The 121,896-nt window shown below is 41.6% G+C and overlaps 2 protein-coding genes across 11 annotated transcripts; both read left to right on the top strand.

Moving 5' to 3' along the window:
- Window positions 1–16,506: 16,506 nt before the first annotated feature.
- LOC106973943 (adhesion G-protein coupled receptor F2) lies at window positions 16,507–56,535 on the top strand. 3 transcript variants are annotated; one of them, XM_053222707.1, is made up of 11 exons: window positions 16,507–16,933; window positions 25,454–25,630; window positions 31,700–31,800; window positions 36,571–36,610; window positions 37,315–37,466; window positions 39,931–40,164; window positions 41,415–42,776; window positions 48,445–48,486; window positions 51,338–51,397; window positions 53,824–53,900; window positions 55,351–56,535. In XM_053222707.1, exons 3-10 carry the CDS (start codon window positions 31,729–31,731, stop codon window positions 53,869–53,871), a joined length of 2,010 nt encoding a protein of 669 aa, XP_053078682.1. In that variant the 5' UTR covers window positions 16,507–16,933; window positions 25,454–25,630; window positions 31,700–31,728; the 3' UTR covers window positions 53,872–53,900; window positions 55,351–56,535. The 3 variants fall into 3 exon arrangements, with proteins under 3 accessions (XP_053078682.1, XP_026913402.1, XP_053078683.1); XM_027057601.2 differs by lacking the exon at window positions 25,454–25,630; XM_053222708.1 differs by lacking the exons at window positions 16,507–16,933; window positions 25,454–25,630; window positions 31,700–31,800 and adding an exon at window positions 31,809–32,329.
- Window positions 56,536–56,672: 137 nt separating this feature from the next.
- On the top strand, window positions 56,673–83,087 carry ADGRF4 (adhesion G protein-coupled receptor F4). 8 transcript variants are annotated; one of them, XM_053222706.1, is made up of 11 exons: window positions 56,673–59,518; window positions 60,416–60,455; window positions 67,607–67,704; window positions 68,894–68,948; window positions 71,423–71,574; window positions 72,352–72,603; window positions 73,454–74,833; window positions 77,038–77,079; window positions 77,467–77,526; window positions 78,560–78,616; window positions 82,484–83,087. In XM_053222706.1, the coding sequence occupies exons 3-10, from the start codon at window positions 67,630–67,632 to the stop codon at window positions 78,605–78,607; spliced, it is 2,064 nt and encodes a 687-aa protein (XP_053078681.1). In that variant the 5' UTR covers window positions 56,673–59,518; window positions 60,416–60,455; window positions 67,607–67,629; the 3' UTR covers window positions 78,608–78,616; window positions 82,484–83,087. The 8 variants fall into 8 exon arrangements, with proteins under 8 accessions (XP_053078681.1, XP_026913400.1, XP_053078679.1 ...); XM_027057599.2 differs by having other exon boundaries at window positions 77,007–77,079; XM_053222704.1 differs by having other exon boundaries at window positions 67,607–67,716.
- The last annotated feature ends 38,809 nt before the right edge of the window (window positions 83,088–121,896 follow it).

The following is a 121,896-nucleotide window of genomic DNA, read 5'->3' as shown; positions in this document are numbered from 1 at the left end:
GCAAATATCTTTTCCCATTCCGTTGGTTGCCTTTTAGTTTTGTTGATTGTTTCCTTTGCTGTGCAGAAGCTTTTTATCTTCATAAGGTCCCAGTAATTCATTTTTGCTTTTAATTCCCTTGCCTTTGGGGATGTGTCGAGTAAGAGATTGCTACGGCTGAGGTCAGAGAGGTCTTTTCCTGCTTTCTCCTCTAGGGTTTTGATGGTTTCCTGTCTCACATTCAGGTCCTTTATCCATTTTGAGTTTATTTTTGTGAATGGTGTGAGAAATGGTCTAGTTTCAACCTTCTGCATGTTGCTGTCCAGTTCTCCCAGCACCATTTGTTAAAGAGACTGTCTTTTTTCCATTGGATGTTCTTTCCTGCTTTGTCAAAGATGAGTTGGCCATACGTTTGTGGGTCTAGTTCTGGGGTTTCTATTCTATTCCATTGGTCTATGTGTCTGTTTTTGTGCCAATACCATGCTGTCTTGATGATGACAGCTTTGTAGTAGAGGCTAAAGTCTGGGATTGTGATGCCTCCTGCTTTGGTCTTCTTCTTCAAAATTACCTTGGCTATTCGGGGCCTTTTGTGGTTCCGTATGAATTTTAGGATTGCTTGTTCTAGTTTCGAGAAGAATGCTGGTGCAATTTTGATTGGGATTGCATTGAATGTGTAGATAGCTTTGGGTAGTATTGACATTTTGACAATATTTATTCTTCCAATCCATGAGCAGGGAATGTCTTTCCATTTCTTTATATCTTCTTCAATTACCTTCATAAGCTTTCTATAGTTTTCAGCATACAGATCTTTTACATCTTTGGTTAGATTTATTCCTAGGTATTTTATGCTTCTTGGTGCAATTGTGAATGGGATCAGTTTCTTTATTTGTCTTCCTGTTGCTTCATTGTTAGTGTATAAGAATGCAACTGATTTCTCTACATTGATTTTGTATCCTGCAACTTTGCTGAATTCATGTGTCAGTTCTAGCAGACTTTTGGTGGAGTCTATCGGATTTTCCATGTATAATATCATGTCATCTGCAAAAAGCGAAAACTTGACTTCATCTTTGCCAATTTGGATGCCTTTGATTTCCTTTTGTTGTCTGATTGCTGATGCTAGAACTTCCAACACTATGTTAAACAACAGCGGTGAGAGAGGGCATCCCTGTCGTGTTCCTGATCTCAGGGAAAAAGCTCTCAGTTTTTCCCCATTGAGGATGATGTTAGCTGTGGGCTTTTCATAAATGGCTTTTATGATCTTTAAGTATGTTCCTTCTATCCCGACTTTCTCAAGGGTTTTTATTAAGAAAGGGTGCTGGATTTTGTCAAAGGCCTTTTCTGCATCGATTGACAGGATCATATGGTTCTTCTCTTTTCTTTTATTAATATGATGTATCACGTTGATTGATTTGCGAATGTTGAACCAGCCCTGCATCCCAGGAATGAATCCCACTTGATCATGGTGAATAATTCTTTTTATATGCTGTTGAATTCGATTTGCTAGTATCTTATTGAGAATTTTTGCATCCATATTCATCAGGGATATTGGCCTGTAGTTCTCTTTTTTTACTGGGTCTCTGTCTGGTTTAGGAATCAAAGTAATACTGGCTTCATAGAATGAGTCTGGAAGTTTTCCTTTCCTTTCTATTTCTTGGAATAGCTTGAGAAGGATAGGTATTATCTCTGCTTTAAACGTCTGATAGAACTCCCCTGGGAAGCCATCTGGTCCTGAACTCTTATTTGTTGGGAGATTTTTGATAACCGATTCAATTCCTTCGCTGGTTATGGGTCTGTTCAAGCTTTCTATTTCCTCCTGATTGAGTTTTGGAAGCGTGTGGTTGTTTAGGAATTTGTCCATTTCTTCCAGGTTGTCCAATTTGTTGGCATATAATTTTTCATAGTATTCTTGATAATTGCTTGTATCTCTGAGGGATTGGTTGTAATCATTCCATTTTCATTCATGATTTTATCTATTTGGGTCATCTCCCTTTTCTTTTTGAGAAGCCTGGCTAGAGGTTTGTCAATTTTGTTTATTTTTTCAAAAAACCAACTCTTGGTTTCGTTGATCTGCTCTACAGTTTTTTTAGATTCTATATTGTTTATTTCTGCTCTGATCTGTATTATTTCTCTTCTTCTGCTGGGTTTAGGCTGCCTTTGCTGTTCTGCTTCTATTTCCTTTAGGTGTGCTGTTAGATTTTGTATTTGGGATTTTTCTTGTTTCTTGAGATAGGCCTGGATTGCAATGTATTTTCCTCTCAGGACTGCCTTCGCTGCGTCCCAAAGCATTTGGATTGTTGTATTTTCATTTTCGTTTGTTTCCATATATTTTTTAATTTCTTCTCTAATTGCCTGGTTGACCCACTCATTCTTTAGTAGGGTGTTCTTTAACCTCCATGCTTTTGGAGGTTTTCCAGACTTTTTCCTGTGGTTGATTTCAAGCTTCATGGCATTGTGGTCTGAAAGTATGCATGGTATAATTTCAATTCTTGTATACTTATGAAGGGCTGTTTTGTGACCCAGTATATGATCTATCTTGGAGAATGTTCCATGTGCACTCGAGAAGAAAGTATATTCTGTTGCTTTGGGATGCAGAGTTCTAAATATATCTGTCAAGTCCATCTGATCCAATGTGTCATTCAGGGCCCTTGTTTCTTTATTGACCGTGTGTCTAGATGTTCTATCCATTTCTGTAAGTGGGGTGTTAAAGTCCCCTGCAATTACCACATTCTTATCAATAAGGTTGCTTATGTTTGTGAGTAATTGTTTTATATATTTGGGGGCTCCAGTATTCGGTGCATAGACATTTATAATTGTTAGCTCTTCCTGATGGATAGACCCTGTAATTATTATATAATGCCCTTCTTCATCTCCTGTTACAGCCTTTAATTTAAAGTCTAGTTTGTCTGATATAAGTATGGCTACTCCAGCTTTCTTTTGGCTTCCAGTAGCATGATAAATAGTTCTCCATCCCCTCACTCTCAATCTAAAGGTGTCCTCAGATCTAAAATGAGTCTCTTGTAGACAGCAAATAGATGGGTCTTGTTTTTTTATCCATTCTGATACCCTATGTCTTTTGGTTGGCGCATTTAATCCATTTACATTCAGTGTTATTATAGAAAGATACGGGTTTAGAGTCATTGTGATGTCTGTATGTTTTATGCTGGTAGCGATGTCTCTGGTACTTTGTCTCACAGGATCCCCCTTAGGATCTCTTGTAGGGCTGGTTTAGTGGTGACGAATTCCTTCAGTTTTTGTTTGTTTGGGAAGACCTTTATCTTTCCTTCTATTCTAAATGACAGACTTGCTGGATAAAGGATTCTTGGCTGCATATTTTTTCTGTTTAATACGTTGAAGATCTTGTGCCAATCCTTTCTGGCCTGCCAAGTTTCAAAAGAGAGATCAGTCATGAGTCTTATAGGTCTCCCTTTATAAGTTAGGGCACGTTTACCCCTTGCTGCTTTCAGAATGTTCTCTTTATCCTTGTATTTTGCCAGTTTCACTATGATATGTCGTGCAGAAGATCGATTCAAGTTATGTCTGAAGGGAGTTCTCTGTGCCTCCTGGATTTCAATGCCTTTTTCCTTCCCCAGTTCAGGGAAGTTCTCAGCTATTATTTCTTCAAGTACACCTTCAGCACCTTTCCCTCTCTCTTCCTCCTCTGGGATACCAATTATGCGTATATTATTTCTTTTTAGTGTATCACTTAGTTCTCTAATTTTCCTCTCGTACTCCTGGATTTTTTTATCTCTCTTTTTCTCAGCTTCCTCTTTTTCCATAACTTTATCTTCTAGTTCACCTATTCTCTCCTCTGCCTCTTCAATCCGAGCCGTCGTCGTTTCCATTTTGTTTTGCATTTCGTTTAAAGCATTTTCCAGCTTCTCCTGACTGTTTCTGAGTCCCTTGATCTCTGTAGCAAGAGATTCTCTGCTGTCCTCTATACTGTTTTCAAGCCCAGCGATTAATTTTATGACTATTATTCTAAATTCACTTTCTGTTATATTATTTAAATCCTTTTTGATCAGTTCATTAGCTGTTGTTATTTCCTGGAGATTCTTCTGAGGGGAATTCTTCCGTTTGGTCATTTTGGATAGTCCCTGGAGTGGTGCGGACCTGCAGGGCACTTCCCCTGTGCTGTGGTGTATAACTGGAGTTGGTGGGCGGGGCCACAGTCAGACTGGTGTGTGCCTTCTCTTTCCCTCTCCTAGGGGCGGGATTCACTGTGGGGTGGCGTGGCCCGTCTGGGCTACTTGCACACTGCCAGGCTTGTGGTGCTGGGGATCTGGCGTATTAGCTGGGGTGGGTAGGCAAGGTGCACGGGGGCAGGAGGGGCAGGCTTAGCTCGCTTCTCCTTAGGTGATCCACTTCAGGAGGGGCCCTGTGGCAGCGGGAGGGAGTCAGACCCGCTGCCGGAGGGTGGCTCCGCAGAAGCACCTCGTTGGGTGTTTGCATGGAGCAAGCAAGTTCCCTGGCAGGAACTGGTTCCCTTTGGGATTTTGGCTGGGGGATGGGTGAGGGAGATGGCGCTGGCGAGCGCCTTTGTTCCCTGCCAAACTGAGCTCTGTCGTCCTGGGGCTCAGCAACTCTCCCTCCCTTTGTCCTCCAGCCTTCACGCTTTCCGAGCAGAGCTGTTAACTTATGACCTCCCAGATGCTAAGCAAGTCCCGCTTGCTGTTGGAACACACTCCGTCCGGCCCCTCCACTTTTGCAAGCCAGACTCGGGGCTCTGCTTGGCCGGCGGGCCGCCCCTCTGCCCTGGCTCCCTCCCGCCAGTCCGTGGAGCACGCACCGCCTCGCCGCCCTTCCTACCCTCTTCCGTGGGCCTCTCTCTGCGCTTGGCTCCGGAGACTCCGTTCTGCTAGTTTCTGGTGGTTTTCTGGGTTAGTTAGGCAGGTGTAGGTGGAATCTAAGTGATCAGCAGGATGCGCAGTGAGCCCAGCATCCTCCTAAGCCGCCATCTTCCGGTCCCATCAACTCCCAATTATTTTAACGTTAGTGCCTTGCTAGAGGGAAAAACAACCTTACCTTGACAATGGCTAGGCCTCCACGATCCAGGGATTCTTCTGCAGCACGTGAAAATCCTGCAGGGAACTTCCTTTGTCTTTACCTGTCCCAACTCCCAAGTATATACTCAATTGCTTCTCACAATCCCAGTGCAGCTCTTTCTGCCCAGGGGTCCTGTCCCTGTGCTTTAATAAAACCACCTTTTGGCACCGAAAAAGTCTCAAGCATTCTTTCTTGGCCATTGGCTCATGGACCCAAACTTCAAACCACATCAAAGGCACTCGAGACCCTGTGGGCTCGAGAAATAACCGTGGCCTTCCTACTTGTCTCATTTTGTCTGCCTGCCTGAACATGCAGGTTGTCAGTTCTTTCTTCTGGCTATCTTTGGGGGTGATTCTGGATCTTGGGAAGGTACTACTCTTTGCACCCTCTTTGGCAACCTGTCTTCCAGACAGTGGGTACTTATTTACTGAATACTGTCATATTCAAATACTGAAATATTTACTGTTTGTCTTGACTGAAAATCAACAAGAATTAAAAAAAAAAAAAAAGCTCTGTAGTCATTGGAAGCTGATATTCCGAGCCTGATAGAAATTTTTTTTAATGTTTATTTATTTTTGAGAGAGAGGGCAAGTGGGGGAGGGACAGAGGGAGAGAGAGGGAGACACAGAATCCAAAGCAGGCTCCAGGCTCCGAACTGTCAACACAGAGCCTGATGTGGGGCTTAAACCCACCAACCATGGGATCATGACCTGAACCGAAGTCCAACGGTTAACCGACTGAGCGCCACCCAGGAGCCCCAGTAGAAATTTTTAAAAGCCTTCTCCCCTAAATTAAAATTAGAACTATGTACCTAGAGGGAAAGAAAGAAATTGATTATAATGTAGTCAGATGAATAGATCAACTTATGGTATTATTTAAATTGCAACTCAATTCCTCAAAGGATTAAAAATGTCCTTGTCTTACAAATCTTGGCAAAAGTAGAGATACAATCCCAGAAATAATTCAAAGGCCTTCAACCTATACTTTTCACCAATCCCAAACCTCCCCCACTTGCCTCAAAAGTCTTGTAACCCCTCTGGGAACCCTTACCTAGATCATCCCCTCGTCCTAACACTGAAGAAAAAAAAAAAATACAAAAGGGAGAAAAGAGACCTTTTAAAAATACAGCATCCCTGCCCCAATTAGCCCACAGCTTCTATAAGGTTACTTGTCAAGGATAATACACAACCTAAGTGTCTTCTCCACAGATATTAGCAGGAAAAAAAAGCTTTAGCCATCTGAACAGGTAACGTTAACTTATTCTGTCTGCCAGAAAAATAGTTTGGATCCAACTGTTGTTTTATAAACAAACTAGTGAGTTCTGCATCATTGTCCCGGTCTCGTGGCTAAAAAGGTGACAAAATAGCTATAAGCTTTCTGCTTGTGTCTGTCTGTCTGTGGATGTGCGCTACTTTCTACCTCTGGATGGTATTGCCAAAATTAGCTTGTAAAAGAGCTCTGTTAATTAGCTTACAGAAAGTTAAGCACTTGTATAAATTAAATTCTCAAAATTAGAATAGAGACCAACCCAAGTGAGTTTCAAATTCACGTGATCTGGATTAACCTTTAATAAATAAAAGCGAATTGAAGTTTGTTGGTTGAATTGACACTGGCGTGTTTTTAGAGTTGTCAGCATTATAATACTTTTTCACGTGGAAATGTTGGGGTTCAGAGCTGCCGGCCAAGAAAGAATTCTTGAGAAGTCTTCGGTACAAAAAGATGGTTTTATTAAAGCACATGGACAGGACCCTCGGGCAAAGAATGCTGCACTGGGGCTGTGACAGGCGACTGATTATATACCTTCAAGTTGGGAGGGGGTTAGGGATGGCATAAACCTCCAAGATATTTTGGAAACAAGGTTTCCAGGGCCCTGAGGCGGCTAGCTATTGTTAGGAAAGGGTCGTTTGTTACTGTTTAGCAAAACCTCAGTCATGAGGCCCTTCAGATGTTTATCAGGGGGCCATATGCTTGGAGTGTGTCTGCCAACATACAGATTGGGGGTTTGAGATAAAGGCAGTTTCCAAAGGAATTTCTATATGTTTAAAGTAGACTATGGGGTGCCTGGTGGCTCAGTCGGCTAAGTGTCTGACTCTTGATTTTGGCTCAGGTCATGATCTCAAGATTCTTAAGATCAAGCTCCACAATGGGCTCTGAGCTGACAGCACAGAGCGTACCTGGGATTCTGTCTGCCCTTCTCTCTGCCCCACCCCTGCCCACTCTCTTTCTCCTTCTCTCTCTCTCTCAAAATAAATAAACTTAAAAAAATAATAATAAAGTAGACTCAGAGAATCCTGGGGGATCAGGCTAAGATTGCCTTTTGCCCTTAGCAAAGTTCCTCATGGAGGCAGCTGAACTTCTAGAGGAAGGTCCACTCTGCCTGTCTCAAGGACTTGTCAATGGGATTACATTGCATTGCAGGGATTAAATTGCAAGGAAATTTAATTTTTTTCTTTTGCCTTTGTTTCCCACATTACTTTTTATCCTACTTAGGTTTACCCAAAGTCAAACAAGCTCATGTTATCTCTGTTACAGAATTTGTCAGCAAGAAAGATAACTTATAGGTGATGGTTAACTGTTTAATGTCTCATGAAATTTTCCTAACTAATCTGAGAATAATTACAGAGAATAAATGAATTAGATACATATAAGTAAGATAAAAGTTTATAACATTTTTTTCAGCAACTTTTGTGCTGCTTAAAAGTTTCTCCAAAAAATTTTTTGGTAACTTTAAAAGCTTAGTTTTGCCAGGTTAAATTGTGTGATGGATAATCCTTAAATGTTTAGGTTATTTCCAAAGATGATGAAATACTGCAACATTCCTAACCATGGGTTTATCTCCTTTTCACTTCCTATTACAGAGAAACTCAATTAATAAGCATGTTTTCTGCCATGTTGAGAAATGTACTATAAGAAGGCCTTTGTTTCTAAAAATTGTGAAATGTATTCATAAATTTGCCAATATAAAGAAGGCTGGTATAACAGTTCACAATTGCTTACTTCTTAGCTTTTGTTAGTAATTAAGGTTTATAAGAGTTAAAAATTCTAAAAAATATAATAAAACTACTAGAAATGATGAGAGAACCATCTTTGTATGGAGAGAGAATAAGATGTGTTCTTTTTGATAAGAAAAGTAGGAGCAATGGAGATGCGTTTTTTGCTGAGGGAAAAGAGTAATTTTATCCTAAAGTGAGGCTGGTTGTTTTAAGAGGAAACACACGACAAAATCTGAATGGGAAAAAAAAAAAAAGTTGTAGAAAGTACGTTGAAAAGGCATCTTTGGGAAAGAATTTTATGCATGGTTATCACTGACGAAGATTGTAATGAAGGAGCTGTTTTGGTTTTCTTGATATCAAAAGTACAGTGGTGCAAGATTAAAATTTCATTTTTCTCTGTTAGAATGACAAAATTTTCTTAGATTATTGGTCTTCCCTTAGTAAGAAATTGCTAACACAGATTTTTCTTCACTTTTAATGTAGTCTGCCTAGAAAAACAAAGTTACCGTGTTTTGTCTTGATCAGGTCTTTGGGAATGAAAACTGAATCTTAATACTAAAAGAAGTTTTGGGGCGCCTATGTGGCTCAGCCAGTTAAATGTCTGACTATTGACTTCTAATCAGTTCATGATCTTGTGTTCATGAGTTGGAGCCCTGTATCAGACTCTGTGCTGATGGTGCGGAGCCTGCTTGGGCTTCTGACTCCCTCTCTCTGCTTCTCCCCAATTTGCTCTCTATTTATCTCTCAAAAAAATAAAAATAAAAAGTTAAGTTTTACTAACAACTATGTGACCTTCAGTATTTGCCTTTAGAATTTGCTTTTTGTAAAAAAAAGTTTTGTTTTTTTTTTAATGTTGATTTATTTTTGAGAGACAGAGAGAGACAGAGCACAAGTCAGGGAGGGGCAGAGAGAGAGGGAGACACAGAATTCGAAACAGGCTCCAGGCTCTGAGCTGTCAGCGTAGAGCCCGATGCGGGGGTCAAACTCATGAACCATGAGATCTTGACCTGAGCCAAAGTCAGACACTTAACCAACTGAGCCACCGAGGAGCCCCTTGCCTTTAGAATTTTCTATTGTCACCTTGGCTAGATGGATAATTAAGTATTAAGTTTTGCAATGATCTGTGATCCTATTTAGGCATGTGCTTTAAAATCTTCTGATATTTTTAACAAAATTCCCCAAATTCAAGTTCTAAATGAAGTCTTTTTAACTAATTAGGCTTATTTATTTGGTATGTTAAATTACATGGAAAGCACTGTCAGATAAATGAAGATAAACCTTTTTAGATTATACTGTATAGGTGAATGCTATTAATATCACTGTTCTGGAAATTACATGAAATTCCTAAATTTTTGATATGTTTGGTATAATGTTACCACTTGTTAATTCTAATTATTGAAGTGTTGTGTGTCACAGAAATTACCATATTTCCTTCTCATTTGCATTACAGTGAACTCTCATTGGATCTGTAACCATGACCATTTTTGAGTCTTTTGTCATTTGCAGTTACTGTCTTACCCTGATGCTCTTGCAAAGGTGTTCCGTTTTCAAGGAGATTCTTGGAAAAAACTTTGGACAAATACAGGCTTCTAATACCTTTAAGATCAGAAAACTAATTGGAGAATTTCTGACACTAGTGGTACAACTAGATTCCAACAGAACAAGAATTAATGACAGGGGCTGAATGGACTGAGGAGGGTAGTTATAATTTCTGTGACTTTTGCTTGAAACCTTGCTGGTTCCCTAACGTTTGCTCTTCTAGATTTTAGCAAATGTTTTCTCTTAAGCTATCTACGACTTACAGAAATTTGGTAAAATATTCCTTTGTAAACAAACATAAGACATGTCTCTTTTTCTCCCTACCTGATCCCTCTAGGATTTGAAAACTCAGTGAGTATTCTTACTTTCAGGGCAGTTATAATTATTTGCGTAAGTTCAGTAAGAATCTGTTCTCTTCACTGATAGTGGGAATGCAAACTGGTGCAGCCACTCTGGAAAACAGTTTGGAGTTTCCTCAGAAAGTTAAAGATAGAGCTACCGTATGTGATAATGAAAGATAGAGCTACCATATATAACAATGAGATAGTAATCAGAAGGGAGCCAACTGGACAGCCCCAAATTAGTTTTTTTTCCCTCTTCTCTTCTTTATCTGACTGTGTTAACCCAGCAATTGCACTACTAGGTATTTACCCAAAGGATAAAAAAATACTGATTCAAAGGGGCAGCATTATCAGCAATAGCCAAACTATGGAAAGAGCCCAAATGTCCACTGACTGATGAATGGATAAAGAAGATGTGGTGTATATATATATACAATGGAGTATTACTTGGCAATCAAAAAGAATGAAATCCTGCCATTTGCAACGACATGAATGGAACTAGAGTATATTATGCTAAGTGAAAGAAGTCACTCAGAGAAAGACAAATGTATGATTTCACTCATACATGGATTTTAAGAAACAAAACAGATGAACACATGTGAAGGAAAGGAAAAAATCAAATAAGATAAAAACAGAGAGGGAAGCAAACCATGAGAGCCTCTTAAATACAGAGAACAAACTGAGGGCTGCTGGAGGAGAGGTGCTAAATGGGTGATGGGCATTAAGGCGGGCATTTGTTGGGATGAGCACTGGATGTTAGATGTAAGTGATGAATCACTAAATTCTACTCCTCAAACAAATGCTACATTGTATGTTAACTAACTTGTATTTAAATAAAATCTTGGAAGAAAAATAAAGAATCTGTTCTCCTTGTAACATGACTCCATTAGCAACATTGGTCATATTACCAAGACTTTGGAATGTCATTAAAATTTTTTTTGTTTAATATTTATTTTTGAGAGAGAGAGAGAGAAAGACAAAGCATGAGTGGGGGAGGGGCAGAGAGAGAGGAAGACAGAATCCAAAGCAGGCTCCAGGCTCTGAGCTGTCAGAACAGAGCCTAACACGGGCTTGAACTCACCACCCATGAGATCATGATCTGAGCCGAAGTCAGATGCTCAACCGACTGAGCCACCCAGGTACTCCTGGAATGTCATATTTGAGAGAGGCATGCATAGACTCAGATATGACCATACAGCTTTAAGGAACTAAGGTTGACTTTATGAAGCATGAAGCCCATAGAACCCCTTCAAAAAATCTGCCTGATACTTTGCCTATAGGGTTTCTGGGAGTCTCACCAGATAAGTAAAGAAGGTCACTTCCTGGCAGGCTCAAGAACCTCAGGATATTTGGGGGGACCTTGGGAAGAGTCACCCAAATCTATAGGTATTGCAGGTGAGTCTGATGGCAAATATTTGGCTTGACTTATTATCCTTGAGAGGCTGTTCAAAGTTCAATCTGAAATTCTTTATGAAAAGTTCTAGCAAAGCCAATTTAGAAGAACCTATATGGTCAATCACTATTCTTGCTGTGCTTAAGTAAATAATCAGGCCAAGTTTGTTGAAACCAGACTTACAAACAAAGTAGTCTTATTTTGGCTATCTTTGGTAGTAATGAGGGTGATTTTAGAGAGAAAAATCATGTTTCAGTAACACACCTTTATGGATGTTAGATTCTGGTTTTGATCGTCTTTGAGGGTTTTGTTGTTTGCCTCTAAAACTGGGCTGGATCCTGAATTCTTTGGTTTCCTCAAATATCTGGTTATGACTCTCCAAGCTAAGGTCTCCAATTTTCTCCCATTCTTTTGAGTTGGAATCATTGAGAATGGAAACTTCCCTCTTTCCAGAAGCTCTGCAAACAGAAGCTAGGTGACTTGAGGTAAACTTCAGAGAAATTGCCCAAACGGCCCATGTTTATACAAAAGATCACCAGAGACATTCAAACTGAAGACCAGGCGTGCCTGTCAGACCACAGTGACAGCCCTCACTGCATCTGAAGATGCTCCAAGCCCAACACTAGAAATCTCCTACTGGCGGTGCTCACGACTCAGACACTGGGTTTTATCATTTGCTCCAAGCATTAAACTTTGTTTTTCTTTTGTTTCCAGAGAAATGCCTCTTGTTAGTTACCTGATTACTTGTACAGGAAAGGCCTAACTTTGGGAGCCTACCTGCGGGACCACCTCCTAAAATGAGACAAACTGTTTCACAAAACTGAGCTGTTTTCAAGACCAAGACTGAGTGGGTAATGAGAGATGAAACAGGCTTCTTACCTAAGGTCCAGAACAGAACAGACTCTGGCCAGGAGGGAACAATGTTGATCTCTGATCGTTTTCTAAGAAAAAATCTTCATTGAAAGGGGGTATTATAGGATTGTATAGAGTTTCAGGACAGGAGAGACTCCATTTTGAAACCCCATCTTCCTTTCCGACCAATGGACTCTTGAACTGGGCCGGAAGCAGCACCTGTTCCACAAGCAGTTGCTCATAAAGTTTCAACAAACAACTGGTGCTGTGATCATATGAGGACAGTACATTTAATTAATACATGCCAGGGACAGTTTTGTTTGATGGCACCAATAAAATAATAACATAGTAATCAAAAGTGGGTCAACTGGCTGGAACCAAATTAATTTTTTCCCCCTTCTGTATTTAACCCGTATAATTACCCTATCCTTCTCTCTCATAACCCCCCCTTCCTTTTCCCACAAGAGTGGCGCACTTTTCCAGTTACTCTGGAATCTGTGCTCCCCCAAGTGCAATTCTGAGGCCACAAATAAAGGTCTTTGCTCTTTCTCAGTTTTGCCTCCTTCTCTCAGCTGACACTTCCATAGACTTATATCATTGTTTAGAGTTTCATCATCAGCTTTGCTTTTTCTTAGTGGGTCATAAAATAATGGGAATCTTAGAATCGGTGGCATCTTAGAGTCAGTGACATATGACAGTTTTATCCATGCCAGGTTCATCTGCTTGTGTGCAGACATGGAAAAGGCATTTCTTTTGGGGTTGGGTTTCACAGACAACATAAATAGATAACAGCGTGACAGTTGTCAATAGCTGTCAGTTGCAAAGAAGCCTATTTGAGCTCACTCGGGGAATAATGTAATTGAAATGTCACAGTGAGCACTGGTTCCTCAGGTGATCTGCTCTTCATTATTGGAAGTATTTCATCTGGAAGTTTGGTCTACGAGGCCAATCCCTAAGATATTTTGCCGGGTTAAGACGTTATCATAAAATTTTCTTGTAAGATTAGCTATCATGAAACAATAGTCCAGATTTCCTTTACCAAGGTGTCCCATATTGGAAACTCACCAGTTGTATCCTAACTGGAGTGTGGTTACTAAGAAGGGTCTAGAGAGTACATGTCACTATTCGTTAAATGTTTATTAATTACCTGCTGTATTTCAAACAGTCTGTTTTGGGGGAAAAAATAGAATCTGGGGTGCCTGAGTAGCTCCGTTGGTTCAGTATCTGCCTCTTGATTTCAGCTCAGATCATGATCCCAGGGCTGTGGGATCAAGCCCGATGCTGGGTTCCATCCTGAACATGGAACCTGCTTAAGATTCTCTCTCTCTCTCTCTCTCTCTCTCCCTCCCTCCCCCTCCTTCTGCCCCTCTCCCCCACTCATGCTCTCTCTCTCTCAAAACATAAAAATAGAAAAAATGTATTATCAATCAATCAATCAATCAATCTGGATTTCTGATCTAAAGGAGCTCACAGTCTACTATAAGAGACAGAGAAGAGGGGCGCCTGGGTGGCGCAGTCGGTTGAGTGTCCGACTTCAGCCAGGTCACCATCTCGCGGTCCGTGAGTTCGAGCCCCGCGTCAGGCTCTGGGCTGATGGCTCGGAGCCTGGAGCCTGTTTCCTATTCTGTGTCTCCCTCTCTCTCTGCCCCTCCCCCGTTCATGCTCTGTCTCTCTCTGTCCCAAAAATAAATAAAAACGTAGAAAAAAAAATTTTAAGAGACAGAGAAGAAACAGAGTTGTCCCCGGAGGTATTCATCTAATCACTTGGGTAACACATATTTTTTGAGCTCCTACAAAGTGCCAGGCCCCATTCTAGGTGCCGAAAATATAGCAGTGATAAAATTGACAAGGTTCCTGCCCACAGGGTCCTTACCTTCTAGTGGGGGAAGACAATTAACCGATAGCATCCCAATAAGCACGATAATTTTGACTAGTGATATATACTAGGAAAATAAATGGAATATAATAGAGAATGATTGGGGTGCTACTTAAGACAGGGAGTTTGGAGTATCAGTTAAACTACTTTGGCTATGAGTGATAGAAAACCTAACAGTGGCATAAGACTTAGGAGCCTCAACTATTTAAAAAAGGCAGATGCTATTGATTTCAGTAATTTAGTGGAGTCATTAAGGGTCAAGGCTTTTTTCCATTCATTTCCACTCCTTAGCATGTTGGTATTTTCCTCATTTTCTTCAGCCTCATGTTTTCAAGATGACTGCCATAGCTGCAGACATCACATCTTCTTATGGCTCCCAAAACCAGACAGAGAAGGAGGTGGGGGAAAGGAGAAAAGATAGCTTTTTTTCCTCCTACAGTAGCTCCCTCATTTTATCAGGAGAAACTTCTTCCTAGAACTCTGTCATCTCCCAGTGGACTTTCCCCTGAAACTCACTGAACACAGTCACCTGCCCACATTTGATTCGGTGACTAGCAAAGGGGACCCAAATTGGCACAGTTGATTCAAAATAATCATGAGTCATCAGATGTGGGTTTTGGGCAAGGAAAAGGACAGAACGGCCTTGTACAGGTAAATAATGACCGCCAAATCGGGGAGTGCTTCTTCGAGGAGATGATATTTGAACTGAAACCTAAATGATGAGGTGGTGCCGGTCTTGTGTGCCACGGATCGCGGCGGTGTGAAGCAGGGAACCGGGCCGGGCTAGTTGGTCCTGGAAGGTCCAGCAGTGGAGGAGACTGGGGATGAGAGTGAGGAGTGAGTCATCCAAGTGAAGCTGTGGGTGGGGATAGCCGGATGCCTTTCAGGCTGCAGAAGAGGCTAATAGAAGGAAAAGGGATGTGAACCAATTTGGCAGCTAGAGCAAGATGAACAAGACAGGCTAGGTTGCAACTCTGATGAAGATGACTTCAGAGGGGAAGGTTCAGATTCCGCCATCGCAAAATTAGCCATAAAGATGTACGCAGAAGGAAATGTACTCATTTCACCTCAGGCTCTGGAGGAGACTTGCTCAAGAAAGAGACAGTGAGTTTGAATCCTCACTCGGGACAAGGAGTTAGCCAGCGAACAGAAGTGGGTAAGTTGTCCTAGGCATAGGACACAGTATGCCCAGAGGCCTGGACCCTTGAAACATGATGAAAATAGTAAGGCATTACCAGCGTGCAACACGTGAGGCAGGGCATGACTGGTGATGAGGCTGGAGGCATGCTTGTGAGCGCTGCTTTATTTAGTTTAGGCCAGGACTTACCTTTTAAAAAGGTAAGAGCTCCAGGTAGGAAGAGCCAGTTGGTTTCTCAGTGTGCAGTGTGAGGTTGGGCTTGGATGATCTCTGGGAACACTTCCAGCCTTTACATTCCTGGTGTCTAGTAGGGGCTCAATAAAAGTTTGCTGAGCAAATGAACTATGAACAAGCCTCATTCTTTCCTGCTGCCCAAACTTTGCTCATCCATATGAATGGATATGCCCTGGCCCAGCCCTGCATGCTCCAAGAAGCGGCCCTGACCCCCAGCCTCCATCAAATTTCTCCTGCACTGGACTAACTGCTTCAGCTCTCAGCAGAGAAGCCCTTGTCCACTTTCACGTGTAGGTCTCTTCTCTTCCAAACTAGACCGTGAGCCCTGAGACATCAGGGGTCATATTCATGTAAGGCAATATATCCACCACTATATGGCACATTGGGCACATTGTATATACACAACAAAAATGCTGGATTTTCCCATTCGATGGATGGACTCGAGTGGATTTCAGCCTCAAAGGGGATTCTCAAATCTCTTGCCACGCCCTAGAAGATCAAGAACTAGCCAGGAAGCAAACGTGGGGCAAATGTGCCGGTGACTTTGCTGCTGGGATTAAAAATAAGGGATGTCTCCACAACACTATAAGAACTTCTTAGGGTTTTGAAAAATGCCACTCCGTAAATAAACATAAGTGTGGTTTTTGAAACACAAGCTTGGGAGAGCTAGAAAGCCCATGAATGATGAAAAAGAGAAAAAAATTAGAGTGTTTTGAAGTTAGAAAGATACATCACTGCCCATGTTGCCTTCCAAATACCTTGGTCCTTGTGTCAGTGAATAGAAGCTGGGTTATGCTGAGGTAACAAATGGCTCCCAAATTTCAGTGACTAAGAACAATGAGGAGTAACTTTTGCTCATGCCCATCAGAGGTCAGCAAGGCCCTCTGCTTTTCATTCAGTGACCCAGGCTACCATTTTGAATTGCTGGTCACCATGGCCAAAAACCTGCATGACCCCATCGACCCACAGAGAGGTTAGGAACTGCAGTGCTACCTTGTGCCTGGATCTAGGGACAACCAGAAACAAGCAGAGACCCATAGTCCCATAACCCTAGTGACCAGAAAGTCAGCCAAAGACAGAGCTCCAGGCTTGTGTTTTCCATTCCCCATTTTCAGGCTGAGGCAGATCCATAAGGATGTCAATAGCTATAGTCAAGAACGAAGGATCCTGAGCCACCACTGTAGTCCTGGATCCATTGCCAAAAAGGGAAGCCTTTGCTTATTGTGAGAGTCTGTGAGTGTATCATCTAGTGTGTGACTCATCCATTCTCCGGTACTGTGCCCCTCCCACTGCAGGAGCTACTCCTATGCAGGACTCGTCTGTCGGGCTGTGGGGCCCCTGTATATGGGGCTGGCGCTAGGGCAGGGCCCAGCCTGAATGCCTCAGCTTGAGTATCCGCCATTCGGGGCTAAATTGACTGGTCAGAGGTACAGGAGCCTGCTGATTTGTTGCCAGATACAACGGAGGAGAGCCATTGACACCTGTGTCTTCAGCTGCCACGGAGTGGGGCAAATGTGCTGGTGACTTTGCTGTTGGCTAGCCACAGTGAGTACTCCCACGTCCTCCTTCTCCCTCCAGTGACTTCCTTCGGAGAGGATTTCAGAGATGAGCCATGCATTATGATTCTACACTTTAGAGGTTTTGTCATTTGGGATTCAATTAATAACATACACAGTGAATAAGTATTAAAAAGGAATTTGATCATTTGAAGGCACTTGACATAATTCATTTAGAGCTCCAGTCCGGTAAGAAAATATTTTGTTTTTATTACCCTCTGCTCCTCGGATTCCATCCAAGTATCAGAGTCCAGGAAATTGGATTCTTTGAAGACATCATTTTGTTTTCTAATGGCCTCAAAATGATTAAGTGCAAATAAGAGAAGCGAATCCACTATTTATTAAATCATTATTTCCCCTCATCAACCTTTGTGATGTTTTCTCTATAATTTTACTTATTACTGGATATCACCAGCTTTCAAAGTCTCTCTGAAAACAGGAGTATTTTTACACTTTTTACAAAAAAGATCCTGCACTTCCAACGACTAACTTATGGCATTGAGAATTTGATCCTGAATCTTGCTTTCCTCAGATTAGACTTTCTCAGGAGGCCTGTAAACTTTGGGGACATTTCTCTCAGCTCATAAGCTCTTCTGCATTGCGTCAATCTCCACAGTGGGCAGGGGATGCCCAAACCCCTCTGTTTCCATTGACTTTCACATCCTGCTGTAAATTACTGTGGTGGCTGCTTAGCTCTTCTGCCTTTTTCAGAAGGATTCTTTATCGCTATTTCTTGAAAGTGAATTTTGAGAGTTTAGTTTTGCTTAAAAACTCCTATCCGTTGAATTTTGACAAAGTGTGTGTTTCTACAGTAAACGCACAGATGAAAGAGTGAGGCTTGAATTCATCTCACACTATCTCTGGTTAACTGCGTTAAATCTCTTTCAGAGTTTGTTTTTATTCTTCTAGTTTGGAAACATCAACTTATTTGTAGCTCAGAGAAATGATTTCAAGTACATTGCAGGGCAAATAATTAGCCTTAAAAGACTGCAAAACTTGTACGTTATGCCTGTAGGGCTAGTATCCTAAAATGGCACTAGTCCAAACCCTGTATTTGCATGATATACAGTTACAGCATCCTTGTTGTTTTTTTTTTTTTTTCAAAATGAATGAACATCTGTAATACAAACCACAACTCTTATTCAAATGTATTGAGATTGGGGGGGTGGGTGGGGGGCGGAGGAACAGCTCCAAGCCTGGTGACAGCTTGGTCTTTCTAAAACGTGGTCACAAATGGGGCACCTGGGTAGCTCAGTCAGTTGAACCTCTGACTTTGGCTCAGCTCATGAATCTCACGATTCGTGGGTTCAAGTCCCACATCAGGATCTCTGCTGTCAGTGCAGAGCCCACTTTGGATCCTCTGTCTCCCTCTCTCTCTGCCCCTCCCCTGCTTGCACTCTCTGTCTCTCTCAAAAGTAAATAAATATTTAAAATTGGACCAGGGAGCAGAGGCACAGGGTCTGGGGTGGAAGTGGTTCTGGGTCCAGGAGATAATGGGTTGCAATATCTATGGAGAATAATATTTCTAACTGTGTCTTAAAAAAATAATAGAACCAACTAAAATTCAATCTCCCTTTTATTATCAGCATGTTCTGGTGGTTCTGAACCACCTCACTGATAGAATACTTAGTTCCCACCATTGGGGCAGGGTACTCCCACAGCCACCACCCCCTTCCCCCCCTTTGGTACTGTGTCTGCATTGTACAAGACGGGACTTAATTCACCAGTGGAAAAACAATCTGCTTTAGAACACCAGTGGGTTCTTCCACAGAACCCTAGGTTAGCATGTGGCATTATCTGTGATTCCATTATCTCGGGAATTCATGACTTAAGTGCATGTGTGCATGCGTGCGTGCATGCATGTATGTGTTTTAATGTATTTGATCTCTCAAGTCAATAAACTCTGGTTTCATTTTTAGTTAGGGGCGAGTCTGTAGAATCATACTGCCTTTGCATATTATTCTTGAATTTTTTGATTCCACTGAACAAGCTCCTAAATCATACTACTTTAAGTCCCAAAGGTGATTTTATTATAAAGATACTAGGGTATCTCGTGGAACCCAGGGCGTGAAATACAAAATTCTGAGCATTACCAGGACTCTCTTGTTTTAAAATCTTTTTCCTTCTTGGCGTATCTGCTTCATTTTGTACTGTCCTTTTTTGTAGTTGGATTCTTCGCAATTACAGATCGCTGGGCAGGGGTGGGGGGGTGATCTCATTTCTGTATATTAGTATCAGCTGGGGAGTTTTTAAAAACTCATTCATTCTGAATATTAATAATTAATGTAATCTAAGTGAAGGGGTATATTAGTGTTCACTGTATAATTCTTTAAACTTTCCAGTAGTAATGAAATTATTCAAAATTAAATAGTTTTGGAGAAATATTAGTGCTGAGCCTTACTGCCAGAAGTTCTGATTCAATGGGTCTAGACTGGAGTCTAGAAATTGGCAATTTTTTAAAAAGTTCTTTTGGGAATGTGCAACCAAAGTCAGAAATTACTGCTATGGGTGGCAGCTTTTTTCTTTTTCAGCTTCTCTAGAAATGAGTGACTCCCATTCCCTTCCTCCTATCGAAGCCTGAAAGTCCCTGGGGTGAGGACTGGTTGGCCCAGACAGGCTCAGCTCTGGCCTGGCCCATCTTCAAAATGGCTGCATGAACAGTAAACAGGAATGACATAAGCAGTTTCCAGACATATGTGAGTGCTGTGGGGACGGCTAGGCAAATTATTAATAACAATAATCATAATAGGTGTCCAGTGTATTCCTCCAAAAGAAATGCACATTGAGTTCTGAAAGGCTACATTCAAGAACACCTGACTGTCGAGAAGTCAAAGCCATTATTTCCTATTGCTGGTATTTTTCAAATTATATGTCATTGTTTTAAAAGAATGGAATGATGGAGAATGATTCTGTTCTTTTGAGAGTTTTGTATAGGAAAGTACAAATTAAATCTATTTAACAACAAAATGAAAACTCTGTCCATAGCAAAGCAGGCCTTATAAGTTACTATGCATTAGACAACGCGTATGAGTAAATACCATTAAAGGGCCCTTCTTGGGCATAATGTTCCAGTTGTGGCAAGCATACATTTTCCCCCAGAACACATCTGGTCTTTAAGATTTCATGCTTCCATATAGAAATTCTCTAAATCGGTTAGCAGTCTCTGAGTCACCCCTCCCCCTGCAATTGTCTTGCAGCAATTTCTGTCTCAGCCTTGTCTTTGAAGGGGTTCCCTCTTGAAGAGTCTGGCAAGAATTTTGAAAGTCTTAAGCAGTCTTGGATTGTCTCATAGCTGGAAAGAGAGTGGCACCATCACTTCTGTGCAAGCTTTGTCGTGCAGATGTTTTGTGACGGTCCCTAATGCTGGGTATCTCAGCATTTAGTGCTCCTTGCCCCTGAGTACCCATGGAAGGTCCTGTCACCTCCAGGGGAACTGGGTTGCCAATGTCCAGGGAGTCTCTGTGCTCTGGGGCGTGGGGGTTGGGGAGGGAGAATAACTGATGAAGGAAAGCAGGAGATGCACAAAGCCAATGCAAAATGGCTGAATAGTGTCCTGCTTCCAGCTGATTCCAAAAAGAAGACTGGGCTTCTTCGAGCAAGAACTGGACCTTAGGGGAGAGAAAGATTGTGTTCTGAATCAGAGCAGGGAGAGAGAGGAGCAGTTCCCCATGTCCGTGGGAAGTTGCAAAGACCGGACCTGATCTGGGTAGTTTTTGAACATTGAGAAAATAATCAGTGTGATCTCTGTGGACCTGGCTGCCAGAGAAAAGAGTGTGGCACAGATGTGCAGGCTGAACACCAAGGCCCAAAGACTAGCCGTGATTGTCCAGAGCAGCAGAAAGTAGCATGGCTGGAGGCTTAGCCTTGCATGCCTCTCTTCTGATGCTAGGATATCATCCCTGGGGAGAAAGGAAGAGGAAAAGAAGGAGCAAATGTTGAATTGCTCAAAAGAGACCTAGTTTAAACTGAAAATCGATGAGTTGATCTTGTATGGGCAAATTTTCCATCATTGGTTCAAATAGGGCTCCGGTGCTGTTTACATTCAACTGTAGCGCAAAACATAGTTACCCCCGTGCCAACCTGGTTTCATGACTGCTAACTGTGTGCCTGCTACACATGGTCATCACGGTCATGGTGTGCTTGTCCTAAATATAGAAAGTGCTGACTCCTCCCCGATGGATTTATCCAGAAGATCTTGCTTTCCTCCAAAATGCTGGCTGTGCCTGAGACGCTCTGCCTCATTCACCTGAGCTCCCTGTGCCTTGGTTCTTTTTGCCAGCTGTCCTTCTTGTGGGATCTCCTCCATGAAAGCCATTTCAAAACTTACTTGGAGCAAGTCTCTTTCTGTCCAAGAACCAAATTAGAAACAAATCACCCTTTGAATAGAAACACTGCTGCCTTAGGGCGCCTGGATGGCTCAGTTGGTTAAGCATCTGACTTCGGCTAAGGTTATGATCTCGCCGTTTGTGAGCCTAAGCCCCATGTCGGGCTCTCTGTCAGCACAGAGCCCATTTCCTCTGTCTTCCTCTCTCTCTGCCCCTCCCTCTCCCCCCTGTCAAAAGTAAATAAACATTTAAAAAAAGGAAACACTGATGCTTTGATCATTACTCATTCATTGAATCATCCAAAATGAGAATAAAGTAAGAATATTTTTAGACATTCAAAGTTTAAGAGAGTTTGCAATGCAGACATCTTCATCAAAGGAAGTTTGAAAAGGGGTGCCGCGGTGACTTGGTCGGTTGAACGTCAGACTCTTGATTTTGGCTCAGGTCGTGATCTCACACTTTGTGGGTTTGAGCCCCACGGTGGGCTCTATGCTGACAGCCCAGAGCCTGCTTGGGTTCTCTCTCTCCATCTCTCTGCCCCTCCCCTGCTGGCTCTCTCTCTCTCAACATAAATAAATAAACTTAAAAAAAAAAAAAAAGGAAGTTTAAAAAGATACATTCCAGCAAGAAATGAAGTGAATATAGAGAAAAGGCATGTAACACAAGAAAGAAAGTAAAATGTAAGGAACCAAAAGTGGAAGGATTTTTAAAAAAATTTTTTAATGTTTATTTTTAAGAGAGAGAGAAAGACAGAGTGTGAGTGGGGTAGGGACAGGGAGAAAAGGAGACGTAGAACCTGAAGCAGGCTCTAGGCTGTCAGTATAGAGCCTGATGCGGGGCTGGAAATCATGAACTGTGAGATCATGACCTGAGCTGAAGTTGGATGCTTAACCAACTGAGCCACCCAGGTGCCCCAGAAAGATTTTTTTTGTCCAATATGTAGAACTAAACAGGATGGAAATACCCTTCCAGGTTTCTTAGTGGTTTTTTTTTTTTTGTTTTGTTTTTTTACTGTTTTATAGTTTTTGAAGATCTACTCAAGGACATTTTTCTTTTTCTATTTATGTTAGAAAAGAATAATTCATGACTCTTCCATACATATGAGTTATAGATAATTACTTTCTATTTATTTATTTATTTATTTATTTTTATTTATTTTTAACGTTTATTTATTTTTGAGACAGGGAGAGACAGAGCATGAACTGGGGAGGGTCAGAGAGAGGGAGACACAGAATCCGAAGCAGGCTCCAGGCTCTGAGCTATCAGCACAGAGCCCGAAGCGGGGCTAGAACTCACGGACCGCGAAATCACGACCTGGGCTGAAGTCGGACACTTAACCGACTGAGCCACCCAGGCGCCCCTAGATAATTACTTTCAAATATATGTAATATAAATGAGAGGGTACCAAATGTCAAACGTGAGACACATAAAGAGCACCAAAAAAAAAGCACGGACGTTTTTCATCTGAAATAACTATTTTCAGTTTGAAATAGTAATCAGAGGGGCTCCTGGGTGGCTCAGTCGGTTAAGTGCCAACTTCAGCTCAGGTTCTTGCAGTTCAGGAGTTCAAGGTCTGTGCTGACAGCTCGGAGCCTGGAGCCTGCTTCAGATGCTGTGTCTCCCTCTCTCTCTGCCCCTCCCCACTCACATCCTGTCTCTCTCTCTCTCTCTCTCTCTCTCTCCCTCCCTGTCTCTCAGAAAGAAATAAAAACATTCAAAAATAAGTAAATAAAAAAAAATAATCTAAAACTCCAACCTGTGATCTAATGAAAAATATCTCTGGTTGAATGAGTGTGCATATTTTAATGTAATTATTAAGGCACTGAGTCAAGAAATCCACATTTTTAATCCCTCCACTACCATGTTGATCAGAGTAAGAATGCTCTTTAAAATTTCTCACTTTAGGGGGCGCCTGGGTGGCTCAGTGGGTTAAGCCTTCGACTTCAGCTCAGGTCTGTGAGTTCGAGCCCCGCGTTGGGCTCTGGGCTGATGGCTCAGAGCCTGGAGCCTGCTTCCGATTCTGTGTCTCCCTCTCTCTCTGCCCCTCCCCCGTTCACACTCTGTCTCTCTCTCTGTCTCAAAAATAAATAAACGTTAAAAAAAATTTTTTTTTTAATTTCTCACTTTAATATTCTCATTTTGTGAAAAGAAAATGGAATTATTACTCATCAAGGAGCATAATTATGAGGGTTTATATTGTACAAAATTCAAATTTAATGCTTTTATTGACATCCATAGTTCAGAAATCATTCTTAGGTGATGAGACTTATGCTTTTTAATCATCTAAGAGTTGTTTTATAACGATTAGTTATTATGTGCTTTTATGCTGGGCTTGTTCACTTCTGAGCCTTCACTCTTGTGATGATACAGCTCTGGGAGGCTTTTGCAGAAGGATAAAGCATTTATGGCTCCATGTGGTCCACAGCTATGACAGTAGTGTGGCTTTTATAGAAAAAAATGCTGACGACTACTGAAAGCTGAAAGCTGATAGAAGTGCTTTGGGAGCAAATTCACATTAATGGAAATACATAACTCTTGAGACATATTTTTCCAGGTATGTACTACCTGAATATTAGCTCGGCTATCTCTTTTGTTTCTCTTGTCTTCCAGACTTGCTTCTCCTTCTGTACTTCCTCTCTTGATTAAGGTCACCCCAACCCACCCGGATGCTTAGTCTAGAAACATCCACCTCACATTTTTCTCTACTACCTTTTTCACGAATGCTTTCTTTCCTAAACTTTTGCTTACTCTTCTAAACCTAAGTTTTAATAGTAGTCACTTCTTCATCCCTTCTTCTTGCTCTTTTGGTCACTGGGTTCTTTTTGAATCCATCTGAATGCCGTTGCCATGGTCCTGGCTTTATGATTGGTCTCCTGGATTAAGGAACGGTCTCCCCACTGGCTTCCTGGCCCTCATCTCTGCCTTCTTTCCTACCCTCTACACTGTTGGCAGAATAATTTTCTTAAATGACTTCTGATGCTGTCACTAAAGGATTTGATGGTTCCTCATTGTCCATGGAAGAATCCCATTGCTTTCCTGTGGCACATAACCCACCTCATTTTGGCATCAGAGCATCAGAGCTGATGAGCTACATATATTGCTTTTCCATCACACACCTGTTGTTTCAACTTCGTGACCTTCCCAGTCATCTCCGAACATGCCTGGCTGTTTCATGCTTCCTGCTTTGGACCTACTATTTCTCTGTCTGGAATACTGTTCTTCCTCACCTCCTGGCAAGATCCACACCAAATGCCACCTTGTTTGTGATGCTCCCCAAAGTCCCTGGAGGGAGAGCTTATGACTTTTTGCCATAGGTTTGTAAAGTATATTTTGTAGACCTCAGAGGGAATACTTATAGCGTTAATGTATACCCTTTATATTTTCCATCTTCCGTAGTTAGACTTCCGATTCCCAAAGACCTTGTCTTGTTTGTCTTCCTTCATAACTGTCTCTGGATCCTCAAGTTTATTTGCATGAAACAGACCCAAGATAAATGTTTTCTGAATGAATGAAGAAATGAGGCTCAGAGAAGTTCAAGATCTTGCCAAATTTCAGAACATGAATCATGACAGAATTGGAGGAAGAACACAGATCTTCTGACTTTCAACCTACTTCATGCTCTTTCTGCCACAATGCTAAAGAATTTATTTTTCCCCAATTACAAATCTATTTGTGGAAAACAAAGAATGGAGTATGTGGAAAATCATTCGATCTTTTTTTTTTTTTTTGGTAGTTGCTAATACTTTGGTGTCCTTCCAGTGTTTTGACAAAATATTATACTTGCCTTTATACAGATTTATCATAATTTCCTATCCCCTTCACTGTTGTTTGACATTGATACTGTTCCCATATTCTTTTTTCGGCTACTGTATGTACAAGTGCCATCAGCAAATTTGCACACCATGCTTTTTGCCTTACCAGCTCTTTCTATATGCTAGGGCCCCAGAAGTGTTGTAGTCCTACAATGATTTGGGTTTACCAGGCTTTTCAGCATTCCTTTCCACATTTTGTATACTTGTATGATCTCTTTAACTCATCCTGGCAGCCTCTGACTATTAGATAAATCCTCTCCTTGGTTTTGTGGTGACTCATGAGGGAGCTGATTCTCAGGGCACACCTATACCAAGTGCCTGACATCGATGCCCTCTGCACACCTTCATCCCTGTTTACTATTTATCTTTCAGGTATGAGTAATCATCCATTACTTAGCACTGCTTGAAACCTACATGCCTAAGGAGGAAAGCAGCCAGTTCAAAAAAGGTTTAGAGAAGCTGGCCAAGGTTTGGGGAAACCAATGAAAATGATTTAAAGTTTTAAAAAAAATTGGGTTTCAGGAGAAACCTGAGGGCTCATCTAAACATGTGAGTATGTAGCTCTGTGGGTGTGGTTTGGGGCATGGAGAGCCATCCTTACTCCCAAGAATCTGGCCTACTGACCTGGGTCCCTGCCTTTATTTCCTCCTGTGGGAGAGGTTACCTCTAGAAAAACCCTGTTAAAATGTATACTTACCTGGGATGACTAAATCACATCACCACTGGTATTCATTTTCACTTCACTGGGAGTCAGCTTATCTGATTGGTTAACTGTTCCTTTTTGTCAGTGAAATGAATTTCTTAAGACCTAGGAAAGAGGGCCTTGATGTGAGAAAGGTTGCTTCAGAGTGAGGAGTTTTGTCCAAGGAGGGAGCTTCTAGACTGCAGCTGAAAGCAAGAGCCTGAGCATTTGGGCACAGCATGGGACATGACTCAGGAAAAGGACAGAAGGAATTCTGAAGGCAATTCTATTTAATTTTTAAGTTTATTTAAGGTCATTTAAACCTAGATCTCTCTCATTTATCTATCTTTCTATCCAATCAATCAATTTATTATTATTATTTTTGCTAGAGATGATGGCCAGCCTTTTTATATCTTTATGACAAGAAGGAGGAAAGGACAGAATGATGTAGTTAAAAGAGCCTGGATCGGGGTGAAAAGAGTCAGGGTCTTCCAATACCTTGGGGTGCCACTGTGGGGAAGCTACTTGGTATCTGGACAATTTCTTCTTCGATAAAAAAGGAAAATGATAACTTCTCTGCCTAGCTCATAAAATTTTATGATGGCAAGATGAAAGTTACCTGTGAAAATGTTCTGAGAGAATTAACCCCATACAAAGATCAACTCTTTCTTCTATTAGAAAAGCCATATGACATACCAAAAAAAAAAAAAAAAAAAAAATCACAGACCTGGGTTCAAATACCTGTGAGGTTAGGCAGGGTCAACTTTTAGCCCCTTACTTTTGTAAAAACATGAAGTCACTTCAATGTCACAGAACTACTTGATGACATTAAAAGAGTTAATGCAGTGGCACCTTGGTAGCTCAGTCGGTTGGGTGTTAGGCTCTTGATTTCGGCTCAGGTCATGATCTCCCCGTCGCTGGGTTTGAACCCCGTGTAGGGCTCTGTGCTGACAGCTTGGAGCCTGTTTGAGATTCTCTGTCTCCCTTTCTCTCTGCTGTGCGTGCGTGCTCTCTCTCAAAAATAAATAAAATAATAATAGTAATAATAATAATAAAAGAGTCAAGGCAGACATAGTGCCAGACACAGAGTAAACAGACAGTGACTATTTGTTTTATTCTCCTCTTCCCTTCCGTGATGTCTGATTCAGGCAGGACGGGTGGGATTGGTGAGTGACTAGGAGGTAAGACAGTGGGATGGCTAAATGACAGACAGACGCAATGGGATCATCCACCCCTGAGATCATCCGAAGTGTATTCCCAGGCTGTTTGGGAGCTTTGACAGCATTTTGCAGATCTCACTGGAAGCCTCAGCAACTCACTGCAAAACCTAATTATGCAAGTAATAGCTGCAGACTGTCGGCTGACAGCTGGTGATTGAAATACTCCTGAGTGGCTGATAAAGTCCTGCCTGGACTTCTGTTTCCTTTTGTTCGTGATTGCCACGATTCGTATTCCAGTATACCTTTGTTTTTTCCTAATCAAGATTTGTTACTCCCTAATCAAGCTATTATAAAATAGCTCTGGTCTCCCTCGCTGATGTGTGTGCGTTTAAATTAAGCAAATGTTTGTTTCTGATGGAGCCACACAGGGAACATGTCCCAGCGTGCAGCTCACCTGCTCTTCTTGCCTGCTTTGTCTTTCATTAGTGACCTGTGCCTGTTGCCAATCAACGTATGGCTTTGGGCTGGAGGAATTTGACATAGAGATAGGAAGAGATATTTCGAAATTAAATTGTTAGCAAAGATGAGAATCTTTTTGTGAAATTTGGAACTTTGGAATCCTTGCTGTCATGCCTGTTTGACTAGCTTTGACTCCTAGAGTCTGCAGGACTTCTGGGAACAAAGCCCATCCAAGTTCCCAAACCCTTGGAGATGTTTCAGAAGCCTCATTAGCCTGTGGCTTCCCCAAGGTAGTGAGGAGACAGGGAAAGAAGTTATCTTTGTGGTTGTTTAATTTCGAGCTGTTAGGACATTGCTTGCAAATGAGGAGCTCATTTTCTGTCTGTTGAATAAACACATACATTAAACATCTTAGGCACCTTTTTCAGATTTCGAAAGCAGACAGAGAATGGGAAAACATCTTCTAGTTTGGATGTTTTGGAAATACTATCTCTTTGCAGATCTAGCCAAGTTACCAGTACCTTTACTGTTCTCCTCCTCCTCCTTTATAAAGGAGAAGGGAAGTGGTTTCTTAACTAAACAATAAAAAAACAAGTAACATTTTCTTTTTGGCACGTTTTACCTTGTGAAATGTCAGTGCTGATGTAATTGCCTTTTTTTTTTTTTTTTTGGTGTGAATCGCATGAGATGACTGTTTTTTCAGGTTGTATGTTCTTGAGAGATAAGCCTCCTCTGAAGTCAATGTCTGTAGCAAATTGTTTGGCTTGGGCTACACGAAAAGTTTACAAACATTGGTTTTAGAGGGAAGAGTTACATTCCCAAACCCTCCCCCCCCCCCCCTTGCATTTCAGAAAGGTGTGAGGCTGAGCTGGTGGAAGGAGGTCTGAACCATTAGAAACCAAAAGCTTTTCAGAAGGAAATCGGAAGAAGGTGGGAGGCGGTGGGGGTCCAAAGATTGGATTCTTGCTGCTGTTTTCTTTTGTCTTCTTTCAAACTTTTTGCTTTCACAGGATTGGAAAAAGAGCTGATGACTATGGCTTCATATCAACAAGTCTGGAAGAAAATTGATTTTATTGAAGTCCACTTTACTTAAAGAGCTGTGTTTAAGCAAAATGCCAAAAAAGCCAACTTTAGAAACTGTTTCTTCTAAGTAAAAGAATTAAGAAAAAGTTCAGAATGTACTTAGAGTTCCACTGTTGTTGAAACTTGGGCAAAGATAGCATTCCAGAGTTGTGGTCTCCAGTCCTTCCATGGCATGCTAGTCCCGGATAGCAAAGAAGTTGCTAGAAAATTCTGGGCTCCAAAATTTTAATAGCAGAATAACTATCGAAAAAGTCCATACTGTAAGGTCTGTGAAGGGCATTACCACATATAGCACAAAGTGCTCATTTTGCCATGCATAAAAATAATTTTGTTAATAATCAAAATGCATATTGATGAAATTAAAACAGCTATGTTTAAAATTTAAAACAATGGGACCCTAAAATAAGGATCTTTTTTCAATATAACACCTTAACATTTTAAGCAAACAGTAGTTTTCATATTGTTTTGTTGAACTTATCTAGTTATTCAACTTCTTCCCAGCCCTTAAAAAAGAATCTATTTGAGTGTTTGGGCAGAACAGTGAAAGTTTGTTGTCTTCTATCATTCTTTAAATCTTTTTAAAAAGTAGTTTTAGTTAAAGAGAAAACGTTCTGTATAATGAGAATTTTAATATAAAACCAATGAAGGGGCACCTGACTGGTACAGTTAGTAAAGCATGCGATTCTTTTCTTTTCTTTTTTTTTACATTTATTTATTTTTGAAAGACAGAGGGAGACAGAGCACAAGTGGGGGAGGGGCAGAGAGAGAGGGAGACACAGAATCTGAAGCAGGCTCTAGGCACCAGGCTCTGAGCTGTCAGCATAGAGCCTGATGTGGGGCTAAAACGAACTGTGAGATCATGACCTGAGCTGAAGTTGGACGCTTAACCATCTGAGCCACCCAGGTACCCCAAGCATGTGATTCTTGATCTCAGGGTTGTGAGTTCAAGCCACACATTAGGCACGGAGCCTATTTAAAATGAAGTAAAATAGGGGCAATTGGATGGCTCAGTCAGTTAAGCGTCCAACATGATCTCAAGGTTTGTGATTTTGAGCCCCACGTTGGGCTCTGTGCTGACAGCTTGGAGACTGGAGCCTGCTTCCGTTTCTGTGTTTCCCTCTTTCTCTGCCTCACGCATGTTCATGCTCTGTCTCACTCTCTCTCTCTCTCAAAAATAAAATGAACATTAAAAAAATGAAATTAAATTTGTGTAAATCAGAAAAACATGGACTCATGTTCTGATTTTATGAAAATTATGCTAACAAATTCATCAGTGGCTTTTAATTTTTTTTTAAATTTTGTGGTAAGACTGATGATTTTCATACTGAATTGTTATCCATTTGGAAGACTTGGAAAAAAAGGATGCCAACATGGCTGAAATTTTTTTTTTAATTTTTTTTTAATGTTTTATTTTATTTTTGAGACAGAGAGAGACAGAGCATGAGTGGGTGAGGGGCAGAGAGAGAGAGAGGGAGACACAGAATTCGAAGCAGGCTCCAGGCTCCGAGCTGTCAGCACAGAGCCCGACGCGGGGCTCGAACTCACAGACGGTGAGATCGTGACCTGGGCCGAAGTCGGAAGCTCAACCGACTGAGCCACCCAGGCGCCCCCAATGTGGCTGAAATTTATTTGAAATTGTATGCCCATGTGGGTTGCAACTAAATATACTTAAAACTGATGAGCAACAACATAATCCTTGTGCTTAAAGAACTAGGGACCTTCAGCAGAAAGCCTTTTTTTTTCTTTCTATATCACAACATTGTTTATTATGTGAATTTTTTAAAACTATTTATTTATTTTTGAGAGAGAGAGAGAGCTAGGGAGTGAGCAGGGGAGGGGCAGAGAGAGAGGGAGACAGAGAACCCCAAGCAGCATCCACATTGTCAGCTCAGAGCCCGACGTGGGGCTCAACCTCACGAACCATGAGATCATGACCTGAGCTGAAATCAAGAGTTGGACGCTTAGCTGACTGAGCCACCTAGTCGTTCCATTATGTGAATTTTTTACAATACAAACAAAAAAAATATATATGGAAATGCAATATCTGAATACAGCTAAATGCAGAATGGTGACTTTTTTTTTTCTTTTCAAGAGGCCAGGATTCCATTTCTAGTAAAACAAAGAGACTGCACATAGGTAGAAATAGGTTGGTCGTTAGCCTCACAATTAGAAAACCACTGAAAGAGGCTGCAGCAGGCAATGTGGAATATTGTAAATAACCTTTGGATTTCAGTGGAATTTCAGTTAGGTTAGTATTTCAACATAGGAAATATGGCTAAAAAGACATTTTGCCTAGTCTTTAAAATAATGGCCTTATTTGCTGTAGAATTATGCACAAATAGGATAAAAGCTATTCCTTTCTGGCTAAAAATGGTCAAAGAGCAAATATCAGCCATTGCAAAAGCTTCTGGCCTTTCTTGATGATGTCCAAGTCTTCTGAACCCTGCCGTCTAAAAGCAAAGAAATATCAAATACATTTCAAAGAGGATTTCACCCAAAATGAAAAATATTAAAATTATTAAAATTTACTATTAAAAAATAGAGATCTGATATAGATCAGATCTGATAGAGCACAGATCAGATATAAATCATCAGTGTTTCTTGCCCGCCTTGCCTTCCTCTCTTCTTTCCTCTTTCCTCAATGAGTATATTGTGGGCACCACCATGTTTCTAGCGCTATTCTAGGTGCCGACGAATCAGTTTAGTTTTGAGATCAATTTTGGCAGAAATAACAGTAGCAGGACTTGTCTAAGATCAGTTTGGGAAGTTTGCTACCTACCTACGAAAATCCAGTTGGGTGGGAATGAGATAATAGGCCAAGCCTGGTGCTTACTCTCCTTCGAAAGATGTCTCTGGGCTGAGTTTGCACATAGGCACCCCAACTCAGCTTCCACCACAGCCACCCACACGTTTCTCAGGCCTGCCTAACCCAGGGAGTGAACCATCCTGCTGGATCCCTGAACGCGGGCTATTATTCATTACACCCCAGCAGGCAGCTTCCTTTGGAAGGATTCCTACCTCAGGTGTCAGGTTGCCTGTGCTTCCTGGCACCAGCCGCTCACACCTGCAGCCTCCTGGTGAGGTCCATGGGAGGCCACAGGGACGCCACCTCTGGGGCAGAGAAGTCTGAGTTGACAGCACTCAGGACAGAACCCAGACTTACGGGCTGACTGCAGTGAGAGACTTTGAAAGCTTCAGATTGGAGACACTTTGCTTTTTCATTTATTTTTATAGAAGCAAGAAAGGCAGCGGTGTGGAAGACGATGACTCACATGCTTTTGCTCTACTGCTTAGTGTTTCTTTTGCCCACAGAATCCTGCAGGACATTATGCCAGGTAAGCAAAAGGAGGTGGGAGAAGGAACCGGTAGGGAGAGAGCAAATGGAAACGAAAACCCATCTGTCAGGCAGCTCGTAGTTACCTGTGCTCAAGTGTAGGGAGAAGATAGTGGTCCAGCCAGAAGAAATTACAGCTATGGGTAACCAAAATCTGTTTTAGCTAATAGCCTCAGACTATTTTTCTTTTGATTTTTTTCTACAAGTTTCTGAGATGCAATGAGGCTCAAATGATTTAAGGGTGATAAACTCTTTTTTTTTTTCATATCCTTTGACGGTGATGACTTTTCATTGCTCACCACTGGACAGTGCTACTTCCATAGAGGCACTTGAAAGTGTGGGGGCGGTGAGGGATGTCACAATGACTGGGAGATACTTAATGGCATTTAGTGGGCAGGCCCTAGGAATGGTCTGGCTCAATGAGGCATTGTCCCACCCAGAATGAGAATCGTGAGAGTGAACACAGTGGATGGGCCAGAAGGAGAAATGAGGAACTCTGACAGCCAATGGTTAATCAAGGTTTAACTGGGGTAAAGTTTGTAGCAATGTACTATTTGTAAGTTTTGTGGGGCAGTGAGCCTTATGACTCTCTCTAGAATATTTTCACTCATACCATAAGTCATTTTAATGTCCTTAACAGTTACTTACTTCAAATTAGGTGTGGAGAATCATTGAGCGATTGAGAGAGGGAGAGAAGGACTAAGACTACTTAGACCTTCTTAGGAACAGTGTATTATTATTGGACTACAAGTTCTGGACAGGAGTTCCATCTCTTACATTCAGATAGGGAAACTGAGGCCCATGGTGTGGAATGTGATTTTCTTGACGTTCCATATCTACCCAGCCACAGGACCAAGGCCAGGGCCCCGGTTTCTTCAGATTCTGTTTCCTGTTCTTTCCATTTTAATAAGTGCCTTTTTAGCGAAAGCCTCTTTAGGAAAGAATGACTTTGGAAATTCTTTCTGGGAATTTCCAAATGATATTTACTTTATCTTCTGAGTGGTGTGCCACTGGATGGGAATTTTCTCCATGACTTCCCTTTTCCCCAGCACTGAACTGGTGTCTGGCTTCTGGGAGAGGCTAAAGACTCTTTCTGAAAGACCTCTTTCAGAAGACATCCTGACCCCACAGTTTGGTTCTCTTCCCCTTCTTCATTTCCTCATCCATATTTTCCCACAAGGCAGAACTTAAAGAGTAGGCAGAGCCTGGGAGATTGACTTTGTTTTCTTGGTTATTGGGGATCAAGTTATGAGCATTCCATCCTTTTCTTCTCAATTTAGAAGTTGCTGGATGCTGAGTTTCTGAGTGCTACCCCTCTCCTGACCTGTCTACGCACTCAGGCAGCTTTTCAGTTGAGCAGATTACAGGTTTTCAAAGGGTCTTTTTCCTACTGTTATGTTGAAGATTGTAGACCTTTTTTTTTCTTTTTGTAGATAGAGCACTAGTGGAGAAGAGGGGCAGAGGTATTGAAAGAGAGAGAGAGAGAGAGAGAGAAGCCCAACACGGGGCTCAATCCCATGACTCTGGGTTCATGACCTGAGCTGAAATCAAGAGCTGGACGCACAACCGCCTGAGCCACCCAGGTGCTCCTGAAGATTGAGGACATCTGAAGCTCAAGTGGCTCATATAGGATGCCACCCTAGAAATGAAATGACCAGGAGTCATATATGGTTGTGCTTTGGCAAATTCACTGGGAAGAAGTAAATCAGATCTTTCACTTAAGAAGGTAGAATTTCTAGAATTCTTTGTAAATAGCATGCCACGGTCTTCTCCCCACATATGTGATCAATATAATGTGACTTCACTGGAGTCTGTATAATAGGCCAAGTATTATCTGGAGTTTTTCACTTTTTTTTTTTTTTTTAAAAAGGCTTTATTAAGTAATTTCTACACCCAACGTGGGGCTCGGACTTACAACCTCAGAATCAACAGTTGCACACTCCACTGACCAAGCCAGCCAAGCACCCCTGGAATTTCACTTTTAAGTGTTTTATTGTGGTGTATTAGAGACCATGACCCTCTCAGGATGAGTTTAGAGCATCACCTCCCGACACCCTACATCCTCCTCTGCTCTCTCCACATGCATATGGGATGGCTTGGTGGAAAGAACAGTGTTGTAGTATTGAGAAGAGCTGTGTTCTAGTTCCAACTCTAAGAGGAGCCCCCTGCATGGTTTTGTGTAAATCACCTCATCTGTCAAAGATGCGCTTTCTTTATTTATAAAATAAGAAGGTCTTTCAAAAGTAAAAAAAAAAATGCCATTTTATTATTTTTGTTGGGGTCAAAAGCCTTTGAGTCTCCCAGGTATGAAATAAGGCTTGAATCTGTAGACCGTAAAATGGGAAGTCAGCTTGCCTCAGTGCTTTGAAGGATATTGTAACTCATGAGTCCGCAGTGATACCCTTCACTTTAGACAGACCCTAAATGCTCAATTCAGATTCTCTTAAATTCTTATTTGGTAGAGAAAATGGAAGTGTCAGGCTTGCTTCTTGATAACACAGAGAGAAACAATATAGTGAAGGAGAGAGGGACATGACCTCTACATGTTAGTCACACAGTTGAGTCACTGAATTTCTAATTCCTTCCCTAGTGGTTTAGATCTTGGAATGCAAGTTGGAGAATTGGACCATGGCTCTTCCCAGCCACTAGAGAGCAAACTTCTGGTACAAACCCAGGAAGTTTCAGTCTCTCTCTCTCTCTCTCTCTCTCCCCACGTACACACGCACGCACATGTATGTCAGTATATACATACAAGCTAATATGTATATACACATATATGTACAAGACACAGAACTAGCATCTTAGGGGGGTATAAAAAACACAATACAAAACCCATGTTCTTAAGGAACATACAATTTAAATGAGGAGATAATATGCATATATAAAAATGATTAGAGAGTAAAAAGCAGGAAGGTGAGTATATGTGAAGCATTGAATGAGAGATATAGTGGTGTAGACAACAAATCCTACAGGAGACAGAGAGGGAAGGATGTACCATTTAAAACTGGAAAGACTTCTTGGAAGGGATGAACTTGAGCTTTGTATGTAATAGTCAGTAAGTTCATATTCAGAGAATAGTAACAGGAGCTAAATCTTAAATACCACTTACGATATTCCAGGCCCCATTCTAAGTGTTTTCCATAGCTGATCTCATTTATTCTTCATTAAAGTGCTCTGAGGTATCACACAATTCTAATAGTATCATTCTCGCCCTACTTTATCGATGAGGACCCTGAGGCCCAGAGAGAGGAACTTTTTCAAGGTCTCAAGTAGAGGTGTTGGGATTTGGACCCAGGCGGTCTGCTCCAAGAGTATACCCTTCGACCGCAATATGATACTGCTGCTCAGTGAGGGGTCTAGTCTGATGAATGGGTGGGCTAGAGAAGGGTTTTTAATCAGGAGGGGTGGGAAACGCTCAGGATAGGGGGAAGCCGGATGTGAAGAGACTTCTGTAAAAGGAGAAGAATACAGGGGTTCCTGGATGGCTCAGTTGCTTAAGTGTCTGACTCTGGATTTCGTCTCACGTCATGATCTCACAGTTTGTGAGATTGAGCCCTGAGTCTGGCTGTGTGCTGACAGTGTGGAGCTGGCTTGGGATTTTTCTCTCTGTCTGTCTGTCTGTCTCTGCCCCTCCTGCCCTCTCTCTCAAAATAAAATTAAAAACATTTTTTTTAAAGAAAAAGAATACAAAATTACAAATACAAGATTGAGGGTAAAGTGAGAATCTACTTAGGAAAGTAATTGCAACAAATTTCAAATTTAGAAATGCCGAAGAGAATTAGATTCGGTAATTACTCAGCATTATTCAGTAATAAATCCAGTAAAATAGCAATATTTTAATTAATGAACTGCCCACATTTTTGTCTCTACATTTTTAGCTGCATACTTGCATGCCAATAATTTTGTAATATTTTTTTCTAGAGAGAAAATAGAAAAATTATTCAGTTTTCACTCTAGCATTGCTGATTCAATTTGTTTTTTATTATTGCTAGTTTAGAAGAATATCTTTCAGCTTCTCGTTTCATTATTAGTAACGCCATGTAAATATGTAAGACTTTTGTCAGCTTTGGGAAAACATCTAACGAGTTTCTTTCATATATGACCTGCGAAGTGTCCAGAACACTTAGAATTTTCTTGTTCTGTGACTGATTGTAACTACTGTTAAAGTAAATACCATTTATATGTTGATGTCCTCCTTGTAATGTGCTGATGACTGCAAATTACATAAATATATGCTATTAAATTCAAACTAGATGTATCCCCAACTCAACTTCTACTTCTCCAGATTCTCTAGTGCTATCCAGAATGAGGGAGAGTGTGAAGTAAGGAAAGGTGAAGTGGCAAAAAATAATGGTCTGAACAGATGGTGGTTAAGCTGTTTTGCTTTTGAAATGTTAATAAAATACACGATCATGTGAACACATTGCTAAACCCTCTCTCAGTGCTTGGAAGGGGCCCATACACACAAGGAATTCTACAGCCTAACCTTCATTAATCTCCACGTAAGCTCACCTCTGCTCCTGGTGCATTTCTTGGATAGAATGTTGATCCTTCTTGCCGGACTGCTCCTGCTGAGTAGCAGTGGGAGAGAAAGCCATCCAGGCTGATGAGGAATGGGGCCATTGGGGACTTACTTCGTGGTCTCAGCTTTTGGAGGCATTTTGGCATCAGGGCTGAGTCCGATGTGGCTGTTAGTCTGTGACTAGAATGAATCATTGGGCTGGCATATCAATAATTACTTTTCATGTGAATTTTGATTTTCCCTTTCTAGGTTGCTAACAAAAGCAAGGAGATGTCTCCCAGGCCACAAGGTATGTCGGCAGCTGTTAGTAATCAAATGGAAGTTTTTATGTTTATTATTGTAATAGCCAGGCTCAGCCCTCTGTTTATTGGCATGGCAGACGGGACGCCTGGATGGCTGGCATGTGGATTGTTTATCTTTCTCCTATTAAATTGTACTTTTGACCCCTGCTCCCCTCTCCTCTCAGCACCTTCTGCTCCATCCTGGCCTGAGAGTTCTTTGCCATAAACTCTTTCAATTGAGCCAACTCAGATGGGAGCAGTGGCTAGGAACAGGTCTGTGAGAATTCGTTGATAACATACTCATTCCGGAGCTGGGAGCTTTCTCCAAGAACATCGAGCCCAGTGGCTTCCATACTGTGTTCTGGGAAGCTGGAGGGGTTACAGGACGTGTCCAGCGGGTTCCTGTGGAGTGTGACAGACCTAGTGAACTGAACACGGGCTCTTGCTTCTCACTTCAACTGGGATAGTTCCACTTTTATCTGCTTTATATGTGTGAGTTCTGGATAATGTTTTGTTGGAAGCAATAGGTGTTTGCCACCGAAATAATATGACAATCACTGATCTATTTCCATCTTCCCCCACTTTGCAAAGAAAACACACCCGATGTCCGCAGGGTTTACATGCCCTCGCTGTGCTGACGTCTTGGTGATTGGCCCGTGCAGCCCAGAGCCCCAGCCTCTCCATCTGATGCTGATACCTTTTATTTCCCCAGGCGTATGCGATGGCGTCTGTGTGGACAATTCCCACTGCAGTCAACCTTGCCCTCCAGACTCGCAGGGAAATATGGGGTTCTTATGCAGGCAGAAGAAATGGCACAAGATCACTGAAACCTGTCAGACTCTTAATGCCTTCAACATCTTTGAGGTAATATCCTTTCTCTCGCACACAGAGTGGAGTCCCCACATTAGCAATGCATTGCATGGTCAATAACAGAGAGGGAGAGCACAAGGCAGGGCTGGTAGGCGAGTGTGTTTGTACGTGAATACATAAACACACGCTCATCTTCTCTCCCTGTACAAGGAGGGAGATCCTAACTGTGGGCATCTAAAAGTTTGTGCTCTGGTCTCCCACACGCTTCATGACACAAAGATACCTGATCCTGAGGTCAGAGCTAGAAGGGCTTTCTGGAAGGATCATGGCCTACTTCTCCATCTTTGCTCATAGCTTTTTAAAATATTTTTATTTATTTATGTTGAGATAGAGAAAGTGCAAGTGGGAAGGGGGCAGAGAGAGAGGGAGAGAGAATCCCAAGCAGGCTCTGCACTGTCAGTGCAGAGCCCGATGTGGGGCTCGAATTCACGAACCGTGAGATCATGACCTGAGCCAAAGTTGGATGCTTAACTGACTGAGCCACCAGGCACCCCAGCTTTTAGCTTTTTAATACGGAGCTGTGATATTTAACATAGCTTTCGCTGACCAGAAGCACGGGCAACCCTGAGAACTTTTAGATATGCAGAATTCAGACCCCATCCCAGATCTGTTGAATCTGAATTTTCATGGTATCAATCACCTCAGGTGATTTCTGTGCTCAGTAAAGCATGAGAAGCAAGCTGACCTAAAGGGAAGGACTTCGTCATCAAACAAATGAGCACATTTCCATATATACCTAAGTAATTACACATTTAAAAAAATCACATGTTTGATAAAATCAGGACAAATACTTTTTGTTCTCTTTGTGTTTCATTTACTCCTCTTCTTTCTTGTGTTTTAATTTTTTTTTAATGTTTATTTATTTTTGAGAGAGGGAGAGAGAGAGATAGCATGAGTGGGGGAGAGAGAGACAGAGGGAGACACAGAATCCAAAGCAGGCTCCAGGCTCTGAGCCGTCAGCACAGAGCCCGACCCGGGGCTCAAACTCACAAATGGTGAGATCAGACCTGAGCTGAAGTCGGACCCTTAATAGACTGAGCCACCCAGGTGTCCCTTTTGTACTCTTTTTCTCCTAGAGGCTTTACCTTTTCTGAAGTTCAGCTCCTGATTCCTTCAGAGGAGCCAATGCTTTAGCATCTAGGAACATCCCCCTTCAGTGGTTTTGCAGGTGGCCACGGGGAGTGCCAGTGGATTCTTCACCTGAAGTCCCTGAGCAGACTTCAAAGGCTGCCCTCTCCAGGGTGTCTGTCACTGGCCCACCTCTAATTTGAGGGACCTTTGCAAAGATACTCACAGAAAGCCACGTACCACACACTTTAATATCTAAATGCTTTCAATCAAGCTTACAGACCACTAACTAGAATATATTCTGCTGACCTTTCATCCCAGATTCCGTCCTGCACCTGTAGGGTGGTGGAAAGCCAAGACCACCTGTTCATAACCTTGGAAACAGAGGTCCCTGTGCCACCTGTTGGGCCTAGCGGCTAGCACCCCGGTGGCTTGGTCCATCCTTGGTAGCATTTCTAAGAAGTTCCCAGGGGATGTCTATGCTGTTGGATGGAGGGCCATGCAGGCCCTGGAAGTGGACTTGGGGTTGCTAAGCAGGGACTTTGAGTGTCTAGATGCAGGGACATGAGTTCTGAGTAGGCGTATCCTCTAGGCCCATGCAGACTTTTGTCTTGTGAAGGGCCAGGCTAGAGGAGGCCAGAAAGGGGTCCTTTGAAGTAAGGGCTGGCAGTTTTTTTTCTTTTTTTTTTTATGTCAAGGGCCAGACAGTTAATATTTTAGTCCTTGTGGGTCATGGGGTCTCTATTGCGAGTATTTGACCCTGCCGTTGTGGCATGAAAGCCGCCATAGACAATACTTAAACAAATGAGCAGACTGGGTCCCAATAAAACTTTATTTACAAAAAACAGGCAGCCATTCGGGGGCCGTGTTTGCCACTCCTGCACAGAGGTGTGGGCCCCAGAGCCTGAATCTGTAGGAGATACTGCTGATCATTATTTTCAGTCATTCTTTTGTCTTGGTATCAGTTGATTCATCTAAATCTAGTTCAGAATTTCCATTTTTTAAAATACGCTCGTGCCTCATGCTCTGCCCCTCAGGAATAGTAAAAATAAGCTTAAATGACACTAGAAATGTATCTACGTGCACAGGACATATATACGATATAGAGACACAGAAGGGGTCTGAAGTGGTATGCTAAAGATAACATTTACTCTCTGGAGGGAGGGGATTAAGGAGCAGGCAGCTGGCAAGCTGGGACTTTCATTTTCTGTCCGTGTGCCTTGGTATTGGGCAAGTTATTCCACAGCAGATGTGACTTTGAAGATGTGAAATTGAAAAACACGCTGAAATACACAATTGTGTGATAAGGCTGTCCTCAGTTTTAGTAAAGGTGCTTTTATTTTCAAAACAAAAGTAACATAATCAAAACTTTCTTTTTGCCATTTCTTAGACAAATTTATATTCGATCCAACCACTAGGAGGAAATACAAAAGTAGATGAGTATGCCAGAAAGCCTGAGACCATCACAGACAGGCTGATGCAAACGTGTCCGAAGGATTTGTCCTGTGTAATCAGGAACATTCGGCAGTCTCCCCGGATCCCGGGAAACATCGCTGTCATTGTGCAGCTCTTACACAACATATCCACAGTGTTATTGACAGATGTTGACGTGGCGAAGATGAAGGTGAGTAGCCTTGATTTGGCAGAATGATACCTCAGTGGAAAGGAATGCAGGTTGATTGGAATATTCGGTGGGCTTTTGGGGTCCGAGGACCACCTCTTTCACATCAGTATCTGTAATGCGTAGCATAACAATAAGGGTTCAATAAATGCTCAATAAATGTTCACTGAACAAGGAACAAAAGACATAGAAAAGTGAACATGCTCCATCAGTAAGCATTTAGAGACAGCACTTATTGGGTACTGGATCAGATACCGGAATAAGCTTTCCAATGTGTATTTTAGCTACTGGAAACCTCTAAGAACCATTCTGGTTCTTGCAGAGACTTTTCTTACTTTTATTTTTGAGTCAGAAGAACAGATTGCTAAAATAGAAAATGACTGAATGCAAAGAAAACAGCCATACATATGTGCTGCAGAAGTGTGAAATGGAATTGGATTTGTTTCCTTTCCTTTCCTTTCCTTTCCTTTCCTTTCCTTTCCTTTCCTTTCCTTTCCTTTCCTTTCCTTTCTTTTCTTTTCAATAATGTGTTTTTTAAAAGTTCTATCTATCTATCTATCTATCTATCTATCATCTATTGAGAGAGAGAGTGCATGCGAGTGGGGAAAGGTCAGAGAGAGGAAGAGAGAGAATCCCAAGCAGGCTCTGTGCTGTCAGCATAAAGCTTGACGTGGGGCTCAATCTCACAAACTGTGAGATCATGACCTGAGCCAAAATCCAGAGTCGGCTGCTTAACTGACTGTGCCACCCAGACACCCCTTATTTTTGATCTTTGAGGCTGAGGACAAAAAGCAGGTTCAGCCTCTGGGGCTACTTGTCAATTCGCTATGTTCCTGCACAGGGTCTTGCACACAGTTGGGATTTAATAGATGTTAATTGCATGATGGGTATGCTGAGCAGGGTAAGCGAGTTGCTGGCTTCACCAAGATGTGAAGTGGGACCGATGATGTCCATGAGCTGCCCACCTGGCTGCCTCACAGGGAGACATTGCATATGTGACACGAGGGCAACTCACTCCTTGCTCTATCCCTCAGCTCACATTTTGGTGGTGTGTGGGTACCCTGGGGATCTCATTACGATGCTGATTATGACTCATCGGGTCTAGGGTGGGCCCTGAGATTGTGTATTTCTAAGAAGTTCCCAGGGGACGTCTATGCAGTTGGATGGAGGACCACACTTTATGAAAGTGACTCTTGACTGTTCTGGCAGATGCCCAGAGCAGCTCAGTACTAATGCTGGTTCTTCCTTGGCAGAGTTACAGCATCATGGCCAACCACATTCTTAACAGCAAAAGCATCTCAAACTGGACCTTCATCCCAGACAGAAATAGCAGCTGTGTCCTGCTACACTCAGTCAACTCCTTTGCCAGAAAGCTATTTATAAATAAATATCCGATTGACATATCAGATGTCTTCATTCATACTATGGGCACTGCCATATCCCCAGACAACACTGGGAAGAATTTCAGTTTTTCAATGAGAGTTAATGACACCAGCAGTGAGATCACTGGGCAGGTGTTGATCAGTAGAGATGAACTTCGGAAGGTGCCCGCTCCTTCTCAGGCCATCAGCATTGCATTTCCAACTCTTGGGGCCATCTTAAAAGCCAGTTTTTTGGAAAACGTCACAGTGAATGGGCTTGTCTTATCTGTCATTTTGCCCAAGGAACTTAAAAGAATCTCACTGATTTTTGAAAAGATCAACAAGTCAGAGGAGAAGAGGACACAGTGTGTTGGCTGGCACTCCTTGGAGAGCAGATGGGACCAGCAGGCCTGTCAAATAATTCAAGAAAACTCCCAGCAAGCTGTTTGCAAATGTAGGCCAAGCAAGTTGTTTACCTCTTTTTCCATTCTTATGTCACCCCACATCTTGGAGAGCCCGATCCTGACTTATATCACATACATAGGCCTGGGCATTTCTATTTGCAGCTTGATCCTTTGCTTGTCCATTGAGGCCTTGGTCTGGGGCCAAGTGACAAAGACAGAGATCTCGTACTTACGCCATATATGCATCGCTAATGTTGCGGCCACCTTGCTGATGGCTGATGTGTGGTTCGTTGTGGCTTCCTTTCTTAGCGGTCCAGTGACACATCACAGTGGGTGTGTGGCAGCAACATTTTTTGTTCATTTCTTTTACCTTTCTGTGTTTTTCTGGATGCTTGCCAAAGCACTCCTTATCCTCTATGGAATCCTGATTGTCTTCCATACACTGCCCAAGTCGGTCCTGGTGGCAGCTCTCTTTTCAATCGGCTACGGGTGCCCCTTGGTCATTGCTGCTATCACAGTTGCTGCCACTGAGCCCAGCAAAGGCTACCTACGGCCTGAGGCCTGCTGGCTCAACTGGGACATGACCAAGGCCCTCTTGGCCTTTGTGGTCCCAGCTCTGGCCATTGTGGTAGTGAACCTGGTCACAGTCACACTCGTGATTGTCAAGACCCAGCGACCTGCCATTGGCAGTTCCATGTTCCAGGAGGTGAGAGCCATTGTGAGAATCAGTAAGAACATCGCCATCCTCACACCACTGCTGGGACTGACCTGGGGATTTGGAATAGCCATGGTCGTTGATGACAGCAACCTTGCCTTCCACATTATCTTCTCTGTGCTCAATGCATTCCAGGTAAGTCTAGATGCTACTGGCCAAGTACTAAGTGAGAGAATTCAGGAAGAAGTTTTGTGATCGGGAGGTTTTGGAATCATATTTCTTTATTTCTGTCTTTTTAAAAAAATTATTTATTTATTTTGAGAGAGAACAAGCACGAGCAGGGGAGAGGCAGAGAGAGGGAGAGAGAGAGAGAGAGAGAGAGAGAGAGAGAGAGAGAGAGAATCCCAAGCAGGCTTCACATTGTCAGTGCAGAGCTTGATGTGACACTCAAATTCATGAACTGGAAGATCATGACCTGAGCAAAACCAAGAGTTGGAAAGTCAACTGACTGAGCCACCCAGGGGCCCCATAGAATCATATTTCTTTATAAAAGACAATAGATTTGGAATAGAATATTAAGTGAGGAAATAAACTCTTTTTCCCCAGAAAGGCCTGGATGCAAATCTTGACTCTCTCATTTACTGATATATAACGTTCTTTTGAGGTATTTGATTAACTTTTCTGAGCCATATTTTTCTCACTTATAAAATGGGTATTACCACTGCCTGCCTGAAATACTGAAATAAAACAGTGGGTGGAAAGCATCAAGTTCAAAAATGACCTAAAGATCATGAATAGCACTACAGTAGGCTGAGCTGCTACTGTTCAGAAACTAAATACCACTACTTCCCCCAAATCTAGGTACCTAACTGGAGGTATTAAAATGTGCACATTCATGGCATTTCTTTCCGTTTAGAATTTCTGGTTCCCATTGGAAACCATCTTATTGTAATGAGGCAAGTCATACAGAGTGATATTAAAGATGGCTTCTCTTCTCCTCTCTCACCTCTATGAATGAAGCAATGTTCACAGCTTCACGGGTATCTTTGCCAAATGTTTTACGCTTATATACAAATATATTTTCACATAATATAGGGGTTAAAATATACATTATTATGCACCTTACTTTTTCACTTAAAAATACATTGTAGCATCTTACCAGGTTACCATGTAGAAATACGACAGGATAGTATGCCGTATTCAATAATCCTCTACTTGACTGAATTTTTTTTTTTTTTTCTGTCACAGGGTACTAAGGAGCCAAAATTTATTACACTGAATATTAAATATGTAGATAGGAACTAGTTGATAAGAAAGCTTTTATCTTTCTAAAGACCTTCAAAATAATCCTTTCTTCTGAGTGTATGCTTATTCGGAAATAGATGTTTTACCTAATGGATAATGGAGATTTTGGGTCAAATATTTTCTCCTTTTTCTCTTTTAAGATTTGTGTATAAACAATTTCATTAAAAATTTTTCTATTTTTATTAAAAAAATTTTTTTTAATGTTTATTTATTTTTGAGAGAGACAGAGACAGAATGCGAGTGGGTTAGGGGCAGAGAGAGAAGGAGACACAGAATCTGAAGCAGGGTCTAGGCTCTGAGCTGTCAGCACAGGGCCTGATGCGGGGCTTGAACTCATGAGCTGTGAGATCATGACCTGAGTTGAAGTGAGACGCTCAACTAACTGGGCCACCCAGGCGCCCCTAAAAAAATTTTTTAATGTTTATTTTTAAGAGAAACAGAGAGAGAGGGAGACACAGAGTGTGAGTGGGGGAGGGGTAGAGAGAGAGAGGGAGACACAGAATCTGAAGCAGGGTCCAGGCTCTGAGCTGTCAGCACAGAGCCCAACGCAGGGCTTGAACCCAGGAACTGTGAGATCATGATCTGAGCCTAAGTTGGACACTTAAACCGACTGAGCCACCCAGGGGCCCCAGTGATTTCACTTTATAATAAGCATTTTGATGCCTTGGAGAACAAAGCTAATAATAATGATAATAATGGTTCCTTGTCTTTGGGATCTCTGTTTTTATGCATTTCTATAGAAAATATGAATAGTATCCTATAATTTTTGTATAGCTCTTATCCATGTTTATGTGGCTAGTCATGCATAGGGCTGGGAGAACAACCTAGTGTTCTTAAATTTCTGTTCAGTATATCCCATGGCTATTTGTCAGGAACGCTTAAGGAGTTGATGTATCTACTCCTCAACATTTCCCTTTCCTTGTCACCCAGTGTTGGGGGCACAGATCTTTACTGTGATTTTTGCTGGGACTAGGCTCGGAGCAGTTGTATTTTGGTGCCATGAGTTCCTTTACCTGTCATGACAGGATCAACTGTAATTTCAACTCAGTTTCTGTCTTGACTCCTGGCAAGGGGGATGGAGCTCATCCAAATGCCAGTACTGATGGAGGTGAGAAGCTGAGGGCAGGGTGTGGGTGAAGGGTAGACCCTGGGCACGAGGACTGGTAGGCATTAGGCACCGGTGTGCTGGAGCTGGTTTGTCCTGGCTCAAGAGAAATGACTTTTATTTTTAGGAATTTTGCAAAGGGACATCATTAAAAATTAAATATATAAACTTTTAATGAAATAAAACAATGGCTCTGTTTAAGGTCCTACATCCTCCAAATGCATTACTTCCTAATTATTTGTCTACACTTTACTATGCTTGTGAGGGTATTTGCATCTACTGTATCTGTACGGTGAAAACCCTGTATCATGATGTGTCCATCCCTTTCTAACTCCATCTTCAGTGATGTCATGTTGCTAGACTTAAATCAGCCAAGGTGGGAGTATTTAAATGGAGACTGGTAAGTGCTTCAAATTAGGAGAGCTGGTTATTGCTATTTACCAGACCCGTGGACCAGGGCATCCTGAGGATGCCCAGTGTTGGAGGAGAGAAAAGAGAGCCACAGATCTGTTGAGGTGGGAGACACAATGAAGTGAGCAGAAGGAAGCAGGACAAGCAGAGTCCTAGGAAGAGCCAAGATGAGGGGCAGCTGGGCTGATAGAGCAGAGAGGGGACAGAGACTCCTAAACACGCTGGGAGGTCCAGAAGATGTAGGAGAAAGACTCTTCTGAAGCTTTCCTGGTCCTAGCCCCATGTGAGCACCTCCATTGGTTTTAAAGCTCAATCATCCCCATAACCATAATTATTATGTAGTCAATTGCTGATATGACTGCTCACTTGTAATCCACAACTTCTGGTTGGTATCCTCTCTTGTATTTACTGAATACAACTGTAAATACAGTTCCTTTCGTATGCCTTCCATAGCAGTAACCGTAGGTTGGGTAAGCTGTGGGGACCCCCTCATAGCTGTTGTGGCTAGAGAAAATAAATGTCTCAGTTCATTTGAGCCGCTGTAACAAAAATACCGTAGATTGAGTGGCTTACAAACAGCAGAAATTTATTTCTCACAGTTCTGGAGGCTGGGAAGTCCAAGATCAAGGCACATACAAATGTGGTGTTTGGAGAGAGCTTGCTTCCTGCCTCATAGATCGATACCATCTTCTTGCTAGAACATCACATAGCAGAAGGGGCAAGGGAACTTTCTGGGGTCTCTTTTGTAAGCGCACTAATCCCTTTCATGAGGGCCCCACCCTTGTGACCTAATTACCTTCCAAATGCATGCCTCCACTTTGGGCATTAGGATTTAACATATACATTTTGGTGGAGAGGATATGAACATTCCGTCCATAGCAGTTAAGCATGTATTTTAAAACATGGGAGAACACCTTGACATTTATCTGCTCAAATTAAGCTTTATCTACTAAAAGAAATGCAAAGAAGCTACTACCAGTGTATTTTATCAATCAGATACTAAACCTTTGACTAATAATCTATCCAAATTTTCTGAATGATATTTCGTGTAACTTTTCCCAAGGTGGGACCAATAAAAAGTGATCCTACTGGAATATGTTCCTGTTACATATTTATGAGTGTACAAATTCAGGTTGCATAATAAAGCAGTTAAACACACACAAACACAGATATAGATGCACACACACAAATAGAAACACACATTTACTGAGTACTTATTGTGTGTCAAGCATTATGCTAAATGTTGCAGATATGAATATAATTGGTTTAGCCTCAAGAAATTGAAAATCTAACAAGGAGAGAAATTCCTCTTAGTCCTTTAGCCAAAGGAATGCGTGTTTTGGAAGAAATGGGCTAAACGTACAGTTCCTAGATATTTTAAAAATTTAACTCCTGGGCAAAATTCATGGAGATTCTGATTTAAAATGTATTCCCAGTACCCAAACCAGACCTGGTTGTATTTGTTCCAGGCATCTTTACACGAATGATGCTTTGTCACCTATATGACCATGCTAGTGATGACATTTTCTTGGTAGACACGACAGATTTCAGTAGTTACCTTATAGGCTAAGAGTGTCACACAGAAAAGCAATCTGATAGAAGATCTCCAAGCTTTGGAGTGCTTGCTGGACTGGCTGAATGGAGAGGTGGATTTAGTATGTTTGGGGATTGGATGAGCTTCGTGGTCAGCACTGGTCCCTGTGAAATCCTCCACTTGTCAGCTAAGCTTTTACAAATAGAGGTAGCAGTGGGTTTGATATGCTGCTACTGAGTTGCAACATCTTTATGGCACCACTTGTATTAAACCCATGTGTCCTCATAGGCATCTGCTTAGCTGAGGGTTCACATTCGATTATGAGATCAAAGCAGCTTAACAGAGGGATGCCTTGCTAATCAAAGTCATTATCTCACTTCTCTCAGGTGGGCCAGGACTCAAGTAACCACGCCTTCAGGAGAAACTATCTAAATGTTGCTATCTGTTACATTTTGAAAGTTGAATCTCTGAGTTTCTTTCTACTTGTCTGAAAAATGGGATGAATACTTTCTCTTCCTTCTTCCAGGGGGGTTCTGTGCCAATTCAAATGGACTGTAATGATAGAGGAACAGCCTCCTTTTGACTTTAATGGGGTCTCTTTTTGAATGGATGGTAAGGGATATGAGAGCTATAATTCCCTCTATGTCATATTTGGAGCACCTGTTTCTGAGCACCTGTTATGTGCTTAGAAGCTCAATCTGTTTTATGTCTTAGGGCCCATGTATTTGACTTTTCCTTAATTTTTTTTTTTTTTTTTGGTTTACTTATTTATTTTGAGAGAGAGAGAGAGAAAGCAGGGGAGGGGCAGAGAAAGAGGGAGAGAAAGAATCCCAAGCAGGCTCTGCACTGTCAGCACAGAGCCTGATGCAGGGTTTGAACTCACGAACCGTGAGATCATGACCTGAGCTGAAATCAAGAATGGGACGCTTGACTGAGCCACCCAGACACCCCTGTACTTGATTTTTCTTTCCAAGTTTTATAATTTTCTTTGGTTGTGGATGGGGGAAGGAAGTTGAGAGTGTTAACAGAAGCTGAGCATAGCTGCTTTGCTTTGTTTGTATGGAAGTTTCTTTCATTATAGTTTGTCCAAGGACTGCAAAACTGCTGTCCATGGCCTAACATCTCCTCTGAGTCTTGCTCAGACTGTGTTCTAGTGAGATATACGTTCTGGCGAGCTCCTGGTCAATGCTAAATGCTTTTAGTTTGCCCTACTTAAAAAGAAATCCCCATAATCTTCTTGTATGAATCACAGACCTTGGTCTGTTGGGTTTAGTGACGTATCCCAAGTGTCGAGAACAGTGGCTGGCATGTGGAAGAGGCTCAATGAATATTTATTGAGTGTATGAACCCAGGTCGTGTGGCCTTAACAGAGTCAAAGATTTAATAAATTGTTTTTATTTTGTTTGTTTTTTAAACTAGAAAAGGACTGATAAATACCAATATTCATTATTATTATTATTATTATTATTATTGTAAATGGCTTTTCTTTCCTCTTCTGTCTTTCTCAGGGCTTCTTCATCTTGGTGTTTGGAACAATCCTGGATCCAAAGGTATTGTAAATCCTCCTCCCCCCCTCCTTCCCCTCCTTCTTCTTCTTCTTCTTCTTCTTCTTCTTCTTCTTCTTCTTCTTCTTCTTCCCCCCCCCCCCCGCCCCATTTTCTTCCTCCTTCTCCTCCTCCTCTTGCATTAACTGTATTTGGCCCTGGAATCCTCACTTGGAAAGACCCCTTACTGAGCATCTTTGACTTCAGTCATTTGTGCACACACTCAAACAGGGCATCATTCTTTTTTATGATGGAAGTAATATCTATCTTACAAACTCTTACAGAGCTGAGCATTTTATGTGCATTACCTCTAATCCTTAAAACAATCTTGGGTATTCTTATATTCCATTTTATGGATGAGGAAACTGAGACTCAGAGTGGTTAAACTTGCCCATGATCTCTACAGAAACCCACTCTGACAAGTTGAAGCAGAAAGAGGACTCATGAAATCTTACAATATCATCTTTGGGGAAGTCCCTCTGGCTTAGAGCCTTGGAGGCTACATCCCAGGCACAGTTCCCCATCCATAGCATGGAACCAATGTTCCTCCTCATTTTCCTGGGCCCAGATAGCACAGCTTGCCAGGCCAAGGTCAGGTAGCAGATGGTAAGCTAGAATTGCTGCTACTGTTGTCTTGGAGGTCACCTTCACCCTGCCTGTTGGGGCCCCCTGGCACCTGCTTCTTTGCACTGACATGTCTGATTGGCTGAGTCCAGGTCACATGGCTGCATCTTAGCTGCAAGGGAAGTTGGGACAGTGAGTTCTACTTTATAGAGGTGGACCCAGAGAAGGGAATTTCCCAAATACGGATGAGTGTGTATAGGTGGTGAGTGGTGAAAACACATAAAAACTAAACATGAATAAAATATCAAATGGTTACCCAGCCTTCTAAGATCACCCTCTTTCACCCCCTGCCTCCTGGAGTGAGAAAAGCAAGCCACCCTCTCAAATGTAGATGCAAACACTTTCCCTGCAGGGGTGTTTAATGAATTAATTTTTTATCTATGCTATTCTATTATTAAGTTAATGTCTGGGGTTTGTGAAAGGGGCAATTCACACCGATCCTTTCATTTTGTTATGAGGATACCATATCAACCTAACAAAAATTATTTAGAGGTGGCAGAGTATTAGTGTTTCAGTCTTTCTATGTACTATCTCTGAGACACTGGGAAGTCCTTCACTCTCAGGAACCCAGATCCCCTAAACAGAATGTAGAGATAATGATGATTTTCCTGCCTCTTCTGCTAGATGAGGTAGAGAACCAATGTGATTTTGCAAGTGAAAAAACACACAAAGCATTTGAGGTGGTACACAGTTGCATACCATATGATTGTGTTTTTTTTTTTTTATTAACCATAATACCACAACTAGTATTGTTGTCAAAGCATCAGCAGCAACATTTTTTCTTACTGATTTACCAGGTGTTATGAGATGTGCAAAGAACTCTAAGACCTACAACTTTCTATCAAGATCAAAACCTCTTATATTTAAAATTATAATAGGTAAAGGCTCAAAGATGTCACAGGACCATACATGATTAATTGATACAAAGCTGTATACGCCAGTAGTCAAATTTTTACATCAGTAAAAAACAGTGAGCATGTGTCCCCAGATGTGTTTATTATTAATTTACAAAGTATGTATTTTGCACACTGTGAAACATAAAAAGAAAGAATTGTAAAGAGAACCTCCAGTATGTCTTCTCATATCCCCATGGACCCTTGAGGGCACAGCCCCCAAACCCCGGGGGGTGCTCCTTCCTCTCTGGAGCCTGTGTGTGGCAAAGAATATCACGTTTTCTGCGAAGGGTGAAGTCACTCTGAGCTGGAGGACTTTGGCATCCATTAACTGTCAAGACAGAACTATAAGGCCTTGGAAGATGAGTAGCATTTTGTAAAGCAGAAGGGAAGATAGAGTAAAAACAAGAAGACACTGCCTGCATTCAGCCAGAGAGATTGAAGGAAAATGACAGGTTGGTCTGGAGTCAGGAGACATGAACTCAAGTCTTGGCTCTTCTCAGCAGTCAACTGACTTTTGGTGTCCCTTCATCTCCTGAACTTAATATCCTCGGTTATAAAATGGAAATAATAGTACCTATTTGACAGGACTGTTTTTTGGATAAAATGAGATGGCAGGTGTGAAAAGGACTTTAAAGTGCTTTTTCAAGACAAAATATAAATATACAATAAAATGCAATTAAAGAAACAAAATATATTTAACACTAATATGCTATATTAATATTCTATTAATTTATATTATATATTACATTAGTATTAATAAAGAATATACCATCATATATTATATAGTATTGAATATATATTAAATAGATTTACCTTTCATATTTATATGTACGTTAAATCTATTTAATATATATTTAAAAAACAAAATAGAATTGTTATTTATTATTCTTATTATTCTCCTTTCCACGGGCTTTTGCCGTGTTGCATAAGATTCTTTTTTTTTTTTTTTTTAGCTTTGGATTGACCTCTAGAAAGCAGGGTTTACATAACTGGCAGCTATGGGAAATGTTCAACTATTCAAGGGCTGCAAAAAAAACTACTCCCAGTGCTAAGTCAAAGGTTGCTCTAACCCGTGGCAAAATGTGTTTCTTAGTCACTGGGTTCACGTTGAAGGCCCCTGAGTATGAGTGTCCTGTGCCAGCCTCATCTTCCTTGTGCTTCCCCCTCTCTCCACCTTTTCCCGAACCACTCCTCCAAGTTCCTGATCCCTCCATGACCCACCGACAGGACCCAGCTGGTAACGCCCTCCCTTGCCAGAGAGTGTTCGCCAGGCCCCGGCACATGTGATGGCCTCTCGTAATTTTTTAAATTATTAACCCCTTTTGTTCTCTATCCAGATAAGAGAAGCTTTAAAGGGTCGAGTAACTTCTGCAAAATGGATCTCCAGAATCTCAGAGGTAAAGCCTTCATGTGCATTATTGCATTTAGACGTTTGACAAGATGACAACAGTGTTCGCATTTCTGGCGTATGGACTGTTAATAAACCAAGCACCTTAACGCTCTGTGGTATGGGTTTTTCAGAAGTGCCAAGGGAGCACCTCTTTGAGCTGTTCAGATTCTTTCCGGAGTGATGGGACCACATCCAAAGAAAGGAAAGCAGACTTAAATGCATTTAGAGGAGAGTGGCCAGGCAGGGGGTCGGGAGGGGGCCTGGAGGGACAAACCGCGAACCATGCAGCGGGAGAGCAAGCCTGTGATGAGGCAGGGAAATGAGAGAAGGGAAAATCTCAGCTTCCCGTGATAGGCTGTTCGTTCTCCATGACTCCAATCGGTTGAACCACATCCACAGTGTGAAAGTCCAGGGAAACAAATTCTGGCCCTCCACAAAGAACTTCCTCATAGCTTGATTTTCAAGAAGGGTGACTGCCATGGTTACCGGAATTGTAAGAGAAGGTTCGGGGCTACTCAGCGGTGTTGTGGAGAAGGCTCTACAGTTTAGTAGCCCACAAGCCCTCTCCCTGATGTTCACTTCCTACAGTGTAGACATCACGTATTGTTATGCAAAGGTTCGCTCCCTCAGCTCTTCTGAGTGAGGGAAGAACTAAAAAATGTTTAAATGGCAGCACGAGGGGATCCGTGTTGGCCCAGGGAACATACCGAGTCACAAGAGAAGAGGCAATCTAGAGTTTCCCATGCCAACATCGGATGGGATCTATACCGCCCCGCGTGGACTGGGTTGCAGGAGATGTGCATGGAGAGGGGTGCCCCATCACTGTAGACCTGGTACCCATGGCCCTGAGTAGCAGCATTGGCCCCCCATATGTCCTTTGCCTTTCTATTCTCTCCTCTTTAGGCCCCCTTTTATCTTCCCTCCTTTCTCTTCCCTCTATTTTCCTGTCTCCTTTCCTGTTACTCTTACCTAAACTTGGTCCTTGGTCTCCAAACCTGGCAGATTGTTGACCTCTCTATATCTTTTCCAGCTGAAATTTTCAAAAGCTAAGTTTTATTGAGAATGAACGTCAATAGTTACCCAAAGCAGTGGTTCTCAACATGACCCGAAGATCAGAATCCATTAGGAAGCTTCAAAAAATGTTGCTTGAGTCTCACGCCTGAAGATTCTAATTGGATCGGTCTGCGATGTGTCTGGGAGTTTTACAAGCTCCCCGGGTGGTTCTAACGTAGCCGATGCTGAGACCCTACCTAGCATTGTACATATTTGCCTCCCCGATCAGTCTGCCTGGCATAAGTATCCCCCTACCACCTCACTGGGTCTGTCCCCAGCTCTCAGGAGAGGCTTGGCGCTTTCAGTCACTTCCAGTCTGTCACTGTTCCTTTCCTTATGCATTTCTAGTACTGATCCATTCAGCCACCACAGGGGTGAATTGCTCTCTGATCATCTGGCCCACTTCTCTTTGTGTCTGTACTTAAATACAAGTCAGGATTATACTCAGAACTTTATTACCAGTTTGTTGGTTGTTTGAGTCAGTGGTTTTCAATGCTGGCTGCACCTTAGAAACATCTAGAGAACTTTTAAAAAATACCATGTACGTCAAAGAAAATTTAAAGCAGGGAGTAGGGCCTGTCACTTTTTTTGGTTTGTTTTAAAGTTTCCCAGTGATTCTGAAGAGCTGCCAAGGCTATGAACCACTGGTCTAGGAACTTGGTAAATTTATCCTAATGTCTTAAAATCCTTCCCCTTCCCGCTAGCTGTAGGCTGTTCCAAGTCGGTTTTATCAGCCCTCCTCAGAGGAAGTAGGGCTTATTGTCTGTCTTCTCTCCTGCTTTGCAGACCTCTGCTCCCCGTGTAGCAATCTCCTACAGGCCAGGCTGAACTCTTTCCCCTGTCACACCTGCCTGCGGGGCATCAGTCCCAGCTCCCCAAACTCAGGATAAGAAATGTGTTCTTTTGATATCCGGTGTGGTGAGTTAGTCCACGCTCATGCGGTAATCATTTCACCAGAGAGCTGATGCATCTTAAGCAACATTTACCTAAAACACGAGGATCTTTTAGACTCAGGTACATTATAAAAGGATGACTGTATCATGGAAGATTCCAGCAGGCCTGCTGAGAAAAGCTATTTGAGGGCTAGGAGGCATTCTAATGTTGCTCTGTCTCTCCACGCCACTCAGCTGCCTTCTCCCCATCTCCCTCCCAAACTAGAGACCCCTCAGGACCGGGAGCCAGGCCAGGTGGGAGCCGGGGGATCTCTCACACGGGCCTGTTCCTGTGTTGTACGCGGTGCTAATACAAAGAAGGAGGGGGTTAGAGTGAAAGGATGAAATAAATTGCTGTGGGTCACAGTTCTCTATGTGCTTTGACTAGTTGTGATAATTGAAAACAGACTAATAATGATAAATGCAATTATGCCTCTGTCATCAACAGAATCTTTCTACTGATTTCTCTGGTCACCCCACCAAAGGGCCAAGCTAACACAGCCGGCTATACCCCTAACTTGGGAGGTGAGTGCAAAGGAAGGGGTTCCCAAATTCATGACATTGTAATTAAGAATGTTTTTTCTTTTTCTTTTTTTAAAGTTTCTTTTTTTGAAATTTTGTTTTTTTAAAGTTTATTTACTTTTGAGAGAGAGAGAGAGAAGGAGAGAGAGAGAGTGTGAGCCAGGGGGAAGGGGCAGAGAGAGAGGGAGACACAGAATCCGAAGCAGGCTCCAGGCTCTGAGCTGTCAGCACAGAGCCCGATGTGGGACTCGAACTCATGAACCTCTGGATCATGACCTGAGCTGAAGTCAGACACTTAACTGACTGAGCCACCCAGGTGACCATGAATGTTTTTTTTCTTGATTGAAAGGATTCTTCTTATACAATCTATTCTCCTCTAGCTATGGTTGGAGTTACATTCACACTTCTAATTCTTGCGTTCCTGAAATTTTTGTTGTCGCTATAAAACAGTGAGGCGTGTCTGAGAATGGTTGTAAGTTAGCCTGAGTGTATTTAAAGGGGGGCATTTGCACAGCTCTACATGACTGCTGCCTCTCTTCTCTCTCTAATTCCCCATCCCCAGGACATGGTATCAATAATATCCCCACACATCTTGCTGTGGCCCCTCTCGTTCCCTTGTGTTGAAAGATCAAGGAATTATCGTAAACACCACCTGTGAGAGGCTTCAGGGATAATGCAGAAGTTAATTCACTTTTGAGGTAATGTCTGAGAGACACAGATGTAGAAACAGAGAGACGGGAGTCACAGGGGAAACAAGTACAGAGACACCGAGGGGTGTGGTGACTCTGGGTCGTAAGAGAGCCACCCAGACATGTGGACGTGTGCAGGCAAGTCTTCCAATCCTCTGTGTCCAAGTCTCTATAGATCTAGAGAGAGAAGATCAGACAGAGAGATGGAGACACCCACAACAGGATGCCCACATTTGCGGTGAGTCAGAGAGATACAGAGAGAAGCCAGCGGTTACAGAGAGAGACCCAGAAAACACAGAAAGAAACAGAAACATACACAGAGACTGAGGCTCACTCAGAGACACACATTGAGTGACAGCGACAGAAATGAGGACAGATGCAGAGAGAGGCATTCAGATACATAGACAGAGACCCTCCCCTCCCCCCATCCCAATACCTCCTAGCTCCCATGAGCCTCTGTGGCTGAGACCTTCGGTGGCAGCCCAGGGCCTTGTACAAAGAAAGGGGTCTTTTCCAAGAGGAAAGGAATCGGTCCTGCTTACAGAAAGACAAGGTTTGTAACTCAGCATTTGTAGGCCTTGGAAAACCAGCCTGTTCCCTGGATTCCAGAGTGACTTAAGAGAAAGAGACTCTCCGTTTGCCAAGGAGGCTCTACCCAAAGGGGCTTATTGTTCCAGAAAGAGTGAGCCCGTAGTGTAGTTGCTGTGAGGCTTTTGGGTCTTGCCACCTGTTCATTAAAGTTGTGGTTTTCTGTTCTTGACAAGGTCGTACATCCCGGGAATGGCAGAGCCCCAGGAAAAATGTGCTTACTCCTGTCTTCTTGCCTCTGGGGAGTATGAAGGAAGCCTCCCATGCTGTGGTGCTGATGGAGGAAGATGTGAAGTATGGGGAGGGTGGAAGACCCCTCTGTCCAAGCTGCTCTGTGATGCTGAACATTTCTCCCCACCAACTATCAATGTATATATATACCATGCCGGGCGTCCACAACGGGACAGAAAGACACAGTGGGCCGCAGCAGAGCCTTGGTCTTGTGGAGCCTCCAGCTCCATGCTGTTGGGTCATGTTTATCCTCAGGAAGAGAGTCTGGTTCATCTTGGCAAAGGTGGCCTAGGATGTCACCTGGCTGGATTCTGTGCGTTGCCAAGGGAGGGGCCCTCATGAATAGCCACCAACAGTTGGGCTGACTCTAAGTAGGTCATGGCTGGTTCTTTGTACGAAAGGAATCCAACTGCCAGCACAGTCCCCCTGTCCAAATTTAAATTGATTACACGGTTAGCCTGGCTTGGGCTTAGAGGCAACTTGGCCGTGAGACAAGTGAAAAACATAGAGCTTTTGAACCAGAAAGATGCTCATTGTAAGTTAAGGAGCCTGGAGCCTGGAGTGATGGACCACAGCTAATCAAGGCTCAAACCAGAGCTAGAAACCCAAGTCTGCAGGCTCCCAGCTCTGGACTCATGTCACCTGAAGACATGGAACCACCGAGGGACGCTGTCAACTCTGATGATGTAAGATTAACCCTCACCAACAATATGGTTTTTTGAAACCAGTGATGAGGAAGAGGAACCATCATATTTCAAGGAGAGAGCTGCTCATCTTCTTAATGTTGTATGTAATCAAATTTGACATTCAAACAAAGAGAGAAGTACAATAGATAGAAGCCCCTTCAGAGGGAAAAAGAAAGCTCCTTTATAAAGCAAGCACCCAGGCTGATGCATGAGACCAACATGAGTGGATAAAGGAAAAGGAAGCAGCGAGTAGCCCCTAATTATCCTACCACAAAGCCAGTGTTAATGATGTTATATTACAAATGGGAAAATGAGACTCACTTGTGAATGAGTAGGGGTCTCTCTCCATCTTTCTTTTTTTACTGTAAAAAACTTTCTGTAAGTAAGGAAGCTTGAAAAAAACAAAAAATACAATAAAGAAGTCAATCCAAAGGGAGAAAAATACACCAACCTGGAGAATAAGTCATCTTTTCAGTGGCATGGCTTATCTTGTGACAATAATCGCATTTTTCTCAAATGAAGACAGAAAGGAATTTTAATTTGACATTTCCTGGTATTTCTGTAGAGTCTCTCCAAGGGAAGGGAGTGGGGCAGGCATAGTCCTGGTTTTCGTAACGCAAAGATCTCAGTACCAAGAAACGTGACTTACCCAGAGCCAAGGTATTGAAGTGAGGACAGAAGCTCATGAAACTAGATAGTTATAGAATTAGAAATCTGGATAAACTTTAGAAAAGGTGGAGTCCAATGGCCTCATCTTGCAGACGGGAACTCTGAACACTAGCAAGAGAGAGAGATTGGTCTTTCATCAGTATTCTGTGTTAAGCACTTGACGGTCACATCTAGTATGAGAGCACATTCTGCTCCAAGGTGCTCACTTCCTAGGATGGGACGGCCGTAATAAAGATATTCTGTCTTGGGATTCTTTTTAACCAGGAAAGCGCCCATGGATGCTAACAGAGAAACTCCAGGAGTTTTTGGAACTCCCTTGAAAAAACGTGTGCCTCCGCTCCTATAGCACACAACCTGGTCTGCCCCCTCCTGAAAGGTGTCAGTGAACCGCATGTTTAGGTTGACTTTGGAAGACCCTGAGTGGAGACATTTTCAATGTCCTACTCACACCTCACGGAGGAAGGGGCTTGGTCAGATGGCTCAAGGACAGATTGGTGCTAAGAGTGTCTAAGGCAGATTCATTGTTAGACACTCAATACATGGTGATCCTTGGGAAAGTTATTTAAATTCCTTAGATTTTGATTCTCTTATTCATAAATTGAACACAGTAGAGTCTACCTCATAGGGGTGTTGTACAGACTAAATGAATAAGTGTAGATAAAATACTTAGAATAGTACTTGGCCATTACAATGTCAGCTGTTTAATTTTATTAGAGTACCTGTGAATTCACGGACACACACAACACACACAAACCCAAGCAAACACACAACTGTGGCCCTTTGCATGAGTCTGGAGATAGTCTCATGGAAGTTAGCTCACTGACTTCTCAATAAAAGAATGAAGCATTTGATTCGGTCTGTTCAACATCGAGGGTATCAGCCAGCAAAATCTGCCGAGCTTACCATTAGACTATTCTTTCATTCAGTGTTACCGTGGTGGTTGTAACACAGAGTCCCCTGACTGAGAAAGAGTATACATCATGGGGTTCTATTGAGGGTGCACCATGTCTGAACTCTGCTTTACTTTTTGCCTTCTCTGTGAACTCTTCCCTGAAGAGTCCAGCCAGAAGTGCTGGTTGTCCTCACCTGATTTCCTATAATATTTATAATCTGTGCTGTGCACTTTAGATTTAGTATTTATTGTTTTATTGTTTGTTTACTTTTAGCCTTTCGGTGTACATATATTTTCTCTCTCAGATCATTCTGTAAACCTGGGGGGACGGCATTACTCACTTTATTTACTCACTATGTTACTCCCTTCTGTACGCCCAAAGTGCAGAGCAAAGCGTCTTACACACAGAACGTGTTCAATAAAGGCCTTTGATTGCACAACCAAAGGTTTGATGATACTGGCTTTTCTGATTCCCAATGACCCGGTGCTTAATTAGCAACCTCGGTAGAAATGACCTATTTTCACCTATTTCATGGCCTCCTTAATCTTCACTATGGCAAAAAGATGTAACCAAACTGTCTTTCCCTTATTTCTCCTTACTGTCAACATTTCCCCCATAATATTTAAAAGCAGGTTCGCATTAGATTTTCTGGCTGAGAGGCTATGTAAATAGAAGGCACTAGAATTGGGATGTGTGGGTTTTGGTGGTGAAGAAAAGCCAAATTGTCTATCCTGTCGGAAGTCAAACCATGTGACGTTTCCTTCAAGTGCAGACTACCTTCTGTGTCTGAATTTCCCGTGGCCATGGCCCGAGGCTCAGTAACAACTGTTGGCCGGTTATTAAAAAAGTAAAACAGGGGCGCCTGGGTGTCTCAGTCAGTTAAACGTCCGACTTCGGCTCAGGTCATGATCTCACGGTCCGTGAGTTCGAGCCCCGCGTTGGGCTCTGTGCTGACTGCTCAGAGCCTGGAGCCTGTTTCAGATTCTGTGTCTCCCTCTCTCTCTGCCCCTCCCCTGTTCATGCTCTGTCTCTCTCTGTCTCAAAAATAAATAAACGTTAAAAAAAAAAGTAAAAAAAAAAAAGTAAAACGGGCGCCTGGGTGGCTCAGTTGGTTAAGCGTCTGACTTTGGCCCAGGTCTGATCTCACCGTTTGTGAGTTTGAGCCCCACATCAGGCTCTGTGCCTTTGGATTCTTTGGATTCTGTGTCTCCCTCTCTCTCTGACCCTCCCCCACTAGCACTCTGTGTCTTTCTCTCTCTCAAAAGTAAATAAACATTTAAAAAATAAATGAGTCAAACAAAAATCTCTTTGGCGTAAGGTAGGGATTAGATCATGATTTACCCATCCATTTCCTAGCCAGTTTTCCCCCACGTTTACCATCAATACAGGCAAAAATGTGATAGCCTTCTAGAATCATCTACAAGAGTGGCACAACTTCGCCATCTGTCCCCTGTGTTCTAATTACACCAGTGTAGTAGATGCAACACAGCCTCATGTGATCATCCGAGATAAAGATGAGGCATTAAAGCACAAACAAGTGACTCATTTTAATGGATTTGCTTCAGACGAGAGAAACCTGTAATTTCTCTTAGGCGTGCTTGATGGACCCATTGTGGAGTGAATCACACACTTACACAAGCCTAGAAACCCCGGGCGGTTTTACTTCTCAGATAGGCTTCTCACAACAGGTGGCTGGTTTGCACCGGGGCCTCTTGGATTTCCCTTTCAAAAATGGAGAAGAGAGATCACAGCCACTGAAGGGGGGACCATGAGAGGTGCAAAGGCAGGCACGCATGATGGTGGGGCACAGCGGTGGGGAACTCAGTGCCGACTTCCCTGCTGGGCTGCTAGATTTCCTGGATGCGGTGAGTACACATGTCACAACAAAATCTTTCTCCTACCGAAGACCGGATTGTTTTGGCATGTATTCTGGGATGGGGAAAATGTGTGATTTATGGTGGTATTGTCTGGAATGCTTGATTGTTGCAGGAAACTTCCCTAACATTATTTACAAGTTGGCTAGCTCAAGGTTAAAGTATTTCCTAGATCTCTTTTGTGTTTGTTTTTCTTTCAAAAGGCATTTGTCGGGGTCCAGTTGCTCACTCCTAGGAGTGAAAATGCAAAGCACCAGGCGATTAGACTCTCTGTTCTCTGATTGTCCCTTGCTGGATAAAGTGGATGAGCAAACCAGCTTTCGATTGCCTTCCTTTAGGCTCATTGTAAAGTTGTATGTGTGTGTGTGTGTGTGTATAAATAAATATATAATTAAGCATTCTTTAGTAGTTTCTTCTTTTAATGGGGCTGATAAAGCTGTCTTTATACCAACTTAAGACATTTCCTTCAGTTACTGCTGAAACCTCTTTGCAAAGGCACCTACCCTTGTTTTGAGTGGTCTATAGTACCTTTGATGACCTATCTTCCTTATATTCTGAGGACAAGTGTGGCCTTTCAAGTGTGCGTCCTAAGGTGCTATTTTGTGTGTGTTGCAGTACTCCAGCGAACTTTCTTCCTGGAACAGAGCAATTGCCCCGTCTGTCAATTACTTTAAAATCATATAAATCTCAAGATAGTTGGCCACATGCTAGATCCCTTCCGGACTCTGAAATCAAGTGATTCTTGAAACTGAACAGCATTTGAATCCAGACTGCAACTCTCAGAAAAGATACTGGGCTACAAAGAGATGGGCTGGAAGCCATCTAAAATAGGCGGGAATAAGATGCTTCTGATTCTAATAGATCTTTTGTATCTTTCTTTCCTCCAAGGCTCCTTATGAAACAGCTCCTCCATGGCAAGGGACAGCTGGTAAGAGTGACTGAATCCATCTGATTGCTGAGATCAAGAACGCGCAAACAACTTGTTTAGCCATCTGACTATATAACCAGAGTTCTAATTACACCAGCGCAGCAGATGGGATGCACGGTTATGAAATTCAGCTGAGGGGAACAAAACACACACACCCCAACATGTGGGTCAGCAGACTCTAAGGTCCTCACCCTCAGTTAACCTTTCTGAACTGGTTCTTCCCATCAAAGGGATTGGCCAAGGAGTGTGAGGTGAGTTGCTGCCTGGAAGGTTAGCCAACAAGTGGGTAGGCCCTCCCTCTCACCTTGGGGTGAAGTTCACGGAGGGGAACCTGTTGGGAAAGGGTCCACTTCGTTTGCAAACATTCCCACCCAGCTCATCGTAGGGTGTTCTGTGTGGAGGGGTTTGAGAGATCACGGCTTTCAGCGCGTTCCTTCCTGGCTGACTGTGGTTACCATTCCCAGGCTGTGCCTTCTTAATTTGCTTTGAGAGTCCTGATGCTAGCCCTCGCACGGCATGTCCAGGCAGGTGTGGGGTGCCTCCGTTTCATGAGTCATTCCCCACAACCCACCCCATGCTAGCGCCTATCAGAAACAAGCCCTAGGACCCAGGCAGACTAATTGTATTATTTAATTCCAAGTCATTCAGAAACTCAGCTCTTAGGACAAGGGAGGTGGGACAGATAGGAGATGGTGTTTCGGAACAGCTGGGGTCCCCTAGGTCTGTTCAAGAAAGTGTTTTGTGAGTTCTGACTGTGGAGACTGGGCAGAAAGGATGGCTGCCTGCCATGCCTGTGGCAGACATCACTAATCTGGCAGGACGTTGTTCTTTGCTGCACCTGGATGGGACCTCACCATCCTGTGTCACATAAGGTTCCAGGTAGTATAACAAAGAGGTAGGCTGGGAGCATTTCTTTCTTTTTTTTTTTTTTAATTAAAAAAAGTTTTTTTAATGCGTATTCATTTTTGAGAGAGAGAGAGCGAGCATGAGCAAGGAGGGGCAGAGAGAGAGAGAGACACAGAATCTGATGCAGGCTCCAGGCTCTGTGCTGTCTGCATAGAGCCTGAGGCAGGGCTCGAACCCACGAACCGCAAGATCATGACCTGAACCGAAGTTAGATGCTTAACCGACTCAGCCACCCAGGCACCCCTGGCAGCATTTCTACTTAAATCACCAGGTTTCAAAAGCATCTAGAGTTACAAATATGCTTATCTTCCCATCTAAGATAGAGAAGTTGCCTTGTGATTTTTAAACAAAAGCTTCAGAAATTGGCATCATTCTCTGCATGGGTCATTCACTGATCCATCCATTTATCCAACACATGTTTATTGGGTATCAGTTATGCATCTCACAGTCCGCGGGGTGCTGGGGACAGAGAAGTTATCCTTCTGTGTTCGCCTCCTGACTAATGACAACCTGATTTTTTGGTCCTAATCTGCCAAATGCAGGCTAACTTCTCTCAGGCTCTGGGGCTGGGAGGACCGAGTGCTGCGCTCTGCTAACCCCTTGTCATCAGGGCCTCGAGCTCACACAGTGGTGCGGGAGGCATCTATTGATGTGACTGAGCCACTGGGACTACTGGGTCTAGCTAGCTACATTGTCATCAGCCTCTGGGACCAGCAAAGGCTATTCTCGCTCTCTCTCTTTGAAGTGATCACTCTGTTAGAGCAGAGAGTCTGGCTTCCATTCAGTGGCCTAGAATTGCTGTTTATTCTCAAGTGAAAGACAAAAGTGGATGGTAGCCGGTAATTCAAGCTTTTATAAGGATGCACAGGGAAAGAGAGGCAGGTTGGGGAAGCAGGGGGGAGGAATTTGGGATGCTACTTTTCTAGAACCTGAGAAGCTGCCAATGCAGGCTGCTTGTTGCTTCCACCTCTGAAATAGGTCATCTTTCAGGCACTTTGGGAACAAGATGCAGGCCTTGTTTCTTCCTAAGCATCAGACGACCCTTTATTTACCTAATTACCATGGAGGCCTTAGGCACAAGTTCTGCATCTTGTTTTCTCCTCCTCTTTTTAATTATCTGTTTCTGAGTCTGCCTTCCCCTTCCTGTGATCATCCCCAACATCTGACTGCCACCCACCCCATCTGTGCCTGCCTTTCCTCAGCTCTCCAGCCGGAGCATTATGTTTCAGGATAATTCTGACTCTTTTCACTGTTGAAGATGACCTCTCCACTGCCTCCTTCTTTCAGGATTCACTGAAGGCTAGGTCTGTTCCTCTCGGCTGCGCTACTTTGGGTCACGGTAAATGACCTTCTATGAAGGTATTAGCATAGGGACTGGCCTGTGGTAGACGCCCAACAAAGGCTCGTGGAGCCTGAGTCTGGGTGAATTAATGTGTTCCAAGATGACATATGGTCCTCGAACAGCAGCCTTAAATTCCCCCAGAGCACTTTAGACGATAGCGTAAATTTGATCCAATCGGGATGAAACAGGTCTTTTTGCCACAAGGATGCCCAGAAACCGTGTCATGCATATATGTATGTGTGAGGGGTTGGGGGTGCTGGTGCTGGCACGTTCTCCAAACCATTTGACCATGGAACTCCTTGGTGTTTTATGAGACTCGCGTTCCACAGAAACCCACTTCAGGACGCAGTATCCCGGCCAAACGCAATTGACACGAAACTCTGTAGTGTTTGCCTACTAGGAAGAAAACAGGCAGATTTCCTGAAATCACAGAACACTTAAGTCAGTGTATAAAAATGCCTTCAGCGTCAGCTTTTTCTTCCATTTTTTAAAATTCAACTTTGGTGCCTGCTATGAACTTGGCAGGCAAGCGGGGGATGATGTGTGTCAACCCTAGGCATAAATATGTGTTGTTATAGCGCTGTTCTGTCAGAGTTACTGCTCACTATTTTTATGTTCCCCCACCAGGGACTAGGATCTTGATGTAAATAGCCAGTGACAGATCTTCCCAACAAAGTGTTTTCCTGCTGCCATACCCAAGGGGTTTAAAGAGGCAGGGATTTTATGAAAACACACGATTTTGCCGTTAAACTGAACACACTGTAAAACCAGAAGTCAATAAATGGTACGGAGGTAATTTAAGCATACTGGAGATAGAATAACTCTGGATTCTCCAGGTAGGATAGGACCTGGCATTGACTCCAGGCTCTCTTCACTAGGAACTACCAGACCCTTGGGCCAGGCAAGTTGTCCTTGAATAGATTCACACTGGAAAGCTGCCTCTTTCGGTACTGTCTGCGTTTTTGCTGATGTTCTTTTGGACAGTCCACTCGTGTCACATTTAATATTTAGATTTTGTGTCCTTGTTCTTTTCCTCATTCTTTCAAGAGGTCACTTATCACATGCAGACACTGTGCTGGGTATTGGAGAAGTACTTTTCATTTGCAGAAAATTTTTAGCTTGGCATTACGCAAAACTCAAAGTTCACTTTAAGTCTTTAGCAATGGTGAATCTCAGAAAGTATGTTTTTTCCATTTTGTCCTATGAAATATCAGCCTCGGATTATGAATTATTCTGGAAATGCTTCTTTTTATTTTTTAAGTCTCCATTTTCAGAGCCCTAAAGCTCTGGCTCATAGTGTTCCGTGCAGAATGCTCTGGATTTTGGCTTCGGCTATCCAAATTGTGATAGGATGGATCCCATTGTACTCTTTCTGGTGAGAAGAGAAACAATCCAGTTGGGGCTAACTTGAAAACATTTATCCATCCAACCCATCCCTGCCAATCAAAATGGACACAAATAAGAATGCGGTGACTCCTCTTGGGTAACGTTATTAAACATCCCCCCCTTCCCATTTGCCATAATTGAAGGAAATTTACCATACAATTATCAGACAGAATGGTAGATGGGTTGCGTACATCAGACTATAAGAACGTGGTTGATGGAATAGCAAGTTTATCAACCAAAACTCTCCAAACAGCTAGTTGTGCTCAGTTCAAAGTTTATGTTTCTTATGGTCATGCTTGTGATTTCACACTGCATATGGATTGTCTGCTAGTAATTTTTTTCTTAAAAAAATGAATGTATCATTATTTCATAATGTTCCACATGGAGCATAATGACCTATAGAAAAGGCCATGACTATTGGATCCTTTCCTCTCTGAACACTTTTGGGAGCTGTGGACTTAGAAGTCCTAGCACTGGTTGGGAAAACAGTTTTGGACTTCCTAAATCACATCACATCACATCACATCATTGTGCCAGATGTCTGATTTTCTCCCAGCAAGATTAACTTTAAAGCAAACTTCTTATATTGAAAACTGTACACAGTAAAATCTTCCTCCTGAAGCCTTAGCGGGCGTTCTTATTTATAAGTGGCCTCCTGTGGGCTTGCCTTCACCCATTTTGCTGTGCATTCCAAACCATGCTCTCCAGGTGGAAGAGAATTGCATTTACTCTCAGCATCAGTCCTATTATTTGACCCTGAATGTAGGTATCTTTTTTCCCTGATGAATGCATCTTGGGAAGGAGATTTCGACAGAATTGTGAAAAATAGGAAAGAGAATAGACCAAAGGGACCACTTCAGTGGGAGAAGTGAACGATTTTCGATTTGATAATGAAAATGAATCTTTTAGTCTGTATTTCTGCCTCTAAGATTGTAGGTCACAATCCATTAGAGGGTTGTGGAGTCAATTTAGTGGGTGGCAACCAATTCCTGAAAGAATGTCAGGTAGAATGGAATGCAAGATAAAAATCACAGACATAGCAGAGTATCTTGCTCATAGCTGGGAAGGATAAGTAATTTTACATAAAAGTTTTTGAAATATAAAGATTATGTATTTTTCAGTTTTATGTAGGCATCTCTACATATATGTGTCTGTACACAATGAGTCATGATGTAAGATCTTTTTTTTTTTATTGTGTCAGGATAAAAAAAAATTTTGAAATCCACAAGTATATATGTGAAACATATGGATACTTCTAAGACAACTTATTCTGGTTCTTCTGGTATTTCCTTTTGTGAGGACAGTTAAAAATCTACCCTAGACAATATTAATATTGCAAATTGCTTAGTGTATTAATCCACCAATTTGCTGCACACACGAGAACTTCTTTCAACCACTCCTGTAAGATCATGAATTCCACACACATATCCCAACAACTATGCAAATCCATTACCGCACTTTGCCTGTCATTCTGCCATGTTTCCTTTCCCTTGCTCAGACTTGCTCTGCAAGATGACAGTATAAGTCAAAATACTTTCCCTATATGTTCATTGGTTAGGAACTCAAAGAATTTTAAACTCCAAGATAATTTGGAAGCCTTCCTGTAAATGCCTGTGGCTCATCGTCTCATGCAAAGGCTCATTGGAGTCGTGAAAGTCCATCGTAGTCTTGACTCTACCTAGGAAGGGTTTGATCCCTGATCACTGAGTTTTGTTTGCTCCCTGGCTACAGATTGCCTGGTGGGCCTAGATGGATCAGAATTCGTTCATCTCCATTGGAGCATAAAGGGATTTACGTTTGCTGAGGCTCAGTTTCTGCCTCATGTGCAGCATGTAGGTGATCTCTCTTCTCACTATTGCTTTGACGTGTCTGTATTCCCCACTGGACATCCTTAATGGAAATGACAGCAACCTTTATTTCCATACCCCAGCGGCTGGTACAGTGCCTGGCAAATAGGAGGCACTTGAAAAAGGGTCATTGGTAGAATAAATAATCACCCTACATTTTATGAAATGAGTGAGAAAGAAAATGGGATCCGTGAAGGTCAAATAGTTCATCAATAGCATAAATATGATAACAACTTAACTCATGCTGACTCTAAGACCCATGGTATTTTCACTTTGCTGCATTTGTACTACCAGGAAAATCATTCTAGGGAACTTTGTTTCCAATAAATGGTCTTAGTTTCCACTAGCCTGTAAGTATGATGGCGATGATCATGATGGTGTCCATGAATTCCAACTGTTGTAAAGATGCATTCTTGGAGATCTGTCTTTGCAAGGTGGAACTATCAAGAAAAAGGCTTCACCACAAGGAAAACATTTGTAACCATGTGTGGTGACAGATGTTAACTAGACTTACCTATCATGTCGCAAAAATACAAATATCAAATCATATGTTTCCATTAATGTAGTGTTACATGTCAATGATATGTTAAAAAAAAGAACAAACAGGCAAGAAGCAAGAAGCAGACATAGCCAGAGAACAGAGAGTTATCTTCTAGTGCTTCTAGTTTCTCCGAGTAGTAGTTGATCTATCCATGAGAGAGTTTCCGTGCTTGTTCCAGTAGCAGACAATAGTGTATATTCATTTCATTTTAAGTTACTTGACTCCATATGCCTAGAGAGACAGTACACTGCAGAACAGTTGTTCTCCACGGAGGGTGATTTTCTCTCCCAGGGCACATTTGGAGACATCCGGAGACATTTTTGGCTGTTACTACTAAAGAGGAGGCTGCTCCTGGCATCTGGTGGGTAGAGGCCAGAGATGCTACTATATATCCTACAATTCACAGCACAGCCCCCCCAAAACAAAGAACTATCCAGCCTACAATGTCAATGGTACCATTGCCGAGAGACTCTGCTCTCCAGCTGCGCCCCCTGGGTTGAACTCTGGGCTCCATCATTTTTTATCTGAGTGAACTTGGCTCATAGCTGCTCAACGCTTTGTACCTTAGCTTCTCCACAGGTACAAGGAAGACAGTAAAGGAAGCGCTCAGGACAGTGAATAAGAAATAAAAGTTCTTAAGAAATGTTACTATCGCAGAAAATTATCAATTAAATGACCAGAAACGATGTCTTGGTGAACATGTATCTTTCCTGGTGCTTCCATCATTCCCATGTATTATTTGTAGAAAAGTTAACATTTGAGAAAAAGTCTTTCTTTTTTTCTTTTCTTCCTTCCTTTCTCTCTTTCTCTTCCTTCCTTCTTTCTTTCTTTCTTTCTTTCTTTCTTTCTTTCTTTCTTTCTTTCTTCGTTCTTTCCTCTTTCTTTCTTTCTTTCTCTTTCTTTCTTTCTTTCTTTCTTTCTTTCTTTCTTTCTTTCTTTCTTTCTTCTTTCTGTTTTTACATGTTAGCTAACTTGAAAGTAGATATTGGTGTTCTTTCTTAGAGCAGGACGTTTTGGTGTGCATATCTCAGAGTACCCTGTAGGGTCACCAAGTGTTTTGTTAGTCGGCTAAGTTTTGCATTGTTTGGCCTTATCACCTTCAGCTGGATCCACCTTCATTCTCCTGCAGGTGAAGATCCTAATGTGTGAAAAATGAAGTCCCAGGAAACGATGCTTTGCTGTTTAATGTTATTCCTGGCCACGGAATGTTCTCACTATAGATCCAAGGTGCGCATCAAAGTAAGTGTGATCCATTCTTACGTGGTCCCGTAGAGAAATCTGTCAGTTCTCCCAGATAGCTAAATTTATGATACAGGACATGATTTTAAATAGATGTTCAAATGACTACAGTTTTAGTCTTGCTAATAGTTTTTTGTTTTTGTTTTTTGTTTTAAAGGAAACAAAGAAACTTTGAGAGGTGGCTGGGCCTTGCAACAGTATATTTGCAGGGTGTGACATGGAACTATAGGAGAGTAGGAAAATGACTTTTCAAGCCCCAGAGCATGTAGACAGGCAGCCATTGGGAGGAGGAAGTACCAGCCTGGCAGCTACTGATTCAGCTCCGGACCTTAACTTTCCTTCTCATTAGCTGCACAAGTTGCTTTCCTTCTCTGAGTCTTAATTTCCTTATCTGTAACCTACAGGGTGTTTGTTTGTTTGTTTGTTTTCTTTTAGATGTTTATAGCCCTTTATAGCTGCAAAAGAGTTTGTGATTTTATTATTGTCACGTACTGATTATTCCCAGCATCTGCTCATCTCTACCTTTCTGGGGGATATAATGGTATCTGGAGGGTCATATGAGCTCCATTTCATATTTACAGTTAATACAGATGGAGACCAGCTTAGTGTTACAATTGCTACATCTGTGTTCTCCCTGGGTACTTCAACTTTCCAGGGGTCCCTGGGTGGCTCAGTCGGTTGAGCATTGGACTTCTGATTTCAGCTCAGGTCATGATCTCATGGTTTGTGAGATCAAGCCCTGCACTGGGCCTGTGCTGACAGTGCTAAGCCTGCTTGGGATTCTTTCTCTCTCCCTCTCTCTCTCTGCTGTTTCCCCATTTGCACTTTCTCTCTCTCTCAAAAGAAATAAACTAAAAAAAAAAAAAAAAAAAAAAGAATAATGTTCATTGTTTTTTTTTTTTAAAGCTTTCCAAAATATGGATTCAGTCCATTAACCTGACCTTCAGAGCCCAAGTGACCACTGGCAAGCTTCTAGCTCTCATCAGAAAATAGTTTGTTCTTTGTCTGTGCTCACCTCTAATGCTTCCCTCTGTAAGTTCCCATGATGTCATACATGGACGCCAGTTTTCTGGCCTAGTCCTGAACACGTTTTTACTTCATATCCACATGGACCCTCTATGTTGAGATGAGAGAGGAGAGTCTAGTAAGCGGACATTTGGGAATTTATGTTTTACAGGATGGAGATAAACATCAACATCCTGAAGGGAAACTCAAGACTGGAACGATACAAGGTATGTGTCAACAGAACAGTCTTCTTCCATATGGAGACTGGACAGAGTAAAGGAAGACTTGGCTGTGGCCAAGCATGTCCCAGACCACGAGCTTTCAATTAGAATAACAGTCTCTCTCTCTGACCCTCCCCTGATCATGCTTGTCTCTCTCTGTCTCAAAAATAAATAAAACGTTAAAAAAAAATAGAATAACAGTCTCTAACAAGTTCTCATTGTTTACCAGTATTGATAGACTCACTGACAATTGTATATTATCTATGACATAGTCACTGATGCAATTCAGCAAATATTCACGTGTGTTCTAGAGTAGAAAGCAAGTGTTCACTTTAAAACCCCGAAGGGAAATGTGTTTGAACTAATGAGCTTACAAGGCAGAAGAAGGAACAGGACAGAATTCATTCCTTCCTACAAAGATATTTTCAGAATGCTTAAATGTACGTAACACTGGTTCTGAGAGGTCTATTGAAGTGATGTAAGATAGGTATCATGTTGGTGAGACTGGTTGCTCTCAAGAAGTCAGAGATAAACTATGGAGATAATCATGCTATGATAGTGCAAACATGTGGTTCTCCCCCAAATAGTAGAAATAACTGGATTCTCCACAGACATGGCCAACTATATTTTTAGCCCAAACACATCTCTACATAGATACAGAATTGAGAAAAGAGAGAGAAAGATAGGTAACCTTCATTGAGTATTTATGACAACAGCGTTCTAAGTGCTGGACAGGATGCTATTTCCTTCAATGTTTGTAACAAGACTGTGGCATTGTCTCCAATTGTCTGGATAAAGAAATTGAGAAATTGAGAAGCACTCAGCTTAAATAACTTGCCAAACCAGAGGCAGTTGGGTAGATGGTAAAGAATAATGCAAACTTACTTGTTTCCTTTCTCCATGAATGGAGTCAACCACGGAGCTGTCCCAGCTGCAAATATAGATGCATCCCTTGACTCATCGCCAATTACTCACTACATCTTATTGATTTCAACACCTTACCAGCTCTCATTATGATCTACCTCTTTTCATTCCACTACCACTCTCCTAAGGCAATTCTTCCTGGGACTACTTCAACAACTTCATTCTTGGGCTCCCTGCTTCAAGTCAATCCACTTTACCCCAGGGCCAAATTAGGCCTGCCACCAAGTTTTAGAAATAAAGTTATATTGGAACACAGCCATGCCCATTTATTTTACGTATTGTCTTTGATTGCCTTCATGCCACAAAGGCAGAGTTAAGTAGTTTTGACGGAGACCACATGGCCTTCAAGGCTGGAAATATTTACTCTCTGGCCACAGTTGTCATTTAGCAATTAAAAATATGGACTGCCTCGTTAAGCTTTCGTGTGGGACAAACAATGAAGGATATTGCATGGGTCATGTGTATATTAAAAACTTATTCATTGTGTAACTGAATGCTTTCAGTGGATCCCTGTTGTTTGTGGATTCTGTATTTGCAAATTCTCTTGCTCATTGAAATTCATTTGTAACCCCCCAATCTCTACTCACAACGCTTTCTGGATCATTCACAGACAGAAAAAAAAATAATTTGGGTTAGCTAAGGTGCAAGTTCCGAGTCAAACGAGGTGGCTCTCTGCCTTCTTGTTCCAGGTCTCCTACTCTAAACAAGTGTTCTTTTTGTGATGTATGTAGTGCCCTATGTTTTGCCTTTTGTGCTTTTTGTTGGTGATGTTTTTGGTGATTGGTGCAGTTTAAAATGGCTCCTGAGGGTAGTTCTGGTGTTCCTAAGAAGCCTGTCATGTGTCTTAAGGAGTAAATGCATGTGTTAGTTAAACTTTGTTCCTGTGCTGTTATGAGCGATGGTGCTATTGGCCATGAGTTCAATGCTAATGAATCAACAACATAAATAAGGTGTCTTTAAATAGAAACACACAAAACAAGCCCATATACTGACTGGTTGATGAAAAGGCTGTGAGGAGAAGCTTGTAAGAACCTGCCTTGATTTCCCCTCATTCGATGCTTGTGGCAGTAGAACATAATTACCGCAAATAACGAGAATCGAGTGTATCTGAAAAATAAAATCAATATTTAACTGGGCTTCCTGTATTTTATCTGGCAACTTTATCTGGCCCTTTACAGAAAATTTGGCTGCCTACACTATCTTTAATTATCTTTCAAAAGCGACTCCAGTCATGTTTTCTGGTAACCCCCATATTGGCACAGAATTTAAGGTCCTTTATGCCTTGACCTCTGCTTACTTCTCCCATCCTTATCTCTTGCTACACCCCGCTCAGATGCTCTGACCTAGCCTTTCTGTATGACCTGTGATCTCTACTTTCTATGTGCTGTTCTCTCTGCCTAGACATCAGCTTTGCAGTCCGCCTGGCAAGCCTTACTTGGTGCTGAGGACAGTGTTCCATGTCACCTCCTCTGAAAAGCAATCCCCCAATCCCTGGAATGTTAGCTGCCTGTCAGAGTGCAGAAATGCTGAGTAGCCCCCTCCCCTTTCCTTTTCAGAGAAATGCCGTGGACCTTGCCTCACTGCTTCCAACTGCAGCCAGCCTTGTGCTCAGCACTTTCGCGGAGAAATAGGATTTACATGTCATCAAAACAAGTGGCAAAAATCAACTGAAACGTGTACAAGCTTATCTGTGGAAACATTCTTTAAGGTGATGCATTTGCATATTATTGGCTTCTGGGGCTCATAGCCCAGGATGTGGTAAAGACATTCTTCATGTGTTCTGTTCAGCATGACAATAAATCTCACATCTGGACTCGGGAAAATGGTGCAGTGGGTGAAATTTGTCTCTTCTCCTTCCTTACCCACACTCTCCGGTACTCTTCCCCACCCTCCCCACCCCCTTCTTCTCCCTCTCAGAATCTTTTCTAAAAATAAGATCTGAAACTCATTCACACAATGGTGAATGCTTACAGGTTAAAGAGTGAGCTCTAAAGATAGATTTGTGCTTACTTTCTCCTAATTAGTGAACTCGAAACTTCTTGAAATGACACTTTAGTAATTCTTTGTTTGACCTGCCAACCTCCAAAAACCCATTCCCCACCCCACCCCTAAATTCCATGGGACCTTCCCCCTTTAAAAAAATCAAAAAGGCAAATTTTGTTTTTAGAATCTCTCCACATGTCTGGAGAAAACTGTCTTGTTATCATACTGGAGTTAAAATCACTGTCCTGGAAGCAACAGGTCAGTATCCTGATCTCTGGGGCAATTTGGGTGGAACCTCTGGTCTGTGCGTGACTCCACCTTCCTCTCGGTCTTTTCCGGCATCCCAACGACTTTTCAGGACCACTTGCTTCTCTGTTTTCCCCATGTGGCTTATTGTGCCTTTAGCTCCTTTACTCTGATATATGTTAGGTTCTTAATTGCATTTGAACAAAGCAACTTTGTTTTTTTATTTTTGTTTTTGTTTTTGTTTTTTTAAAAACAGGACTTCAATAGTGCATTACGCCTTTCCGTAGCCGCAGCATCTGTCCCTCTGTACGTTCTTGACTTCCGAGCTCCAGAGCCCCTGGAGAGTGTAGCCCAAGGAATCCGCAGGAACTGTCCAGTTGATTACGCCTGCATAATTGATGTTGTGAAATCATCAGAAGCCACGTCTGGAAACATTGCATTTATAGTGGAGTTATTAAGAAATATTTCTACGGATTTGTCCGACAATGTTACCCCAGAGAAGATGAAGGTATTTTTTGTTCGTTTCATTGAAAAAACTGACAGTCTTCTTCTTCTTCTTCTTTTTTTAAAAACAAATCTTGCATTTAAACAGTTTCAAGTGTACTCTTCAGGGTACAAGGTATGACAACCACGGCAACCATAACAATGATGGGCATTTTATTTCAGCCTGGTGTATCAATTCACTCTAGTTTATGGAAGTATTCGAGAAGTTAGCACATTTTTAATACATGTTTTTGTACAGACTATTTTCAAGGGAATGTCACAAAAGGATGGCTGTGAACAAGACTGTGTCTACTCTAGTGTTGCCCAAATTTCATTCTGTAGAACATAATTATTTCGAGAAATGTTAACGGAGATTTCTGTACATAGCACATGTAGGAATTCTGGGTTAAACAAAGTTAAGCAGGTTTCCTTATGGCGGGACTTTTTAGAACCTTTTATATGTTAACGAAGTTTGGCCCTCTTTATAAGAGTAGGGGATATCGGGATGTGGCACACAGTATTTCTGAAATTTAGGTTTTTATAGAATCTATTCCCAATTCCCTCCATTAAGCAATCATTGCTATCTCACGGGAATCTTGGGTTATAGGGACTGCAGTTTACAAATGCTGCCCCAGGGCACATAATAAAGCAAGTAAACTATACCTGTGACTTTTATTTGAGTTTAATTATTGTTTCACTTTTTTGCCTTCTCTGAAGGCTTATTAGCATGAAATTCTAATAAACATGGAATTTGAAGAAAAATTTGTTAAATAAGATCAGATCGTTTGATCTTTACAAGTTTCAGATTTAAGAAATTGACTTTCTACAATAATGTGTAAATCCTTAGTGTAAATTTCCACTTTTGTCCATGGCAGAGTTATAGTGAAGTGGCCAACCACATCCTCGATACAGCAGCCATTTCAAATTGGGCTTTCATTCCAGACAAAAATACCAGCTCGGATTTTTTGCAGTCAATGAATCTGTTTGCAAGGCAACTCCACATCCACGAGGATTCTGAGAACATTGCAGATGAACTCTTCATTCAGACAAAGGGGTTTCACATCAACAATGATACCTCAGAGAAAAAGTTCAACTTCTCCACGAGCATGAACAATATGACAGAGGGTATCATAGGAATGATAGAAATTCCCAGGCAAGAGCTGTGGAAGTTGCCACCAAATGCATCCCAAGCCATTAGCATAGCTTTTCCCACCTTGGGGGCCATACTGAGAGAAGTCCACCTGCCGAATGTGAGTCTTCCTAGACCTGTAAATGGTCTCGTCCTTTCAGTGATTTTACCAGAAAGATTGAAGCAGGTCTTACTCACCTTCGAGAAGATCAATAAATCCCAGAATGCCCGGGCCCAGTGTGTTGGCTGGCACTCCAGGAAAAGGAGGTGGGACGAAAATGTGTGTGAAACCACGCTGGAGATCATGAACAAAGTAAAATGCCAGTGTAACTACACCGGCATGGTGATGTCCTTTTCCATTCTGATGTCCCCCAAATCTGTTGACAGCAAAGTCCTGGACTACATCACCTGCATTGGGCTCAGCATCTCCATCTTTAGCTTGATTCTTTGCCTGATCATTGAAGCCGCTGTGTGGTCCCGGGTGGTTGTGACAGAGATATCCTACATGCGTCACGTGTGCATCGTCAACATCGCCGTGTCGCTCCTGATTGCTAACGTGTGGTTCATCATAAACTCTAACTTTCACAAAAAGGCCCAGGACTCCAACTGGTGTGTTGCACTGACATTTTTCAGCCACCTTTTCTACCTCTCTCTGTTTTTCTGGATGTTCTTCAAAGCACTGCTTATCGTCTATGGGATATTGGTTGTTTTCCGCAGGATGATGAAGTCCCGCATGATGGCCATCGGCTTTGCCATTGGCTACGGGTGCCCGTTGGTCATTGCTAGCACCACAGTTGCTATCACAGTCCCGGAGAAAGGCTACATGAGACCCGACGCCTGCTGGCTTAACTGGGACAACACCAAAGCCCTTTTGGCATTTGCCATCCCAGCCTTGGTCATTGTGGCCGTGAATCTTGTGGTGGTTTTGGTTGTTGCTGTCAACACTCAGAGGCCCTCTATTGGCAGTTCCAAGGCTCAGGATCTGGCCATAATTATGAGGATCAGCAAAAATGTTGCCATCCTTACCCCATTGCTGGGACTGACCTGGGGTTTTGGAATAGCCACACTTATAGAAGGCACTTCCTTGATATTCCATATAATCTTTGCCCTGCTCAATGCTTTCCAGGTAAGTTCCAAGAGGGAGACTTATTTTTACTAATTATTATTATTAATTGTCTTACTCATAAGATATTTTTATTTCATAATTTCTTATTCTGGCTATACAACAAGCTATGACCATGATTTAAAAATATAGAATACAAAATGTTCTTTTTAACTCTTTCCATGTCTTAGTGACATTTGGCTGTGGCCTCCCTTACCCTATTGGTTGTCAAGTTGGATTTAACTGATCAGGCTGGTTAGGTGGGCATCTCCTTCCTTCCGTCCTCCCTGATCCCTCCTAACGTTTCAATGTCAGAAGAAGGTTACCTTCATTTATCAAAGACTTGTCTTTGGCCAAAGATGTGTGAGTCTACACTCACATATAATGCCTCAAAACAAGCACAGTTTTTTAATCCTTTCTCAAGGAGTTTAGGGATTCAGTGGAACAGTCGTTTTCCATACTATGGAGAGAGAACCCTTGCCATTCTCTTTGAATGTTAGCCAGTGAGGAGCTCTTACACCTCTTCCCTGCTTTCGCTGTGAAATAAATGTAGGCTGTGATTCCCTGAAATGGATCTTGCACATGTTGCCTGACCTTAGAGATGTCACATTTCTCTGGGCCTCGGCCTTCTCCTTAGTAAGATAAAGATATGAGTCTAAAATCCTCTATATTGTCTTTATCTTGCCTTAACCACACTTGGTTTGGCAAAATGATCCCTCTAAAAATTGTTGTACTCTATGTGACTACTGTGCATGTGCTTTTGGGAAGCCGTCGCTAGCCAGACCACTTTTTATACCTACGAATAATAGCAAATTGGGCAAGTTCATATCCTTAGTTAGGCTTTTAATCAGGGCTTGGCCAACTACGGCCTGCTGCCTGGTTTTGTAAGTAGTATTACTGGAATAGAGCCATACTCATTTGTTTGCATTTTGCCTATGGCTGCTTTTGAGCTACGATGGCAGAGTTGGCTAGCTGTAACAGAAACTGTAGAGCTCAAAATATGCATTACCTGGTTTTTCACAGAAAAAAAATTTCCAACCGCTGCTTTAAATATATAAATATAACTGCTGAGTAAAGCAACAATGTATTCCTATAGCATGTCCCTATTACCCTATTTTAAAACATTATATAAAACAGAAAGCAGGCTTTTAAGAAATGCCAGCTCAGATCAGTTATATATCTTCCTCATACGTTCTTCAATAACTGTGGAGAACATTCCACTCTTTCCCTTGCATGGCTTTTAAGGAGAAACCTTTGACTTATGGTTTTTTTTTGTTTTTTGTTTTTTGTTTTTTGTTTCTTCATCTTCTTTTTTTTAATCAAAAGCTCTTGGACTCATGTAAATCTCCCTAACTCTTGAAGTTACTTTGGTGACTGGTGATCTCGTTTTATTTTATTTTATTTTTTACTTTGCAACTTAATTAAACCCTGAAAGTTTTATTCTGTTTCTTTTTCAAAAGAAAAACACTGAAAAACTTTTAGGTAAATACACTCCAACTTTTCTTAGCAAGCTTTTCCTGTGACTCACATTTAAAAATTTCAGTCTTCTGAGTAGTGTTTCTTTGCCATGAAACTATCCTCAGAAACCCAGGCTCCTTCCACTCTCATGGAAGGATGCAGAATTTTCTGAAAGTTCAACTTCCACCATTTAGAAAGATTGAGTGTCGATTATTATGACTTCATAGGAAACCAAAGAATTTAAACTTGAACACACCCTGGCATTTTATATTTCTGTAATTTTCTCTCTTTTATGTATAAACTTATTCCACCAGCTCAGAGGCCCTGCTATTTCCTGGCTTTTAATTCCAACTGAAAGTAAACTATAATACAGGTTTCATTTCTCAAGACACCTTCCATGATTGTCACTGTGAACTACAAGATTCCATGTCATGTTGTGTCATGCTGCTGTTATTATGAGTAAGATCAGCTACTTAAGGTTTGGAAAGTAAACAGATACAATAATGTAGAAAATACTCTCCTCCATCTGTAGCCACTCAATAAATATCAATAACTCTCATGCACAGACATGAAGGTGATCCTTTTTCTTTGAGGTACAATCACAGAGAATACTTGCCAATGCGTTTTTATCTGCATCAGTAGAAGCTGAAGTAGAAGTTTCTAGTACCCAATAACTGTCCTTGAAGACATCTAGAAGAGTGATATTAAAATAACAGTTGGGATATTGTCTGCCTCACAGTCCCTCATACTTCGGTTGAATTTTGCCACAGGGATTCTTCATCTTGCTGTTTGGAACCATCATGGACCACAAGGTAATTTGAATTTGTTTCACTCACTGTAAACATTTTCACACGGCTCAGGTAGCAGGGGGATGAAGCAGCTTTGAGAAGAAAGCCTGGTCCCTGGGTGTGAATTTTATGGGGGTGCTTCAGGCATCAGCTTAGAGGAGGAAAGCAAAGAACTATACTCCTTCCTTTCCTGCATTTAATCAAGTCAACAGGAGGTTGTGTATGAGTGTATCTAGAAGAATAAAAACCATAACCAGAATTTAAACTTTAATCGTAAATCCAATTATAATGACACCTCAGCTTTTATTGGCTAAGCATAGAGCTTCTGACGTTGCTTCTGCCAGGGCTATTGGTCTCGAAGTTCTGGGTTTTGGGGATGTTGTCGTTTCTTCACTGTCCTTGCTTCTTCAGATAAGAGATGCTTTGCGGATGAGGATGTCTTCACTGAAGGGGAGATCAAGGGCGGTAGAGGTAAGCCCTTCCTCTCAGTCTCAATACTTAAGGGTCAGTGTCCTCAGTAGAGTCATGAAGAGACAAATATTATAGCTTAGTATTCAGGATTTGTTAGCAAAGAAAATTATTAGGACATGCATTCAATCATTCATTTCTTCACTTGACAAATTTGGAATATCCTGCTAAAGCTTCAGGTCAGTAGAAAATCCCTCTCAAGAGAATTTTCCACCTTGGATGTATTTCAACTTGACATCTGGACTGTTGAGATGGGACAACATGAAACCAGGATCGTAGACTCATAAAACACTAGAGCTGGGAAATGAGAGATGAGTTAGAAATGAGACTCTAGTCCAACCTAGTCATTTCATAGGTAAGGAAACCAGGACCCAGTGTACTTATGAGATTTGCCCAAAGTCTCCCAGAGAATCATGGGAGTTAGCGTGCGCCTTTCTCAAGACTCTTCAGTAAGCCACATTCTTGGGCTGAAGTACATGTATATTGATCTTGAAGATGACTTTTGACCAAGCTGTCTGTCTTGTAAGGTACCAACTAAAATTACCATCATTGTTATATTAGTTAGAAAGAAGCCATTTACTCCACCAACAGTTTCTTAATAAGAGCTACTTTCTTAATAAACAAACAAAAAATTTTCTGCACACATTGAGAGTCAGCATTTACAGTTAGCTACTACTGAGTGTGACTTTTGGTACCATAGTCCATCAATTCTAAGATAGGCATTTTCTTCACCTTTTAACAATTCTAAAATTGGAATGTGTCTTACAATCAGTGGCATGTCATGATTTAATTGGTAAGATTTTTTTCCTTTCTTTTTCTTAGTGGAATAAAAAAATAATGATGTGGCTTACAATGTTAGGTTCAGTGAAATATGATAATTTAATTCTGTGTAGCTGTGTCAGTTTGGGTACTTCTTTTCATGTTTCCATTTTTACATATTTATATCTCTAGATAAGCATATACATAAATATGAATACATTTTGTCAATGCCCTTATTCACTGACATCAGTGTTGCTTCCCCCCCCCCCCCATTTAGAATGCATCATTAAGCCCAACAAATGGATCTAAATTAATGAATCGGTGAAAATGACAGGTGAGTATTAAAAATTCAAGGAGAAGCTTTGCTTGCAAGTTGTGACAAACTCTTTAATGCTCCTTGTGAGCACACTATTGCCTACGATGTGATGCAGGAGTGAGGTGGGGAGGGAACAGGAGGATATATCTTTCAGAGATTAAAAACTTCTTCATTGCTCAGCGCATAAATGAACATATGCACATATTTAAAACCTATGTCATCTCAGTTTACATGACCATATCTTTTTTTTTTTTTAAAGTTTTAATTTAAATTCCAGTTAGTTAACATGGGGCACCCGGGTGGCTCAGTTAAGTATCTGACTTCAGCTCACGTTATGATCTTGTGGTTCACGAGTTCAAGCTTCACATCAGGCCATCGGGCTCTGTGCTGACAGCTCAGAGCCTGGAGCCTGCTTCAAATTCTGTGTCTCTCTTTCTGCCCCTCTCCCACTCATGCTATCTCTCTCTCTTTCTCAAAAATAAACATTAAAAAAATTACAATAAATTCCAGTTAGATAACATAGAGTGTAATATTAGTTTCAGGTGTACAATACAATGATTCAACACTTCCTTACAACACCCAGTGTCGTCACAAGTGCACTCCTTAATCCCCATTGCCTATTTAGCCAATCTCTCCACCCACCGTCCCTCTGGTAACCCTCATTTTGTTCTTTCTAATAAAGAGTCTGTTTCTTAGTTTGCTTCCGTCTCTCTCCCATTTGCTCATTTGTTTTGTTTCTTAAATTCCACATATGAGTGAAATCATATGGTGTTTGTCTCTCTCTGACTTACTTTGCTTAGCATAATGTTCTCTAGCTCCATCCACGTCATTGCAAATGGCAAAACTTCATTCCTCTTTTATGACTGAGTAATCCATTATCTATCTATCTGACTTCTTTTTTATCCATTCATCAGACAACGGACACTTGAGCTATTTCTGTAATTTGGCTGTTGTAGATAATGCTGCTGTAAACATTGGGGTGCATGTATCACTTTGAGTTACTATTTTTGTATTCTTATATGACCAAATCTTAGGAATCCTTTTCTTTCCTCAGTGAGAGGATGATATCATCGCATCTGTACTCATGTAGCATACACCCTTACTGTCTACGGCACTCAACACACCCTCATTTCATCTTGTCAGTGAGTGGTGACACTTAGAATAACCTCATTGTTTAGAAAGAAGACTTAATTGATTGAAATCACAAAGCAACAAGCTTGTCTCTCTCTAATGAAGTTGGAGCCCAAAATCATCCCTAAGGGGGTGTGGGTAGAACTGTAGCAAGTTAGCTGTCTAACAGCCAACCTATAAGACATATTTCTCCACAGGTGAAATGGAAGGAAAACAAATATTAGGCATCCACGAAGGGCCATTAGTCGCAGCATGGCAGCCAGAAGCCTGAGAGGTAGTGGCGGGGTGTGGGCAGGGGTGATCAATCTTGGTAAGGTCTTCATGGCCCTTGTACATGGATATAGAGGAGTCTCAGATTTTTTTTTTTAAACACCATCTGGCGGCAGGCACATCTCCTTCTACATTTTATTCTCTTTCTGAGTCACAGCCGACTATTGAACAACAGGGCAAAGCAAAGAGCTGAAACAACCGCATGGAATCAAAGACATTCTAAGTTGGTAGGATCATGAAGGGACCTGCTGTGTTACAGGTCCCACAAACCCACGTTGCGCTGCTGTGCGACATTGGTACACGGTCCCGGGAGAGGGAGGGAGAGAAAGAGGGCTTTGTCATATACGTTGACAGGCATGTGTGGGGGGCCAGGAAAACACCACCATACTATTCTTAATTAATCTTCCTCACATTTGGGTTTTTGTATTAGAACTTTAAAGGGGGGAAGGAGGGATATTGTAGAGTTTTAAAAAAGTTAACTCTCCCACCTCTGCCCATTTCCTAGTCTAAAGAGCTCCTCCACAGTGGAACATGACTATAACATTCTTGCTTAGTCACTAATCAAGAGGTGATTCAGATGACCTGTAAAAGCTGACCTTTCCATCAAGGTCCCAGTTTGACCTGTTTTCTGAAGTCCATTAGATATCTCAAGGGGAGGAGGCTCTGCCTCCTGAGGGGTACTAAATCTAACCATCCTAGAGAAGACAGGCATGGTTGAAGTCTAATCTCTAGCCAGTTGGGCATACCTGGTTGGCTGTAGTAAAAACTGGAGAAAACCAGTAGAATCCAGGATCTGGGCTGCACGACTTCCTGGAGTCGGAGAGGTGCATAAAGCTTCCACTGGTACTTGGGGGAAGTGTAGGAAGGAGATGGGAATGCACTAACAGCTCCCCAAAGAAATCCTCAGCACGTGATTCTTCAACTTCTGTTATTTAAAAATATTTTTTTAAATGCTTCTTTAGTTTTGAGAGAGAGAAAGCGGGGAAGGGGCAGAGAGAGAGAGAGAGACGAAGACCCAGAATCCGAAGCAGGCTCCAGGCTCTGAGCTGTCCGCACAGAGCCGGACAGCGGGCTCGAACTCACGAGCTGTGACATCATGAGCTGAGTCGAAGTCGGGTGCTTAACCGAGCCATGCAGGCTCCCCCTTCAACTTCTGTTTTTGAACCTGTGAGGTGGGGGATGAACCGAGGATCGCATTCTTTCAGTGTGTCCTCCACAGGTGGCTCTGTGCCTATTGAATTTTGTCAGGAATTGGAGCTGTGCCTTTTAGATCTGGATGGATGTGAAACCAGAAAGATCAGGAACAGCAGCTGTCACTGGGGCAGGCCATCTTAGGGGCCTAACAAGTTAGAGGTCAGGGACAAGAAATTTACAGCAAGCGAATGGAAACCCAGCAGAACCAGGGAGTTCTGTCAGCAGACAGAGGGCCTGCAGCCACGGCTTAAGGGCAGAGTTACAGCTCAGCAACGCAGGGTGTTTGATAAGTGCAAGTCAGGTTGCAGCCCAAGGCAGGGCCCAATCACAAGGAGAAGAGTAGTATTTCCGGCCTTGATCAGAACACAAAATCAAAGGGTAATGCAGTCTGAGGAGATGGGCAGGATTTCATTGTTGAGAAAGGGGGCTGGAAGTCATAATGGGACTTGCAAAGATTGGAGACCCTGAGCCTGGGGGCAGTTCCTCATATCCCAGTGACCTCAGGTTTGATTGCTCTTGGAAATAAGGTCCAGAACGTTTTGTCAGGAGGTCTTGAGGTCAGGGAAGGATTGCAGAGGTGTGGAGACCTGGCAGTTTGCTTCAGGTATAGATTCTAATTGGAGAAATCCCATCCTGGAGGCTGAGGAGGGAGGGAGAAGATGGTCTTACCGTGAAGCCAGCTGCACAGCGCCCTCTGCTGTTCATAGGAAGGGTGGGCCTTTGCTACAACCCAAATGGAGCCCGTTTTTACCCAGTGTTATTCCAGGGTCACCAGGAAGTCTCTTCGGTTCCTGTAAAATCTCTTCCACATATTTGTTTATGCCTGAATTCACCTCAAAGGATGCAGAACTCTTCATTCTGCAGTGGGAAATGAGACTGACTGAACAAATACCCGGAGGAAAGCAACAGCGTTTTCTGTGTTAAGTTGTCCATTCAGAGTAGCAGCCATTCCAGAGACCAAGCTTAGATAGCTGGAGAGGAAGAAAGGGCACGAGCCCCAAGTTTAGGGCTAAGGGAGCAGCATGAAGACAGAGGGTGCAGAAAAAAATGAAGCTTGGTGGGGGTGGGGGGGAGGAACAGCCTCCCTACTGTGTGACTTTGAGGAGATTGTCCGTGCCTCGGTGCATATCCTCCTCTGTAAAATGAGGCTAATAATAACACATACCTCTCAGGATGGTTTCAGGACTTAATGAGCTAACATATTAAGGACTCAGAATAACTCCTGATTCGAATGAGCAGTAATTGCCTGTTGTTCTTCCTGTTAACACGAGTTTTGACCATTTTGCCTAGGCCACTCCATTCCTCATGGATGTTCCCTGTCTTGGACTGAGAGTTGACGTCTGGGAGAGGGAGACTGGAATGCAGAGACAACCCGTGCTTCCCCGGAAGACTTTCTCTTCTTGCCAGGCGTGACAGTTAAGCTGTCAGGGCGAACATGTTTGCTGAGGAAAAAGAATACCGTTTGGTGTAGGGGCTTCAAGGAGGTAGAACCACTGACTCTGCCCATGACTTGCAAGAGTCCGGCTTCTTGATCAGCCTTGGCAAGATTAAGTCAAAGAGCCATTTTCTGACCTGCTGGACACGCCTGGGGCTCTACTGGACATTGTGTGCTTTCACTCCCAAGGCCTGCTCTGTGGCTCCATAGGACCTGTCATTGTCACTCTGGAGGGATCCTGGGCACTTTGGGGGACGGGAGTTAGATCCAGTTTCAGGGGTAGGGGGTGGGCATGGGTGTTGGGGGTGGGGTGGCAGCAGAAATACTGAAGTACTTTGGAAACAGTTAAGTTATGGCAGGTTTCCTAAAGATAGGCAACAGAGGCAAAATAAAAGGTCTTTTAAACGTGCTTATTATTTTAGTCTATTTTAGGCCTTGAATAAAATAGTTTAACTGCTAGGGCTTTAGTTTCCTCATTTGTGAAACTTAAAAAATATTCTTGTAGGTATTGTTATTTGCGTGTGTGTGTATGTGTGTGTGTGTGTATTTAAACCCCTGTACACAAAACAGATTCTGGTTGTTACTTTACAAATAAAAATAAAAACATTTACTTTTCACAGCTGGCTCATGTGTGCGTTCAATCAAGGTAGATGGCCCCAGTGTACCACAACATTCTTGGGTATCAGCCCTTTGATCAGACACACAGGAGACTCGGGAATGTAATCCTACCATATGCTTACAAGGTGATAACCCGGGAAAACTTGGCAAACAGCATTACTGTTTTTCAGACATGCTCAGTGATATTTTTATCGCCAATTTTGGTTTTAAACAGTCAACTAGTCAATAGGTCTGAAGCTGGCTACGTGGACATGAGTAGTGCAATTTGACCAAAGCAGAAGTCATAAAGGCCTGTTAAGTCATTGTTTTTCCACAACACACACACAAACAAGTACCTCTTTGCAGGCCTGCTTTCAGAGCCTTTAGTGTTGGTAGTTTGGAACCGGGACAGGGACTGGTTTCAAATCGAACAGCAATTATTTTAGTGATGAAAAATCTCAGTCATTTGGAAATTGTGCCCCTCTCCTGAAATTAAAATAAATTATTCATAATGAGGGGCATGAACCTAACTTCCAGATTTATCAAATTTCCTGAATATTATTTTTTTGACCATATTTCCTTTTTGACTCTAGCCATTATGGAAACAACTTCTTACTTCTCTCAACCCCCCGAGATTTAGAAATTCCAGAGCTTCATGTAATTCCAAGCCCAATGATTGCCTTTAGTTTGGTAGATTTATTTGGTATTGTGTCAAGGTCAAATTAATAATTTCCTCATGATAGTAGCATTTAATCTCTTTTCTTTTTCCTATTTTCCCAAGCTCTTCATCTTGTTAATGGAACTGTGGTACGAGTAGCCAATTGTGCAATAACAGAACACATTCATTTCGAAAAATCACCACACTAAGCAAAATTGGCAATAAGACCCACAGAACTTATGGGAAACGTGAGATTCGGGATATAATATGCCAACATCCAGGCAGAATCTTAGGCAGAAGTATCTTAGCCTTGAGCAACTCAGCTCAAAGACAGATTTTCTCCTAGGAATTTTCTCCTGCTGGTAATGCTCATCTTTGAACACAACTCAGTGACTAAATGGTTGTACTTCCATTGAGAAATCCATTTTTCAACTTCATTATGTGGCCAGGTGATATTTTATCACCCCTTCCGCCTTCCCATATCCCATTCATTTCATTTAGAAGTGTGCCTGAAAGTTTGCATGACAAACAGAGGGGGTGGCTTTTATTTGGTGTTTGCTTTGCCATCCCAGCTCCTCAAAAGGTAGCAATCTGTTTAGGGACTGGCGCCTTGGTTTCCAGAGAGATACAGAGTCTCTGGGACATAGTCGGTCAAGGAGTGGCACTAAAAGAAGCAGCCAGAGAATGGAACTCATATCCTGTCCCTTTCCCTTAACTTCCCATGGGAGGGGGCTTGCTAAGGTTAAAGAGCTCTGAGGGCAGGACCTGAGAAGCCAGCACAGGAAAGCTTTTAGCTGATAAAACACATGAAGGATGTTGAAACTCATTAAACAGGAAACAATCAAGGTACAGAAGACGTTTTAAGACAGTGGATAGAACCTTTGTTCAGACACAGGCATGGGCTGTGACCTTCAGGGAGTAAGGACTGTAAATATCTCAGCCTTTGGCCTGGGGAGTTTTGGATAGAATAGTTGTGGACTGGGGCTCTGGAATGCCCTTTACACATATGCAGAGTAGACCAGTGGAAAGAAGACAGGTGTTGAAGACAACCAGATGTATGTTTCAATTCTGTCCTTTCTACATCTAAGGGGTGACTTGGGCAGGTTATTTAGCCTTCAGGGGTCTCCATAAAATGCTTACCCTTAAAGTCGTGGTAATCTAAACTATACCTTATGGTATCGTGGACAGCGAAGAAGGTGATGTCTGTGAAAGTACCTTCCTCAGTGTCTTAACAAATGGGAGACTTGAACTTCAGAAAAGTTAGTTCCCCTTCCCCATCCTTCTATTCATCTGGGGATGGAAGTGTGAGTACATTGCCTTTTCTCCAAAGGTGCTTTTGGCTTTGTGTAGCAGGTGGGGTGGGGGTGTGGACTGGAGAAGTGGAATCAAGGGCTTGTATACTAGGATTTTCATTGGACTCGAGAGCAAGAGCTCGAAGAGAGCTTCAAACATCTTTCTAGTGGGTTGGCCCAGTCATAGGATAAGAATGATTCTGTGTGGGATAACAATAATTTTCAGAGTAATGGAGAAGATAAATTCCACTTGTTTTAAAACTTTTATTTATTTATTTTTAAAAATGTTGTATTTATTTTTGAGAAGAGCAAGCATGAGTGGGGGAGGGGTGGGGGGGTACAGAGGATCTGAAGCAGGCTCTGTGCTGACAGCAGGAAGCCCGACGTGGGGCTCTAACTCAGGAACCATGAGATCATGACCTGAGCCAAAGTCGGAAGTTCAACCAGCTGAGCCACCCAGGTAAATTCCATTCTTGAATGATTTTAGTCACTTAATTCCACAATTCAAAGCGAGCTTTGTGGAAGATTAGTGGTAAGGGCACACTCCATGTGCTAAAACTAATGAATGTACTGAGGGTTCTTCAGGGAGAGGTGGCTTTACACTTCATTACAGTTAAGAAGTTCATGGATAACATGAGCTGTGTGCAGAGCTATCGATAGCCTGGGCTCAGTTTCTCTAGCTACAGGATGGTAGTAAAAGTGTGAGCCCTTCCCACATGCTGTTATGGGCCAGTTGCGTCCCCTCAAAATTCTTTTTTTTCAAACATTTTTTAAAATGTTCATTTATTTTTTGAGTAATGGAGCATGAGCAGGGGAGGTGCAGAGAGAGAGGAAGACACAGAATCCGAAGCAGGGTCCAGGCTCTGAGCTGTCAGCACAGAGTCGACGTGGGGCTCGAACTCACAAACCGTGAGATCATGACCTGGGTTCAAGTTGGACGCTTCACCAACTGAGCCACCCAGGCGCCCCACCCCTAAAAATTCTTACGTTGAGGTCCTAACCCCCAGTTCCTCAGTTTGTGACCGTGCTTGGAGATAGGGCCTTTTTAGAGATGGTTATGTTAAAATGAGGTCATAAAGGTGGGCCCAAACGAACATGACTGGTGTCCCTATGAGAAGAAACCATTAGGACACCGATAAGTACAGAGGCAAGACCAAGGGAACATGTAGAGAGAAGGTGGCCACTGCCAGTCACGGAGAGAGGCCTCAGAAGAAACGGACCCTGCCACACCCTAATCCCAAATTTCTAGTCCCCAGAATAGTGAAAAAAATAAATTTCTGTTGTTTAAGCCTCATATATATTGTGATATTGTATCATGGCACACCTAGCAAACTAATACACATGCCCAGAGATTAAAAAAAAAGAAAAAGGTAATTTTTTTAGAGCAACTTTAAATTCACAGCAAAATTGAGAAAAAGGTATGGAGATTTCCCACGTACACGCTGGTCTTCACACATGGCCAGCCTCTCCCATTACTGAATCCCCAACCTGAGCACTACACTTGTGACAGCGGATGAACTTACATTGACACATCATAATCACCGTAGGCTCACAGCTTACATTAAAGTTCACTCTTGGTGTTGTACCTTCTATGGGTTTGGACCTATGGTCAACGAGATGTATCCATCGTTATAGTGTCATACGGAGAATGAAGTATTAATGTAACAAAGTGCCAACAATGGGGCAGATTTTACTTAAGACAAATCTAATCCTAATATTTGGGGAAGAGTATCAGAGCAACTAGTGGAGTGGGTATAGACCAAGGCTATGTGAGGCCATTCTGCAAAAGGTTGGCTGTGAAAAGGGGTCGCCCATGTACTTCTTGAAGGGAGCATTTGTCGTGGATGCCGCGGTGCACCCCTGGGACTCTCCCTTGAGGACTGAGAGAGACACTTGCTCCTCCAGCCGCCAGGCGTGTTGCTGGCTGATGGCTCGCAGCAAGGTTCCTCTCTCACGGTGCCCTGCAAAGGGTGCCCTGCCTCCCCGGAGGTCATGCAGGAATCCGCTTGCATCTAAAGACTGAGTGATGCTGCATGGCCCAGCCCCCTTGCCTAAATTGGGAACGTTTTGAAGGGCTACCTACCTCCAGAATTCCTGTAGGATCAGCGGAGGCCTCTGTTGTGACTGCACAACAGTTTGATCCTCTCTCTGCCCTCTCTAGCTCCCCTTAGTCCCTCATGAGTGTCTCCATGGACGTTCCCCAATAAATTTCATGCAAGCGAACCTCCGTCTCAGCGGCTGTGTTCCTGGACATGTGACCAATGACATCACACACGGTCTCCTATTGTTACTGATGCACAAATCCTGTTCTTTGTGAAGAGGAAGTTGAAGTATTTGCCAGTCTGAGCCTTCCGCAAGGTAGACTCAGGGAATGAATTGGGGAAAATTTTCTAACATTTAATGATAGGTCATGCCCTCTGAAAGGAAGTGTCACTTTTTTCTTAATAAGCCCACGGCAGCCAAAGTCACCTGGGATCCACACATTTCAAGTTCCTCAGCCATAATTAGAGAGCTGCCAGTCAATGACCTTGCAGGCTGCTCTAGGACCCTGTAACATGGAAGTCTGGCTCCTGACCTTGAGTGTGGCCACCCAACGTGTTTTGGGATGTGGTTGCTTACCCGAGGAGTGAGGCCACTTTGAAAGCAGTCTAGTGCTTTTCTTGATTTTTAGAGCGACTATATACTAAAGACAAACAAGGAAAAACTCAGGCTCTCGAACCTGCTATGAACTCTTGAGAGCACCTGTGTGCTACGAAGCATGGGACCTAAGAAAAGTCAACCTTCCTGTTCATCTGTTTCCTCACCTGTCACTGCGGACAAAGAGGAAAGAAGGTTGGCTGTGATCCCAAATCTCCATGTCTTTGACCGACTGTTGTCAGAGGCTCAGAAGCAAGGGGAATGCTTTGGCTATTTCTCTTCCTCATGAGCACTTCTTTTTTTAAATATATTTTTTTAATGTTTACTTACTTTTGAGAGGGAGAGAGAGATACAGAATGTGAGCAGGGGAGGGCCAGAGAGAGAGGGAGAGACAGAATCCAAAGCAGGCTCCAGGCTCTGAGCTGTCAGCACAGAGCCCAACGTGGGGCTCGAACTCACGAACCGTGAGATCATGACCTGAGCCGAAGTCAGACTCTTAACTGACTGAGCCACCCAAGTGCCCTTCCTCACAGTGCTTCAATGGGCAATAATATTCCCACAGGGAAGCCAGACCCAGGAAGTGGGCTGGACCATGTTACTGGGAGCCTCAAGACACCTTTTTTTTTCTGGCCCAAGGCCGCAGGTCTTTGGTTTCTTTCCCCTCTAATCTTGACTCTCAATGCCTAAAAGGAACTCGGAGACAAGCACCTCAAATATAAGCAAATATTTGTCTTTCAACCTTGGAACGGTGGCCCAAGCTGCAAGCTCCAGGTTCCTTACTTCTGCTACCACTGGGGTCAGTGGGGCCACCTCTGACCTGCGCCGTCTGTAGAGGATCTCCGCTCCAGCCCCAGCCTTCCAGCCTCTGTCGCTATGATACTGAAGCCTTTTACTTCTCAGTGCAGTTGTGCCCACGTCTAAGCAAAGTCCAACAATTTTGGAAAGCACGCTCGGAGAATCATGCGCTCTGGGGTTTAGGGCATGGGACTTGCAGCTATCAGTCTGGGTTAGGTATGCCAAGGATGAGTCCTGAGTCCTGAGGGTCTTAGCCTGTTCTATTTCCTTTATCCCCTAGATCAGCGGTGTCAGGTTTACCGAACATCTGTCGTACTGTGACTGTTCCCTACTCTCTTGTCCACCTTGCAGGACCAGAGCCCTGACTTCCTCTCTGGACAGTTCCTCTGTCCTGGCTGCAGCCCTGCTTCATTGGTCAGCCACTTGGGATCGATCGTCCTTGCCGGGCATGTTTGGCTGCTGCCCCCTGTAGTATCCTAGACTCCTTAGGGCTCACGGTCCAGGTCAAGCACCTGTTACCCAGCCCCTGTGAACTCTGGGAATCTGATGACTGCTCACTCCCTGTGGGTCCAGCCCAGCTTTGCTTCCTCTCCTTCCCCATTAGCTTTCTCTACTGAGGTCTCAGAATACTGCAAGAAAGAGTTTTTTTCTTCCTTCTAATCCTTATCCCTACCACCTCACAAGCTGCTATTGCTTTCTAGCCCTGTCCCAGAACAGAGCTCGGTAGAGAAGTTCTTAAAAATGACAAGTTCTCCCCAATAGATTTTTTTGAAAAACAGAAGACCCTATTATTTTATGTCTTAATCAGTGTTGGTAGCAAGGCTCTCCGGTACATGATGGACCTACTTGGACTTTGGTGTTTTCTGCTAGCTGTGGTCCCCTGACCTTAAAATTTAGGATCAGACGGGCTTTAGGCTTTAGGACTGATTTTGTTCTTAATCCAGAGGAAAGAAGCCTTGTGTGAACAAGCTGATTCAATAGTAACTAAACAGGTCTTTTTGTTTTGTTTTGTTTTTGACCATGTGCCCCAGTCGTGGCACCTGGGGTCCACATTTCTCCTGAGACCTCCTTTCCACAGTGTAGCAGGCCTAATAACAAGCCTGTGCCCTGTGTTGATAGACTTCTCTGACCTTAGGCCCACATAAAGCTGGGTCTCCACCTAGTTCCAAACCTTCTCCAACCTTCTCTTTTCCTCTAGCTCCTCCCTGACCGTAGCCAATGTCTGTTTCCAGATGTTCTTTACCACTAATTCTGCCCATTACCCAGAAACCTCCCTGACCTTCCACAGGAACGCCTTCTTGCCCAGTATTTGCTCGAAGTGCCATCTATTTCCCATTTCAATATTTCCAAATACATTTATTACTTTAACTCTTGCTGAGCATCTCCACTGTGTTTATGATTGCAGGAAAAAAAACCAAACCCAGTCTCCACCTGCAAGGAGCTTATCGTGTACTAAAGGAAAGAGATAATTCACTAGAATATATTAATAGTGGATAACTCTGCAAAAGATGTCATCTACATTGGCCCATTTTATTCTCGAAACCCTACGAGGGAGACGTTGTCTCCACTTTATAGATGTGGAAGGTAAGGTTCAGCTAGGTTAAGTAACTTGGTCCGGATCACACAGGCAGGAAGGGGTGGAGCTGGGTTTAGAGCCCAGGTCAGCCTGACTTTGCCGTACTAGTAACCCTCCTCTTGTGCGACCCCAGGTCTAAGTACGGTGTGTCGATTCACAGGGAAACAACCGACTGACTTCTGGTTGGACTTCCATTGACCTGGGAGAGACTTAGTGGCTCTGCAAGATGGTGCCTTCTAACTCATTAGTGGAGTTCATCCTCCCATGTTAGGCTTTTGGTCCATGGATCTTCTTTATAAGTTTTTAAAAAATATTTTATTTATTTATTTATTTATTTATTTATTTATTTATTTATTTATTTTGAGAGAGAGCTAGAGAGCAGTGGAGGGACAGAGAGAGAAGGAGACAGAATCCCAAGCAAGTTCTACACTGTCAGTGCAGAGCCCGATGTGGGGCTTGCACCCACGAACCATGAGATCGTGACCTGAGCCGAAATCAAGAGTAGGATGCTCAACCGACTGAGCCACCCAGGAGCTCCCATGGGTCTTCTTTAAATTCTCTACTTGTTTTATAATATTCTGTGTAGGTGTCTTGCATCTTTCTGTTATATTTATTTTTAGGCATTTGGTGTGGTCTTTTTTGTATATTGTTGGAATTAGTTTGAGGTATTAATTTCTAATTGGTAAGTAGAAATAACTGCTGTTAGGTAGAAAGAAAAGAATTGATCTTTGTTTATTACTCTTATATCCAGAATCCTTGCTGAATGTATTCACATATTCTAATGGCTTATCTTTAGATTTTTTTTCCTGCGTATGCAATCTAGTTATATGCAAATAAAGACAGCCTCCCTCTTTTCTAATACTTAGATCTTTTATTTCTTTTTCTTGCCCTACTGTTTCCGTATTATTTCATTATCTGAATAAATGAAGCATAGTTAGGGCGTCATAAGGTACACTTTGACTGATTTCACAAGTTTCTGTTGTCTTTACCATATTAGAACTGAGTCTTGTTCAGTAGTGACCCTTATGCGGCCTACACTCTGATGTCAGTCAGCGTTAGGAGTGGGTGGCATCCAGAGTTGCTAAGAGTTGGATCCGTGTAGCTATAGGAGAGCTTCTATCTATGACTCATCTATTAGTAAGGGTTCCGTTCTGTTCCGCATAGGTCACAGAAGACTTGTTAGCACCAGTTTGTGTTTATTTTTTATTGCTTTATGCACGGACAACACCTCAGAAGCTTGAGAGAGAGGAAGGGAGGGAGGGTCCTGGGAGGGAGGGAGACAGAGAGAAAGAGAGAGAGAGAGAGAGAGAGAGAGAGACTGCATTTGTTAAAAAGCTTTCTCAAGCCTTCTCTTTTTTGCAGTCAACACTGCCCTAATACCTTGAGAACCTCCTTAGTGTCCCCTCTATGCTGCTATGAGGCCTATATAGTTCCCATAGGGGCTACAGAATCAAGTAACGGTTAACTTTGGATAAATCCAATGCTCACTTTGTTACTAGGTTGGAGAGGTCAGAATTACTGGGGTCTTACAAAGTAGCACCCAGCCCCCATTTCAGAGAAAGGCACACTATCATTTATCTTAGTAAATACTCTCCTTGAGATTGTCTTTAGTTGAGCATTAATGCTGATGCCTTACTCTATATGGCAATCCTGATATTCGCTTTTTAGTTTTTCTTCCTTTTTAAAAAAAGTTTATTTATTTATTTATTTTGAGAGAGAGAGAGAAAGAGAGCACAAGCAAGTGGGGGAGGGACAGAAAGAGAGGGGGAGAGAGAATTCCAAGCAGGCTCCACACTGACAGTGTCCCCATGCGGGGCTTGATCTCACGAACCATGAGATCACGACCTGAGCAGAAATCAATAGTTGGACGTTTAACTAACTGAGACACCCAGGTGCTCCTGTTGTTTTCTTTTTAAACCTGGGTAAGTGGGGCGCCTGGGTGGCTCAGTCAGTTGAGCGACCCACTTCGGCTCAGGTCATGATCTCACAGTTTGTGAGTTCGAGCCCCGCATTGGGCTCTGTGCTGACAGCTTGGAGCCTGGAGCCTGCTTCTGATTCTGCGTCTCCTTCTCTTTCTGCCCCTCCCCCACTCATGGTCTGTCTCTGTCTCAGAAATAAATAAACAAAAAAAATTAAAGAAAAAATAAACCTGGGTAAGTATTAGTGGGGGCAATTGTGGAAATATATAAGATTAAGACTCATAGAGTACAAGGCTGAATACTTCAAATCTTCAGGTTTATGGACATTAGATATGTACTCCTCAAAGTAACTTCTTGACTTCATGGCTGATATTTATTGACCAGTAGAAATATGAAAAAAACATCATCATTTCTTTCAGTGAAGAAGAGGGTAAAGGCTACAGAAAGAAGGCTGGGGATAGTGACTGAGGATCAAAATTCAGGTTTTTTTAGCTAGTACAAAGTTTTTCCAGTATATCATTTTTCACTTAGCATGCCAATGTGATTGCGTAATTTTGAACAAAAAATTGAGATATATGACTTGATAGGTATGTTTGTCTACCTATCTAATACATATTCACATCTAATAGACATATAGTTTCAACCCACGTACTCAACTGCACCAGAAATAGCTTTTTTAAAAATCACAATTTAATCTTCCTTTGGGGCATTGCCTCATCTTGAGTAAAAATATATGTTATTATATATTATACATGATTTGTATATAGTTTATATTTCATATAAACCATATTTATATATGTATATCCATTTAAGGTAAACTATTCCCTCTAGGCCAATTTCAATCAGTTCAGGATATATTCTCCTTATCCCATCCCCATTCCTATCTTCCTGAGATTGCATTTAAGTTCTAGAAACTTCCATCAGCTTCATACATCAATGGAAAGAAAACCTTGAACTCTTAGGCATGCTCTATCATATATTGGCTTCTATTGTGTACCATCTGGTCTTTGGGCATAAGTCATCCTCCATGCTGGCATCTGCTGAGACTTCTGTGAATATATCTGGTTCTTGGCCATATGGCTTGTCCCACTTTCTTTCTCCTCTTCTCCTTCTCCTAATTTCCATGCCCTTTCCTCAGTTGTGCGCAGAGGATTTAGTTATTGTCCCATGACTCTCTGAAGTCATGGGAAACATAGAGAGGTTGCCTCATCCTTCCCTTCTGACAACTTCATAGCCATGTCTTCTCCACACTCTCTGCCAGGATAGCAGAGGGAATGTTTGTGAGTCTTCAATTTCCAAGATTTCAGGTGGGACTATAGACAAAGTATTTCTTTTCTTGAACCCCCCAAACTTATCATTTGATTTTTTCCACACTATCTGTCCATCTAGGACTTAACCTCAGGGCCTAGGACTCAGACATCTTATAAGAATGAATGACTTTCCTTCTTCTCCATCTCTTCTCTCTCTCAGGCCCAGAAGAATCCTAATTTACTCTGTGGATGGAATAAACCCATTTTGAAATTGGAAAATAAATTCTTCATGTACTATTTTAAATCTTTCTGTGTTATCCACAGACTAGGTTTTTCACAACTGAAAGCTAAGAATTTGATGTTTGACTCCATGGTAATGATTCATGTCTGTAAGTCCAAATGAGATAAGGGAACAGGTCATGAAGTTAAAAGGCGTTTGTGTGTGTAAAAAACATTGACTACACTTGTCGTACACTTGTCTGCATGTCCTTCCAAGCATCCATCCATCTATCCATCTGTCCACCCATCCATCCATCCATCCACCCATCCATTTATCCATTGATCCTCTGAATACTCCAGAAAAGATGTGGACCATACTGTTTGACTTGAGCATGACAGGGCAAAATATGAAAAATGAAAGCATATTAGAAATTTCAGAACATATGGGGCACCTGGGTGGCTCCGTCGGTTAAGCGTCCAACTTCAGCTCAGGTCATGATCTCATGATCTGTGAGTTTGAGCCCCACATCGGGCTCTGTGCTGACAGCTCGGAGCCTGGAGCCTGCTTTTGATTCTGTGTCTCCCTCTCTCTCTGACCCTCCCCCATTCATGCTCTCTCTCTGTCTCAAAAATAAATAAACATTAAAAAAAAATTAAAAAAAAAAGAAATTTCAGAACATATGGTAACTGTGGTAGGCAGAATAAGGACCCTGAAGAGATCTATGTTCTGTTTCCTGAAACCTGAGATTATGTTAGGTTACCTGGCAAGGGGGAATTAAAGTTGCAGATGGAATGAAATTTGCTAATCCAGGTGAGCTAAGAAGATTATCTTGCATTATCCAGGTGGAATATCCAGATCCTCACAAGGGTTCCCATAAGTGGAAGGGGGAGGTCAGAATCAGAGATCTGAAGATTCTTGACTGCTGGCTTTGAAGATGGAAAAAGGGGCTGCAAGCCAAAGAGAATAGGCAGCCTCTAAAAACTGGAAAAGGCAAGGAAATGAATTCTCTCTTAGAGCCTCCAGAAGGAATGCAGCCCACTGATACTTTGATTTTAACGCAGTGAGACCCATTTTTTACTTCCGACCTGCAGAACTGTAAGATAATGCATTGTATTGTTTTAAACCAGTAAATGTGTAGTAATTTGTTACAGCAACAATAAAAAACTAATATGGTAGCTGTAACCATATAATCATAAATAATGACTATATAATGACTATATAGTCATGAATGAATTTAAATGAGTTTAAAATGTGGCAAACCAACAATGCAGAAAATTGATTTTAATAAATTAGAAAAATAAAACACTTAGGTGCCACCTGGTGGCTGAAATCTTGCAGTAAATGATTTGAAATGACCTCAGCTTATAGCTATTTCCTAAAGAGAATACAAGTGCTGTGCTCCAAGCGTGGCACGAAGCTGTGGTTTCTGGTCAAATGATTTTAAAAAGGTTGAAATGATTCATTGGATTGCCAAATAATACAGTGAAAAAAGGACCTCAACTTGCATTTTATTGCAAGGACATGTGACAGAAAATAGGCAGCCTGTTGAGACCTTCCTAGGAAGCATTAGCCAGCGATGGTGCCAGCAGATGGCTGGGGGTAATTTTCTCTCACTCAAACCTTACTCCATGAAGTCTATCAGACCTTGACTCTCCCGATATTAGTTATAGACAACTAACACTTTTCCAAACTCATATAAAATATGGTGAAAATATAGCATTGTTTCCACCTGAAAGCACTCCTTAACCTTTCTTATAGGGAAAATCTGGACCCATATTAGCATGCATGGCTGAGTTAAAAACCACCCTGTTAGGGTGGCTCCTGTTAAAAACGCCCAGAAACATTAGTGTTACTGGGAATGTGAAAAGAATTGAAAGCACCCATCAGGGCTAGGGGGAGGGGGAAAAGGAAGTTGTTATTTAACGGGCATGGCATTTCAGTTTTACAAGATGAGAAAGTTCTGGAGATTTGTTTCACAATAATGTAAATATGCTTCACCCTGCTGAACTGTACATTTAAAAATGGTTAAGATGTGGCACCTGGGTGGATCAGTTAAGCCTTTGATTCTTGGTTTCAGACAGGTCATGATCTCATGGTTTCATGGGTTCGAGCCCCGTATCCAGCTCTGTGCTGACAGTGTGGAGTCTGCTCGGGATTCTCTCTCTCCCTCTCTCTCTGCCCCTCCCCAACTCATGCTGTCTCTATCTCAAAATAAATAAGCATGAAGAAAAAAAATCTTAGGGGAACCTGGGTGGCCCAGTCACTTAGGCAGGCGACTTCAGCTCAGGTCATGATCTCACAGTCTGTGGGTTCGAAATCCGCATCGGGCTCTATGCTGACAGCTCAGAGCCTGGAGTCTGCTTAGGATTCTCTGTCTCCTTCTCCCTCTCTGTCCCTTCCCCACTTGTGCTCTCTCTTTCTCAAATATAAATAAATAAACATTGAAATAATTTACATAATAAAATAAATAAAATCTTAGTTAAAAATTAAAATGGTAAAAGATAATAAATTTTATGAGGTGTGTTTTTTACTACAACAAGGAAAGTGCAAGGTAGTGGGGCATGCAGAGCAGAGGATGACAGAGGGCGAATCCACCCTCCCACAGGGCATGCAGGTCTTTGGCTGAGGCTCCATGAAGGTCTCTATAGGCTGGAGAGGCATGTTGGTAGCTGTGGCATTTGAGCAGGACCTATGTCTCGGATAGTGGGCCCTTTTTAGATGGTCCCAAGAGCTGCTTCCCTCATGCCATTTTTATACGATTCAACTACAGGGGCGCCTGGGTGGCTCAGTCGGTTAAGCATCCGACTTCAGCTCAGGTCACGATCTCACGGTGTGTGAGTTCAAGCCCCGCGTTGGGCTCTGGGCTGACAGCTCAGAGCCTGGAGCCTGCTTCGGATTCTCTGTCTCCTTCTCTCTCTCTCTCTCTCTGCTCCTCCCCTGCTTGTGCTCTCTCTCTTAAAAATAAACAATTAAAAAAAATATATTATATGACTCAACTGCAAAAGCATAGCTTTAACCCTCTTATCTTCTAACCTGATTTTCTGCTAGTCATTGCAAAAGTCCCATTTTCCCATCGGCCGTGGGTCACTTCCTGCTGGTATAAATACACGGTCACATTATGCTCAGATCTTTCCATCATGATTTTTCAAATTATTTATAACTTTCATAACTTTTATTATAATTTATTATAACATTATTATAACTTTTATAAAGACCCCTGAGTCTTGAGGCTGAACTTAATCACGTTAACCTATTCTAAGGAAACCTTTCAGGATTTGAGCAGACTTAATTCTCTTCGTCTTTTCACCAGCCTATAACCTTCCTTATATTAACTTTCCAGAAACCAGGAGCAAGTGGAGGTGCAGAGCATCTGTGTGAAGTCAGACAACACACCTGCTCCCACCACTGAATCCTCTTTCCACCATTTGCCTGCTGTGTGAATTTGGACACCTCAGTTAGTTTAAGAACTGCCTAAAATGGTCCGTTCGGATTTGGTTCTTTTCCCCGCACAGTCTAATGGCCAACAAAGTAACCTGAGTGATGTTAGGAAATTGATGAATGTTCCGCTTTATGTTTGTGCTTTTAAAGTTTTGTTTAAAGAAATTATTTTGTCTCTCTAGATCACAAAGGTGTTCTTTTACCTTCAGGCATTTATTCCACCTATCAGAGTGGTTCTTCCCTGGGTGTGATTTTGCCTCATGGGAGACATTCGACAAGGTCTTGGAGACATTTTGATGGCCATGATTTGTGTGAGTTGGGGGTGCTACTAGCATCTAGAGGTACAGGATGGCCTCTACAACAAAGAATTACCTGGCCCCAGCTGTCAATAGTGTCAAGGTTAAGAAACTCTGATCTATAGTTCACTGTTGAGCAATATGATGTTAGGTGGGAATCCAGTTTTATTTGTTTTTGCCCATAGCAATCCAGGTTTCCCCATACTTACTCTTCAGATTTCCATGTGCTTTCTATTTAATACAATTAATGATAACTGCTCACAATTATTTAGATCTTAATACACACACACACACACACACACACACACACAGAGGTCTTGTTTGTGCTGGTGTAAATATCAATGTCTTTTCACATCCCCTTCCCACCATCAAATCATACAGATCCACAAGGAGGCCAAATGAAATCACCTCTTACCCCGCATTTATCACATAATTAGAGACAGTACTGCAAATCTTCAGTTTATGTACCACTAGGGAAATATTCATTCAAGAACAGCAAGGCGTTTCCAGAGCATGCATTAGAAAGGTTGGTTAAGAGGGCTTTGCACAGAAGAGACCAACAGGCAGTGGGTCTCAGTGGTAGAAGAGGACAGATCGTGTCAACTAGGATTTGACCCCAAAGGGCAGGGGTCAACTAGCCTGAAGCCCAGTGAGCAGAGAATGGGAAATGGGAGTCAGCCAAAGGGAAGAGTCTGGAAGGTGACTTGGAACAGTAATCTCAGGAAGGCCCTGGTCTGGGGGAAACAGAGAAACATAGCAGTGAGACAAGTCTCCTGATGCCTAGAGGTGAAGGGAACAAAGGAATCAATTGAACAAAAGTCTCTAATTAAACAAAAGAGCATCAAAGATTCAGAAGAAGGTAGATAAAAAGGACATGATTTATTAAAGAAATTGTACTTCACTGAATAGAAGATAGTTCTGTTCAAGGCTAACTTCCATTATATGTAAAGACTTTTTTTTTTTAATTGGGAAGAAAAAATAAAGACATGAGATAAATATTTAAGAAGACAGTTTATAAGGGCACCTGGATGGCTCAGTGAGCATCTGACTCTTGATTTTGGCTTAGGTCATGATCTCACCGTTCCTGAGTTCAAGCCCCACGTTGGGCTGTTTGCCCAGCACAGAGCCTGCTTGGGATTCTCTGTCTCCCTCTCTCTCTGCCCCTTCCCTGCTTGTACATGCTCTCACTCTTTCTCTCTCAAAATAAGTAAACAAACATGTAAAAAAAGACAATTTACAGATAAAGAAACTTGGGGTCCTTAAACATAAGAAAAAGAGCCCCACCTTCACTCATAATTAGGGGAATGCAAATTAAAACTACACTAAGATACCATTTCCCAAAGATCAGACTGGCAAACATACACATGTTTGACAACACATGTTCTTGGTGATGCTGTAAAGAAATGGGCACTCTCACGCATTGCTGGCTGCAATAAAAAATAGTATGACCTCTACTTGGATGTAGGGGAAGATCAGGCAGTATTTGACAAAAGTACTTGTGTGATTACTGTTTTCCCCGTAGAGCCATTTCGAGGAATTTAGTGTGATGAAGCACCTCCTCAACTATATTTTTTCCGAAGTTTATTTATTTTGAGAGAGAAAGAACACAAGTGGAGGAGGGGCAGGGGGGGTGGTGGTGGAGAGAGAATCCCAAGCAGGCTCCTCACTGTCAGTATGGAGCCTGACATGGTGCTTGAATCCACAAACTGTGAGAATCATGACCTGAGCTGAAATCAAGTGTCAGAAGCTCGACTGACTGAGCCACTCAGGTGCCCGGAAACACTTCCCCAAATATCAGACAACGTACCTACCAAGTTATTAATTGAAACTCCATTTGCATTAGCAAAAGATTGGAGTCAACCCAAATGTTAATCAATAAAGGGCTGGTTGAATGAACTACGGCACACCCTCTCCCTGGACAACTGTGCAGGGGAAAACAGCCCCCAAGAATATATAGAAGTGAAAAAAAACAAAGGGCAGAGTTTCTATATAGTTCAGTGTCCTTTGTATAAGGAAGAGGGAAAACTTAAAGTAAACACATATATATTTGTTTTTTAAAAAATATATCCATGGGAAAGATAAAGAAGAAAGTAGGAAATACGGTTGATAGGTGGGGTGGCAGTGAGGAATGGGTTGAACTTAACAGGCATGTGTATTCCTTTTCTGTAGCTGTTATAAAAACTTGCCACATATTTAATTACCTAAAACAACATAAATTTATTATATTACAATTCTGGGGGTCAGGGTTCTTAAATGGGTTTCCAGGGGCTAAAATCAAGATGTCAGCAGGGCTGTGTCCTTCCTGGGGGCTCTAGGAGAGAATACGTTTCCTTGCCTTTTCCAACTTCCCAAGGCTCCCACATCCCAGACATTCTTTCATCTTCAGAGACAACAAGGATGGGTTAAGTCTTTGTCCCGTGGAGTCACTTTGACCTTCTCTCTTGTAGTCATATCTCCTTCTGACTGCAGTTTTTTTTTTTATTTGTTTGTTTGTTTGTGTTTTTACTTTTAAGACCTTTAGTTAACCTTGGGTCCATTCAGACAGTGCAGGATGATCTCCCTGTATCAAAAGCCTTCATCATGAGGCACCTGGGTGGTTTAGTCCATTAAGCCTCTGACTCTTGATTTTTGGCTCAGGTCATGATCTCACATTTGTGAGATCAAGCCCTGTGTATGGCTTTGTGCTGGGCATGGAACCTGGTTAAGATTCACTCTCTCCCTCTCTCTCTCTGCCCCTCCCCCCCCAAACATGCTCTCGCTCTCTCTCTGTCTCAAAAAAAAAAAAAAAAGCTGAATCACATGGGTAATGCCTTTTCTCCGTGTAAGTGCCACATTCACAGTTTCCAAGGATTGAGACACGGACATCTTCTGGTGTGTGTGAGAGGTGTGGGAGTGAGCATTCTTTTGCCTCCCACAGTGCGGAAATGATATTATAATTTTTTGTAGCAGTTAAACCACGTAAATGTTTTCCATATTAAAAAAATGAACAAATCAAAACAGGAAAAAGAAACCCAACATGAAAGGAATACATACAAGGCACATTTTATGTGATTCAATGCATCATTCCATAAAATACACGAGGCAGCGCAATCATGTACATGACACTGAAAAAAAACCTTCGCTATTTCATAATTTTCCCAAAGCATAAAACCAATTGGTGGCAGAATTATGATTCAAGCTCAAGTTGTTCTGACTCTGGAACATTTCCCAAGGTGATTCAGCACTAACATTTAAACTCTAAACAAATGTTCTTTCCACTACAGCTGCCCATGGTCAGTTGCAAGGCTCACACAAGTGTTGGCTCTCCTCGATCTGTTGTCTCTATTAAGAATAATAGTAAAATCTCCTGTCTGCCAAAATGCTATGAAATGTCCACTGGGAGTTCTCTCAGAAGCTTCTTGCACTTGGGAAATATCAATGCGGGTGGCAAATATAACACTTCTCATAGGTGTGATCCAGTATGTAGAGATTGGGGTTGACTTCAGATAGCAGCAGATCTGATAGCAAGTACAAAGGCAGCATCATTGACTACAGATGCTGAAGGGTGGGCAGCAGGGATGGTAAGATTTTATGTAAGTTCTTTCCTGGTTGCCTCAAGTTTTTCAGAGAAAGAGGAAGAAAGGTCATTGGGTGAGAGGGAAGATGGGGAAGAAGGTGTGGGAATTTGGGAGGAGAGAATGCACGGCGCTTTCATTTTGGAGAGTGAGTGGGGTGTCTGTTGGTGCCAGGCAGCATACAGGGGCTACTTGCTTTTTATGGTCCTACGCTGAAAGAGGTTGAGGGCAGAGAAGGCAGTGAGTGGGCTTTAATCAAATTTGTGGCTTGACAAGCATGCGGGAGCAAGGGAGAGACGGAGAAGGGAGCAGAGTGTGCAGGTCAAGGATGGAGTATGACATGTCAGCCTGGAAGGGAGGGGAGTGAAACCATCAAGAAGATGAGGAATACTAAAGAGGTTTAAGAATCAGTGAATCGGGGGTGCCTGGGTGGCTCAGTTGGTTGAGCGTCTGACTCTTGATTTTGGCTCAGGTCATGATCCCAAGGTCATGGGTTTGGGCCCCACGTCGGGCTCTGCGCTGACAGTGCAGAGACTGCTTGGGATTCTCTCTCTCTTTCTCCCTCTGCCCCTCTCTCCCACTTGCACTCCCTCTCTCAAAAAGAAAAAAAAAGAATCAATTAATGATAGTTGTCAATGGGGTGGAAGGATGGTTGACGCAAAGCATCAGGGGACAGAGATGAGAGACACCCACCTGAGGTTGTACAGCTCTGTAAATAATGGTGATGCTGAGGTCTTAGGCTCTGCCATGGGAGTGACCCAGGGAAAGGACCTCTCTACTACACGTGAATTAAAGTTACTAGGGATTAGGACCAAGACAGCGAGCCAATCCTTGGAAAACAATGACGGATCACATGGCATCAATAGATGACGGTGACCGTGAGATTCAGAACTGAAGAGACGCAAGTGGCCAGAAGGCAGCGATGGAGGTTGGGGCATGGGCGAGGAGGACACTTACTCCCTTCCAGGTCTGGGGGAAGCAGCCAATACTGGAGTTTTCGGCAGGGAGCAGCACCTCAGGATATCCCCCCGAGGATCAGGTTTGTGTTGGAACGAAAAGGCGAGGAAACATTGGAGAAGAGAATGACAAGAGAGAGGATTTATTCTCTATGACTTGTCATGAATCTAGGCAGCACGGTGGAAAGATGTTGGGATCAGAGCAGAGGTGACAGAGATGGACAGAACTGGGGATACACAGAGCCTTATGGAACTTTAGTGTGGGAGATGAGAGGTGACCTTGGGGTTTGGGGATTTTGAGACAATTCTCATAAACAGAGATAAAGTGAATAGTGTGGACCCAAGGGAGGGATTGGGGGGAGACTTTCACCGTGTAGGGTTGGAGAAGGTGGGTGTCTGGAACTGCCTTTTTCTCCTTGATGATGGGGGTGGGTAGGTAGGTAGAAGGGAGGCAAGTTCTTAGGCCAAGTATGTCAGTTCTCCATAGTCCACCTTTACCCCAAGGGTGTCTGTTCGGTCTGCCTCCTTACTGATGTCCTGGAAGATTCCTGGAGAAGCAGGTGTAACGTCAACTGCAACTCTCTTTACCCATAATAATAAGGGTTGAAGGCATCATCTTGTTTCCACAACAATAAAGTATGAAGTTTGAGTAGCCACAGGTCAGGAGACAGAGTTAAGCTCCCTTAGAGAGGGCCCACCCAAGTGATGGTATCTGCAGAAAGGAGTAAATTTACATTACTGTCATCGGAAGCGTTCAAAGGTACCGAGAACGAGAGAACTCTGAGTTCCTTCTTGACAATTGATGCTGAGGGTCCTCCACATGCCTAGCACTGTTCAGGATGCTGGAGGACACACAACAAAGGGGTAACACTGTCTGCCCTTGAAGCCGACTCAGTTAGAAAGCAATGGAAAGAATCGTATATAAAGCCAGTGTTGTCCTGAGGGGCGCAGGCTACAATGGATATTGTTGAAATCTATCTTCTATTATTTTCCTAGAGTCTGACTTTCATAAAGTATCAGCACGTCAAAAGCCGAAAACAAAACTGAAACCCAGAGATTGATTTCTGATTCTTTGTATCGTTTTCCTGGAGGCATTTTTGAGTTTTAATTTTATAATTATTATGCGGGTAATACATACACAGCAGCCAGACGCCGATGTGCCGTAACGGAAATTTCTTCCTGCATCCATGAGATGAATACATTGAGAACTGAATAGTTGTATTTTCTACGTGCATTGTAAGAGACCATCACGAATAGCTAAAAAGTGATCGATCGGGATTTAAATTCATTGATTTTAAAACCCATATGGCCCATTTTGTGTCTCCTGTGATTTTTCTTTTTTTTCCCCAATCTGGGTCTTGCCCTGTACCGCCAATCTCTTAATGCCAATTATACTGCTGAATCACTGTCAAATGTAGGGACTCATGTGAATGGGTCATCTGGCAACGTTTGTCCTATTTTAGAACAAATTAAAAGTTGCCTCAGTTGGTGGTGTCTAACCCCTTAACTTAGAAGAGAGAAAATATTAATAGGAATCAACTCGGCTTATTTAACAGGTCGAGTTGGTCTGTGGTGTCCACGGGGATGCTTGAGGACAAGCCGATTAACATCGAGATTTGTGGAAACCGGATCAATAGTTTTCAGTAACGGAAGAAGATTACCAGAAGTCAAGGGAGCCTTTAACAGGGGCTGTGTGCCCAGGCCTGTCGGGCACTTGGCAGGCGATTGAGAAAGTCTAATTGTGGCTGCGGATGAGTCATTTTACACTACGGTCACACCTCGGTTCTCCAGGTTCCATTTTTAGGAACAGTATACCTTGCCCAGCCAGAAATTGCCTAATTTAAACCCTGACTCTTACCTGTGTGAATCAAAATGACTCAGAAAAGTGCAAATAAAATATTCCCAAGGAGTCAGTGACGGTTTTATATTTCTCATAGCTGCCCTTCTCAGAACTGAGTCCACCTGTGTAGAAGAAATACAAGCACGAGAGACCTGAACTTGGGTGGAAAAGAGGAGTCTCACAGGACACTAAATCGGAGCCTACGTTTTTCTCTGACATCAGAATACAGGATAGGCTATTTTAAAATTTGCAATCAAATTTTAATTATACAGAAAATAGAACACTTATTCTTTTTTTTAAATGCTTATTTGTTTATTTTGAGAGAGAGAGAGCACGCACACGGGAGGGGCAGAGAGAGAGAGGGAGACAGAGAATCCCAAGCAGGCTCCACACTGTCAGCGCAGAGCCCGATGTGGGGCTCAAACTCATGAACTGCAAGATCATGACCTGAGCTGAAATCAAGAGTCAGACACTTAAGTGACCGAGCCACTCGGGTGCCCCTAGAGCATTTACTCTTTTAAAGAAGAGACAACCGCTCCCTTTGAAATATAGTTAGAATGTTGATAACAAAAATGAAGGGTGTATGTGTATACACACACGTACATATAAACTGCAATCCTCTGTATTCAGCTCCTACCTGCTGCCTATCACCTATCCTCCAGGCCTGAACCATTCCCCACTGTCCAATGGCTGTAGGTAATTCCTGGTGAAATGAGTAAAACTAACCTACTGTCCTGTGCTGAGATTAATTTTGATCCTTTTTAAAATGTACTTAATAACCAGAGCCTAGATTCTAAAAAGAAGACTTCTAGAACTCACAAAACCATGGTGTGTTGGCCTATGAAGTGAAGAACAAGTAAGCACTAAGCAGTTAGGCAATTCATGAGACGTCGTTCGTGCCAGTATCCAAAAAATGTTGGTATTTACAAAAGCCCCGAATCACCTAGGACATAAGAGTTAACATTCCCTTTAAAAAAAATTTTTTTTAATGTTCATTTATTTTTGAGAGACACAGAGAGAGAGAGAGAGAGACAGAGCATGAGTAAGGGAGGGGCAGAGTGGGAGACACAGAATCCGAAACAGGCTCCAATCTCTGAGCTATTAGCACAGAGCTCGATGTGGGGCTCGAACCTACGGACTGGGAGATCACGACCTGAGCCAAAATCAGATGCCCAACCGACTGAGCCACCCAGGCACCGCTAAGAGTTAACATTCCTTATTTCTGTTTGGTAATTTCCAGTTTTGAAAATGCTTTAATATATATTTGGCTCTCACAAAAACCTTGAATGGTAGCCAGAGTATAAATTTTTATTTGTAAGGTTATAGGTAAGGAATCAGAAATACAAAAATCTCAAATGATGTGTCCAATATCAAATAATCCTACAAATCATTTATTTTACTCCTAATCTAATGATGGGTAGAAATGCATAATACATTATCCAAATATTTCCACCATAAAAGTATTAATATCTCTGAAGTAGTAAGAATATAAATTGAATGTCTTCAATTATCTAGGCCCCTGACTGATAAGGTGCCACTATGTTTTAAAAATATTTTGTAAGTCTTTTTTTTTTTTTTTTTTAATTTTAGACAGAGAGCAAGCACGCAAGTAAGGGAGAGGGGCAGAGGGAGACAGAGAGAGAGCAAGAGAGAGAGGGAGAGAATCCCAAGCAGGCTCCAGGTGCCCTCAAATTATTTTGTAATTCTTAATGTGGAGATTATTTCTTGGTTCCTTTCCTTTCATTTTATTTTACCTGTAAAGTTATGTTATTTACTTGAGATTATTCTTGTTTCTTACTGTAGGTGTTTGTAACTATAGACTTCTTAGAACTACTTTTGCTGCACCCTATAAGTTTTGTTATGCTCTGTTTCCATTTTCATTTGTCTCAAGGTATTTTTTTGAATTTCCCTTTTGATTTCTTCTTTGACCAAAGTCTAATGTTTCCCTCTGGATTTTCTATCTGGATGATCTATTCATTGCCCCTGTAGGGCACCAAAGTCCCCTACGGTTATTGTATTGCTGTCCCTTTGTCCCTTCAAATCTATTCACATTTGCTTTATGTACTTAGGTGCTCCAATGTTGGATGCATAAATGTTTACAATTGCTATATCCTGTTGATGAATTGACCCCTTATCATTATATCATGATCTCTTTTTTGGCTTAAAGTCTATTTTGTCCGGTAGAAGTATAGCTACCTCTGCTTTGTTTTGGTTTCCATTTGCATAGAATACCTTTTCCCATCCCTTCACTTCAAGCCTATGTGTGTCTATAAAACTGAAGCAAATTTCTTATTGGTGTATATTTGGGTCTTGTTTTTTGTTTTGTTTTTGTTTTTAATCATTTCAGTCACTCTAAGTCTTTTGACTGGAGAATTTAATCCATTGACACTTTTGTATATTTTAATTTCTGTTCTTAAAACATTATTTTTTTCAAATTGTTATTTAAATTCTAGTTAGTTCACATAGAGTGCAATATTGGTTTCAGGAGTAGAATTTAGCAATTCATCACTGACATACAACACCCAGTGTTCATCACAACAAGTGCCTTCTTTAATGCCCGTCATCCATCTAGCCCATCCCCCTATCTTCAGTATGTTCTCTATCTTTAAGAGTCTCTCATGATTTGCTTCTTTCTCTTTTTTCCCCCTTTAATCTACTGACATTTAAAGTAATTATTGATATGTATGAAATCACAATTGTCATTTAGTTAAGTGTTTTCTGGTTCCTTTGTTCCTTTCTTGCTATTTTCCTTGGTGATTTGATTATCTTCTGTAGTCATCTGCTTAGATTCCTTTCGCTTTAGAGTATTTATTTATTTATTTATTACTTATTTTTGAATTTTTTAATCTTTTGCATATGTATGATAAGTTTTTGCTCTGTGCTTACCATGAGGACTGCATAAAACACCTTATGGTTATAACAGTCTATTTTAAACTGGTAACAACTTAACTTAGCATACAAAAGCTCTACATTTTTATACACCCCCCTCTGGCTCAGGTCATGATCTCACAGTTCTTGAGTTTAAGACTTGTGTTGGGCTCTGTGCTGATAGCTCAGAGCCTAGAGCCTGATTTGGATTCCGTGTCTCCCTCTCTCTCTGCCTCTCCCTTGTTTGTCCTCTCTCTCTCAAAAATAAATAAATAAATAAATAAATAAATAAATAAATAAATATCTCTCTTTGTCTTTAACGTTTGGCAGTTTAATTATAATGCATTACGTTATGAGTATATTTAGATTCGTCTTATTTGGAACTCTGTGCTTCCTGGATCTGGATGTCTGTTTCTTTCCTCAGGTTAAGAAAGTTTCAGCCATTATATGTTTGAATCAGCTTTCTGCCCTCCCCCCCCCCCCCCCAATCTCTCTTCTCTTTCTGTGACATATGCCTGTATTGGTCCTCTTGATGGTGTACCATAGGTCCTTTAAGCTACCTTCATTCTTTTTCATTCTTTTTTTTCTCCTCTTTTGATTGGATGGATTCTACTGCCCTGTTTTCAAATTTGCTGGACCTTTCTTCCACTTCATCTGCTCTGCTGTTGAACCCTTCTATTGGATTTTTCAGTTCATTTCTTGTATTCTTCATCTCTATGATTTCTGTTTGGTACATTTTCATATTTTCTCTTTGTTGAAATCATCACTTTTTTATGCGCTGTTTTCCTGACCTTGGTGAACATCTCTATGATCACTATTTTGAATTCTCTATTGGGTGAATCATTTATCTCCATTTCATTGAGATTAGTCTCTGGAGATTTACCTTGGTCTTTTGTTTGGAACATATTCTCCTGTTTCTGTGTTTTCCTTGACTCACTGCATCAGTTTCTGAGCATTAGACAAAAACAGCCACCTCTCTCAATCTTGACAGACTGGTCTCATGTAGGAGATGAACCTTGTCCGTCACCCCTGACTGAGTTCCTGGTTGTCTCTCAAACTTTTGTGATGGTCCGAGCTACATCCTTTGTTCTTCGTGGCTCCCCATATTTGGGAGTAAGTTAAGATCTGCCAGTGTTCCGAAGGGAAGGATCTCAATCAGCCCCTCAATGCAGGCTGATTAGATGCCACACCCTCAGGAAGCAGCTGGAAAAGTAGGTAGTTAAGTTGCTTCCGGAAAGCAACTGGGAGATGCGTGATTTTGCCTGCTCCTTCTGGGCTGGGCCCCAGTGTATAGCCACAGGAGGTGCTCCTTCTTTTATTGAGAAACTGCTTCTCTGTTTGCTACAGACCCGGAAGAATCAAATGGAAGCCCCATTGGCTATCAGAGCTATGTAATTTGGGGGTCTGTACCTTGGGCAGCAGTTGTAAAAATTGGGGTGCTAGGTGTGTGAATAACCTCCTTCAAGGGAGATACTGGCAACTTGGTTTTATTGCTGGAGTGAGCAGGTGGTAGACGTGTCCACTGGCTCCTCTGGGCTCCAGAGAGAATCATGGCCAACCCCACGATGGGTGCTAGATTAGAAGTGGACCCTCAGGCAGCAGCCTGTAAATCAACCTCATTCAAACCTCATTCAGGGAAAGATTGGGAGATTGGTGTTTTTGCCTGCTGCTTCTACACTGAGCCCTACAGGCATGGCTTCCGCAAGTGCTTGCACGTGCCTGGAGTTAGAACCGCTTTTTTATTTATTACAGTCCAATGGGACTCACGAATGCAAGCCCTATTGGCTACCGAAGCTCGGCAATCCAGAGGCCCATTCTGCAGATGACAGCTGTGGAAGCTGGGGTGTCAGGAACGTGTACGACCTCTTTCCAGAGAGATGTTTGTGACCCGTATTTACTGTTGGAGTGAACCCCCTTGATTCCTTTCAGATTGGCTCCTTTTGTTATATGTCAGGAGGTCCTTTTCTCATTAGTCATCTGTTTCCATATTGAATTCTGGCATGGGTTGACAACATAATGTTACATTTATTTTTACTAATTGTAAAGGTAATCCATGCTCATTATGGCAAATTTGGAAAGTATACAAAGATATTTATTTAAAAAATAAAAATTACTCAGCTAGAGGATAACGTTTTCTACATTTTATTGTATTTTCTACATTTTATTGTATTTTCTACTGATTGTCATTTTATTCCTATTCAGATATTTCCTTAAAGATGCTGTGAGGATGTACTCTTCATAAAAATTGTGTATTGTTATTATGTTTCTTATTAATCCATAATTATTTTCCTATGTCATTAGCATTTCTTTGAATATATTTTAAATTGCTGTATAATGTTTCATATACAATTTACATGCTACATCATTTACGTAACCACACCCCATCATTGGATATTTATGTTACTTCCATTTTTAAAAAAATTATAAATAATGCAATGATGAAAATTTCCAAATTTATGATTATTTCTTTGGGGTGGGTCCTAGAAGTGGTACACCTGGGTCAAATAGTCAAATAATGCAAAGATTTTCACTCTGTTGACATATATTGCCAATTGCTTTCAACAACTTAACCACGAGTGATGAAATTATGAAGTGGGGTTTGTGAGCAAATGGCTAAGAAAGAATTCTTGAGACATTTTTGGTGCAAACACATGACTTGATGAGAGCACGGGAGGACCCGTGGGCAGACGGAGCTGCACTGGGCTTGTGAGGAGGGACTGATGATATACCTTTAAGTTAGTGGAGGGATGGAGGGTGGGGATAGAGATCATGTTAGTTTCCAAGGAATTTCTGTATGCTGAAAGCAGGGTCTTACAGGAACCTGAAAATGTAGCTATTGTCAAGATAAGGTTGCTTCTATTTTTTAATGAAATGTAAACATTAAGGCATTAAGGCATCCGTGAACTCATTGAGGAATGTTACCGCTGCAGGTATCTATCAGTGGGCTGCAAGCTGTAAGCGGATTTAATTTAAATTTTTTAAAAATGTTTCTTATTTTATTTTGAGAGAGAGAGAGAGAGAGAGAGAGAGAGAGAGAGAGAGAACGACCAGGGGAGGGGCAGAGAGAGAGGGAGACACAGAATCCAAAGAAGGTTCCAGGCTCTGAGCTGTCAGCACAGATCCCGACGCAGGGTTTGAACTTGTGAACTGCAAGATCATGACCTGAGCTGAAGTCGGAGACTGAGCTACCCAGGCGCCCCAAGGGGATTTAATTTAAACTACATGTTTTTTTTTTCCCCCTTTGTTTCCCTCATCAGCTATGTAGAATGTTGCATCATCCTGTGTGGAATTATTTGAATGGAATTAATGTTGAAAGATGTATTGCTGTTGTAACAAATTACCAGGGACTTAGTGGCTTAAAATCAAACAAATGTCTGATCTTATAGTTTGGATGTTCGAAGTCCTAAAATGAGAGTGTCAGCAGGGCTGCCTTCCTTCTGGATGCTCTAGGGGAAAATTGTTTTCTTGCTTTTTCTAGCACTTAGAGCTGCCTGAAGCCCTTGGTTGGCATCCCCTTCCTCCATCATCAATGGCTGGAGTGCAGCGTCTTCAGATCTTTCTGTCTTTGATCTGCTTCTGTCACTATAGCTTCTCTTTCTCAGATCCTCTTGTCCCCCTCTTCTAAGAAGACTTGTGTTTACATTGGTTCTGCCTGGTTAATCCAGGATACTTTTCCCACCTCAACATCCTTTATCTTAGTGATGGCATCTGTAAAGTCTCTTCTGCCATGTAAGAGAACATATCCACAAGTTCTTGGGATTAGAACATGGGCATCTTCGGGAAGTTAGAATTCAGTCTATCATGGAAGATAAAACATCATTTGACTCTCTGTTCTAACATGTTTACAGAACTGCTAGCAAATGTACTAATCTTCATGTCCTGCTAGTTCAGAAAAGTTTTCGTCGGGAGTTTTGCATTGTTGAAGATGTAAAGCAAAAGGGAATGTCTATTGAATTCCTTCTGAGGAAACTGAGATTTAGTGACATCATAAAGCATCTCCAAAGTCACATGGTTGGAAGGTGGAACCTCTGTCTGATTTCCTAGTTCATTACCATGGTTTGGTTGTTTATCTGATTTTGGTTACATTATCTTCAATCAAAAAACGAATGATGTCTACATCAAGTTGTATGTTGCATGTTGCATAGCTTAAACTTGTACAATGTTTTGCATATCTCAATAAAGGGAAAAAAAACCCTACTGATATCAATGTCAAAAGGTATAGGAAGTTAGTAGCTAATTCTACAATATCATTACTGCTACGAAAGTAGCCTATGTCATGTCAGTGATACTAACACAGTCAAGAAACAAGAGAGTGTTCAGGCACACTGCTTCTCTGTAGCAGGGGCACAGTGGAGCTATCCGTGGCTGCCAGGGTCAATACGTATTTTGGCCTGTTTATCTTTGCAAATCATCTATCTTTCGAGAATTTCATACATTTAAACTTCTGGTAAGAATATGTGTTAGTCACTAGAAAGCAGATTTCAGTGGGTTTCACGGGTCAGGAACAAGAGAGTGTTTTATAATTCTTCTCATGCCATTAGCTACTTCTGTGAAGGTTTAAGTCCATGTAAGTATGCAAACTATAGAGTACCATTTTTATTTATTTATTTATTTATTTATTTATTATCACTTTGTTTCAAGTGTATTTTAAAATTGTAAATGGGATTTTGTAATCCAGGGTGGAAATATTTCTTCTTCACAGCTTCAGAATGTGACGAGCAATTTTCAGACCTGGCTTTCCAGACCCAGTCGGTCCTCTTTGCTCTTTTTCAGACTTCTGACAGCTAGTGTTTAAGCTACTCCCTTCTAAACATATAATTTTAGACAACTATTGTACATTTAACGTTTTTCTGAAAACAGTCCATCAAATATAAAGAATGGTTTCTTTCTTTAGGGATCAGCAGTGAAGGGGGTAGCTGGGTGGCTCAGTGAGCTGAGCATCTGACTTCAGCGCAGGTCATGATCTCTCGGTGTGTGGGTTCGAGCCCCACATCAGGCTCTGTGCTGACAACTCAGAGCCTGGAGCCTGCTTCAGATTCTGTGTCTCTCTCACTCTCTGCCCCTCCCTGGCTTGCTCTCTCCCTCTCAAAAATAAGTAAACATTAAAAAAATTTAAAAAAAAAGGAATCAGCACTGAGGGAAGAAATATTAAAGCTATCAAAAATCATTTATTCATTTAAAAAATAACAGAACCAGTGCTGTTCTCTGTCATGAAAGAGAACATGTAAAATTAATTTAAATTACTTCTGTAGGCTTCGGTCATATTTTATTACCTACACAGACCTTAATCTTAAAGATCTTTTAGGCAAAGTCGCCACCAAGATTTACTGAGTAAGAGTCCTGGACACTAACATGGACCCAAACATGATGCTATTCCAAAAAGGAATAGGTTACTACTTTTTTTTTTTTTTAACGTTTATTTATTTTTGAGACAGAGAGAGACAGAGCATGAACGGGGGAGGGTCAGAGAGAGAGACACACACAGAATCTGAAACAGGCTCCAGGCTCTGAGCTGTCAGCACAGAGCCCGACGCGGGGCTCGAACTCACGGACCGTGAGATCATGACCTGAGCTGAAGTCAGACGCTCAACCGACTGAGCCACCCAGGTGCCCCAAGGAATAGGTTACTACTTTTGAGGAAAAGAGCTGCCGTATCAACTTCCCTCAAATGCTTATTTTAATAAAAAGTTAATGGAAATATTTTTAAAGTCAATTTTCAGTACACGCTGCCCACCAAACAAGAACGCAAGTCAAACTTTCCTATTTTAGGATATTTTCCAATTTTATTTTTAAGATGGTAGCCTTTTCATCTTCTTTGGACTGTTGAATAGAGTATTTAATTTTTTTAAATTCTGCATTTTGACGTGGTAAGAGTTTTCAAATGATCTTCAACAACCCAGAACATAGGGAACCCAGCAACACCCAATAGTCACACTGCTTAACCATAATGGGATGAAAATGGACAGATATCTGAAAATAGCTATTCCCTTTCATCGAGCATCATTTCCAAAAAAAATTTTATTTATTTTTGCTAGTGGGGGAAGGGAAAGAGAGAGGGGGACAGAGGGTCCGAAGCAGGCTCTGCGCTGATAGCAGTGAGCCCAATGTGGGGCTCGAACTCATGAAATGTGAGATCGTGCCCTGAGCTGAAGTTGCACACGCAACCGACTGAGTCACCCAGGTGTCCCTCATAGAGCATCGTTTAAAAAAAAACCTTACAGGGATCTTAAAGGACAGCCCACCCGCTTCTATTACTTTTAAAGCATTAAAGACAAAAATTAGTAGTTGGCCATGACTTTAGTATGTTTCAGAGAAAACACATGAAAAATGATCTTTAACATTTCAGATCTGATGAAGTTACCAAGTTTTATATGTGACTCCGAGGTGCCTCCTTAGTGCAGTAGGCAGGGCATCAGTCTCATATCTGACTCTGGTCCTGTGATTTGGTATAATTATGTCTCTTTGCATTAAGCTGTTCTTGCTAATATTAATTCATTTATTTATATTGCTCTTGCTATTATAAATGATATGAGGATATATAATACACTTTGGAAAAAATCTAGCTAGTATTCAGCATACGTATGTGAAGCCCAAAAAGTAACTTCTGATCTCCTTTCAATGGATGGTTTGTAGCCGGGTTATTGGCTATCAAGATGATCATCAAAGATCTAAGAGAAGCATTTGTGCCTTTCAATGAATGAGCATAGGTGGGGGCATCTTGTCAATTAGCCTGATGCAGTTGTCAAATCTTTTGTCTGCTGGGCTTTCTTCAGGTAAACAGTCCATGCTGAGTTGTTCAAATTCATAGCAAGTTGTATGGAAATCCAAGATGGTAAGGGTGAGAGTTCTGGTCCTATGATAACTTGGCCCAGGTATCCGCTGATTCAGGAATGCAGGATTACTGTACTAATTCTAGACTTACAAATGCCTTCGAAGAGAGGTTACAAAGTGGCTTTTTTAGTCAATTTTGAGGGCATAAAGAAAGACATGACACACTGCAAAGAGATGTTCTGGCTCTTCCTGGAACCACTGAGAAAAGAAGTCTACAATATCCTGGTTGAGGAGTAGATAGTAATTAATGGAACTGGTACATGCCATTAGCAGAGATATTTTTTTAAAAACATGATACTTATTTTTTAAAGTTTATTTATTTATTTTGGGAGAAACAGAGAGAAAGAGAGAGAGAGGGAGAGAGAGAGAGGGAAAGACTGAGAATCCCAAGCAGGCTCCACACCATCGATGCAGAGCCTGATGCAGGGCTCAAACTCAGGAATCATTAGACCACGACCTGAGCCAAAATCAGGAGTCGGACACTCAACTGACTGAGCCACCCACACATCCCTGGCAGAAAGATGTTCGGAGTTGTCCCTTTAGATCTTTCTATTATGCCAGGCAGCACTGATCAGGCCATTTTATAAACAGAAACACTATTATTATTTAGGAATTACAAATTAGGAATATACAAAATTAGGAATATACAAATTAGGAATATACAAAAAATATTCACAACACTCATATGACATTCCTGCATTCTTGACCGGAACACCAATCTCCACTAATTATCTTCTTTTAAAAATTTTTAAAAAATTTTATTTATTTTTGAAAGAGAGAGAGAGAGAGAAAGACAGAGAGAGAGAGAGAGAGAGAGAGAGAGAGAGGGAGCACGTGCCCATGAGTGGGGGAGGGGCAGAGAGGGAGACACAGAATCCGAAGCAGGCTCCAGACTCTGAGCTGTCAGCACAGAGCCCGAGGAGGGGATCAAACTCTGAACTGCAAGATCATGACCTGAGCCGAAGTCGGATGCTTAACCCACGGAGCCACCCAGGTGCCCCTCCACTTATTATCTTCTGATTGAAAGTCAACAGCAATGATTCTTGTCTCCCCTGTGATTTTTTTTTTTTTTCATTCTTTCACTGGAAATCTGGTTCAGTTTTCCGCATCCACGTCCACAACGTCCACAGTTGTGATGCGCTGGTGAGCATATCTTCATTCCATTCTTTGCCAACTCTTCTGCATACATTTTCTAATTCCGTAAGTCTACCTGTGAGGACTGCTTATTCAATGATCCCCACTCCTACCCTCGCCTCTTTACCTAATGCTTAGCCCCCAAAAGGAGTGAAGAGTAAGGGATATGCATAGGGCCAGTCGGCCATAGTGCTGACACCCTCCCGGGACAGAAGACCAGTGGCCAGGACAGCAATCTCCCTGGCATCCTACCTTCCAATTAAGCATCTTATCTTTGTGAATACGAATTGAATGAATGAATCCAAGAGGAGGCATCAGCCATAATGGTGATGATCACCATATTTCTAAACTTGTAACATAAGTTATAAGTCAAGATAAGAAGAGAAAAAAATGAACAATGTTTCCTGAGAAGCAGAACTAATAGTTTATTTTACAGGCTCTTGACAGTAAGGAAAAGAGGCAAATTTAATATATATTCAACTCACTTATTGTGAAATTTTTCTTCACTAATTGACCATACTATTCCACAAAGGATTTGAGGTAGTCTAAAGAAGATAATAAAAGAAACATATACATAAGAAAAAAAATAAGGCTAGAAAAATATTGATAATAGAGCAAGGACAGCTGGAGGAAAATTTAGAAAACAGAGAAATCCATGTTCTTTGCCATCCTGAAGTCACAGGGAAGGAAGAAAAGTGTTCTTTGGTTCTTGCTACAAAGACTCTTCCAATGCGTTAATGGGAGCCTGTTCTCTGGGGAAGTTTACTGCCATTCACTTTACTCTCCCTAGTAAGCCAATTTAATCTTTTCCCTTTAAATAAATATAGCTTTTTGATGGCTTCTTGCTTATTATCCTTTTTACTTATAATATTGAACTTTCTGATTACTGCAAGTGATATTTTTTTTAGCGTCCAATTAAAAGTTTAGGCTACTAGTGACTTTGTAGAGCACAGCTCTTCTAAATCAGCCAACTGGTGGACAATATTCACACATTCTTGGTCTTTGTGAAAAAGTACTGAACGTGCAAATATAAAAGAAAGTGTCAGTTTCTATAATGGCTTGTTTCCTATCCTATCTCTGCATGTATTGAACCCAAATGAACCTGAATGGTTCATTTTTTTTTCCTAAAAGTAGCGTCTATTTTATTTTCTTAAAAAAAGAAATAAAAAAGGAAAAAAAAAAAAGAAAATCCCTTTCAACTATCCACCAATTGACCCAGAAATTAAAGAAAATATATTTTATCTATTTATGAATCGTGATACTTTGTGAATGCATTTATTACAGAGCAAATCCCATTATTATATTCCAGGGGTAGAAAGTTCTGGTTTTTGTAGATTAATACTGAATGATCATTTCAGAAGTCTCACCAGTGTCAATTAGAAATTAAGTTGAACTTAAAAAATGTCTAATTGGAACATTTAACATTTAAATTATAGCTGCTCATGATGCTATAGTGTCTTTGAGTTTTTGTGTGACTCAGGAATACCATTAGGTAAGATCCCATTTTTCCAACCTAATCAAAAACATGTTTTAAAAAATTGTTTAAAATAGTCTTTCACAATTTCCCTAAAAAATATCAAAAACACCCTTTAAGTTCCTTTTGTATAATATTTATTTGAAAAATACATACTGTTTACATATGTGTAGGTATATGTATTACTTTGAGTTCCGTTCTTATGCAAAATTTATTTCTCATATGTAACTTTGTATTATGCTCTTCATACTTTCCATTTTAATGATGGCATAATCTATGTCCACCTGGCATATTTTTGTTTCCTTGAGCGTTATATTGGCATTGGGTATTTTTTTCTCCGTCTTTTTTTCCTCCACTATTATAAATGTACAGCAAGTATACTCACAAGCTTTAGAACATACTTTCAGTAATTCTGGTTCTGGAAAATTATTGAGACTAGCGTGAGGGCTCAGTGTATGATAAATTTTAGTAATGCACATGAAAATCTGTGGGTTCTGCAGGTGAATGCGGTCTTCTATACATGTTAATTAGGTGAAGTTGGTCATTCTTGCTATTCAAATCTATGTTAGCACAGTCCTTATAGAAATATGATGTGGCCCATGTGTATAATTCTTAATTTTTTATTTTAGTTAACATAGTGCAATATTGGTTTCAGAAGCAGAATTCAGAGATTTATCACTCACATACAACACCCAGTGCTCATTACAGCAAGTGCCTTCCTTAATACCCATCACCCATGTAGCCTATCTCCCACCCGCCTCCCTCCATCAATAGGGATAGTTTATTCCCTATCATTAAGAGTCCGTTGTGGTTTGTTTCCTTTTCTTATCTTCTCCTGCCCCTGCCATATGTTCATCTGTTCTGTTTCTTTAATTCCACATATAAGTGAAATCATATGATATTTGTCTTTCTCTGATTGACTTATTTTGCTTAGCATAGTACATTAGAGCTCTATCCATGTCATTGCAAATGGCAAGATTTCATTCTTTTTTATGGTTGTGTAATATTCCATTATATATATATATATATATATACACACACACATATATATATATATATACACATGTATATATATATATACACACACATGTATATATATATATATACATGTGTGTATATACATGTGTATATATACCGCATCTTCTTTATTCATCAGTCAGTGGACATTTGGGCTCTCTCCGTAATTGGCTATTGTTGATAATGCTGCTATAAACATTATTGTTGATAATGCTGCAGTAAACATTGGGGTGCATGTACCCCTTCAAATCTGTATTTTTGCACCCTTTGGGTAAATACCTAATAGTGCAATTGCTGGATCATAAGGTAGTTATATTTTTAGTTTTTTGAGGAACCTCCATACTGTTCTCCAGTGTCTGCACCAGTTTGCATTCCCACCTATTGTGCAAGAGGGTTCCCCTTTTTCCACATTCTCACCAACACCTGTTGCTTCTTGTGTTGTGTTGTTAATTTTAGTCATTCTAATATGTGAGGTATCTCATCATGGCTTTGATTTGTATTTCCCTAATGATGAGTGATGCTGGACATTTTTTTATGTCTGTTAGCCATCTGGATGTCTTCTTTGGGAAAGTGTATATTCATGTCTTCTGCCCATTTCTTAACTGGGTTGTTTGTTTTTTGGGTGTTGAGTTTGATAAGTTCTTTATAATTCTTATTTTAAATTTTCTCGTAAGCACATTGCAAAGCAAAATAATGGGTGAAATTAATTTCAATTATATATTTTATTTAATGTAATATAATCAAAACATCATAATTTAAATGTGTAATTAGTATAAAATTAATGAGGTTTTTTTTCATATTTATCCTCCAATTTGATGTATATTGATATTTATAGCACATTTCAATGCAAGTGCTAGATTTTGATCCTTATTTAGATTTCACAAATTTACTGTTTAATCAATGGATACAGACTCACATATCTAGGTTGTTCGAGCCAAACTTAAAAGTTTTCAATATCTTAATTAAGTGCCAAAAAATAATTTTTCTTTCATATTTATATTAATTTCAACAAAACTGGCTTCTCTGTTTTAGAATATTTGATTTAACTTTTGAGGTAAAAGCATATAACTTTCAAAACCATATCTTTTCAAGTTTCATAAGTAATTTACTAACTTTTCTGACAGCTCAATAATATTAGTATTAGTTCAAAGGCATATTGCTAAAGTTGAAAAGCAATTTAAAATTTATCAACACCAGGAAAGCATCATTCAAATTTTCTTTAGTGTCTGCAGCCAATTTATATAACAGTGTTGATTACAATTAAAACTTCTATATGTTAATTCATGTTAGAAAAATGTGTAAAACTATTACTGACTTGTATCATGTAAAGTTGTGATACTAACAGAGATGATCATACCTTTTTTAGCTAGATTACAATAAGCTGTTTCTTCCGTTGAAACCTGAAAATTTGGCTCATTCATATGCAGTGTGATATCAGTGAGAAAACATAAATCACACTCCTAAATCTTTGTCTTTGATTATGGGATATTTGAAAGGCATTCCTTTTGTTTCAAGGAAATCTTGAATTAGAGTTAATCATACAATCAACATTTGTGTTCCACAATGAACATTGGCAAAGAACACAAGATAATTAAATTCACTGTCTTTTATTTCTTTCAGTAGGTCATAAATGAATCCTACCATTTGCATATATATATATATATATATATATATATATACCCTGAACAATTTTAACAACTTGTATGCATCATAGAGACTCTTTCAGAAAGGTGAGCACAAATATTTTCAATATGTATGCTATTAAAATGAATAAATGAAGAAAGAGTGAATCTCTTCTTTAAAATTCCAATAAATATGGATTTTTGATCTAAAGTTACTGGAGCACTATCTGCTGTGGCAGAAGCTAATTTTTATTTCTTTCTTTATTTTTTTTTAATTTTTTTTTCAACGTTTTTTATTTATTTTTGGGACAGAGAGAGACAGAGCATGAACGGGGGAGGGGCAGAGAGAGAGAGGGAGACACAGAATCGGAAACAGGCTCCAGGTTCTGAGCCATCAGCCCAGAGCCCCACGCGGGGCTTGAACTCATGGACCGCGAGATCTTGACCTGGCTGAAGTCGGACGCTTAACTGACTGCGCCACCCAGGCGCCCCCTAATTTTTAAATACTGAATTGAAAATTTTCTTTGACAGATGTAAAAGATTTCAGAATATTGGGGTGACCAGGTAGCTCAGTCAGTGAACCATTCAACTTCGGCTCAGGTCATGATCTCACAGTTCGTGAGTTCGAGCCCCACGTTGGATTTTCTTCTGTCAGAGCAGAGCTGCTTCAGATCTACTGTCTCCCTCTCTCTCTGCTCCTCCCTGGCTCACTTTCTCTCTCTCTCTCTCTCTCTCTTCAAAAATAAATAAAACATTTAAAAACATTTTAAGAAAAAAGGATACCTATGCCAGCAGTACAGAATTTTAGGCTGCGAATTTCCAACTTTTTTTTTTTTTTAATTGGAAAGTCCTTTGAGACAATACATGCCCAAAACATTAATTGGGCAGAATCTGTTATATATGAGTCGTATCACTCATCTAAAGCTAAAGAAAAGTGTTTGCATTTTATGGTCTTGTATTTTATGGGCAATGGTTTGGTGGCTTAATCAAAGATCTTTTACTTTGTGTAAATAGCTTTCTAGCTAAATTTCCATATTTAAAATTTTAATTTTCTCATTTCTCTATAAATGATTTTCTATTTTGTGCAAAATCTCAGCTGCTTGATAGCTGGACAAAGTTACAAGTCTAGCTCCTATTAAAAATTGTTTAACACTTTTTATTGGACATTCAATTCTGATTTCAAGTGGCTAATTTTGCCAATTCTTTTTTGACTGTTGAAAGTGAACTTCTTATATAATGCTGAACATGTCTCTTAATATCTTCACTTTATCTTTAAACATTTTTTTAAATCCAACGAACAGCTTTTTTCCTTTGTTCTGTCATAAAAAGTTAAAATTGCCATTTATTGTGAAATTTGCAGCAACTGTTTTCCCATTTTTTAAAAAGTTACAGTATTAGTTATAACATTGGTTTCTGCATCTACAGTCATTTATTCATCTGTGAGATGCCTTAATTTTATTTATTTAAAAAAATTTTTTTAATGTTTATTCATTTTTGAGAGACAGAGAGACAGAGCATGAGTGGGAGAGGAGCAGAGAGAGAGGCAGACACAGAATTGGAAGCAGGCTCCAGTTCTGTCAGCACAGAGCCCCACGCGGGGCTTGAACCCATGAACCACGAGATCATGACCTGAGCCAAAGTCAGATGTTTAACTGACTGAGCCACCCAGATGCTCCTGTAAGATGCCTTAATTTTAAATTAAAAAAATTGTTCTTGCTGACTTTTTTAAAGTAAAAAATAATTTAATTACATTATAACTAATTACTGATGCAATCTGTACTAATTATTACTGTCTCCATCAAATATTCAAATAAACACATTAAAATGTTACATTGGCCTATAGAAAACCATCGTTCCAACTTAACCAATTCATTGACCCCAACTCTATCAATATCTTCATGTATTATACTAGAAGTGAACCAAACACCTGACACATTTACTATATACAGCAATAATATCTTGCTTAATGCAACAGTTAAAGGTGAAATGCAGTTTACCAAAACACAATTGTGTTTAACAACAACAAAAATTATCATCGTTTGGTTATAAAACTTGTATTAAATTATTTCAAATGATATATAAAATGAAAAATTCAATTCTTCAGTTATACTAGCCACATTTCTTTCTTTCTTTCTTTTTTTTTTTAAATTTACATGCAAGTCAGTTAGCATATAGTGCAACAATGATTTCAGGAGTAGATTCCTTAATGCCTCTTACCCATTTAAGCCCATCCCCCCCTCTCACAAACCCTCCAGTAATCCTGTTTGTTCTCCATATTTCTCTTATGTTTTGTCCCCCTCCTTGTTTTTATATTATTTTTGCTTCCCTTCCCTTGTGTTCATCTGTTCTGTGTCTTAAAGTCCTCATATGAGTGAAGTCATATGATATTTGTCTTTCTCTGACTAATTTTGCTTAGCATAATACCTTCTAGTTCCATCCACATATTTGCAAATGGCAAGATTTCGTTCTTTTTGATTGCCGAGTAATACTCCATTGTATATATATACCACATCTTCTTTATCCATTCATCCATCGATGGACATTTGGGCTCTTGCCATACTTTGGCTATTATTGATAGTGCTGCTACAAACACTGGGGTGCATATGCCCCTTTGACACAGCACACCTGTATCCCTTGGATAAATACCTATATTAGCCACATTTCAAGTGTTCAATAGACACAGGTGGCTCATGGTTAATAAATTGGACAGCACAATTCTAAGTTGTTCTATATATTTTTTTTGCATGTTCTATCAAAAATAGAGAGTATGCTGGGGCGCCTGGGTGGCTCAGTCTGTTAAGTGTCCGACTTCGGCTCAGGTCATGATCTCACGGTCCGTGAGTCGAGCCCCACATCGGGCTCTGTGCTGACAGCTCAGAGCCTGGAGCCTGCTTCAGATTCTGTGTCTCCCTCTCTCTCTGACCCTCCCCCATTCATGATCTGTCTCTCTCTGTCTCAAAAATAAACATAAAAAAATATTTAAAAAAACCTTTAAAAAATAAAAAAATAGAGAGTATGCTAAGATCTTTCACTATGATTGGGAAACTTTATTTTTTCCCTTTAATTATGTCAGTTTTAAATATTTGAGGCAATGTTAGTATCTAATTTGCTCTTTATTGCATTTCTTTTTTATAAATTTTTATTTACTTATTTTTGAGAGAGAAAGAGAGAGAGAGAGAGAACAAGTGAGGGAGGGGCAGACAGAAAGGGGGACAGAGGATCCCAAGTGGGCTCCGAGCAGACAGCAGAGAGCCTGATGTGGGGTTCGAACCCACAAAGTGTGAGATCATGACC

The sequence above is a fragment of the Acinonyx jubatus genome, chromosome B2, assembly GCF_027475565.1.
Source record: "Acinonyx jubatus isolate Ajub_Pintada_27869175 chromosome B2, VMU_Ajub_asm_v1.0, whole genome shotgun sequence".
NCBI classification, from domain to species: Eukaryota; Metazoa; Chordata; class Mammalia; order Carnivora; family Felidae; genus Acinonyx; species Acinonyx jubatus.
Note: the sequence above shows the minus strand (reverse complement) of the source record. Positions and strands in the feature narration are given on the sequence as shown.

Coding starts and splice junctions, on each gene's coding strand:
- LOC106973943 (XM_027057601.2), top strand. CDS start 31,729: ATGACTCACATGCTTTTGCTCTACTGCTTAGTGTTTCTTTTGCCCACA. Junction 36,611..37,314: donor GATGTCTCCCAGGCCACAAG/GTATGTCGGCAG, acceptor TTATTTCCCCAG/GCGTATGCGATGGCGTCTGT. Junction 48,487..51,337: donor GAACAATCCTGGATCCAAAG/GTATTGTAAATC, acceptor TTCTCTATCCAG/ATAAGAGAAGCTTTAAAGGG.
- ADGRF4 (XM_027057597.2), top strand. CDS start 67,630: ATGAAGTCCCAGGAAACGATGCTTTGCTGTTTAATGTTATTCCTGGCC. Junction 67,717..68,893: donor GATCCAAGGTGCGCATCAAA/GTAAGTGTGATC, acceptor TATGTTTTACAG/GATGGAGATAAACATCAACA. Junction 77,527..78,559: donor GGAGATCAAGGGCGGTAGAG/GTAAGCCCTTCC, acceptor CCCCCCATTTAG/AATGCATCATTAAGCCCAAC.